The sequence below is a fragment of the Anser anser genome, assembly GCF_964211835.1.
Source record: "Anser anser genome assembly, chromosome: 4".
Lineage (NCBI taxonomy): Eukaryota > Metazoa > Chordata > Aves > Anseriformes > Anatidae > Anser > Anser anser.
This window is the reverse complement of record NC_139724.1, coordinates 63313469-63457647: the sequence shown is the minus strand read 5'-3', so window position 1 is coordinate 63457647 and position 144179 is coordinate 63313469. Positions and strand designations below refer to the sequence as shown.

The 144179-nt window shown below is 40.8% G+C and overlaps 1 protein-coding gene and 1 long non-coding RNA gene across 4 annotated transcripts in view; one reads left to right on the top strand and one right to left on the bottom strand.

Annotated features, from left to right (window-relative positions):
• Positions 1–26166: 26166 nt before the first annotated feature.
• Positions 26167–98724, bottom strand: LOC310898554. Of its 2 annotated transcripts, XR_014583420.1 has the most exons (6): positions 91860–98724; positions 88759–88936; positions 80577–82050; positions 57288–59865; positions 41100–45056; positions 26167–32362 (listed from the first exon to the last, which is right to left on the bottom strand). It is a non-coding gene; the product is annotated as an uncharacterized lncRNA (long non-coding RNA). The 2 variants fall into 2 exon arrangements; XR_014583421.1 differs by lacking the exons at positions 57288–59865; positions 80577–82050; positions 88759–88936; positions 91860–98724 and adding an exon at positions 56790–56988.
• Positions 98725–101902: 3178 nt separating this feature from the next.
• Positions 101903–144179, top strand: part of CPEB2 (cytoplasmic polyadenylation element binding protein 2) — a 53789-nt gene continuing 11512 nt past the window's right edge. Inside the window, exons 1-7 of one of the 2 annotated variants that reach the window (XM_083833803.1) lie at positions 101903–103491; positions 105643–105921; positions 116672–116762; positions 125629–125679; positions 132749–132772; positions 136499–136669; positions 138301–138390. In XM_083833803.1, coding sequence (XP_083689929.1) covers positions 102040–103491; positions 105643–105921; positions 116672–116762; positions 125629–125679; positions 132749–132772; positions 136499–136669; positions 138301–138390 — 2158 coding nt within the window. In that variant the 5' untranslated portion in view covers positions 101903–102039. The remainder of the gene's footprint in view (positions 103492–105642; positions 105922–116671; positions 116763–125628; positions 125680–132748; positions 132773–136498; positions 136670–138300; positions 138391–144179) is intronic. The other variant, XM_083833804.1, reaches the window with a different exon arrangement.

Below are 144179 nucleotides of genomic sequence, written 5' to 3'. Positions count from 1 at the left end.
CAGATCCTTCTTTTAGATCATCAATGTAAAACTTTTTTTTTTTAAAGGCACTGGTACATATTTACATAAAAAAAAAAAAAAGAAAAAAAGAAGAAAAACAAGAAAGAAGGTAAGTGTTCAGATTCTTACAAGATGCTTCTGGACTCAAAGGAGATGTTAGTGCATGCTGATCTTTCATGCAAGCTAAAAATTGCATTTCTGTAAAATTTGGTTTCTTTAAACTATCACTTCCCCCCACCCACCTAGCAAGTGTTCAACTTTGATTTAAGATTACAGTTGAGCTAGTTTTAGAATTATTTTACTGCACAAAGCAAAATGAGTGTCAAGGACCTGATGAGCACTTGGGAGGCTGTTATTGATGAGTTATCGTGTAATCACCGTAAAGAGGCTGTGTACTCTGTTCTTTCCTTCTCCCTGTGAGGACTGAGGTGTCCTTGGCTTCTCAAAGGTTTCATGGTACTTTCAGAAAACTATCCTATTAATTTTTCTGTAACGTCTGCCACATTCTTTATGCCAAGGACATTCCTGACTGCCAACAACTGCAAGGCTAATGAAGATTTTCTAGAAATCTCTTTCGGATTTGACACATAAATCAGGGCAATCATGTACTGAAATGAGCAAAATGGCCGCTGGGACCTCAGGGTACCTGGCATTTACAACATGGCAACCTTCCCCAGCCAGAGAGGAGAAAGTGCGGCTCTCCTCCAGCAATTCACATTCACAGTAGCTGCCTGCCTCTTTTCTCTCTTCCTTTAAATCAAATTCGCTGTTGTTCTTGTAGTTTAGATAGCACTGGAAAAACAACTCCTTTAAAGTACTCTTGTTCTCCAGAGATGCCTACCGCTAAATCTTATTTGTCTCTATTTCACTAATTAACACCAATACAACAGATGAAGTTGTCCACGGGTTTGTGTTCAGCTTTATTGGAGTTTAAGGCATACGTTGATATTAATCTTTTGGAACCAAAATGCTGCAATAAGCAAGGCTGAACATATTTCAGCTCATCTTAGAGCAGCAGTTCTCAGTCCCTAATAATGCCGGGTAATAACTCTTGGGGGGTGAGAGAAGCCTCGTAAACCCTGCTCCATCTCCACCACTGAATGTTTTCTCCATTCTGGTAGCGATGGGAGGAGAGTGATATTTATTTTAAGTCAACAGGAACATGGTGGGTGAGATAGAGTGAATGGGACAGGGTCTGAAGGCAATATTTGTTTGCATGGGGATGACTATCTGATTGGATTGATTTGAATAATCCTCCTCACCCCCCCTGGGTAATGGTCAGCTGGATTAATGCACTCATGCAACCATGCCAGAATGACAGAGAAGGCTGCTTTTTCTCTTTCTGGAGTAGTCTAGACTAATCAGCTCAGGTTAGGCCAGTTTTAACCTGAATGGTAAGAAACAGGGCTGTGAGGAAGAGACGATCTCTGCAGAGCTAGAAGTGGCACAGAATTCAGGGTAATCACCCCTGGGAGAGAGGCAGGTTCTGGATATAGATATAATGAGCAGGCTTGGCTCAAGGGGTGCTGCAAAACCCTGTTAGAAAATGTTTGCAGAATTTGGTAGGGAGCAAGGCCAGCGTTGGTGGGAGCATGCTCTCAGGAGGACAGATGAGAGAACAAAGCAACGAGGACCATTTTACTCTGTGGAAGCCAAGGGGCTGCAGACAGATGCAGAACTAAAGCACTGACACGGGAGAGGAAAACTAGCAGGGGGGAGTCCAGAGTATTACAGCAAATATAAAGGGGAGGTGGGCATTATGTAAAATGTGTGAAAGATGCTGGTTTTGAAAGTCACATTGCAATTCTGCTTGTGGCAGGTATGCTTTAGAGATACCAACTTTGGGGCTTGCTCTTTAAACTGTATATACTATGCTATGAACATTCATACATCTCTTAGTACCAGACAGATACAGAAATACCCATCACTGGAGTTCTTCATCATTCCTTCCATCTTTATGTCTGGTCCAAAATAAGTAAGTAAAATGAAAAAAAAAATACCTTGAAAATAATGAAGTCCCTTTTACCTTATTCAGCCAGTCCCTCCAAAGAGCTGGAAACAGTTAAACTGATTTTTATGCAATTCATCCTGACTCTGCAGCCTGCCATCACCCAAAGAAAACTTCCCTTTACAGAAGAGGGGAAGTTTATCTAGCTGGAGTTTCGGGTTACCCCGGTTCAGTCCTGAGGCAATACAGATGCCAATTATATGGTACACGTACCATACATCTTCAGATTCTTTGTGAAACAATCCCTGAGAAGTAATTGCTAATTTCATTCTAAACAGGCATTGAAAATACAGCTGACACGCTTTCTTACCTGTTGGTATGAAATTAAACTTTTGGTGTGCTTGGTAACAGGTTCATTCCTGTGTGTGCATTAGTTACAGTACAGCAGTTGTGGATTTACCAAGGTCTATATGAACACTTTAATTCCTTTTCTAAACACCAATCAGACCACATGTTTCCACATCACCTGAAGAGTTAAAGCATCTGCTCCTCTCTCCTGATCTTCCCTTTACATTAAGGCTGTATATGCCCCTTTGGGTTTTGACTGGACTGTTTGTGGTCAGTAAGTGCCAATTAATCTTATGTGATCTCTTGTCCTCTGTACAAAGAGATAAACAATAAAACTTGTAATTTCACCCAAAAGGAAATGAAAATAAAATAAGCTATGTACTTACATATCCTCCATTCCCTCCAATGTCTTCTAAAGAGAATACTCAAAATGTCCACCTCAAAGGTGAGGGATTGAAAAGGACTTTAACCCTGCAAGAACATTAGTCTGGAGAGTTTATTTATCAGTTACCTAAGATCTATATGTACAGTTAACTGTAAGAAAACCCTCTTCTAAAGAAAAATTTCCCAAACTCTCCCCGCAAAGGTGCATGCCACGTTTGTTGAAGTCGTCTCAGAAGCAGACCTCTACAAACATAGAACCGAATCATGCCCAAAGAGTAAATGCAGGGCTTGGCAACACTTCTCCACAGACACCAGATCCCACAAACACACACCCTAAGATATGTATGGCCATGATTTGCACCTTTTTCCCTCATAGAAACTAAATTTGTGAAACCAAGTAATCACTGTTTCCCAGAGCAAACTCGTAAGTAAATCAGGACAGTAGCACCTAGGTATCAGCAGGAGAGCACTTTTCATAAAAAAATATTCCACCCTTAGTCTCTAAATCCTGTTAATCAGCAGAGGCGCCAACCTTCAACACAGGCCTGGGCCTAAAACTTCATAATTTTACTAGCTACTTGAAAAGCGTGGTTTTACTAGAACTACAAGGTTCTAGTCCTAGAACTTACCCCTCTACTTACCATGCACTCACCTTTGCTTATACCATGGTCAGTCCTGATTGTTCTCTATCCTCACCCTCAACATTTCTTCTCAGTGACTGGTGAAACAACGAAATTTCACCAAAAATTATACTGAGTAAAGACTGAGGTTTGACTTTAATGTACTTTTATGCAGAGGTCTGCCTGCAATGGAGGCAAAGGAGAGATGCAATAGGGAAAGTTTCCTGTACTATGACTTTGAATAAAAGAACAGGGAAAGAATTTGGGAATTTGAATAAAGAATTTACTTCATTTAAAGTTTTATGATATTAGCCTTTTTATTATTATTGCATTCAAGGCAGTAGAATTTTTATGATCTTTGAAAACAAAGAAATTTTCTTTTAAGAAACACCTGGCTCTATCTTTAAGTTCCTTCACCAGAAGAAATTATGTTTGACAAGTGCTTCTGCAAAGGAAGGTAACAGTAATAGAGCTGGATAAAAGAGATCATCAACATATAGCAGACTTTCTAAAAAAGTTTCTCCTAGTGTTACACATGGGATATCTGATCTGGAAAGCACTGTAGGGTAAAGCTCTAAGGTAAAGACATGCTAGGCAACTGAAGAAACAACACAGGCTGACAAACACCAACATAAAATGCAACTGTATACCAAAAGACTGCTAAAAATGACACAAGCTCATTCATACTTTGAAATCTAATCATTTGGTTCATTCACTCTGTTCTATGTCAGCCAAGATATCTGTAAGACATTTAACCACCGTTAAATTGGTGGGCCTTCTTTGGGTAAAATTGATTATATTCATGACTTCTACTTTTCTCTTATCATTCAAGGAACAAGTAATTCTGAACTGCATTACAGTAGACTTTCTGATCTGAATTTTGTTTTCTGGTTCTCTTTGCTTTTTGTCTGCTGTCATTGCTTTTCCTGGGGATATATTTTGCCACTTGGGAAGTTCTGAAAAGATAAAACACTGTGTGATTAAAAATTCTTAACTGTCCAAAGCATGTGTGTTTGCATTCGTGGAGCTCTATATTTATTCTCTGTCTCCCTGGAAAAGCTCCTAGCTTTTTTCTTTCTAGCTCATCTCTGGCACTTCATTTGTAACATACTACAGGCCTCCAAAGACAGATGCAACACAAAAAGAAAAAAGGAGAGAGAAAATGCTGAGTTCACCACCATAAATTATTGATGTTTCTTCCCTTAACTTACTCATCAGGATTCACTGTTAATGAGGTGTGGATTTTAGCTTTAAATTTGCCATGTAGCACTGCAGGCATTCAATTTGAAGCACTGCATTACAGAGGATTTCCCCCAATGTGTGTCTCCAGATCTTTCTGGTTCCATTTTCTGAAGTAGGTCTCTGCAACTGTGACTTGGCAGGGACTGGTTGTATTTATCCACAGCACAGAATGCAATAGGAAACAGAAGGACAAGAGGAAGATTTTTATCATGTAACTGATAAAATACAGAAACAGATGCTGTGTGATTGCTCTGGAATTAGTTGATTTATTTAAAGGGTTAATTGACGCATTGTATACCTATAGGATAAACTGGAATTCAGATGAATTGCAGTCATCCAGTGTCTGAGAGCACCAGGAAATCAGCCAACATATATTATTGAATTTCCATCTTCCAGTTTGCAACTATGTTAAATTAGGGTCAGATGCTGCTGTTATTGCAGTTCCTGGTGCTGGACTCCCACTGCCTTTAATGGAAACAGAAGCTGGCTCATGTGCTGGGGTCAGTATTGGGATATTCTTGGTAAAATTACCGAAATAAAAACTGGGACGGAGGAGGGAGTGAACTGGTTTGGATTTACCCCAGAAGAAGTTTCCATCAAAGCATGCTAAAATTAAAATGGGATGAAAATTAATTCACTTTCAGGTTTCTCCAGAGGTCTCCAGCAGTGGCCTGACCACCTGATCTGAAGCCAGTGGGAATTCTGTCAGTGACTGCAGGAAGACGAGGCATAAACCAGCATGACATCTTTTAGAAAACTCCACAAGGCCCTTTGTGCCACCAGGGTCCTCAAGAGCGTGCATTGCTCATAGGACTTCACACAGGCCATACAGATTGTGTTTCTCCGATACACCTTGTGATACAGGTATGGACTCCAGACAGGAAGAATGGACCGTGGATGAGAGGATGAAGTTCAAAATACTGGTCCATCATCTATTTCCCATGGGACTATTGGAAACTTGTGTTGTCCAACTGGGCAGCAGATCTTTACCTTTAAATTAACACAAGCTGTTCACTGCCATATAGATCTACTGCAGGGACAAATACACTATAGCTTATACAATGGGTACAAGATCAAATAAATAGCTAAGACAGGCAGACATGAAGAACATGTTTTTTTTTCATCCTAAATCAGGCAAACTAGCAATTAAAGTGGCCTTTTTCTGCTACACAGTAAAAAGAAGTAGGGAAGAGGAAACAAAAAAAAAAGAAAAAACACTTTAAGAGCTGCTCCTAAAAATGTAAAATGTATTTTAATTATGAAGGGGAATTAATTTTAGATTGACTGAGGAAAATCTCATGGGGAATCCAGCCAACCGATCCATCTCCTATCACCAGAGAATTTCAGCTTTCCAAACAGACCTGTAACATTCCACTACTTAGGATCTTCTCTGAATACTGAGCTTATTATCTTTCAAATTCTTCATTATCTGTCACTGTCGTAAAAAGCAGCATATACTCCTAAGGAAATTAAATGCTGAAGAAAAAATGTATTAGGCTGTCTAATCATTGTTCCCCTCCCCTTTCCGGGGTTTCTCCCTACCATATCATCTTCAGCCCCACACTAAACCTTTTCTGTTTCGCCTTGGCTCCTTCCCTTTTTGCCCTTCCATTTTCTGTCACTTCCTTCTTCATACTTAAAATATGTAGCAATGTCCAAACACAGCAGTTTGGGACAGTGTTAGGTGAGTGGGGACATGATGCTATTCTGAAAGTATATGGCTACATTTAGCCTACAGGTCTGAGTGCTCTTCATCTTGGTCTCCTCCTTGAATCAGGAGTCTGACTGAAACTCAGCACAAGCTAACTCCCAAACCCTACACGTGTCTTCTTGGTGCTCTGCCCCAAGGCTCAGGCTCAGGATCTGCCCAGCCTTGCTTGGATCAGTGGGACCTTGCAGACATGGTATCAGACAGCTTTCGGAGAGTGTCATGAAGGGACGAGTCCAGCTGTATGAGGTTCAGCAAGGCTAAATGCTGGGTCCTCCACTTGGGGCACAACAACCCCATGCAATGCTACAGGCTGAGGCTAGAAAGTGGCTAGAAAGCTGTCCAGTGGGAAGCGACCTGGGGATATTGGAGAACAGTCAGATGAATATGAGCCAGCAGTGTGCTCAGGTGGTCAAGAAGGCCAACAGCATCCTGGCTTGTATCAGAAATAGTGTGGCCAGCAGGACTAGGGAAGTGATTGTCCCTCTGTACTCAGCTCTGTTAAGACCACACCTCAAGTACTGTGTCAGTACACTGACAGAATTCCCACTGGCTTCAGTTTCTTCAGTTTCACTACAAGGACATTGAGGTGCTGGAACGTGTCAAGAGAAGGGCAATGAAACTGGTGAAGGGTCTAGAGAAAAAGTCTTGTGAGGAGCAGCTGAAGGAGCTGGGTTTAGCCTAGAGAAAATAAGGCCTAGGGGAGACCTTATCACTCTCTACAACTACCTCAAAGGAAGTTGTAATGAAGTGCAGGTCAGTCTCTTCTCCAAGCAGCAAATGATAAGAGGAAATGGCCTTAAGTTGCACCAGGAGAGGTTTAGGTTGGATATTAGGAAAAATTTCTTCACTGAAGGGGTTGTGAGGCATTGGAACAGGCTGCCCAGGGACCTGGTTGAGTCACCATCCCTGGAGGCATTCACAAGACGTGTAGATGTGGTACTAAGGGACATGGTTTAGTGGTAGACTTAGCAGTGCTCAGTTAACGTCTGGACTTGACGATCTTAGAGGTCTTTTGCAACCTAAATGATTCTCTGATTCTTTGCTGGCCCAGAAGATGCCTTTGCACAGATCTCACTATCCCAGTATCTCCTCCTGCAAAAGCTGGAGATGCCCTTATGCCCTTCATCACAGAGCACTGTACGAAGTGCTAACTGCTGGGGGCAATGGTAACATTTGTAGCACACTACCGGCTCTTGTCCTGATACCTTCTTCCTGTCTGGAAAATGTCTTATCAACCCCCGTTTCCTCTTATTTTCCCCAGTACCAATATCTTCATTGACTCTTTCAGTTCAGGCATCTTTCTGTATTCCAACTCACCTCCAACTCTACTGCTTCCTTCACCTGCATCCCCACCTCCTGCTGTTTCACCAGCTGCTCCTTGTATAGCACTGCTCCAACAGCCACCAGATTATTGGGCAGAAAGTTCACTTATTTTTTCTTTTGTAAAATATCTGAAAGCCCATGTATTTCAGTGGCACTGTCCCACACCATCCCCTTCCTCCAAACACACCCTTCACTGTATTGTGCTGTCCCCAGGGACTTTCTTTATGCTACTTGGGTACCATCCAGTACCCTGCAATGAATGCTTGAGGTGTTTTCTAATGGAAAATAATATAAAAAATGTAAATTGTGAGATGCCTTGAACAGTAGACTGGGAAAGTTTAAACCATTTTTTATTAAAAAATATTTTCAAAAATAGAAGTATATTAAAAACTGCAGCTGCAGCTATCAACAGCAATAGGAAAAATCAAAAGAAATTGAAACCATTAACATACTTTCTAACTGAAATAATGTCATTTTAAAATTGTTTTGTGGAGAGTATAGGGATCTTCCTGTACAGGAAAAGTTGATTGGATTTTAAAACAACAACAACAAAAAAAGTACCCTTGAAATATAGAAATAAAGTAAATTCAACCAAACTAAATTAAAATAACTGGGAAAATAAAATGCATCAGGAGGTAGAACTTTAAGTGACTTCCAAATCTACCACCAAATAACCTTCCAAAAGGTGAGAAAAACCAGACCAGTTCCAGCTCTGGGACAGATACTGACTCCTGCCAGCTGAGGATCTGGCCTGGAACATCTCAGCTTTCTGCTAAAGTGATAAAAAGCCTAGAAATGGGCAGATTGTCCAGCCCTCATCAATAACACATGAAGTTGCTTGCAGGGGAGTCATAGGAAACCCCATGTGAAAAACATGAGACTTTCTGAGGAGATTCCAGCAAACAAGATCATGGTAGAAGTCCAAGGTGCAAAATCGTGGGTGGGAGCCTGCTCTTTTCTCCTCCATGAACACAAGGTTGCTGATGTGCCTCATAACCCAAAAAGCAAGGGAGGACATTTTGCCCAGCCCCAATAAAGCAAACCTTCTGCCAGTGGCTGGCAAAAGGGGGAAAAATCCACTTTTCAATAGAGCTATTGAATATAAACTTTAAGCTCTCACATCATTCTGATATTAAGTTGAAAAACATGGGATATTTAAGTATAATCTTTATGGATATGTTAGACTTGGTCTAATACATATTTCTATTAATATATATATTAGGTATTTATTAAATATTTAGGAACTATAGATTCAGGGCACAGTCATATAATGATTGATCAGGTTAAGAAAAAGTTTGCTCTGTGGATGCTAGTTATTTGTTTGTTTGTTTGCTTTAAGGCACTATAAGCACTTTGATCATGTATGGCCAATCTTAAATTCCTTTACTTTTAAATGCCTTTTAATAAGTTGTGCTTCTGCTTCAGAGTTGTTGTCCAGTCTGCTAAGATCTGCTGGTTCCTCTCTTGATAGTATTTTAATTTATTAATGGAACAAACCTTGTAAATTCACACTTAATGATTATTAATTTGCCTTCTGCTGCAGACACTATATATGGTGCCTCACTTGAAGGGGCTGTGTTGTTTTTGTTTTTGTTTTTGTTTTAAACTCTGTTCATTTCATAATATTAAACTGTTGTCTTTATCATACAAGGATGGCTGTCAAAACAGCCAAATCTTGCTATAATGGGCCCTTGAGTTTATGCTTGAGGTCGTATTCACAGTACTGACAATCTCAAACACAATTCCCTAGAAAGAGAACATGCACAAAAAAAAAAAAGTAGATTGAGCTGTATGATATTGGCTGGTTATCCAAAATGTATAAATATTGATATAGCGGGTTGAGCAATATGAAGGGGAGCTGTGATCAGAAATTTCAGAAAGCTGCTTTAGAGTCAAAATTCTACTTAGGTAATGAATATGCTGCAGTCTTATACTCCTGCTTTCATTTTCATTCAATTGTCTCTGGCTGTCAAACAAAATAAATGGCACATCTCTTGTGAAATCACATCTATATTAACTTTAATATTTTTTTCACCATTTTCAAATTGTCTTTTATATATATAGCACTTTAATTAGACATCTTGACAACATAGCAACAGATCAAACTGTCAGACGGGTTTCTGAGACTCCGGCTGCTTATGTCAGTGTCACTTTCATTTCCTCAGCTCCCTTTTTACAATTTACTTCTTGGATTAACTTTCTGAGGTTCTCAGCTACCAAAGCATTCATCCCTAACACTGTTCCCCAAGTAAAATAAACCTAAAGTAATATTAAAGCTACAATGCCATGCTTGCTGTCTTGCAATTGCAGCAGACACTGTTCACAAAATGGAAAGCATCTTCAGAATTTTTTTTTTAGAAAACAGAAAAAAGCTCTGGCAAAACAAGATCCATATTCATTTTTTTTTTCATGAGAAATGTGAAAAAAAGCCTACTTAGTTCTCAAAACTGCAAAATATGATTAAAAATATAGTGTCTCCACATTGCACCAGATGACAGAGAGAAGAAAGAAATAAACAAAAACTGAAAAAAATAATAGCCGTTAGCATTTCTGTTTTAAGCAACAAAGTATAGAAAAAAGAGCATCTTTATTTCTCAAAATTACAATTTCCAACAAGAAAAATCTCAAAAGAAAAATTCAGTTACGTCTCCTTCTTCCCTAGCTGTTTTTTTTGCACTTTGCTAACTCTAATCTTCTTCTATCACACGTCCATCTTAAATTGTAGTATGCCTATAGCAGCGATTTGCTTTGTCCTGAATGTCCTACAGACACAAAGCTGAATATAAAAATATACAGCAGTAACAGCTTGGTGACCACGTGTTTTATGAAATGTCATCACTTTGACTGAGACAGAAGGGGGGACCAGAAATGAAAGATCATCATAGAAGGCAAAGCCCTGAGTCTAGGAAAACTGAAGGTCCAGTGTAGATTTAAGATATCAAACAATAGGGTTTTTTTTGTTTGTTTGTTTTTATTGGTGGTTGTTTGTTGGTTTTTTTTTGTTTGTTTTTTTGTTTCAGCAAGCCAGAGGTATTCACATAGTTTTGCATCATTAAGTCAGACCTTTCGGAGCCAAAATAACTCGTAAAGGACTTAAAGGCCACAATTTTGCTTGACGAATTCTCAGCAAGGAGAGCAAAGGTCAAAAACATACAGTTTGCTTTGCTGCTTTTGTTGCTTTTTTTGATGACAGAACTGAAAAGTCCTGTTGAATTTCATGATTGAATGAATACATAAGTCAATGTAATACTATATTCCAATGAAATACTATATGCAGCTGAAAGCAAAATAAGTGCCAATGTCAAGCTCATCTCTGGCCTCCCTCCCCTCTGCTTCCTAAGAGAAGTCATTGCCTAGTATTTATTTACAAGATGGGGGAAAAAAATTCTTGGAAAAATAAAGGCTTTCTGCTCAGATTTCAGGCATGAAATGCTGTCCCACTGTGTCATTTTGGATTTGCCATTTAAAAGCTGAGTGTGTTTTCTTGAACAGTCCCTTTTTTTAAGAAAATGAATTTAGTTCTTTGGAATCTGACAGTCTCAAAAGGGCTGCTCAGATGTTTTTATTAATTAGTTAATATTTGTTCAATGCTTAAAGTATCAAGCACTATATAAATGTTAAGCTATTGAATTTGGTCCTACAATTAAATAGCAATTATAAACAATGAAAAATTCATATTTATATATTTGCTAGGAGTTTACATGGGCATGACATATTTGATAGCTTAGCAGAAATCTCCTAATCTATCCAAAGCCATATAAAGTTTAGGGATATGGCCAACAGCCTGTTTAAATAACAAAGAAAAAGTCATATTTTCCCCTGTGTTTCCATGTTAGTCTTTACGGCTCCAATTGAAAGCAATTTAAGAACAGAACTTTCACATCTGATTTTCCCATGCATTTGCCATCTACTAGACCTCTTACATGTACAAAACACGGATTTGGCCCTGAAATCACATTGTGTGTGAATTCTCCCCAAAATTGTTCGTGTTCAGCTTCAGCTTAAAGCCTACAACCCTGAAAGCTTCCAGCTCTTCTGTTGACATTAGAAAAGATATAAGTGCCAGAGCAACAACAGAAAATGCTGAGTGCCTTGTTACTTTTCCTGGCTTTTTCTTCTACATATGAATGTCAGACTGTTAATGAAAAGACTCTTAATGAATCAACACTCTCAAAACAGTGTCACTAATGAACTACTGGTAGCTGGAAATGGAGACTAAAAATACTATGGCTCCCTTTAGAGAACAGTTATCTTATCAATATGCTGTAGCCAGAACTGTAATGCTGAAAAATGCATTTACTTAAGAAAATAACATCATGAGGCAGAACCACGGTAACAACAATACTTCTGTTGCCAGAACACACTTGTAGTTGGTGGGTGGCTTGTATAACTTGAGCAGTTAATTAAGTGTATTTTTCCAATAAATGCATTGTAGGACATTAATTTTTACTGATGGCTAAATATCTGCTAAGTAGCTACCCTGTCTCTTAGGCAACCAGGCTGGATTTTAATAACTTGCAGGACAAAAGAGCAACAGGCATACAGAGTCTGGTGAGGATGTCATCATTTCCATTATAAACCCCATTTTAGCACTGGGGAGGGTACTCTAATTTGAACATTAAAACATGCTGGGGATAGCTTTTTTTCCAGAGTGATTTTCTGTTTTCCTAATAAGCACCATTTGCATCCATTTGGACGCATCTTAAATGTGTAGAGCTTGCAGAGAGGGAAAAGAAAGCCTAAACAAAGAAAAAAAAAAGAAAAAAAAAAGAAAAAAAAAAAAGAAAGCTCTAAAACAGAATAAGTATAAAGGTGTAAACGCCATAAATTGAGAATCTTTGAAGCAGCGAGACTGATCAGGGAAGATGCAAGGAACTTTCAGGACATGTGTCAGTGCTCCATAATCTGATGATGCTGATTGACAGTGATGCCACTGTTAAGCTGGAAAACAAGAAGCACAACATGCTACTTATGTGATGGTGGGTAAAGATGATCCTTTGGAAATAGAAAATTAAACCAAATCCCTGGACAGACTGTAAATTTAAGGATACAATGTTCTTTCTTCAGAGGATTTTGTGTGTTAAGTTCCATTGTTGTAGGCACTTTCTAATTCCAACTCCCCATAAATTTAAAATAGCCTTCACTTCCTTTCCCAAATATATTTTCAGGAGTTTTATGTGTTCTGAATCAACTCCGCATAAGAGTGTTTCAGGTATGGATGAAAGTGGTCCTCATATATTCAGTAGTTTGATATATATTTTAGTCTTGTAAAGTTGTTTGCAACAAAAGCTGTTTTATAACTAAACTACATTGTTACTATGAACCAGGCCAATAATACATGTTTTAAAACTATCTGGATACAAGTTTACATCAGTGGCTCAGTCAACATCCACATCTGTAAAAAATAAAACAATAAAATATAAATAATGCATATAGGAACTGTTGTCAAAATTCATTTGGGTAGTTCCATTTTATACACAATTCATTTCCTATGTTTTAAATACTGAAATATTGATTTATGTTGCCAAGGCATCCTCAACTCACATACAAAATAGGCTTCAGAGACCTTATAGACTTTTAAATAACTTTAAAATTGTGCAGATATAGTGGCTTCTATCCAGAGATTCTTATTCTCAGCCTTTTTTTTTTTTTTTCTTTTTTTTGGACTAACCTATCCTTCTAGCTTTTTCTACATCGTCTTTGTCATGCTGCCCCAGGCACTCTGTATTCCTTCAGAAGTGAAGCAGATAGGAGTCGCTTCTGAAGTTACAAGGCCAAGCAGTTGCTTGTCGCCCAATCTCCTGTGCTCAGAGAGGGCACAAGAAAGAACTATCCACAAAATATAAAAAGATGCTGTCCTGCAGAGAGACTGTGTTTACAGACCTTGTAGTCACAAGTATGGGCCCCAGCACTTACAGAAAGTCTAGTCATTTGCCAGTAGTAAAAACCGTGGGACACAACAAAACAGGAACTGAAAATTAGAGATTTCTAAGTAATGTTTCTCCAAAATTTCCTACACTTTATCAGAAAGAAAGACTGAAGGCAGGAGAACAAGAGGAAATATTGTAACCAGCAGGTTCTTGCAGTCCTCAGCAAGTCCACCCATTGCTTCCTGTAGATGATGTGTCCTTGCTGCACCTACCTACCTTCAACTTCATTTACAGCTGGGGCTCAGCAGCAGAACGTGTGCAATGGGTCAGAAAACATTATGTCTTTATTATCATATGTTGCTGGAGAACGGAGTCATATTATTCTCATTTTAGACAAGAGGAGCAGAGGTGCAGGGACTATCCATCACCACAGACGGCACTGCCGGTGGTCAGAGGACTGGCAATTGCTCAGCAGGACTGTACCTCTGAAATACTAATCTCAGCCAAAACAGCCTTGCAGACTGAAAAGCAGAGAGAGCCACTGGGGAGTAATATTCATCTGGTTACAACCTTAATTTTGCACTCCACTTCTAGAGAGCAGTGAGCAATGCTTCCTGCAACTCAGCTGCCAATAGGTGCTGCAATGAGCCCGTAGACTCATCCAAAGCTTGCTGTTCAGCTACGAATCACACAGATCTTCCCAAAAGCAGGCACACATGTTCGCCAACTTGCGAGAAGGTTAAACACTTCCCTGGCTATTTGCTTAGTAATGAGAACTCTCATGATTCGACAACATTTTTGCAGAGCATTTCCTCCTCCTCCATTTCACTAGCAGAAAGTTAGTGGCCAATTGCATCCTTCAACAGTGAACAGGAACACTGCTCACCATGTATACTTCCCCTATCAGCTCCAAGATGAAAAACCTTATATGTGTGTAAAGAAGTAGAGAGTAAGCCCCATCAAAAATGACACGCTGGGATTTCAGGAGGATTCAGCTTCTCAAAATGAAACTTGAACATCTGCCGGATGATATAACCTGAATAAAAGTAATTAAAAGAAAATGAGTTCTGCCCTCTTGTATCCTCCTGACTCATGCCTCGTTTTCTACTTCAGGATTTAGGAAAGCAAACGTCTATTTCTGTGTCCATCACCAGAGCGACATCACAGCAAGTTAATTAGAGCACATGACAGAGAGGCGCTATTTTTGCCTTCAAATAAAGATCTTTCTAGTGCATATGAACATTTTTCTTTCTAAGCTAGAGGGAGAAACTTGTTAGCTACCAGGAAAGGATCCTCTCTCCCAAAGGTGTTTGAAAATTATGCTTTTTCTATGGCTTGCAAGCTTCAAGATTAGAGTTGCCAAGCGTGCTGTATTAAAGAGGATACAGTCAGACTTGGCTGATCAAGCTTAATTTAGCCTTATGTTTGTGTTTCTGAAACACGGTAAACAATTTTTTAGCATGTACATGCTTACTGACTTGCAAACAAGAAACATTTTTCCTTATCTGAATAAAAATGAAATCTACAAATTCATGACCTGTGTATTAATTATGATCTTTATGATTTACATTCCAAAGTGTATCTCTTCATAGAGATGCCTTAAAACCTGTATATATTTATACTCCCTGACAAAGAATATTTCAGGCTTTTATTTCAGCTAAACACTACTGATGCTAAAAGTCACATTTCTCCCTCAGTTTGGTGTTCATGTTGTCATGTGAAAACAGCAATTTTTTATTATGGGGGGACTGCTCACAACTGCAGGATCCAGGGCAATCATCTGAGACATTTGTTTTGCAGGTTCTGACACTGTCTAAAACTGGATGCCTAAATCTGTATTTAACAATCTGAAACCTATAAATGAAAACATAATTCGAAAGCAGATGACATTAATCATAGGTCTTCGTTATCCAGGCCTCTCTTCCCCTGACCTTTACCTCCCTCTCCATCCTCGGAAAGGATGGCCATCGGCACCTGAGAAAGCAGACTTCCCAGCAGGCTAATAAAATGCCTTGGTCCATTAGGAGATTCACAGCAAACAAATAATCATCAGTAATTTATAAAAGGGAGTCGTGCATAAGCAGACACAGGTCAGGCAGCCTGTTATTTTTTCTGCTAAGATAACAGCCCACACTGCTCCATCAGCTAGCATGCAGAAAGATTCAGCTCCAGCTTGTATTCTGTTGTGTTTCTTACAGCCAAGCAGAGGTACTTGGAGGAGGCCTTGAATTGTGGCTCTGTCATCTGCTTCTTGAGGTCTTAGAGACTCTAGACCACAAGCAAAAACACACATTTCTCTGGCCAGTGATCCAAAAAAACTCTAAAAAGCCTCTCCCTCTGGAAGACCCACATCAAACAAACAATAGGGTCAGTGGTACAGAATATGGAGAAGTGTTGCTGTAGTACATGAGCAGAAGAGGAGGAAAACCAGAGCCATTATGATGGTTTTATGAACTTTCTGAATATATTCCTAAGTGTCACACAATTTTAGCATTGCTCTGACAGGTTAATATGTGCAACTTGCCTCCGGGGGCTAAGATTAAGTAGCAACAAAGCTGAAGGGAAAAGCTTTGGCAATAAATGGTGAGAAAATTTTTGCAAGCACTCTTTCTCCAGGGGAATACTTTATTTAAGTAAAAGGGAAAAAAAAAAAACAACTGTACCATACACGTGATTAAAATCAGGCTTACAACAGGCAAAATTTAATTATTTTTTTAACAATGTTACACATATCAACAATAATTTAATTTTTGGTGTTCCTTCCAAATAAGGTATTCATCAAACAAAACTCCAGCACCTACTTGCTCCACCAGCCAATCTGTGGAGTGCATATCTTACTCCAGGTTCAGGGCTAAAAGGGCCTAGCAAGACGGGTCCACAGTCAGGAGAAAAGGAGTTCAGGGACCAGGGCCTTCAGGGAGATCCTGGTGAAGAGCCCAAGACACGGGTGGCATCAGTGCTCTCACAGTGGCAGAAGGTCTTTTTGCTCCACTCCCTACGAGAGCAGCAGAGCTGGCGCCTTTTCCCTAAAAATGAACAACAGAAAGGGTGAAAAGCAAGAAAAGGGCAATGTCAGGTTGGGTACCAAGTCATGGAGAAGGTGGGGGTGCTGTGAGCAAGAACCAGGGCTGAAAGGCAGGGTGAGGAACCTGAAGGGCCACCAGGAAGGTGAGGGGCAGAGATGTGCCTACACTAACCCAAGGACCACTGGAGGTGGCAGCACAGGAGCCATCCAAGCAACCTGTCCCTTTAGAAAGCCATCATCACTGCTGTCGAACACCTCCAGCTATTCCTAAACATTACTGACAAGGGCAAGTCACTTTCATCAGCTGCGGAGGCATATTTTCCAGATTCTCCCAGTCAAGCCAGCTCATCTTTATTTCAGCCTTTGATGTACGGTCAGTGTGCTTTTAAAAGACATTTCTAAAAAGGAAAAAGCCATCTTTTGGCACATGAAAGACAGCAATGCTGAGAGAATAAGGGCCAGCAGAGCATGATGTGTAGCAAGAGCAGAGGGAACACAAAGGGAGCAAAAACAGAAGGCACCCCAAAGTGAAGAAAATAGTAAGAGTAGAAATCCCCAGCCAAGGATCCCAGTAAGGAGCCAGGAGACACACGAGGGTCAATGAGGGAAGTAGTAGAGAAAGACAAGTGCACCAGAAGTCACTCACCAGCCATGGGATGGTCATGCTGGCTGGAAAAAAAAACAAACAAAAATCCACAGTACTGCCAAAAAGAAACCTTCTGGGCTGCTGTAGGTGGGTTGGGGAGGGAAAGGTGGGCTTCTGTGGGTGTGAGGTGGGGGGGTACACATGAAAGCTGCAGGCTCACAGGTAAGGTGGCCTGGGACAAATGACACATCTGAGCTGCAGTGCTGCAGGGAGTGCATTTGTAGTGCCGAATTCAGATGGGAGAGTAATGAAAAGCACAAGGAAAGCATTTTAATACCATTAATTAATTGCTTTTACACAGTTTTCTATATTATATTTAAGGCTCTTGGATGTTTTTTTTTTCAAAGTCAATTAACTCAGCTTTATGTTTCTAGTAAATAAAAATCTCCATTTAGAAGCAGTGCTTTTTACGCTGAGTGAAAGAGGAAATCAGACCCCTAATTCTGACCCCTACTTTGCAAATCACCGATTTTTTCCACAGCGAGATTAAATGCACTGTTGTTGTTCTGCCAGCCCTTAACACAAATTAATGACTTAAATTACCTTTCATCTCACCTTATAAATTCTACCTTGAAGCAGCAGAAAGCCCAAGGGCTCTTGCATAACCAGATGAAGACAAGTTCACTGCCTCGAATCCTTCCCGTCTTGCCCCACTTTACATCAATTCTTTATAAGAAGGAAGTCTCCAAGGCCAGCAAAGCAGCGGGCCAGGCAGCAGAAAGTGCCGTGGGACTTCCCGAGGTAAAAGCCCGTCTCGCGGTGACTTGGTGCACTCCATTAGTCCTAGGGAACATGGGGCACGTCGAAGGTGGCAGATGTGCCCTCACTTGCCAGGCTTGAGACAAACGCAATCAAATCTATTTTAATCATCTATGAAATGCAAATGTGTTCCACTTGCACACCCGCAAGATCCATTGTCTTCCTCACTGAAGCATACAATAATGCCAATTAAACATTGGTGCTAACTTAATAGGTGTTCTGATTGCCTATGGGAAATCATCTTCACTTTTTTATTATTATTATTATTATTTCACATCACAGAGGTTTTTAAATGTTTTAATCATTGTTTTAGCATTTGTTTGGGTTCTCCCTTGTTCAGCTCTGCGGCCAACACCCACCCAGGCAGACTGATGAAATTGGGGCTTACACTTGGAGGAGCAGCACTGCACTACCCCAAGTATCAAAAATCCCCTTCCCAAGTTCTTCCAAATGGGCCTGACACAGACGTAGCTGTTGCATTAATCTACTGGCAATCGGACTCACACACGCATGCTCACACGCACACACACAGCCCCTTTGTTGCTCTGTGAGAAATAGCCAGGCAGCCGGAAAGATGTTTATTCTCAGGTCCACATGAAAAACGTTTGCAGTACGTATGTAGCCTACAAAGTCAAGAATGATAAGCATTTAAATCAGACCAGCTATGCAAAGTCAATATTTCGATATCAGAGGAATTGATTCTTGATGTAGTGCCAGCAATGTGTACTCAATGTACTGCAGAAAAATCCTCTCCCAGCCTTCCTGCCAGTGCACTGCTAGGGATGACAAGCATGCAGTTATCTGATAGAGCAGATATTTGTTCCAAAAGACGATTTTCATTTCAAAGACAAAACATGAAAAGAGCTTACTTGTGGGGAAACCAAATACTGTATTCTCCTCTTGATAAATCAAGCTTTAGAGAAATAAAGCCAAAGAGAGCAGGATTCTGAAAAGAACTTCTGTAGCTCTTTTCATGCTTTTTCAGCTATTCTGCTGGCTTAGCTCTGCCAAGTAATAGTCTTGTGTTTTCCTCAGACATGTTGAGAAAGAGTTTATTTGCAAATAATTATTTAGCGATAAGGATGCGTGTCTGTTTGCTTTTAAGCAGACCCGACAAAACTAATTAGGGGGCTTATGGTAGAACACAGAGTTCTATACGGTTTATACCTTAAGCTGCTAATTATGGGATTTTCAACAGCATCTCTTTCTGTCCCTTGCAGTGGACCAATACAGTATTACTTGACAACAAAAGCCCCATTTCAGTGAAAAAGGTGAAATTTCTTTATGTCACAGTCTTGTCGGCTGTCATCATCACTGGATTTACATAAAAGTAACCAAGTACAAGTAATAGCAGGTGGGGTAGGGAAGCATCTTCATAGCCTTCAAGACCCAAGGACTAACACAATAGTCCTTTTATACTCTGAAAAGCTATCTTCCCTATTTGGATGCAGACGTCCAGATAAACTAATTGCAGTTAGCAAGCAGCATGCCCTTGACACAGCATGGAATGAATATAACCTGCCCTCTCAAGTGTGCCACTGTGCTCAAAGCCTACTTGGACTCCTAACACCACTAACCACATCTCACACAAAGGAACTTAACCATGCTTCTACCCGCAAAATTAAATAGTACCACATTTAATACTACTTTATTTAAGGACTAAGTTAAGAGGGACCAATCCCAAACCGCTAGCATCCAACTACATTAACTAAGGGCCTTCCCAGCTCACCGATCATCCTCAGGGTGTAATAAATAATTATCTGCACACTTTATTTCACTGCCAGTCTTTTATGCAAGTGCAAACATGGAGCGTCTGTCCAGTTTCTAAGAGGAGAAGCAAAGGGTACACTGCAGAGAAAATTAATCAGAAGCATATCAGAACCTTACTGGGATGCAGCCCAATTAAATTCAATACACACATCCACTGTGGAGGCCATTAATAAGCTGCTAACAATTTCTGTACGTCCCTGCTGGGCTTTATAGAAAATTTTGCCCCTATAATGAACTCTGCAGGCTTTACAGGTGGGATTTTCAGAAGTGTTCAACACTGACCCAGCTCTGCTCTCCTTGAAGTCAGCAGGAATTTTAACCACCAGCTTCACGGGGGAGGTAGAGAAAGGTTAGCCTCCAATGCTCTTCCAAATCCCACCGCGCCAATCTGCTTAAGCCCCATAGAACTCGATGGGGAGAAAGATTTTGTTGCACTCATTGCACAGAGTAAAGAGACTCGGTATACAATGGGCATCAGATGATGTGCTGCAGAACTACAGGGTATTTTTTCATTGTCAAAAGAACCAACCTTCAAAACAGTACATAAGCCTGCATGAATAAACAAATTGTTCCTACCCAAGGAGGGTAAGTCTGTCTGCACTCACATGTGTAGTCTAGAAACCCAAAATACAGCTATTGATCTAGTCCCTTAAGCAAACAAAACAAACAAACAAACAGAAAAATCAAAAAGCAGTCGTATGCAAGACTAATAGGCTATATTAAAAAAAAAAAAAAAAAAAAGTAAAAGGCCCTGGATTTTTGAAACCTCCCTGTGAGAATCAGACTCTGACAGACTGTGGGAAGACAGAGCAAGCAAAAGCAGTTCTACTAGGAGGATGTTGATTCAGGCTTCAAATTAATTATAAATTAATAATTAATCATGAAGTGCTACCCCTTGCTCTGCTTTCCAGTGGCCCGAGGAAGAGACAGATTCTCAAAAGCTCAGAGCCAATTTCTGTTTTATTTTTAGTCAGTCAATCTTACAAAAGGTCTTACCTACAACTTGGGGACTTGCTCTTTTATATTCCATCCATGTATAGGCTAATCAGCTGGTGCAGTGATCTGTGACACTTAAATAGGAAAGATGCATATAAAAAGTGAAGGGAGAGCAGAAGGGACCCAAATATGCTGCCAGGGCCATGGCAAGGGCAAAGCGAGAAGGGTGACCATCCTCAGCAGCCCGTGGAAGGAGGTGTCGCACAGGGACAAAGGTCTGGTGCCCACCGGCAGCTCCTGATGTGCCCCACAGCATCCAGTGGGTGGAGGAGGATGTGGCAGGGGGCCGCAGAGTGGAAAGTGCCTGGACGCCAGGGTGTTCTGCATGGATGGGTGCTCAGGACCTTCTCCCTTCCCCCAGCAGAACCCACCTCACAGCTAGGGAGTGAAGGACTCGTTTTCTCCATGGTGTGAACCTGACACAGGGTCAGGGACCAACAGTGGGCCAACAGCTACGACTGGCCAGATCCTTACACCACAGACAGCACATCCCCTCACATGCACATCCCTGGCCCAATTCAAGCAGGACTCAGGTACCAGCTCTGGTGGAGTCGAGACAAGGGAAGGGAAGGGCACGGCAGGAGGCATGGAGGTCACCCAGGAGATGGCTACAGCTGAGTCACCTCCTGCTGCACAAGGTGAGCAGCTGGCACAGCAAGGAGCCTCCCACACTCAGGTCACTTGGAAAACTCTCCAAGGGCAGTCTCAAAATCCAGTTTTCAAATAAGAAGGGAAGCCACTGTAGCAGCCTTTAATTCAGGAGGTCCACAATCCAGTAACAGCTTAATGAGACAAGAACCTTAGAAGAAAGTCTGTGGGAAGGATGCAGCACTGTCTTATGAATCGTGGATTACATTTAATAAACAGGTTTTAGGCTTGCAGTACTTCCCACCACACAGCTCCGAAACCACCAAGTTTTAGCAATCCTTTCCCATTTCACTTTATGTCATGTGCTGGTGGCCTGGTTGAGTTGTGCATCTCTGCCTGATTTCACCAGCCCTTTAGCAAGACCTTGGAGCCTTTGCAAAGCTGTTATATCCTAAAGCCAAAGCCAGCCTGGCTATGGGGGCTGCTCCCAAATTCTCTCAGCCACACTGCTTGTGCTGCAATCCCAAAGTCAGCTATCAGCCCCAGGAGTTGAATCTTCACGGGATGCTCATGGTTCTCCCCTCCTCGCCCAGCCACTGTCCTAGTAATAACAGAGTTCCTTTTGCCTCTCTCTGCTGCTTCTCTGGCTCTATGAGTTTAAGACCGATCCCTATTAATCTGCTTTTTGTATGTTTGTTTATTTTCTAGTCTTCCCACTACTGTACATCTTGCTAAGAAGCAGTATCTGAGAGGGAAATAGGTGAGAGATGCAGCACAGCATATTGATGCGATCTTTTGTTTCAGCCATTATTGAAGAACAGAGTGGCTACAGCAGAGTTTTTGCTTACAGTTACAAAATCAACGTACAGTATGTAATTAACCTTAAAAACTTTCAGTGCCTGGTAAACATTGATCTCTAATCCATTATGTTTGTTCATTCCAAGACTGAGCGGCCTTAAATGAAACACTGTTCTGTGAATCAGTGGCCGTTTGGTGGACAGCAGGTGACAAAAAAGTATCAAACCTTGTGGCAGGCCCAGCTCAACAAACACAGTCTAGTAGTAATTCTGAAGAAAGATGAAATAGTTTGGGGAAGTGACACAGGGCCAAGTCTAAGAAAGGGGCATTCATTTGCTAGTTGTGCCAACGCTTTCTTGTGTGATCTCAAGCAAATCACTTATCTTGTTTTAATTTTCTAGTGAAGAAGGAATATATATATGGAACCTCCTTTGTTTGCTGGGTCTTCAGAGTAGAAATTGTCTCTAGACATATGCATATACAGCATGCACAGCAACACGGTCCTGGCATGGATTGGAGCCGGTAGCTGTTATGACAATAAAAATCAGTAAATAAATTATGATGTGTAAGAAAACCATTTGGCCTGAATCCAACAGCACATGACCTGAGGACGGTGATATCAAAAACTCGGGACTGATCCAAGAGCACTTATGGGTCATCTGTGTTGCAGTTCCCCCAGATTGCCCCCACCTCCCTCTGTCAGTGATATGAAACCTCCACAACCGGCTGAAATCACCTTCTGAGCCAGGAGTAGGAGTAGGTAATTTAGTTTCCATGGTAATGCAGTTCTGGACCATTCTTAAGCTGAAGCTGCCAAGTATGACAAATGGTAGGTGCTGATTTTTTTATGTGAACAGCTATTCACTATGAATTGAAATGAGATTGCCAAATTCACTTTCCTTGGGACTAGAGCTAGGGTCAAAAGCTATTGTTACATTCAAGCCATAGTCCAAAACTAGCACTTTAGCCACCCATCTCCAGCTGCAATATAGAATTTTTTAAGTCATAGAATAAAAATGAATGACTCAATATCAGAGTTGTCAAATAGATGAGACAGATTTACATCAAGCAATTCTAAAATGCTCTGTAGCCATGAATTAAGGGAAACATATGACAAATGACTTGTATTCATTCCCTCACGGGGAAGAAATTCCACTTTAAACATTGCTGACTGTTGTGCAGTTCCTATTATATATATATATGTATATAGATATATATAAAATATATACATACGTCTGAAACCCGCATTGGGATAAATACTCAAAATGGTAAGGGCTTGAATTCAGCTACTTTTTCTCTATGAGCCATTACTGTATAATAAACCATGGTCGGTTTTGCACTCTGCTAATCTCCCCAAACAGTATGTAATTGGTCTTGGAAAGCGCTGTAATACAGCAATTAGTAACATGACAAATAAAGGACGAAAAGGGCCTTTTATTTTAGCCTTGTTTTCCTTCAGAATGAAAGCAGAAGGAAGACAGGTTGCCGGCTCAACTGATGTTTAACACCATCCCTGCCATAAAAGCAGGCAGAAAAGCCACTTGGTTCTGCCCAGGCTGGGGCATGGGAGCAGGAGAAGGGTCCCTGCAGGCTCTGCATGGGAAACCTATGGGAGAAGTGGCTTCTCAAAGGGATGGTCTTCCATTTGCTGTGTTACCTTTGACAAATACAAAGAAGGGAGCAAAACATTGGAAATGGAGGGGGAGGAGGGGGGGAAGAAAAACATTGAGAAGCACCATGACAAAATAACAATTTCTGCCTTTGTGGCATCATTCCTCATGTTCATACTCAATGCTTTTTGCAAACATTCATTGTACTGCCCGGCATTTCTGGGCATTGAAGGAGTAGTTCTCCCTGACATCCCCTTTTCTTCTCTGCTTCTCCTCTGTGAGATGCCTGGAACAAAGGGTTGTTTGGATGTTTAGGCATTGATATGGCTAACAACAGCTGAAACTGAGGCAGGCACAAGGGAACTGAGGTGTTTGGGGCGAGGCTGTGTGCAGAGGCAGAAACAGAAATGCTGGGTGCCGAAGGGGCACGGCGGCTCCTCCAGGCTCCCACTGTCAGAAAGCAACAGCGGGTCTCGTGGGGGACCTGCATCCCGATGTGGTAGAGGAGAGACATCTGCTACGACGTTATGTGGATTCCCCAAATGCAGGCTGTCGCTCTCAGCTACTGGGCAGGGAGGTGTGCTTCATCCTCACGGTGCCAAGGGGACAGGTGGTGGCTTTGGGTCTGCTGTGAAACCAGACAGCTTCCACAGGGATCACCCTGACCAGGAGTGGCTAAAATCTGAGGCAGGTAATATTAATTCAGAGCAAGCTGTTACTGCTATTTAGCAGCTAATGTCTGCACAGAACAGCGAGGCTTTAGCCAGCCAGCTCCACACCAGCCACCTCCGAGTGCTGCAGAAATGGGAGGCAAGAAATACTGAGGGTTACACCACAGGCAGGGAGTTTAACCAACATACCTGAATAATAATAGATATTAAGGGATGGAGTTTCCCAGGTGCACTGGGGTCACTGCTGGTGCTCACGACTCCTTCAAGGGATGCCTGAACCTGTTAGTCACTGGCGTACCGGGAAATTGCTAGGCAAGCCTGAGCCCCCGGATAAGTCATATTGATGTGGAGGGCTGTGCAATCTGTAGTTTAGCTCTTTTCAGAAGTAGCGACTTTGTTTTTCTGCTAATGTTGTGGTTAAAAGCAGGATGTCTGTGCCCCTGCGTGCCCCAGACAGCTATCGGTGGTGCTGAACAGGTAACGGGAAAGCACTTACAGCCCCCCGTGTAATTCCTCGCCTGTGCACAAAGAGGGAATATTTGTCACCCGCTGACACACAGCACTTCAGAAAGGCAGGAGAATTTGTAAAACAGTGAGTAGACACTGGAAATCTGCTTTGCCCATGAACCTTATTGACTATCACAGGTTTGTCCTCCATGAAAAGCTCTTACAATTTCATCCACCAAAGTGGGACATACTGCATCTCCCCCTGCCCACCTAGGCAGTCCTGCTGCAAACAGAGAGCAGTAGGAAGCTGCATGCTGTTTTTCCTAAAAGACTTTTTCATTTAATTTAGCCACTGGGATTTATAATGCAGCCTGCCTGGGACAATGCATTAATAGTCTCATTCTTCCAGTGTGACAGAATGACAAAGAGCCCAGTATGTGCTGAAATATGCACTCCCCTTGCTAAGCCTGTAATCCTAGCTTTGATTTTTTTAATATATTTTTTTAAGTAATCAGCACAAACTTAGTGAGAATGAATCAGAAGTTGCACGTTTAATTTCGGCTTCAGCTTGGCTTCCATCTTTGATCAGAGCCTGAACAGGATGGGCTGAGGGAACCGCACGGCTTCCTCCCTCAGATGATGTTAAAAGCCAGCCTGTCATACACAGTATCCTCCACAGTAATTATTTGCCTGGTCATAACCACAGAATCCCTCCTGCCTTCCCTGTAATTTCCTCTAGAAAGACACCAAAAGCACAGACAGGTTTCCCTAATTTGGGCAGCTGCTGCCATTCTGCTCCAGAGCCACTCTGTCATCTGCTGCCACCTTTCCTCCAGCTTCACACAGGTTGCAGCCCCAGCACAGGGAAGGCAGTTGTGAGAGCTGCTGCACAACCTGTTTCAGTGCCCTCGCCTGCAGCAGTGTCACCTCTGAGGGCCATTTCCACCTCCAGGGATGTCCTCCCTGCCACCCTCCCAGCTGGAAGGCAGCGTGCCTTCTCTCAGACGCCTGCCACTCACCCCGGGGACGCGACCAGCGCTGCAGCTGGGAGCACCCAGGCAATCCCTCCCACCCCTTTGGCAGAGCTTCAAAGAGGTGCAGGACTGCGGCTGCCATTTCCCATCCTTGGATTTTTAGAAGCTAAGTTTTTAATGAGCGTGTGATGCTGAGCACACAGTCCTCAACTTCTCTCCCTCTGCAAGACACCAGCAGACAGGCAGAAGGTCAGAGCCCCAGGGTGGCTCACCAGCACCCTTCTCTGATCCTCTGGCCAGCTCACAGCACCCTGATTGAGGAAACCGGGGCCAAGGTGAGACGATTACTGCAGAAATGGGAACAATCATGTGCAAAGGATGGCTAAGTGCTGAACAGAGCCCCGCTTTAGTGCACAGCGGAGGAGAAAGGGTGGAAAAGGCAGCCCCAGAGGACTGAGGGGTGTAAATCTGAGCACTCCTCTGCTTCAGGGATGCTCATGTTGCAAGGTGAGGAGCTGCAACCAAACCCAATGTGGGCAAGCAGGCTTGCCTTCAAAGTGCCTATGTGCTTATCTCCCAGCTAAGGTCAACAGCAAATTCCCATTGATCTCATGAGAGCTTGGGTTTTCAATTAATGCAATGCTACTGGACTTTATGTGCAATTATGCAGTATTTGTAATTATTAATTTATCTCTTCTCTGACTTCCAGTTGACTTCTGAAAGGAGATAATATATTATATCACTGCTTAAAACTGAATGTGTACTTGTACTTACTCCAAAGCACCATTCTCAGTGATAAAAGCCCATGAACTGACATACCCTATTTTTCTGGGACAGCCTTTCACATGAATAAAAACTGCATTTGAAACGTACTTAAAAAGTGTCATGAAAATAATCTTATTGGAAGCTTTAAAAAAATGATCTGTGACTTTGAGTACTTGAATTTAATCATTGTAATGTTTTACTTATAGTCAACTTAAAACCTTTTTCTTGTGTTAATACCTAACATACTTCCCAAATGCAAGGTGCCAAGAGTTGTTTTTTCCATTCCTCTAAAAATTTTGTTTTACAAGCAAGATCCAGATAGTTTGCACCTGCTGTTCCAAGAGCCTTGAGAAGTTGTGACACTCCCTGGTGTGTCTCAACAAGTTGCTTTTACAGCACTGTTGAGTATTCAGAAATTAGATGTTCATCTCTTCCTCCTATTCTCTTTTAAGCCCAGGCACAGAAAGTCTATTAAACTTAACTGAGTCAACATTTGTGCTTATGCATTCAGAGTTACAGAAGTCACGGGATGTTACAATGAAGTACAAACTGTTCTGGTGCAAAACGCCGCATACAGAGCTACAAGCAGAGAATGATTTTCTTCCCTTCTGCAATACAACACTTGATGCCAGCTACAGAAACAACAGGGTTACAGAGGCTCTGCCGAAACCAGTGTGGCTCCAAAAGCAGGATTACTAGAAGTTTATTACTTTTGTTATTATGCAACGTTTTTGACGGTCGAGTCATGAATACAGTCAAAGTCAGGCTGAAAAGGTGCTTGAGGGAGACAGGCTTGAAGAAGCAGCGGAGCACAAAGGCATTCACTCCAGTGTGCCAGCCACGGGGGTTGGGTAGCTGGGGAAGGAGACGCAAGTTTGGGAGAGGAGGAGGAGTCAAAGGGAACAGTGAGCAGCGGTGATAAGCCAAGCGATAAGCCACGCTGGCAGAACATTTGGCACTGCTGATAAGTCAAGCCGAGGAGAAGCAGAGATCAGAAAACGGCATGCCAGGAGGCTGGAAGGTGATGTTCAGATATGAGTTTGAGTCAGAGCTGAGTCACAGGGGGAATGCAGGCAAGGTTTTGGCAACAGTGTTTTGGATCACCTCAAGGAATAAGCTGAGAAATTGGAAAGCCTAGATATGGAGCAGTCTGCATTAGCCAAGACAAGAGGAACAGGAGCATCAGCCCGCTCTTGGTCACATACAAATGAGAGGGACCAGTCTCTGAGACCACTTGGAGAAAGACCCATCAGCCTTGAGCAGTCACCGTCGTGTTCAGGGGAGGAAGGGAATGTGCTCAAGCATGAAAGACAGACAAAGAGATGGTCATTTATTCAAAACTGAGTTTCCCTGCAGCATTTCTCACACAGGTATTAAGCGCTACAGAAATATAATGAACCGTTACCTCTTTTATAGATGGAACCTTCATGCACAGAAAGATGAAGCAATTTCTCCGAAGTTACCCAGCGGATCAGTGGCAGAGCTGGCAAATTAACATAAGCATCACAAAGTCCAGTCCCATCCAGGACCTGAGCCTTGTCCTCAATTTGCGATCAGTTTAATAGAGGAAAAACAGTGGTGGTTGCTTGTAATTGTCCAGAAACCATTGACACAATCATTTTTAGATGATGAGTTTTTTCCTATCATTTCTCTATGCTGGCTATTTACTGCTGATCATTTGTGGTGTGAGGAGTCAACACTGCAGCATTATTTTCCTTTCCTGATTGGGTGGCTATATGATTGAAAAGGTAGCAGCTTAAAAAAGAATGTGCATTCCCCAAATGCATCCAAACAAATCTATATTCTGTACAGGTGCTTTTGACCAGTAATCAAGCAGCATATACAGACGTGAGCCAAACACTCAGAATCCAACAATTATTTGAGATGCCTATTTGCTATGTTTAGGCTATTAGGCTGAAAGATGAAGAAAAGGGAGAGGCTGTTCATATACTGTAATGGGGAAAATGGAAAGTGACTGGCAATCACTCTAAAATACACAGATCTTTTTCTTGTATCGTGCTAGAGTATATAATCTCTTGAGCAATAGCCCTTCACTGTGAATAGCAACTTTAAAAGGATGTATCTTGAAACTAACACATTACCTATGCTATGCAAGAAAGCAGTTATTTAGGGAAAAAAAAAAAAGAAAAAAAAAGAAGGAAAAGAAAAGAAAAAGAAAACTTATCAGAACATCACATAGTAAGTGAAAGAGCAGACTGGGAGCTCAGTTCTGTGGCTAAATATGCCACATGAGATGCCCCTGTGCCGTCCCAGCTGGCTCTCCATGAAGGCATAGGTACTCTCAGGGGTCTGTAGCATACCTGCTCCCTCTGTGGATATCATGGTCACCCCAGGACATCTCAAGGACCACCAGGCGCTTATGTGCAGGCAGCTGAATTAAGCTCTTGGTCTGATTCCCTCCATACATCAAGACAAAAGTAGGTTCAAAAAGCCAACTGAGGATAAGGAGCTGAGAGTGAGTTCTTTGGTTTTCATGTACCTAATGCCTTATATTGCTTCTGGCACTTTAAAGGCCTGATCCAAAGCCCACTGACTTTAGTAAAAGACATTCTTTCCCAATGCCCCAAATTAGGGCCAGAATGAGCCCATTCATACATTCTTCCTTTGCTTCACCATGAATTTCATGCATGCTCTGCCCTCCAGCTAGCCTAGAAATTACCAACTGCTGCCTGCAACATTAATATTTTGTCCACAGAACGAATGCGATCTGTCTTCATTGTCTCCCCAGAAAAAGTTTTGATACTTCCATTTCTTCCACAAACAAAATCAACATATAATTTATGTTTGTGAGCAAAGTGATTTTATGGTATTTCTCTTTGTTGACAGAATGATTGGAATAAAATTACATTCTGTTGACAAAAAATGTGATGAAATGTCGTTTGTGAACATTATGAACAAAAGACTTTGACAAAACACAGTTTGCCAACGGGATGTAGTAAAGGTTTTAACAAAATGAATTTGGTCTGTCTGCTATTTGTCCTAGGAATGACATGTGAAGTTTTACAAAATCCACTATGTCAAAATAAAAAGTAAACATTTCACCTATAAAAGGACACCATAAGAGTAAACATTGCCTTTACAGAAGCCATTCTATTTAGTGCTTTAATCCATGTTGCTCTAGGTCACCTCTGTTTTTCTAGAATTCTTCAACTTCTGATAGAAATAGGTTAGATCACATCTTTTGGTATATATACATCCCAAAACCCACCATTCATTAACCATCCTAAGCTTTCATGTTTTGCTGCATTTTTGGTAAATCGATCAATGAAGTAGAACTTTGTGCTGGTATTTTCAGGCATACTAGATACGTTTAAAGATAACAGTGTCTGTTCTTGGAAGGCATCAAGCCTCTGACAGCAGCATGAGTACTCACATAATTTAATTCCTTCAGAGCCTAAGCAACAGTCTGACAGCATCTGGAAAACGTGTGCCAAGCTATTTTCTCTTTGAACTTTGATGCCTGACATCTTTACACGGACATGAGCTCATATGAGGATGGACAGAAAAGGAGGGGAATCTCTCTTTGGTGGGCTCAAGTGAATGAGCTGAGACAAGGCTGATTTACCCTTGGTGGCAGAGGGCCTTTAGGTTAAAAGAAATTTGATGGCTCTGTGGGGAGTGGGATATAAAAGCACGAGGCCCAGAACAAAGGGAATGGAGTTAATTATAGAAAGAAGTCACAATCATGAAATGGTTGAACACAAAGAAAAAAAAAAAGAAAAAAAAGTACAACTAGGAAAGGTTAAAATGCAAGAGATCAAAAGCAAAGGTTGAACAAAAGTATCACTGCATTAACAATAAATGGAAGAAAAAAAAAATCACAGCAGTTGAAGAGGTCACACTTCTCTTTGGAGCTGGTGTGGAGAACAGGCCCAAGGGCTGGTCCCTGGGCTCTGCCTGGGAGGCTGCCCATGCTCCTGAGATGACACCACCTCTGTGCGCCAAGGCTCCTCTGCAGCAAGGTGTGGGAGAACTCATCTTTCCATATGGACAGATGGCAATAAGAGGAAAGCATTGAAATCCCACCATCGCTTGAGGAATTCAGTCTGATTTCCACCATACATCAGCTAGCCAGGGTGGGAAGCACCCCTATGACCATTAAATCCCCCTGTGGTTACGGAGTTACAGCAGCACTACAGAGAGTCTCGTTAGATCCTACAACAAAAGCAGGTGTTCAAGTGTTCACAAGTTTGGGCTTTTTAAGCCACTGGGACTTCAAACAGCTGAAAGTGCTAGATCTGAGTCATGAACTTTAATGGCTGTTGGTTAAAAAATCTGTGAGCTTGGGGCCACCAAAGATCTTGGACTTGCTTCTGGCACTCCAACACTGTGTAAATGATGTTTGTCTCAACTCTGCATGGGTTAAAAGTCTGAAGGAGACCACTATCTGTACAGAGATTGGCCAGTCTCGATACAAATATTAACAGAAAAGCAGTGAAATGAATTTACATTCATCAGTAAATGCTTCTTAGAGCTAAAAATACAATTAATTGCACTGCTTGCACTAAGCTTTTTGTTCTTTCCTCCCCTCCTTCTTCCCCCCCACCGGTGAGGGAGAAGAAGGGAGCTGATGTGGTAAATGGTTTTTCCCCTGATTTTTCCCTTACAAAAGAATAAATGAGATGAAAAGGTAAGAAATGTTCAAACATAATCAACACACACATACATTCTAAAGAAAATAGCAAATTAAATGCAAAGCCTATGCTAATGCATCATCCAGGTTGAGATTTTAATTGCAAAAAGTCAGGAAATGTAAAGTTATGGTTCTCGCAGTAATCATCACTCAACCCCTTGAACACAGTTTGGATTTGTATTCCAGGCAGTGTGCAGCGTTAACTCCAACACCAGCGTATATATGTGTTCTCTGCCTTCATTACAGTTGCTGGGGAAACCATAATTCTGCATTTGCTGACTTTTGCTCAATTAATTTTTTTCCTTAATGCTGTGCTATGAGGTTCTTGCATTTAATTTCACTGTATTAAAAAAAAAAAAAAGGTAAAACAATGAAAAGAAACTAGAACTTTCCACCATACATTAAAATTAAGAGACAATTCATTCTGTCTTTGCATCCTAAGGTTCACATAGGACCACACAATCAGATTTACACAATCAAATTTAGAGCTCGGTTACATTAATAATAGTAATAGTTGTAGTAGCAATAATAGTAATAATAACAATATGCTTGCACCCAGAGCTTCACCTTATTATGAAGTGAGACCAAACAAATCAGGGAGTTGGCACACTGTGGACATGGGCTTTTTTCAAACCAACATGGTAACAGTATTAATGGTACACTTCTTTGCACTGAAGGTAATGCTGAGGTCTCATCTTTCCATAGGCCTGGGGGGATCGTGGCAGGTTTGTTCGTTCCGAGCCTGTCTCAGAAACATTTCACCACAAAAGTAAATCTTGTGCCCCACGCAACCTGCTCAGTGCTTCATTATCCTTCAGTATGATTTTGTCTGCAATCCTCCAACAGTATTTGTGGTGGGATATACCTGTGGTGGAGCTCTGCGGGGCTGACCTGCAGGAGCAGCCATCGAAGTAATTCATTCTACTGACCTGAGAAATGAGTCAGAAAGCAATGCTTACAGCAGGTCTTTTCCCACTCTGCAACAAGGGAGCCAGCGATCTCAGCATCACCTCTGATGTATTTTTGAAGGTACACCTGCAGACACTATATAAGCCTCGCTGACATTAACAACGTGGCCTTCTCCATGCCAGCAGAGCCATGCACCACGGTGACCTTTCCTTTCCCACCTCTCATTGCACTCCGGATGAGAGAGAAAATGGCTCCTGCAATGTGCCCACAAGGTTGCAACGGGTGCATCAATTTCCAGTTGGGGCTGAAAGATATAAAACAAGTGTAAGGATGAATACAGGTTCCTCTGAGAAGCCCACACAGAGCCTAAATAGCTGAGCATTTGGTCAAATCCCACTAATCCCACCTGCTTGTTATAGCTCATATGCATATAAAATCTCTTCCTAGGACAAGCCAGTGCAAAAAAATCACAATTTTTATGCAAAATGTCACACCAAGTGTTCCCTTTTCCTCTGACAGTGGATCTGCAGGTCAGGCAAATCCATTAACCCCAGCTGGAAGAGCCTTCACCCAGAAGCTGGCATACATGTAACTATCATTAGCTGAGAAGATACCGGTTTTGTCTCTCATTGATAAATCTTGGCATTTTTTTCAGATAATTATTCCACATTTTATAGTTTTATGTTATTTAATGTGAAAATGGGAAACACAGGTACTTCCTACATCTGTAAGGTCTGTTAAAAACTTTCCTCTCACCATGGAATTTGAGTTTTCTACTGTTAGAGCAGCATAGACACAGGTGAGCCCTGACCTCTCAGTTTAAAAAGCGACCACTGCATGGTCCTGATCATACACCACATTTGTTGAAAGTAAATATCTTTTCTTCTCTTGTAAATAATAAAATATTTTCTAAAAGTAGCTCTTGTAGGACTTGTTAAAAAGGGGGGACTCACAAATTTCTCACTGATAAAAATGCATTTCTTAAAAATGTAAGTAAATCTTGGCAGAAACTTTATGTACATTTTCCAGCATCTATGACCTCCCCCCCCCAAAAAAAATACAAAATAAAAAAAAATAAAAAACCTTGCTATTCAGATCTTCCCTCCTTTCTTTTACCTTTTTCCATTGTAAGAGGTAGGGAAACAAAATTGCTAAGAAAAGACAGAAGGAGAGACAGAGTTATGGAGAAAAATTGCCATGGATTTGCAATTTTAACTATGAGCTTCCAACTTACGGACTTTTTAAAATCCAAGTTTATTGTTTTGAGTTCTTTTTCTTGTTCCTTCAAATATGTTTATCTGGTTGACCTGTGAGTCTGTAAGCCTGTACGTCAGCATGTTCTTTGGACTTTGAACGCAAAGACGTCCAGCCAGGGGTAAGCATCCAAGGCACCTGGCAGGAACCAGCATCAGACAAAGCAGATGGCAGCTCCTGACCATGCCAGAGATAAGAAATGGTGCTGCCAAAAGTGCAAAGAGTTCGTGCAGGTCTATTTAGTGCTTTGTGCCAATTTTCCCAAACCACAGTCTGAAGAGTCCTAATTCTCTGCAAAGTCATGTCAAGAGGCCTACAGCTGATCCACAACATTGTGCAACTCTTTCTACTCATTTCAGTTAAAAGCTGGAGGGTTACATAGTGGGGGAAAAATTGACAGAGGTCCACTGATCTAGAAGATGTAGGAGTCGTGGCTTTCAGGGGTACACAATGTGTAAATAAGACAGTGAGATGTGGAAATAGGTCTAACATAAGTCATAAAGAGAAACACAATTTAATCATGCAGACTTCAGACACAGCACCGTGATGAGCTCATTTCAGCGATAAGGAAACAGCTACCAAGGAACCAGGGCGGCTCCTTTGCAAAGGTCATCATTGAAAGGAACAAGTGCCACCTTCCAGCTCTCCATGCTGAGGGAAAGGAGCAGAACCAGCTAAACAGGCCAGCCTAAACAGGCCACCCAAACAGCAAATCCAAGTCTTAAGTGGAGATGAGCAAACAAGCTTTTATGTTCTACAGGAATCAGCTTTTAGTTCCCATGATTGTTAGTCGAGGACTACTCAGCATCCTTAGGAATATTAAAGAGGAGATTCTGGAAATCAATATTAGGTGCTACCTGGAGTATGATGTTTGTTTAGTGCATTGTGGCTCAAACGAAGGAGACAGAAAAAAAGAAATGAGCTCAGAGCTGAGAGATGTGTCAGGAGGGGAGTCTGTGGTCTCTCTTACTACTGGTTGTACCTGTTTTTTAAATGGACAGTCCAAGGACAGGCAGCGCATCCTGTGGGAGAGACAAGTTACTTTGAAACTAGCCATTTTCTGCTTCAGAACTCACTTGGAAAATCCAACAATTTAAAAAGAAACAAAAGCATCTCGTAAACTGATACCAAAGGACAAAGTTATTTTAGGAACACAATTTTAATCAGTGCAGTACCAGCATTTAAATCTGCTGCTGTACTGACATCAGTGGGGGGGAAAAAATAATAATAATTAAAAATAAGGAGCCCAGAGGGACTAGGCAGTTTTGGAAATGAATCCACACCTGTGTCACCTTAACATGGGATTGCTGCAATTCACCCTCGATGCGGAAGTTGTGGGGAGAGCAAGAGCTGTCATCTGGCTCATTAGGAAGAGTTTCACAGCTCGTGCGTGACATCTCTGCTCTGCGGCGTATAATGGCTAACAACTGACTTCCATCTGACTCCCTGCATTAGGGATCCAGTAAATGAGTCACTGTAGTTTTTATTTCTACATGAGTCCACGGTGCCCAGATTACTGAGGGGAGAAGACAGATGAAATCAATAGCATCTCTGTTCCCAAACAGATTTACTACCAGAACAGAGTGGCAAAGGAGCAGAAGGGTGCAGGCAGGTGATCGCTCCCTACAGACGGGTGACACGTGCCACGCGACGCTCTCTGGTTACCCAGGGCCAGCAGCCCCGCTCCTCTGACGCACACTGATACTTCACCTGTGTGTCCCCTGCCACAGGGACAAACAACACCCCGGGCTTAGCCTCCAAACTGAGCCAGACAAGTGGCTGGGGCATCCCCTGGGTCTCCAGGCAGGAAAAAATCCCACCAAGAGCAAGCCCCACTCCACTCCCCATTCCCCAGCATCTCCCAAGGAAGAAACAGCCACTTGTGCTCGTCAGGAGAAGGTTCTTGTTTCTCATCGCTACATCTTGTTAGAAGATAAATTCTTTGGTTTTGGCCTGGGGTGGTTTTACTCAGGTGGGCAGCCAAGCCACACCACAACCATTCTCTCACTCCCCCCCTGCCCCCCCTAAAAAGGGAAAGGGGGAGAAAATACAATATAAAGGGCTCAAGGGTTGAGATAAGGACAGGAAGATCACTCAATTATCGTCACGGGCAAAACAGACTCAGCATAGGGAGATTAGAGAAAATTATTAACTATTACTAACAAGCTAGAAAAGTGAGAAACAAAGAAAACAAACTAAAACACCTAATAATAGTACTGCAAAGAAACCATTTTTCCACACAGTGTCTCAGCTGGGCCATCACTCAACCCTAGGATATGGTTATATTTCCTCCAGGGCATAAAAGAGCTGAGCTGTATCCACTAGGAGCAAGGCAGCAAAGTAAAACCATCTCTGTGAGTGAAACGAGCTGTGACCGTAGAAGTGTAGCTTGAGCAGCATAATATCAGCCTTAAAACCTCCTGCCAGCAGAGCTGCATTGCTTTGGGTGTCCCCCCAGGCCCTGGCACGTAGCAGGCTGGACACCACCTCTCATCCCCTGGCAAGGGCAGGCGGTGATGAGCAGCCAGGACGAGGCACTGCTGCAGCTGATGGAGCAGCAGCACATCTACACGGGTTTTATTTCAGTGCTCCTTGGCCTGAAGGCTTCTGTTGGCTGGGGAGCCAGCAGCACTCGAGCAGCGGGGACGCAGGATTTTCTCAGCTCAACAGCAAGGAGGGAAGCAAACATCTGCAAACAGAACCCAACTTTCATTGACAAAAGTATTCTTGCACAAAGCAGGTCAAAGTCCTCTTTCGCTGGTGGGAGAATTGGAAGCATTTATGTGTCTGCAGCCTCTTTGGAGAGAGAATTCTAACCCGCTTCCATGCTGCCAAGCGCAACACTGCTGTAGCCAATAATAATACTCAGAGGGTTTTTAATGGAGCTCATGATCACTTTAAACATGAATCTGTCTTCACAACACCTCTGGAAGATAAAGGAAAGGTGCAGACAGAAAAGCTAAGTGTGCTCTGGGAGGTTACTGAAGCAGCCTGAAGTAAGGACTAAGGAGCTCCAAGTCCACAGCGGTGCTGCCCAGCCATGCTACCATGTGCCCTGGGTGGGAGCAAGAGCAGGCCCACCAAATAGCTACAAATTATGCATAATTTGTCACACAACCACTTCTGTAAAGCAAGGAAGATCTCCACCTGCTCTGATTCTAGGGATATGATGAACTTGTGCTTGACAGGTTATTTTAAATTGAACTTTGTTCAAGCTAACAGCTTCTTTGGAAAGAGCTTGCATATTTAACCATCTCATATCTATTACTTTTATACAGGTATATAAACCAAGGTTTAGCAGGAGACAGCAATCTTCTAGAAGCCTCTGGCTCTTATTGTACATGGAGGACTCAAAGAGGAGGAGACCCCAAGGTTTTCCATCACCCATTGTCCCTCCACCCATTTTCATCTCCCCAGCCTGTTCCTTGCCACATCCACAGCAGCAGTAGCTGCCAGGGGAAGGCCTCTGAGGCTTTAAACCACATGTACGGACTCACATACAGACCCGTGCAAACAGCAGGACAGGAAAAAAATCAAGATAGGTACCTTATTTCCGCAGAAGCCCATGAAGATCCACAGCGGTAAAAGTCTGAGGCTCTTGCCAGCATTACTTACAACTCACAGGCAGCTGCCTAGCTGTTATCAGCCTGGTTTCTTTGTGCTGGTGACTGATGTTTTACCTAGCTGGTGCAAACTAACACACGCCATTTGAACAGAGGAGGCTGAAAAGTCAGCCCTTGGAGCTGATGAAAAGCAAATCACCGAGTTAGTTTACTACCAACGAGCTCTATTAAGTGACTGCAAGGCAGTTCATAGCCCTGGAGTAGTCAGTATCCCTCACTAATCTAATGGTAGTATTGACAAGGATCATTTACACAGCTTCCTTTAAAGGTTACGACTATTTGTCAGGGACGCTCTGTGCACCAGACACGCGCACCTTTCCCTTTCAGACCACAGGCTCGTTCATCCTCATGGCAGAGCCGTGGTCCTGGGTGGCACCACCTCCTCTCCACACAAGGTCACTCTGCCGGGCATCCACATCGCCTGAACATCTGCTACGCATTAATAGGAGATGGCACAAATCTGCCCTAAGGGCTGAAGGAGCGCGGAGGAATTGGTTGTTCAACAGCAGCGCCGTGCCACCAGGTACCAGTGAATCTGCACAAAGCCTGCCCAGCTGCTTCTGGTGGTCAGCGGACGTATTCCCCTAATGCTCTAGCCATAGCACGGAGTTGTAGTTTTATGTCGTTGATCGTTAAATGTAACTACAGCTTCATTTTACATCTTCTATGTAAAAAAAAAAAAAAAACAAAGGAATAAAAAATCACTAGTCCCTCAGGCGTCATGTCTGAGCTTTAATAAGCAAGAATGAGCCTCAGGATTTTAAATGTGTGGATCTTTCTGGCTAAAATGTCTGCTTTTCAGTCCCATTCTTTCTCTGTTTTTTGATGATGATCTGAATTGCCTAAACATCACTGCCTCTAATTAGAGGGAATCTCATCCCTTCAACATCCAGCACTGTCCACAAAATGGAGGAAAACCACAGCAACAAAACTCTCCTGATGCAGATGAGATGAAAGGCAGGAGGAGCTAATGCAGACAATGGGCACTTTACATACTGTCTGTACTGACGGCGTAAATAGATAAATCGCAGAAACTCTGTTTGAGGCATAGATTGATCTTGGTCTTTTAAAAATAGCACAAATCGCTAAGAAAATAAATAAATAAAGCTGTTGATATTGTACTTAACTTCTTGCCTCACTTCACAGATACAGCTGGAAGCTCCAGCGTGGTGGGGGCCTCTTCTCGAGGCAGGCTCACTGCATGGAAAGATCAAAGGATCAGAGCAGTCCTTCAGATGTAATCCCCAGCAAAGAGGGATGAGATTAGAAGAGAGGCAGTGAGGGAAGGTCTCACACCTCTGCCCCTCTCCAGTCCCCCTCCATTTCTCCAAGCTTTCCAGTGGACAGATGATTTGAGGAACTGACAGAAAGAGGCCAGACTTACCCCATGCTTGGAGGTGTTTGCTGGAGGACCTCTAAAGCCACTGTGTAACAGAACTTGCTCACCACTTCCCCGAAGCAGCTTTCGTGCACCTGCCCTGGGGTCCCTCATTGCTTCTGCAGCTCCAGGTCAACAGGTGGAGCCTTGTGGAGCTACCTGAGGTCTGTGGAGCTCAGTGTCCCCATCCAGTGGTCAAGTAAATGATATTAATGTGCAACCCTAGGGCCTTCAAGAATGAACAAACTGAAAACCAAAATAGTCATCTGCAGAAAATGTATGGTAAAAGAAAAATAATAATTATTATAATTAAAGGTAGAAACTGCAGTAGGCAAAAGGCAGGGAAATCAAAGTCCACAACAGCACTTAGCAATAATCTCCCTCAAAAATATCTCCCCATTTAACAAATGTGAATGAAATCCCCCAGAGGAGGTACACACAGGGAAATGAAACCTGGAACCTGTTTGCTGTCACTGAGGGTAGGCACCCTGCTGGGACAAACCAGAGAGAGGAGGCTGAGACAAGATGGTTTTCACTAAAAAACATGGTCTACACATGCATGCGAGAAGGTGAGACCCAGCCTTTTAACACTGAGATAGCACCTACCTGAATTCACCTCACTTCCAGGGCTTTCTACCAACCTGTCCAGTGAAAAGCACCATCTCTCCATCATAAACCCAGTGCAGGCTCAGGTTCCAGCATCTCTCAGGTTTCAGCACAGAGGAGACCAAACCTGGACAAGCCTAGCAAGAGACTCCCTTGGTCCTGGGGTTTGAAGACATCTACACTCCAAGGTAAACCCAGGTGCTTCTTCTGGACTCTTTAGCCCAGGCTTTTCTCCTGGTATACAGCTCTCTGGTGTCTCTGGGGCATTTCCCTGTTTTTTGCAGTGTTTCCTGGGACACTGTTCAGCTTCTTTCAAAGGATGTCTTTGGACAAACTGGTACACAGTGTGCCATGGTAGTGGTTGGTTATAACTGGAAAGCTAAACTAAGCATTCAATATTGAGAAGCAAAGTGCTGGCATTTGTTGAAAAATGTAGCCTGTGTTACTGGAGTTGAAACACCATGAAGGATTACAGTATTATTACTCTTTGTAGCAATGAGACACTTGGGTTAACAAGGAGGTGAAGTCTGTAGAGAGAAGCAATAGCTTTTATTAGGCCGATTGGAATAAGGGAAAAGAAAACAAAAAGAAGAAGAGAAAAGATGGGTTTCCTCACCTGACAAAAAAAAAAAAATCCAAACTGAATCTGGGTCAGGCTTAGTTCAATCTAATTATATCCGTTGATTTGTCCACTTGAGAGAAAAGCATAGTTAGTACCTGCTGAGCGGCACAGTGTGCTGGCAAAGGGAAAGGGGGAGCAGAAGAAGAAAAGGCAGGCTAGGAGCTGAAGCATGGGGACCTCAACCAGCAGGTCACACACCACAAAAGCTGTCTCTACCTCTGGCCCTCTGACTTTCTGTATCCGTTAGATTTCCGAGCTGTTCTTGTGAAGACTTTTGTGTGCTGACAAGAGCTAAACGCAGAGGACCTGAGAGCATTTTTAAAGCTAAAATCCTTTCCTGTTAGGCCAGACAAACTCTACATCAGTACTACAATATCTGAAGAGTGCCCTATTGGCTGGAGACAGCAAATTTCTCTGAGCAGAGAAACTCCCCTGCCTGCCCCGGGGCTGCATGCAGTGGTAACCCCTGCTCACAGGGGGATCTGAACCTCTCCAAACCTTCTGCCCAGCCTCAGGGGACAAACCAGGTCCTGAAAACATCCTGCATGCACCAGGGACCAGCAGCCTGTGGTGGCTCTTTCCCGATGTGGGCAGAAAGGTTATTATTTTCTCATTATTTCTCTTTTTTCTCTTCCATATCACAAGCAGCCTGCAAGATCACACCAAGGAGACAGACACATCCCCACAGAAAGCTATCGAAATCCACTCAGGCCATGATACTCTAATGGGAAGCAGTCATTGCCAAGCCTGCTCCCATTGAGCAGTATATGGGAATAGCCATCAAGTTCAATAGAGCAGGACCAGACAATTAAAGGAGAAAAGATTACCTCTCTTTTCCATTTCCTTCTGCTAACACAGAAAAAGATTAAAAAAATAATAAAAACTTTCTTTTCCCCATTCCCCCATTTGCATAACTCTATACTCCAATGATCAAAGCACAGACCTGTGAGCCAAGAGCTTTGGGGTCAGATCTTCACCCCGATCACACAGCTAATCAAACCTTCACAGCCCAGCCCAGGATTCCCAACAAAAGAAGAGGTCTTCTGCTACCACAGACTGGAGCAGCTGGTGCAGTGGTATTCCCACTCCCCTCCACAGGGAATGAGCAGAGGATGGGGTGCCCAACCTGCCCTCCCCTGGCAGCAAAATCTCTGCTCCGTAGCAGTAGCTGAGAAGCTTTAGGATGCCAGATCCAGGGCTGGGAACTGCCCGCGTTGCCTTTAAGTACTGGAAGCAGGAGCTGAGCAGAGCTGAGAAGCCAGCCATTGGCCTCCTGTCACGTTATCAGCCCACACACCCTCTTCCTCCTCTGTAAAAAGAGGGTACTTGAGCACTTACCTCATGGGGTGTTTGGGCTGTTAGCTTCAAGAACACAAACACATCCACATCCCTCTCCAAATATTCTCCACTTAATCTACCAGCATGTTTATAAGTTATTGCACAATAGCACTGGCAGGACTGCCAAGTCAAACTCTCCAAAGATAGGAAACGCAGAATTAAGGCTGGTCAGTCACATGCTATTTCAGTTCAAATACAATCAGTGCCTCAGTTGGTGTACCTGGAAGGAGCTGGTCTATGCACTGAATTCAGATGTTGTCTGTGGCAGGCTTCCCACACTCGCCGCAGAAACGGAGAGGGGAACAATGCGGGAGATTGCAGGAAGAGGAAGAATACTTTCATTGCCTAAAAAGAAATGTCATTTAGATACGAGTCTCTCTGAGTGTGTGCCAGGGGACCCATTCAGATACCGGACAATGTCCTGAGACTAAGTCACATGAGAATGACTGCTCAACCATGGCCTGTTCCTAGCGTCGTGCCCATCAGACAGGGCTTGAGCTTCTCAGCGGTGGCTACGGGTGTGGGTGAGGATGCCAGGACTTAATGCTGTGCGCTGTGAAAACCCAAGGTCTCGGTGCCTTGGAAAGGACAGCGAACTCCAGAAGACATTTTAAGCAAGCTTGTCTTTATTTCCTCAGTTGCAAAATGTGAATGATAAGATTGCCCAAGCTCTCAGGGAAGCTGCCCAAATTAGTGCCCGTAAGATTTTTGGTAGCATCAGAAAAATATCAAAATAACAAAAAAAAAGAAAAAAGAAAAGAAAGAAATGAAAAAAACTTCACTGAGTGAAACTAGAGCCCTGTGGAAACTGTAACAGGCAGTCAAGCAACCCAGCCTGGAAAACCAGAGCACTGAGCTCCGGAGCCGGGATTGCTCCCCTGCCATGGGCCCCACATGGGCGAGCACGCTCCAGGCAGGGGGGCCATGTCCAAGCTGCACTTGGTCCGAAAGAAGGATCAAGGAAGAGCACTAGTCTGGCCCTTTGATGAGGGCACTGACCGAGTTGCACAAGCAGATTTTAATAACAGCGTGTTCCTAACTCCCGAACGCCTGACATCGCAACCCCCACCTTCTTGAGCCTTAGGATTTTTTTTGGCTGTGACATATACTAAGAACCACCAAGCTCAGAGCTCCAGACCGAAGCACCTAAACCTGTCCATTCATTGTCTGCAAAGTGCTGTGAAGATTAAAAATATGCAAGGGTATTATTTTGGCAGACAGCAGGATCCAAAATGCAACCTACTTTTTCCTAGTTCATGTTGAAGCTGTTAAAATTCTCTGAATATTAAATGTCCAGCCCCACTTTCAGGGTTGACTTAAATGTGGTTTCCAAAAAATGTGCTGAATATTATTCATTTCTCAGAGAATCAAAAAGCTGGAGGCCCTTTGATGGGGTTGCTTGCATTTTTAAACCACATACACACACACTACTTAGAAGAATTTGGCAAGTTTGGTTATATACGTCGGTATCTCAGACAAAAATGCAGGATATGAACCCAAAATTCCTGTTGTTTATAATTGTTATATATTATATTTTTCATGTCTTTGACCTGAATCTCTCATACACTACACGGCACTATACCATTGGCTGAAGGAAGGTGAAAATGAACTACAAAATCTCCAATAAGCAAAAACTGCAAAGAACTGATGTCTGCTACCTTCAATTTCCAAATTCAATTTCCATTAAACAAACAAGGAAATAACTTTTTTTACAGTGCTAAATATAGATCTTATCTTGCCTCTGGGTGCCAGGAAGAAAGTTTCAGCGACCTTCTTGAGGAATGTTTATGCCCCAGTTTAACACCTGAGTTGGTTAAAGTGAACTGAACTTGCAGGAGCTGATGTCAAACAAACTCTGAATGAATCAGAACAATTGCTCATGGAAGCAACATACTTGAGGGTGGCAGATAAATTAGAACATAAGTCATGATACAGGTTTATGTGTCGGCGTATTTATTCAATGTTCAGGTGAGTGCCAGCACCAAAGCTGGACTGTTTGTGGCCACGGATCACCACATCTGTGACAGAGAACTTCACACATTATGCAAGTCCCAGTGCAGGTTTTACACCAACTCAGGTCAGATTTGACTCTACAGGTCAATTGGAAGTCAAGCATCCAAAAATACAATGCATAACGCTGCAGTGCCTAACACTGTGGCACCCAAATTCCTTAGAGCAAGTGGAGAATTTGGCACTAACTGATAATTGGGCTTATGCAGGTAGGTGTAGGCAGACCTGGACTCCTCTGGCTGTGCTCTTCACTGGCTGGATGCAGGCCAGTTGTGGTTCGGAGGCTGTTTAGCTATGTTAGCACTGTGTTTCGCCTCAGCAAAAGCACCCTGCCTTTCAGCTGGATGTACTGATTGAAGTGCAGCAATGCACTAACATCGTATACACCGCTGGATCACTGCTGGGTCTCATCTGGCCAGCTCAGACCACAGGCAGGATGGAAATCTCTGTCCGAGCTTGTCTTCATAGGCATCCTCCAGCTTGCACACTGAATAGGAAGACACCTGAATTATCTCAGACAAGTCAAGGAAAGATGCAAAGTTAAAGCTCTTAAGAGAGCTAGGTGATGCCGTGCCAATGGACATTATCTCCTTCTCCTTGACCATGAATGTTCTTTTGGCATTCAACACCTAAGACAGGCCTTTCCCACAAAACACACAGTGCTCCCTCCTCACCCACTCTGCCTTTTATCCTGTAATCTAGTGATTAAAGACTTCATGTGAGAGGTGGAAGAGCTCTTTTTTTGCCTGAAGGCTTTTAACAACCAGCTTCTAATTTTCAGCAGCAATCTAGCTATGAAGGCGGTGGGTGTTCGGAGGGCTCTCAGTCCCTCCTGTTAAAATTGCTTTGCTTTTTTTCAAAACAATTAGGTATCTACTGGGGTAGAGCGAAAGAGAAAGTTACTGCATAGTTAAGTGGTTACACACTCAGCTGAGGGTAGGGGCAGCTGAAGAATGTAAATATTTAGCCAAAGTTGAAAAACCTGAACGAGAGATTTGGAGAACATCTGTCCCAGAATACCCTGAAGTGAAGTAATTAGGCTTTCCTAGGATACAAACACACGTTTGAGTACCAGCCAGCAGGGAAGGGATTTGGACACAAGTTTCTCGTATTGCAGATAAGTACTTCAGAGTGATGTGCAGGTCTGGATGGTGAGAGTCTGGGTATGGCTCACTGTTCTTGTGCACATGGGGAGACCTTTTGGAGCATTTCAGGATGGGACTCGCAGGCTGGAGAGGATGCAGAGCATCTCACTTGCCATCCCAGTGAAGCCCCAGCATGAGTTGGGGCTTGGATCTGCAAAACTTTTGGGACTGACACAACGTGGGAGTCCGAGCTGCTGCTCCCCACCAGGGCTGCTGCCACCCCACAACCATCTTCTTGCCCAAATCTCTCCATCAGTGCATGCCCAAAGGTCTGATGCTGCCCTGAATGCATGAACAGGTAATGACAGAGTTGTGCTGCCCAGCATGGACTGGCCACAGCGCCTTCCAGGTGCCACCAAGCCAGCTGGGATCTGCTCCCTGCAGCAGGCCGAGGAGGCCTACGTGCCTCCTATCTCAGGGACCAACTCCTGTGGCCTCCCAGCCTGGGACACTGCAATCCAGCACCCCCACAAGACATTTTCTGGGGCAGTCTCCAGAAAAAGCAGTGTCGGTACAGTTGGCCTGAGCACTGATACGGGGGTATTTCTCTTGCCCGCTCCTGTGCTCTCTCTCTTTTTCTTCAAACCCACAAATTTTGAACTCTGCTCAGCATCTGTCTGAACAGCAGTAGAAGGCACAGGAGGCACCAAGAGCAGCTTTCTAATCCCTGCCCACTTCTTATCTGTCTGACACTTCCAGAGGGAATGGAGGATGCCCTTATTTTCTTTTATCCTCTGCCCAGACATTCTCACATGAGGCTGCATCTCTCTTCTCTTGCAGAAAATGTTCACAGCTTGTTTTGCTTTGTATTCCCATAGTTGACCTTTACATTAATTTTAAGGGATAATGTTTTGTCATACAATAGATTATGTCATATTCTTCATTTCTGGTAGCATCTCCTACTCAGGTCCATAGGGTCACTCCTTGTGGAGGCTGTCTGGAGGCTTTGAGTGCTTGGTGCTTCTCCTGCCACTTCACAAGTTTTCATTTTAAGGCTCGTTTCCAAGGACGTGAACAATTTGCTGGGGAACAAAAGAAACAGTGAGAAACAAAGTACTTGGCATTGACCCAGCCCTTCATTCATAATAAACCTTTTTTAAAAAGCAGCGATGACTCAGCACAGGCATAATTCACAAACCAGAAGGGCCTGCTTCCTTGCCTCACAACTGCATTGGTAGGCACTTAATCACTGCAAATAACATAGTGGATATTTTATTTTTGAAAACATATGCTATGTTATATTCATCTCCTGAAACTGCTGTAACACATGGCCTCTCATCTAAAATAGCCCTGTCAGATATAATTGGCAAAAGTCATCAGATGAAGCTCACGTCATATAATTAGATGTATTATATTAGGCTGAACCGGTTGCTTTAATAGTAATGCCACAATGTACGCTAACAAGACATTTTAAAATACAAATGACTTCCAGACCTTCTCGAGGCATTAACTCCGATTCTCTGTCATTTATTTATGGCAGTGAGCTATTAAAAATATGCTGGGTAACTTGTTTGGGCCCTTTTTAAGCCTCGCTGTCCCAAACACACCTGCCAGTGCCGCTCTCTACACCCACCCTGCACGACCCAACCCTCTGCTCGTGCCCCTCTGCCTGCGTGGGACAAGGGGGACGGAGGCAGGGGACGGGGGCCTTGGTCCAAAGGCCAGAAGAAGACTAAATTTTCCATTCAGGAGACACCATAACGAAAAAGGGCAATGGCCTGATGATGACTCACTACTTCCTGATGATATTCAGGTTTCTGAATAACAGAGTGGGTGTGGGTGTCTGTTGTGTGTGTGTGTGTTTTAAGTTAACGATCTAAAAAACGCCCCTCTGCTCACCCCGGGATCTTGCTGGGTTCTTATAAGTATCATGGTAGATATGTTTTTATGATGTCTTACTTGCCTCAGTTTCTTTAGCAACTGTGTTGTAATATCAATACTTGGAACTGAATGTAACTACTGAAAGGAAAAATATCAGTATCTATTTCCAGGGTTACACATTGCTGGGCTGTCTCCGCACACAGGACTTTTAGCACTATCAGCCATCTATCTACTTTGGACTCCATTTTACTAGTGCAAAGGTATTATTACTCTCCTAGTCCATTCCCCAGGAAAGAGGTGCCTGTTCTCAAGGGTAATTATTAGAGTAAACAATCACACCCCTAACTGACCTAGTTAAACTGCTAGAAAAGCCAGGGGTAATTTCTAATGCAAATCAGTGCACCTGCATACACACTGGCTCTGCTTTCTGGTGTTACGCTGAAGGTGTAGGTCCAAGGCTCTGGCTTGGGGACAAACCTGATGGCTATCGTCTGCTGAGGCTGTCTACAGGACACTGCTGGGACTCATCTATAGATACTGCACATGACGAGTTTGGGGGAAAATCCTAAGTTTTGTAAGTCTCCGTTGAAGCTGAATGTATTGCCAAAGTCTGCTTATCATGTCTTGACAACTAGATCCATACGCATACTGCATCATCACCGTCTGCAGCTCGCAATCATGTAAGCAATAATATCATATAGGATCAGAAACTTTAAGTAATGTTGCCTGGCTTCAGAGAGAAAATATGTTCTTCTAAAGTCAAGCTTCCTCCCTAAGAAGTCACAAATTCCTTCTTAATACAGCCTGGCTCCCTCCTTAATGCAAATAAATCTGATTCATGTGATGGTTGTAAGAATGACACAAAATTAGGATGGTCAGTCCCGCCAGAAACTCCAACTCATCCCGATCAACTTTTGTCAAATTAGTAAGCAAATCTCCAACTCCAAACTGAAAAATTGGACACAGAAATACAAAACTGGAAGGTCCCACAGTGGAAGGCGAGCTCTGCTGTACCAGTCAGCCCCTGGCTGTGGCAGCGGCAGTCGATGCTCGTGGGGGTAATGCACGGATGCCCCTGCTCCGTCCGTGTGAGACTTGCACACCTCACTGATGGGCGAAGCTTGTTTGCTATGGAGAGACAAAGCTTCCCTTTTCCATTTAATACCTCTGAGACCATTTATATTCTTTATCTTCACATCACTCGGTAACAATGAATTCTACATAATTATACAGTGCGTGAAAGAGAATTTCCTTGTGTTTATATACATTTCACTCTTATTTAATAATTTCTCCTCCGAATCTGTTGGACTAAGAAAATAGCATACAATCTGCATAATTTTCTCTCTTATACCTCTAAAATCTTACAAACATTTGCAATATTCCTATCATGATACTTTATCTCTTCCAAACCAAAGAGTACTAATCTACTGTTGTTGTCTTATAGCTCTTAGCTTTTTACCTGTTGCCAATTCTGCTGTATCATTTTTTGAACAGGACCAACTGGAGCTACTTCCATTATGTGGGGTGGGTACACAAATTTATAGAGTTGCATTTTTATATTCTTCTTTCCCCAGTTATTCGTAAAGTGCTACTTACCTTTATAACCTTTCTGAACACTAATGGGAGATTTCTCTGAAAATTATCTCCATTGTCTCCAAGAAATTTTGTCTGAATGGTAATAACTAAAATAGAACTCCTCATCATTCACTTACAATTAAGGCTATTTTATTTAAGTTCTATTTACCTCTGTCCTAAACAACTGTGTGTGATCTGGAAAACTTGTCACCTGTCCTTTCTTGATTATTTAGGGTTGTGTTTAGCACACACCCTAGAATAAGCTGTATGAAAATTAAATAAATGGTCATTTCAAAAACGGTCCTTTCCAGGATACTGAAATGTTTCATAGCGGCATCCTTCAATGATAATCAGCTTTGTGATTTTCTGAAATTTTATTTAGTGTTTGTGAAATTTAACCGATCCAAACCTTTGTAGTTGCAGTTCAGCTTTAAGCTGTGTCTAGCACAGTGCCCCATTTCTCTGTGGTGCATGGAGTTGAGTAGCCTGACTCTTCCCAACAGGCAGCCAGCTCCCTGATGAGCGTGGGGACTTTGTTTTACGACTTCTCGCTGCAAGGCTTTGCTGTTTCACGCCATTTCTGTTGTAAGCCAAGTCAAACTGTGTGGTTCTCACTCTGGGGCATAGTCAAACACAAAAAACTAAAGTGAAACTAAAAGAGTACAAAGCCGTGTATAACAAAACCCACAAAAAAGTTTTCATAGTCCCATGCAAACAGAAACCTCTTAATTCTCACATATTATGAGACATCTTACTCACCTAATTAACCCCCCCCTCTTTCCTGGAGCAACCTGCCTGTGTGGAAAAAAAAAAAAAGCTATCCTGACACCTTCTAATATAAGGAAACTAAGTCTTTCACATACGTAAGTTCGAAACTAGCATTGCTTCCTGAATTTAAGGGGAATTGTTTCATTTTCCAGTAACGTGAATGAACGGGAATCATGACAGAAGTCCATGACCCCGTGACAAGGCACTTCTGGTCCCTTTTAGCCTTGGCTGTGATCAACAGCTCCCTCACCACCAGGCATGGAGCCTTGCCCTAAGTGCAGAATAACCCAGGATCCCAGCCAGTCTCAGACGGAGAATTAACTGTTCCCTCACCCCTTCCCCAGCCCTCACATTCCCCCTCAGCTCTGCTCTGGGATTAAACTTAAATTTAAGACTTCTAACATGAGGGCAGGTGCCACAAATGCAGCTCCATCCATGCTAAGTGCAGGGTAGCACATATTAAATATTTACTTTTTGATTATGAGGGACTGAAGGCATTTCTGGCGAGCTCATGGCTCAGCAGCTATGGGAGGGGCACAGAAATGTAATGGGGCCACAAGACGGTGCAAGCTGTGGTTGTGCTGAGCCTCTGGAGTGGTATTGGTACCAGCTGGTGAGGTTTCTTGTGTTTTTTAAAACCAAAGCTTAATATTAAGTTTATATGCAAGGGGTTGTAGGATGTGGTTCATAGCAGTAAAAACAAGTTGCAGCTGAATCACTGTGAAAGGTAACTCATTTATTCCCAGACTACTCTCCCCACATCAGTCAGTGTTATTCCTTCTTCACGAAGAGTGTGACATTCTGACCCTGCTGAAATGAAGGCAAAACCTCCCTGTGGTTTCAGAGAGAGCAGATTTCACCTTGCCCAGATCTGGCCGAGAGTCAGTGTTAGTCCTCAAAATAAAATTCAGGAGTTCCTGGCTTTCCTTTAAAGCACATGTTATTACCCCGCTTCTCTTCCCACAGCCATCCATCGGCTCTGGACCCTGCACATCCTGCAAGTGCTCCTTAAAGGCTGCTTTTTTTGGAAGTAAACTTCTGCCTACTCATCCAGCCTCCCCACTTGGAGGATTTGAGCACCTTTAGCAGGTTTCTGTCCAACTTTGGCAGCCTCTGTTGGAAGCAACACAAGAGTTATTCATCTGCCAAGGAGACATTAATCACTTTTGCTGCTGCCTCCGCTAATGGGCGATGGCAGAAATTCAAGCGGTTGGCTCCCATGGCAGCAGACCACGTGCCTGCTCCACATCTCCTCCGCTGCCCTTCCTTTGCCACCTCCCTCTCCTTCTCTCCACTCGCCGCTAACCCCAGCTGATCGATACACTTGCTTTTCCCTCTCCCCTTCCTCCCAACGAGGATTTGCAGTAATCAATGCGTTCGCCTCTGGCTTCGCCATGATGGGACAGCCCCTTCCCAAGCAGCGTGGAGGGTGCCAGGGGGACTTCTCACTGCTGTCTCACTTATTCCCAGTCCCTTTCAAAGAAAGGGAACTTATCGACCAAATTAAGCTGCAGCAGAGACCCCATTTCTAGCTGCAACTCAGCTAACAAAAGAGATAAAGTGCACTTGTTTGTGAGTTCAGGTGCAAGACTAGGGAGATCCAGATGTTTTAGGAAGAATATTATATCTCTTTTTCAGAAAATGCTTTATCACCATAACCACATGGGTGTCTGCTTTATGTCAGTGCTTTCTGACTGGTACATTGCATACCTCTGTTAGGTATGGATTTCTATTTTTTTCTAAGGGATCTACAAAAGTATCTGGAAAAATTCCAGCTAAAAGGATTCATACTTCAGTATGAAAACTTATAGGGATGCATAAAATGAAAATGTTTGAAAAGCCTTTATACATGTGCTACGTACACAAAACAAGGTAACCACATTGTGTATTTAGCATTCATAAACTGTAATGTACTAGAACAGATGTTGCCTGTGCCATCTTAATTAAGTTTTTGTGTGTGTTTCACACAACTGTTAGTTCTATAATCACTTTTTTTTCCCCCCAAAAAAAAAGCTGCTGCTTTAAAATTATACAAAGTTAATCAACTCTGAAGCTGAATTAAAGGTGTGTGAGGATGCTGGCTATCACTTACAGGATAATTTGTGATTTTTTTGTTGACAAAGTCAGTACATAGCAAATATTTAATGAAATTGGATTTATGGAAATTTGGCTTTCACTGAATAGAGAGAAGGACTGGCAGAGTTCAGGCTACCCCATCTTAGTAGAGATGAAATCAGCTTCCCAGGTTACTTGCTGACTAGACCAAGGAACATGATGTTAATGAAAATGGGGAATTTGAAAAAGGAGGAATAGAAGTATATTTTCAGCACAAGATAAAAATATTTGGAATAAAATTAATCACATCACTATGAGACCTGGAGGGGAGGAATTCTCCAATGGCCTCAGCACCAGTGGTCTGAGCATGGGTTTCCATATTCTAAACGTATTGTATCAGCACAAAAAGAAGTCTGCATTACACCTCAGTCTGCCACAGAATAACTGATCACGGAATAGAAATTAGCTGTTGCTTAGGTCACTTAGCAGATGTAATTATGTGCAAACAGAATTATATGCTTGGCACTGTGAAAGTTCCAAGTGCATGAAGCTAAGAATGGTTATGCACAAAATCAACCTGGAAGAGTAAATTTAAAAAGAAAAATATCAATAATAGCTGGAAAGTGCTTAAGAAAATTTCTGCTGAAAAAGACCATAATAAACAATGTTTTCATGTATAAATAGTGAACTATACTATAAACACTGTATACTAGCATAATAAAGAAAAAAGTGGGATTAACGTGACAACCTGCTTTAAAAAAGGAGATTCAAAATAACCATAAGAACATGGACAATAATCTAAAAAACTGTAAGCAGAAACTAGTGAATAAGTCTCAGCTAATAGTTTAGAACTGGAGATGGGTCACCAGCAAAAGAAGAAATACTCAAGAAGTTAGATCTAGGTACGTAAGGTTAAATATACGAAAATGAACTAGTCCAGGTGACTTGTAGTCTCAATGTGTTAAGAGCTGTTGAAGGCCATTGGACCTCTAATGTTGTTATTTCAGTAAAGCAGTAGTTAAGTTCCTGTTCCCTGGCAGAGGAAGGATGCTACCCCAATGACTGGAAGTGTAAATGGCCCAGCCTGCTGCTGTGACGGAGATGCCAGGAGGACAGCAGAAGAGCAGATGAAATATCTGAATAATACAGAGTTTAAGATGAGTAATAAAAGTGACAGCAAACAACAGGTTTATCAAAAGCAGGTCATATCAAACAATACTGATTATTTCTTAAAATATATTAGTTTAGCTGATAAAGGCAGCAGCACTGAAATAATGATCCTGAATTTTTCTACGACTTTCAGCTTAGAGTCATGTAAGAAATGGGAGTGAAACCAAACCCAGCTTCACACACTTTAAGTGAGAAAGTTAGTTCTTCGATAGGTTTTAAAAGATAAGCGGAAACAAAGAGGCAGCAATATTTCTAGAAAATATCCTCTAGGGCTAGGTCATAGCTCTATGCTACTTAATATTTTAGCAAAATGAAAGAAAAGTAAAATAAATTCAGAGAAATTATACAGGTTTGGGAACAGTACTGTGAAATAAAGAGGTGAAATAACTGTTCCTCTATGCAGATAAGGGTATGCATAAATAACAAATTTTAAAAGATACTACCACAGGAAAAAGAATAATCAATGGGATAAAAATGAGAGAGAACACAAGTTCAGTAAAGACAGATGAGAAGGAGTTTGAAAACATCTTCCCAGGGCGAGGACTTCAAATCTTGACAGAAGTGGAAGAGAGCATTCAGTCAACAATTCACTGCTCTGGGAAATTCTCCTTCTTCCAGGCCAAAGTAGGAGGAGGCATTAAATAGATGAAGGCAAGGGGAAAAAAAAAACAGCTATTTAGATGGGGTCACTACAAGAGACACAAAAGAGCTGCTTAGAACTAAGTACATATATTTTAAAAATAAATAAAAAAAAAAATAAAAATAAAATAAAAATCCAACCCCCCTAAAGGAAAACATTCTGGAGAGAGGTCTGATGCCAGATCCTGCTCTGATGTAGTGGTACACCAGCAGGGTTCTGGCAGGTGCTGTTTGGAAAACCTAGTGACATTTGTACATGTTCAACACTCCCACAGGGAGACCCTGGCTCTGCAAACTCTCACTTGGCAAACACATTTTGCTTGAAAAACGCAAGGCCTTTGGAGGGTATAAAGAGGTGCATGATTTGGTAACAGAGAGAAGCATAACAGAGCTTGTGAGCAGCTTTGGGAAGAGGTGCTGGACTAAAGCTTTAAAAAAAAAAAAGTCAACTCATTTTAAAAGAAATATCATCCCTCAGAGAGGAAAACGAAAAATAAACCAACACAAAATTGTGCAGAGACTGAGCACAGCAGTAATGCTGCCATCTGTAGCATCCCTACCCCAAAACACGTGAGAAGGGTACAGCAATTCCACGGGCCCCTGGACTATCAAAAAAAATTCCCATACACATACCGGCTGACTAAAGCAACAAGCTTGTGAAAAGTGTCCAGTGGACATGCTATAAAAGATCTTTTAAGAGCTCAAGAAAGAAAATAGAGAGCTCTAAAACTGAGCGGCTACAACAGTGGGTGGAAAACAGTTGTTCACAGATGTCCCGAAGGATGGTGTTGGCACGGTTGTCTTAAAACCACGTAGGCAAAACGAGAAACCAGAGTTCCCCGCTTCTCTGCAGGTGTTTTTAAAATAAATTTGCACTGATACATTCATCTAGGGAAGGGGGCCGTGCACTCAGGGAGGGCACCGAAAGGTTCACACGTCGGCTGCAGCCCATGTCAACTGAAACAAACCACAACCCGGTTCTGTCGTTTCTGAAGGGGCCTGGCAAACCTCGCTGCACCACAAAAACATGGAGCTTATTTTTCAGCTTCAGACGTGCATTTTGCAAATTGAATGCAAACCTCAGGAAGACTTGGTTGCTGCAGACACTCTCTAAAGAATTAGAAAAACACTATAGAGAAAAGACAAGAGCTAGATATCAGATCAAAAACAAGTACCGCTGCAGGTCATGCTTAATGAGAGCTGTGATTTCGAGAGCTGCTGCTAATGTTACAACCCTTCAGCCAGGATTTAGGAGTTTTGGCCCTATTTTCAGTTTAAGGATATCATCTCCTAATCTGGGGAAAAAAGAAAAAAAAAAGAGAGAGAGAGAAACAAAGGAGATTATATTTAAAGTTATGAAGATGGTTAACCCTTAAACACTGTAAGAAATCATTGTATAAGTATGAACAAAGCTTCTTTGGAGAACGAGCAATCTAAGAAAAGCAAGGACTTACACCAAGAGAGGGATGTTCAGGTTTGTTTCATTAAGCAAGTAAAGCAAAAGAGGCATTTACTGATAGCAGGAACCCTTTGTTGTTCTAGTCTAGGTCTACCATCTCCAATCCAACTCATCTCCTCTCCAGATTTCCCCAGCAGCTGCCTCACACACAGAGGGCCTGAAGTTAACACGGAGCCCCACGGAGCGGCTGGGATGGGCTCTCCAGGCACATCTCAGATGCTCCACCAGGCCCACCTGAATGTGATTATTTGCCCACTAGCTTTGCTTAAATCTTCACCAAGTCAGTTTTGTTTTCAAAATGTTATAATTTGGCCACAACTGGGAAGATTTTTGCAGAGATAAGTCTTAACAAGATGCCTCCTAAAATACAGCAGCAAAAATTACCTTTTTTTTTTTTTTTGTCCCCACTTTCCCTCATCTTGAGAACAGTTTGGACTGAACTTTATATCCTGGAAGGCACTGACAATGACAAGCCAGAAGCACACCACCAGCATGAAAAAGGTCAGCCCAAATGGTTACGGTTCAGTTAGCTTCCTTCAAGCTAAAGCAACCTCATAGAGTAACACGACCAATATGCTTACAAACTGAGAGTGCTACTAAGCCCACCTTGTTTTCACGGATAAACCTGTGCATGCTAAGATAGGAATACTAGATGTAAAGCACTCCCAAATTTGCACTGCTCCTGCCTAAGAAGAGTTCAGGAAACCCAGGTACGCTATCGTCTTACAGCCTGTTCGGCTTTTATGCAAGCAGTTGCAATACAAAATCAGAGCCAGTTCCCTGGGGGATATTAAGCTTTTTTTTTTTTTTTCCTTTTCCTTTTTTTTTCCTTTCCTTTTCTTTTTTTTTAAAAAGAGAGAGAGAGAAAAAACAGATTGACTGTCGGAATTTATTTAGGTCGACATCAGTGGGTCTTTCTCAGAGGGAAGGATACTTTCTGGGCACTAAATGTTTACCTCCTTTGCAGTACCGGCAAATTAGGTGTTTACCTCTTCAAGCAGCAAAAGGAGCCAATACACCTGTTCCTTCCAGATTGTCCCTGCTTTTTTTTTGGCATAAGATACTGTGAAAATGGCTCTGGTGATCTACTGTGGAAGTGTTAGGAGGTTCTCTAGAACAGGTTGAAGCATTTGTTTCTCAAGCTAAATATATATATACATATATAATATAATTCTCCCTTCATTGCTGCATTTTATTATATCTGGTATCAATTCCACAGAATATTGAAATGACATTAAATAGAAAAAACGAGTAAATATGCCTGGAAAATGATATTCCACATGTACTTATTAAAAAGTTGTGTATTCCATATGTCAGTACTTGTCCTCATGGGCTAAAATGACAGCTTTGAGAGAGGTTATCAATGGCTCCATCACTGCCCCATGGATCATCCCCTCCCCAGCTCCCATCCCTGGGATAGCACCAACAGCATCAGGTGTTAGGAAGATGTGCTGGTACCCATGTGTGCCTGCTGTGTCGAGGTGCGGAGCAGGCACAAGGGCCTTGAACTTGATAACTGCAACCTGATGTTTGCATCATACCAGCTGCATTAAGCTCCTGGGGGTGATCTGGGGATTGCTTGTTTTCATCGGGTGAGTGCAAAAGCCTGGTTTTGAGCATCAGGGGTCACCAGGCCACAGTGGAGCAGCAAGTGAAATTCATTATACAGAAAATCACAGCTGGATTAAAAAAATATATAATAGTCTGCATGCAAAAAAGGTGGCTGTGGAACAGTGTTTCTATCCTGAGATGAGAACCTGAGGTTTTAAGTCATGGTAATGTGAAATATGTAATCTTCTTTACTCTATCAGTCCAAAAATGCCTTAAATATCAGAAACGGTGCTGGGGTGTGCTGGCAACCCAGAAAGTCTTCAGAGTGAAGACAGAGACTTAAAAAACAGAGTTTATGCAAAGGAGGCAGACTGAAAGGTGGATTGAAATTCTCCTTTGACCCAACAGTTGTCATATGCCTCCTAATCCCTTTTATATTCAGAGTGCAAGGGGAAAAGGGCTGTTCATCCTCTAGGCACATCTCCACTTGATGTAGGTAAAGCATTTGTCCTGCAACAGCCAACACCCTGAATGGAGAAACAGCTTAGGCCAGCAAAAAAAGTTGTTTTGCTGGTAGAAATTAAACCAGTTCATGGTACAGATTACATTATAACAACAACAAAAAGGGCTTTTGATGGCAGGACTGAACTTACAGTAGGGATTTTGCTATTGTAATTATACCATAGCCATGCCAGCAAACTTTTTAAGTACAGACCAACTCCCTGTGTTTTTATCTTTTCAGTTGAAAAGATTGCACAGAGGCAGAAGTTATGAAATGGGTTGGCAACAGGCATGGGGAACTGGCCCCTTAGAAAGCACAGCGTCTTGCAGTGAAGTCTCACAGGGGTGATTTCCTAGAGATGCAGCTCTACGTCAGCTCCAGAGGTATGCTGGGGGACGGGATGTTTTGGCCCAAACGACACGTTTGTGTTGTAAAAAAAAAAAAAAATTTTGGATGAAGATTCAGGTTGTTTTATTTCAGACTGCCTATTTTGAAATGTTTCCAGCTAATGTGTTAATGAAGCTTGAGGGTTTTTAATTGTATGGAAAGGATTTTGCTGCTTACACAGTGATGAAATAGTGTGCACATGTAGATACAATCAAGCCATAATCCTTCAGGAAAATCTTGATGTTTAAGTGCTCTCCATCCTGGATGTGCCAATTCAATAGTATACATGTTTTTTACATATAATGCAATGCAAGACTACGATAGTTAAGACATTTAAAGAGGAAAAAAGGGTGGAACGCCTTGGCAACAGCTCTAATCCCTTTGAAGGCTCCGGCATCTGCTGAGTCAGGCCCTCCCTGCCTCCCTCCCTGCCCAAGCTGTAGTTTACAATCAGCCACTGACTCACAGCAAATTCCTGACTTCCCTATTTCATGAACTACAGCAGCATATTTTTAGTGTTTGGGTCCCTTTAAATAACCCCTTTAAGCCCAATAAAAAAGAAAAGAAAAAAAAAGAAAAAAAAAAGAAAAAAAAAAGAAAAAAAAAAGGGAAATAAAGGAATTGGAAAGGATGTATCCGATTCTCCACTCTCAGACCAGCTGCTGGAAACCTGTCCTCCGAGACACCCTCCTCATGCTACAAAACCTACGTCACTCCTCCTGAGTGACGAGCAGGGATGTGAGGGATGGCAAAGCGCTTTGCACAGCAGCCACAGGGTGCCCCGGGAGGCCTCTGCAAGGCACCAGAGAGGGGATTGCAGTCACTCACCGGACAGACCTTGCTCCCCAGCAGACTCACGAGCCTGGGTGGAGCTCTCTTCTGCCACAAATCCCCACCAGCCGCGGCACCTTCACCCTGTGCCACGCAGGCACAGTGAGGTGGCCTGCAGCCAGCTGCCAGTCCTGCCTCATTTCCTCATCCCAAAATTGATGATACAACCTGCCCGCCGGTAGAAACTCCCATTGTGAAACTCGGTTTGCTGATATTTGCAAAGTATTTAAAGGTGTGCCTTAGTGGGAAAAAGGTCTGCTCTAGCCCCGGTTAGGTAATGTGAGCAAACCTATTTGTGATCCCAGAGGAGAAACAGCAGTGAACAGCATTTCACACGCGCGGAGTCAAGTTAGGGTTCCTCTTAAACTCGGGTTTCGTTCTGAGCCCTGCCAATTATTTAAATCCCATCTAGCCACAAAAGCCTCCGACTGCTGTGGTGGAGCTGTTGACTCAAGCTGTCTGGTCTGACGGGGGTTTACACCAAAACTCACGTACGTGGATGTGGAGCAGCTCCGCAGGAACGCGGCGGCACATCCTCAGGCACATCCCTGTCCCACCACAGCAAGCACCACGACCACAGAGGGATCCCAGAAGTGTTGCCTGGGAAGAGTTAACGTGGTGGGTCGTGAGGAGCTGCTCCAGCGACCATGGGAGGTGCCACCAGAAACCTCAGCACTGCGCAGGAGCATTCAACACTGATACCAAGGCCTTCGGGCTTCCTGGAGAGGCACCGCCATCACTCGTGGGCTCGCCCAACACAAGGGGATTTGCTCGGGGCAATTCTGCACCCAAACACGCTCTGCATTAACCCAAGTCAGGGAACCGAATGTGTCTCTACTTCACGAGAATGTTATTAGAGAGGAAAATGCTGAAGAAATTCAATGCGACTATTCACGGAGCAACAATTGCTTTTATTCAAAACACTTCTGAAGTTTAATATAAGCATCAACAAACTTCGTTACTAAGATTCCCTTTACTCATCAGCTTTGTTCTATCTCTGGGCAGAACTTGATATCTGCTTACCAGTGCAGAGCAAATTTATGGGACAGCTTAAGGTAGGCAATAATGAATACCACTTCAACAACTGATAGCACAGGATAATTATGTGTAGCTACACTTTGTTACACTGAAATGCATGATAATATGTAAGTACGGAGGCTCAGTTCTTATTCGCCTGGTATTGTTTAAGTAAATAGAATAATCAGAGTTGTTCAAAAGTTGAAATAAATTCCATTAATTTTCTAAGTCACTTCCACTTCAGTGAAATTTTCTATTATGCTCTCTTTTAATAAATCTGTGTTTCTTAAAATGTATTTCTGTGGGCTTCCTTCCTGTTTTTCTTACGCATTCCTTCTGGTTTTTTTTTGTGTTGTTTTTTTTTTTTTCTTTCTTCTTTTTCCTGTTACTTCCATGTAGATTACAGAGGATGATATCCAAGTTAGGGGTTTATTTTATCACTTCGTTTTCTTCAATTGTTCAACATTTGTCCAGGTTTGAAAATATTACAAAATATTGAATGAAAATGAAAAACATTTATATATTTAAAAATAAAAATATTTTTTAAACTTATATTTAATGCCTTTTAGCTATAGAAAAGTGTGAAAGGAAAGATCAAAATTTATAAAAGCTGATATTACACTGTCAAAGTTTTATAATTCAGTGACAATCCTCCAGACCTGGGAAAGCCCAGCTTTTTATTTAAGATCTTGATCTCTAAAAATATAGGTTGTCATTGAAAAAAAATCTCAAGAGAAGCATTGAACTAGCTCTGAAAACAATGATGCATGTATCATGCTTTGGACTGCTGAGGGGATGGAAATCAAATGTGGTCATGTTTACTGAGGAGCTGACTGCAAGGGGGCAAGGTCATAATTTACACATAATTACTGGTTTGCACTATCGTTTAGCCACGAGTGAGATAAATATGTTTTTCTTCCTTCCCTCTTCCTGTGCAAAAGCAAAGTTCACCACACTTCTTATGCATTAGCCGTTCTTGTGCAAATCACTGTTTTCTGTGGTTTGTGATTCAATAGTAAACACTGCTGTCACAAACAGGGTCTGCAGCTGGAGATAGCCCTGTGTTTTTGATAATGTTTTAGGTTACTAGGAATGTGCCATCAGCACACATTCAGTTATTAGATACATATTATGACAAACAAACATGGAAATATGATTGGCTCTGGTAAAATAGGAGTATTTCAAGTTCAGGGTGTGTCTGTAATTTGTGTAGTACATCCAGTCACACCAGACTCCTGTGAACCAACTCACACATGAAATATCCAGTAAAGTATTCGGTGTTCTGGGTGAGCCTATAAATAATTATTTTTTCCAAACATTGAGAAACATACGTACTTCTTGGACAACCTCTGAAGAGTCTGAGTCAAGATTTTCAGAATTGGCCAAGGCCTGTGCCCACTTTGTCCGTGGCTGCTCTGGAAATGCAGGTTCTTCAGATAGAGCTGAGCAGCCCCAGGAATCCGTCCTTGACTGAAGGAGAGAAACAAAGATACCCAAACTCTCTAATCCAGTGTGGTGGTCCAGAGATCGGCAGCTTCACAGCCAAAGCCTTCCATACCTCCAAATTCATGGGGAAGGCAGTTGGCTTGGGCTGCCCAAGCTTCTTGGTTCAAAAGCCTACATTTTAATCTCTTTCCAAAACTGTGTTTAAAGAGAATTTCTAGAAACTGTGTGAGTCCCAAACTGAGCTGAAATAAATTCCGAGCTTCTCCACTAGACAGAACGCTATTCTCTGCCCAGCTCTGAGGAGCTCATTGTGGGAAAGCCGGTGCAGCTCTCCCATTCTTCCCCAGCTGCTGGTGCCAAGGGCAGAATACTGTGGGCGTTGTTCACACAGCGCAATGCGCTCCGGAGCATCTCCCTGCACCGGGACTGGCGAGATAGCAGCACGGCTGGTTGTCCAAATACGCCCAGGCGGTCCCTCCTGTCTTCTGGGAGAAGCAGCGTGTCCGGACCTGTGCCATCTGATGACACCTCCATGCTGCACACGTACAAGGTCCCCCGCAGTTGTAGTCTGGGTGTGAGTTGTGCTGCATGCAGGTAGCTAACTGGTCAGCTGCACATGAGAAAAAAAGAAGAAACAGCAAAAACAAAAAAAAAATCTACATTCTCAATGCTGAAAAGCCATATGGAAAGCCTTGTGCAACCTTAATTCTAATTCTCTTCTAATCTTTAATTACAAAATCACACACTGTATTTTCCATGGGACCCTGCCTCATTCAGTTCACGGAAAAGATGGTGTTCGCTTAATGAGCAGCTATTCAATATTTTATTTTCTTCTCACTCAGTGTGTAGCCCTAGGCATGATTTACTACATGTAATTCAAACCTGGCTGTGCAGCCAAAATTATTAATTTCAGCACAGCTTTTTTTCCTTTGGTACTCATCCTCACAGCACTCCCAAGTGCTACACAAACAGTAAATATTATATTCTCATAATGCCACAGTGCGGGCGTTTTCACAATACCCCAGTGTGATTAAATGGGGAGGAGAGGTGGAATTATCCTCCATTTTTCACAGGTGCATAACAGAGGCAGAAAGAGACATTAAAGTCCAAAGAATCACAAATTTGGGGCACCTCCTCGACAATTTGAGTCCCAGTTTTTGAAACTTCTCCATATAATACCCTACTGAATATTCAAGGCAGGAATCCCATTGAGTTAACCTGCACCTGTCAGTGGTCAGGGATGGAGAAGACCTTCTAAGCCAAAGCCTAGTCCCCTCCTATCACAGCTTTTTAATAATCTTATCAAATTGGATTGAATAGGAATTGGGTTTCTTGAGTTCCTATTTAAAAGCTGAGAACTCACTCCTCTGATAGTTGGAAACCATTTTCTAATTTTCAGCCTAAATTTATTCATAGCCAGATTACACTCATTTGTTCTTATGCCAACATTGTCCTTCACCTTAAATAGTTCCTCTCCCTCTCTGGCATTTGCCACCACTGATAAATTTAAAGAGAGCAATCACATTTTTTTCTCCCTCAGCATTTGTCGTGAGGAGCTAAATGAGCTGCACGCCCAAGGCTGTCCCTCACAAATTAAGCTGCCAGGTTCCCTGCTCATCTGAGTAACCATTTTCTAGACCTGCTCTGGTCTGCCCTTATCTGCTCTGAGTGTGGCTGATCAGACTTGTGCACAGCACCAGACCTGATCCACGTGAGGTTGAAGTGATGAAGTGGTAACTGATGGCAGCAAAATTTTGCTCCTTTTTGGTTTCTAGCAGAAATTTTCACCACCAGCTGAGGATAAAAAAAAAAAAAAATGTTCTTTGTACCACTGAATTCCACCTTGTTCTTGTCTCAGTCCTCCAGATCATCACTGAATATCTCCACTCCAGTATTACACCCTTGATCTGATGGTGATGCTGCCCACGCCATGCCACTGGCTGATTAGCAGACCCGTCAACATTTATCTGTATCAGTATATGAATATGCATACATGAAGGAGCCTTTTGAATGTCTGCTCCTGGGATCAATTTTAAAGAGTCCACCAGAAAAAAAATAATAATAATAAAAAATAAAAAATCCAAGCAACTATTAGGAAAGCACATAGGTCAGATGTGAAAACTCAGAATATTAGACACCTTGATTTGATACCTTTTGAAAATTGCTGTACACAGTGGTTGTCAAATGTTGGTCACCCATTTGACATGAAATAAATTATATTTACTTTTTATATATATATATATATATGCTCATCATTAAAGGTAAGACTGCTTCACTTATGACATATATGCACCTTCTGGGAATTCAGGTGTTTTTTCTTTAAACTGTGATTTGATATACATAGGGCTATTTATAGTCATCTTTTTCAGTAAAACATCTATCTTACATTCACATACTAAAATACCTGGTAAATAATGACCAGACAAATTGAATGCAACTGGAGAAACATAATACAAATTTGACAGCAAAAGAGAGAGCTTAGACAAGACATTCAAGGAAGGAGAATAAAAGCAAGGTAGTGAGTGTGTGACACTGTTACTTCACTGAAATAAATCATCCCTTAGTTGCACAGACTGTTCATTTTTCTGGCTGAAAATGCTTCATATTTTAGCCAGAATAAAGTGAGGAGGAGGAAGCTCCCTACCCAGGGGCCAACAACAGAGCCACGCTGGGGGAACATGGTTTGAGGGTCCTACCCAGCAAACAACGCTGCCACCAGACCATGACCCAAGGCCGGTGGAGTGGCCTTATCAGGTGGTGGTGGTGGTGGTCCCCACCGGACAACTGATGGCAGGACCAACAACCCTGTGACCATGCCAGAGCTTGTGTTGCCATCCTCTTTGCAGATAGTCCTAGACACGCTCAGGAGGGAGCAGAGGCACCATGGCACCTTCAGTGCTAGTACCATCTTGCAGGCATGATGACAAGTAGTTTTCCTTGCTTCAGACTTCTTTCAACTTATTAACTGTCATATGGCACTGACTGGCAGTTACAACATAATCTGATTGGCAACAAACCCATTCAGGGACCCATTGCAGAAAACTTTGGCAGATAGCACCAATGTAGAGTTCTGTGTGAACAGGAGGATGCAGGTCTCCTCCCAGGAGGACCAAGTAGCACGCCAGCTCCTGGGGTGACAGCTGAGGCCTTCTGAATTATAAATGAGAACTGTGTACCTAAGTTTATGTCCTGGAGGCTTTGAAAAATCCACACATGGGACAACAAGTGGGGAGGGAAGTGTGCAAGCTTTTCCCAAGTAGTGCTGTGGGGCCTGGGGTACGTACTAGCAGAGTCAGGACTCTCTGAGGATGCTCTCGTGTGTAGATTGACTACAAAATCAACACAGAGACTGTTGGAAGCAATAGGAACCTCCCAAGTATGCCCTTGTGGCCTCTAAATTGCAGGGATTTCAGGGTAACTCAGAGGGACCCTCAAGGGGGAGGAAGGAGAAGATCTGAGCTGGGACTTTGCAACAAGGCCGTGAGCACAAGCTAGGCCCCTGACCTCAGCAGGCCTCAACGCAGACATGAAAAAAAAACCACATCAGGATTCCCTTAGGAGAATCAAAACTTAAACACATGAGGGCATAGAGCAAACAAGGAGAAATGCGTGATATTTTCTATAAAGAGCTGCACCTTCTCATGTGCCAGGGAAAAGAAAGGAGGAGACTTTTGCTAGCACGAAAGGGATGAAAAGTAGCAGTCAGGAGTGAAGGCTGGGTGCAGCAGAGAGCAGTTGCAAGCGCGTGGGAGGAGATGAGAGAAGGCACGTAGGAAGGAGCAGTGTTGCTGCAAGTGCTGTGGGCAAGAGGATGCACGACCTGTGCTGCAGCAGGGATTTTGGAGAGGGGAGACCTCGAGGACATGAGCTCTGTGTCCTGCACTGCTACCAGGCTGAAAGGCCCGGTCCTTGTTTACGTAAGCTAGATCATTTTGCTACCCTGGCAAGCACAAACTGAACATATCCAATCAGTTCCTTTAAATGAGGCAATTTTGTCTGCACAAAGGTTTGCAGCAGTTTATCTGGATGAGTTTTTTTCCAAAGATTTTAGTTAAGTTACTGCTGCTGCATTGGCAGCCCACTACTACAGCGGGCGGTGACTTCTAAGGTGGCAAGGAGGAAAAACATCTGATCCTGCGTTACTCCAGTGTGTCTGATACAATATTTAGTCTCTTTCCATCAAATGATACCTATTTCAGGGTAGGAAAAAAAATCTGACAAAAATCACACTTCCTATGCCACTAATTCTTCCTTGGGAAGTATCTTCAGCTGCGAATACACATATATACCCTAATGACAGTCAGCTGTCACGTCTGTAAACAGACATGTACCTCCCATTAAGGGCTATTTGCCCCTTGTTGTGACCTTTCACCAGCTTTCCATACCCTGGCCATGTGGCACAGATGGTATAATCCTGTCAGGCTAAGGCAGGTGACAGTGCTGCTCAGTGTTTAGTAATCAGTGACTGTAATTAGCCAGACTGGACGCAGACTCAGATAATAGGGCAGGCAACCAGCTGCCAGTCATGAGGCTTTTCCTGTGGACAGGAAAAAATATAAAGAGGCCATGTATTTTCCAGCATACTTTATATAAAGATGCTAATAATGTTATACGTGGTGTTTGCTAATATAAAAATGGTTTCTTTTTATACCTGAGCAACTGATAAAGCATGCTTCACATCACGTGGGTGTACGGGAGCTTTCAGTTTGTTATTAAATCTGATGAAGGTGTTTGGAGAATGTTTAACCATACCAAAGTGCTTTCCTATACAGACACTGTCTTGTCCCACTTCCCGTACACGTGCATGTTCACCAGCACACAAAAAGGTGCATGCATGAAGTGCTGCAGGCTCGCAACTCCTACGCCAATGGGTTTAACTCGGGAAAGCAGTCTCACTAAGCTCCTAACCGCCTGCATTCAGAGGACAGGTTTTAGACAAACAAAATTTAACTTAGTTGTAGCAAAAGGAAAAGCCTAACCTAAATGAATTATGGAGCTATTGTTAGAAAAATATGATAGGGACGTTGAAATTACTGGCGTTAAAAAGTTCCAGGAAGAAGAATTCTTACTGGTTTTAGTCCTTTTTAAGGAGCTAAGTGATCTTCCCCATTTCTGATCTTGTGTTAAAGCATACATTTAGCCCATAAGCTGCAAACACCATATCTAAGAGAACGAAGCAGTGGGCTGAGCTGACCATATTTTCATGTGAGAGATGACTCACGGTCTCCCGAATGTCACAAAATTCTCCATGCCGAGCAGTTGCTTCTACTTACAGTTTGTTCATGTGAAAGAGGTTTCATTACCAAAGAGGCAACCAGGCATTTCTTGGAAAGATGGGCATTCATTGACTAGGAGGGCTTCCTCCCCCCAATTCAATATTTCTTTCCTATTTTTAAACATGTGCCCATTATTACAAAGACACTAATAATGAAATATATTTAATTAAAAAAAACAAATGCACACATAACAATGAATCAACTTCCCCCAGTCTTTCATTACATACATTCCAATTACTTTTCTCCCTCTCGCCCTCCAAAATTACGCTATTTATCTGTACAGTGCAGATACCTTAATCTTTCGGGGGAAAGCAGAGAATAATTTCAATTTCCATGCATTTATGAAAAGACATTCTTAAATAGACCACAGAAAGAGATATTGCATCTATAAATAAATTATTCGGGGCCGGGCGTGGGGATGGGGTTACACATTGCCATTGTTCGAGGAGGCTGCAAAGCCTGACCCGGGAGTGCAGCTGTTGTCTTTGTGCCGGCCACTCGGCGCTTGCCATTGTTCCCGCGACTGCAGCAGGCACGTCGGGGCGAGGGGAGGGCAGGCCGGGGTGAAAGGACGGCTGTGCATTGATAACACGGGGCACCATCGCTGGTGGCAACGATGGGCTCCTCAGCTGCGGTGCTATCGGGGCGCGGGGCGACTTCTGAGTCTCGCACCCCTCCCCTCATCCCTCCCCGAACCAGCAATTTCGGGAGATGCGAATGCGCTCACCCCCCGTGTGTGCCAGCTGGATCCTACCCAGGCACAGGCTGGATTGTGTCAACAGATGGTGTAAAAGGGGACAAAAAGGACAGTATTTCCAAGCTGAATATGTAATATTAAACAGGTGTGGAGGTAAGAAAATGTTAATGAATAAAGATCGCCATGGCACAGACAGCAGCGTCCTCGCGACTCGGGCACAAATCCCTTGTATTCACCACATCCTGCTGAGCAGGAGGAGAAATGGCCATGGTGTTTCTGCCACAGTTGTTTTCCGTGGTAATGTATTGAGTGGAAGGAAAGCCAACAGGCAGCATCCAAGCTGACGTAGCCTCTCGAACCCCAAAGGTGGCAACACTCATCCCCTTTCTCCAGCCAAGGCAGAGCTCAGGACATCAGGAGCATTGGGTGTGCAATGCAAGGTCCCAGCTCCTGCTACCTGCCCACCTGGCTTGGAGGTGAGAAGCAAGCAAAGACCCAGCCGTGCTGCCAAAAGGAGACATTCAAAATGTGGCCATAACGCAAGTGGAGACTCAGGTTTTGCCACTTCTGTAGCAAAAGCAGAGCTGCTTGTTCTAATCTAGGAGTATGCTGTAATTGTAAATACATCAGGGACATTTGAGCCGAGGTAATTTATTATGAGCATGAAAGACATTCGTGTCATGCAGGCTTCGTGGATCCCATACCTTCCTACAACAATGTGACTGATGCCTGTGTCCTTTTGTGGGCCTGTCAGTGTCTAGGGTGGGCTGTCACTCACACCATGCCAATGAGCTTGGCCATCTGACCTTTGGGGCTGCATAGCATGCCTGGTACAGGAGCCCAGCCACAGGGGAGGGATGCTGCAGCCAGGGGAGAGGCGCCACACGGACACAGCAGCAGGAACATTTGCTCTTGCAAGCCAGAAAAGTGGCTGCACTCTGCTCCAGCCATGGAGTCAGTCATGGCCAAGCTGTCTGGCTGTTAGTACCCCAAAATGAACACCCCAGGGCATAAATTCATGGTAAAAATTAAGCCAACTAAACTACGTAGGAGATTTTTCCCATCCTCAAACCAAGAGGAAATCCTCCTGTTCCTCATCACCACTGCTCTCTGGCCTTGCCAAGTTCCTCCTGGACTGCTAAGGAGAAGTATTCATCTCAAACCTATTTTTATTTGGTTGTTCTATCCCTGTCTAGTTTCCCCCGTTACTTCCAATTAGCGCAGGCCTCACTATCTGGCAGGGATGGAATCACGCTGAGCAAAGAACTTCAGGCTGATGGGAAAGCCATGGGCACTCTTTGCACGAGGGGGTGGAAACCGAGACGTCTATTGCTGCAGGATTGGGACAAACTAACATTATTCTGCTTTGACAGCTTCAGCTGCTGTCAAACAGTGTATGGGTACTTGTAAGTTTGTTTTCACGTTGTCCTGTTGTAAGGACTGAGCTTGTTTATTCCCAAATCTTTTCTTTGGCTTATCCCATAGTTACAGAGTGCCTATGGTATATGCATTGTGTACAAATCCACCTTACAGATATTCATATATTTAACTTGCAATATGGTATGCATCTGTTGTATGTAAAAAAAAAAAAAAAAAAAAAAAAAGAGCTTCCTGCTCTCATCACTTCCAAATTATTCTCTCCAGAGCAGTGTTCAGCCAGAATTCAGCATTGCTGTTTCCCTATCCTCCATGATCTGTCAAGCTAGGTTCAACACAATTAACTCTCTTCTTGCAATCTTACCCTCACTTACCTTGCTCGGCCACGTTCTCCTTCCTCTCCTCTAAATGGGTCAGTCAGATCATCCTGATTCCTCCTCCAGTTTTCTACAGAGGTGCCAGCAGGTTCTCACCATGCTCCCACTGATTTTTTCCACACTCACGATACCAGCCTCCACTACAGGCACATATATTCCAGTCATCTTTCTCCCACAGCCTCCCGTTTAACATCTCTCTATAGTTCAGTAATCGAATCTAAGTTACTGAAGAGCCCATCTTAACCCTCTCTTCTTCCAAAATGGCAAGAAGATACTAATATATGGAAGCTGCTGGCCAACACGCTGATCAATACTGCCTTATATATATATATATACACATATATAAATACAAGTTTTAACTTGTACTCTCTCACACATCCCTCTCCCATCTGACGTGAAGTTCTGTGCTTGTACATCACGGCCAGGGCCTCTGTCCCCCATTGTCTTAATTATGGACTCTGTGTGCTGCAGATATATAAATCATGGAAATTTAATCAGGCTTATTGCATCCCTCATCTGCCAGCACAGTCTGAAATGAAAGCTGCAACGAAATAAAGGCTATTCCCAATGAGAGGGAGCAGCAATGCTACGTTCTGCTCCTGAGCATTTTCTCCAGATAAAGCATCTCTGAGCGACCCTTATAAGCGCCTAGGTGTGGTGTTCCGCTCAGGCTGTCATTTACAGGGTTCCCTTGCACATCCTTCCTTCCCTGTCTCTTTACTCTTCGTACAAAGAGGGGAAAAGCAATTCACCCTGCGTTGAAACCAACCTCAATAAAAGCTCAGCCATGAAACAGCAAGCTGACACCTTCATAGCCAGCTCTACAAGTCAGGGCACAGTAAATATTACCTCTGGAGCAAGCGTTTAGGCAGACATGTGGGGCAACTTGTCAGGTAATTTCCATTTGCTTAATCAGACCCTGTAATAGGCATTAAATAGTGATGTCTCCTTACAGTGCTGAGAATCGGCCTTATCCACAGGCTATTTCCTACTGGCAAATTGAGGCTGATAAAGTGAACCAGGTTAGCATGAGGTACAGCTATCGAAATGACGAATAGATACCCAAATCAGGATGGAAAAATTCTCATCTTTATATGAGAATTTGGGTGAAGTGCAATAATCATTTGTTGTCTGAGGGACACTGAAGTTTTTCATCACTGCGTTTTGCCATAGCCTGCATGATTAGCACCTATTGAAATCAATTAGTTTAATCACAGCGGTATCCTCCAGGTCTGGATGGGTTTGTAAGACAAGCCCCAAAACCGTGTCTCTACTGGGAAAATTACCCATTACTGACAATGGCTACACCCTAACAGATGCAGATGAATAAGTAAACACATTAAGCTGCTGAGGTAGGCTAGGACAAACAGCACTCAGCACTGCTTAGTAACCATTCTGCGTTACTCATCTGCCAATGTGTTAGCTGCTATTTAACTTGTTCTGTCCTGATTGACACTTTGAGCTAAATAGCGTTCAGCCTTTGTTCCTTTTGCTAGCAAGGTATGAGGTTTGAGTAACTGTGGCTTTCAAAATACCTTCTGAAGACAAAGATGAAAGAGCCATTGTAATACAGCAGAATATAAAATCAATACTTGAAAATTATTTTAACTTCAAAATGCTCCTGTGAGCATTACTGTATGGGATGGAATATAACACAGATTATAGCCAGCATTAGCAAGTAAAGATGAAAGGAGACAGAAATTGAGAGGGGAAAAAAAAAGGAGAAAAAAAAAAAAAAAGGCAGAATTAAGTACTAAGACCAGCAGAACTGTCAAATGTGTTAGACAATATTCACAAGCACTCATGTGTGATATGCAGGCACAAAACATAAACATTTGTTTAGTTTGTGTAATTTTGCTATTTAGAGTACAAGTTGTTTTTTTTTTTTTTTTGGGGGGGGCGGCTTTTATCTGCATGCTGGAATTTAAATGTCTTATATCCTGCTAGGAGTGTTTGAAGCAGTTCCAGAAGAACTGTTTTCCATTAGCAAGTGCTGACTCAACGATCTGTATTGAGTTCATCAAAAAAAAAATTAAAGAATATTATTTGTTTTTACTTCTAAAAGGTTAAATGATTTCATTAGGGCTTCATTTTTTCAATCATTATATACTATAAAAGTTAACGTTTCAAATATGTTATTACTTGAAAATCACAATAATAAAGCCAAAACATACTTTTGACTTCAGTGAAATGAAATCTTTGATAATAATTCTTTTGATAACTTCCAGTAAAGCAAGTCCCAAATGCTGTTTCTCTGTAAATTTTGAAATTTCAGTTTTTTTATTTTAATTTGAGAAAAACAAAAACTAAGTGTTGGCATTTCTCAAGGATCATAAGCATTGAATTTGGACAAATGCTGATATGATTTTGCCCAGCAGCCCAGTGGTTTACCTGAAGTTAAAAACTGTCCGGGTAGTTATATGTGATATACATGGACATGAAACCTGTACAGCTGCCAGGGCAGGGCACCAGGAGCTTTTCAAGCTGCTCTAATACAATCTAAGATCATAGCTATTGTTGTTCTGTAAAATATGCAAATCTATATTTACATGTTTTCTCACTCGGGTCAGCTGGGTAGCAAGAGTCAAAAAGATACTCTGGTTGCACCTATAGCAAAAAAAAAGCAGGAATGAGCACATTCATTGGCCTGAAGGCTCTGCAGTATGGCTATGTCCATACCCTTAACTTTCTCACCCATCAAAAGAGAGTGGTTTGAGAGCCAAGCACCGCTTGGTTATCAAGAGCAAGGGAAGGAAAGATGCCCATTGACCACAGGCTACAAGAGAACTTGAAGACAGCAGTTATCTCAGAGTTCACTCAAGTCCTTTTTTTGCCCATGCCCCTAGTCTGTTTGCTGTTCAGCCAGCCTGTAGTAATAGCTCTGAGAAGCAAAGCTCCTTCCTCTCGCTCCTTGTGCATCATCCATTCATTAGACTTAGCTCATACCAAGCATCAACATCTGAATAAATAAGCTTACCCTTCAGCCTCATACTCTTCAAACCTGAGAAGCATCAGCTGCTCTCAGTCAAACTATCAGAAAACTCCAGCTCCTCCACTGACAAATTCTTCTAATGCTGTTATATATCATAGGAATATGGGAATGGTCGCACTGCCAAACCAAAGGTCTACCTGGTCTGGGAGCCTCTTTCCAATAGGAATCAGCAGCAGATGCCTAAGGAAGAGTATCAAAACATACAGTGATGATTTTTGCAGAATATATCTCAGCCCCCTGCAAATTTGTATGTGGGTTCTCCTGTGCCAGCAGTAATGTCGTTGTGTTTAGTTGACCACAGTGAGATCTTCTTTCACGGATTTTTTTGCTTGTTATGAACTGCTTAAGTGCTGGGCTCATAGATACCTACATCATGTTGGAAAGAAGTGAAGAACAATCATTCTCTCTATTCTATTTTCTCAAAACTGAAGACTTACAAGTCATCATTTGTGTGATGACATTTCCACACTTTTCTTACTGCCTTTCTCTGAACCTTCCCCAGTTCTGCGCTACCCTTTTTAAGAAGAGGGGACGTGAACTCTGTAGGGATTTATGCAGTCTCTTTTGTTCTCTATTTCTTTTCTAACAATTCCTAACATTCAATTTACATTTTTATTGCTACTGAGCATTAAACTGATGCTTTCACAAGAACTATTCATTATAATTCCAAGATCTCATTGCTAAATGGTAAAATTCAATTCAGAGCCCACCATTCTACATGGAGAGTTGACTGTTTTTTTTTCTGGGGTATCACTTATATTTATCTACATGGAATGGGTGATATCAAAATTTGCAACACGTTCAAAACTTGAAGGCCAGTGATAAAATAAATAAAAATATTAAAAAATCAAATATCTTCTGTTTTATTAGGAAATACTCATTTGAATTTATTTCACTGAGGAATTTTCCACCAATGACACCACAACAGTGGAGAGTCAAGAGAGCTCTACGCATCATTGGTATCAGTTTCTTGTGAGCAATATCATTACTTCTCTTAGTATAATAAGGTCTCATCATGGTATCTTAGAGTTACAATTCTTAGACACAAGGGAATACAAGAAAATCCCACCTTTCATTAAAAATCAAGCACATTTCAAGCTACCACATGTGTAAAAGTTACAATTTTAAAATGTAATATAATTGCATGGTCAAGAAAAACAGTAACCAGATAATAAGGATTTAACTTTATTATAGTTTTACATCCATTTTCCCCCATCTCATGGTTTTTGAAGCACAGTTTTTAACTAGATAACAGAATTATGATGGTGAACATGGGACTCTTACATATACTTAAAGTCTATCAAATTTATTTAGAATGGTGATGTGTGATATATTACTGGAATACAGCCCAGAGTTAATTGGGTTTTTCATTTTTTAAGGATTCTGGAAAAGCTGTCAAATGAATCATATCATCAAGACCATTCTAGCTGTTGAAAACATCTTGGTGAGAAAAGATTTAACACATCCAGGACAACACCAAATAGACTACAAAAAATTAATAGCAATAGCATGATTATTAAGACTCTAATGTTGGAAATTCCTATTTAAGACTTGATGGGGATGTTATCTCATTACCCAAATGAGTGTTCTGACCCACAGACTCTCTGCTTGTCACAAAAGCATTGCTTACATCTCTCTTCATGGAGCTGTTCCACCACCACATATAGCGGCCCTGATATGAAGCACTCTGAGTTGGAAAAACAAAGCATGAAAAATATGAGTACTGGGAAAAAAAAAAAACACTTTAGATAAGAAGTTTATAGTGTATATACACAGATACAGATGACGGTTTGCCTCTGTGTCTCTGTGTTTTTGCTTTTGCTGTTGTTGTTTTCATGTAGTTAGATGTGTGAGCAAATATATATGGACCAGGAAAGTAAATACAATGGTTTATGCATGCAGTTAGAAATTACTAAACATTCAAAACATACCTAGTTTTAACAGTCTTGAGGGCAAGTTCTACTGTCATCTAAGTATGCCTAACTAGCTAAAAAAGAAACCTCTCAGAATTAGTGGTTGTTTTACAAAACTCTGAATTTTCTTGTTTAGATTATTCAGAAGTATCAATTTTACAACTGAGCATTCCAAAATATTATTACTTTAACTTCAGGTTGAGAATAAATATTTCCTTTTCTATGTCCTCACAAACTGTAAGCATTATAAGCTAATATGTATGCACAGATCCACTGTTCGAAAAGCCTGTTATTTACATATTTTCCCTGGCACAACACAATCTACTTTTAAATCACAACAAAGGAAAGCTTTTTTAGGTGATCATTACATTACAGGGCACGCAATAAATGTAGAACATCTTGTTTCCATTGAATATTCACATATGACATCAGAAGCAGTGGATATGATTTTATCCTGTACAAACACAAGAATTTGTATTTCAGGCCTTTTATTTCCAGATGACCTAATAAAAGGCAGATTATCTCTTACCACACTGTATTCCTCATTCTCATTTATGAAAGCAACCCTTCTTTAATCTCTCCGTCAATTTAATTATGAAGTGTGAAATTGTCACATTTTAGTACATGTTATAATCCTCTCTCTGATAGCTTCATGATTCGCACTTTTAATAGTGCATCACTGGAGAGAGGTCGACGTGAAGACCAGTAAGCCTAGGCAAAGCATTCACTCTTTGGACCCAGTGGTGGGTGATGATGTAGCTTGATAACCAAGCCAATGCAGCTTGATAATACTAGCCAAGGCAAACACCACACATCTTTTTCGTGCAGTGGGATCTGCCTGCTCACCACCTGCCTGTCTCCTGAAAGAAAACCGTGGTGAGTACACAGCATGCTGTGCTGGGGCAAGGAACGAGGACTACACTCCTGCCCATACTGTGGGGCTGAAATCTCATTTTTGTGAGACTCATTGCAGGGGAAAAATACAAGTGCCCCACCCCAAGCATCCTGCCCTGTTTCTTCTCTTCTGTTTAAACACCAGTGTGTGGGGATACGTTAAAAGATTTCTGCAACCACCTTGTTTGCTAGAAATATCTTTAGCAAGTCAACCTGAAACTAGCTGCTGCAGTATTTTCATTAACTGTTTCATTGCTGGGAATTTAATGAGATTGGTTTAGTGGGTAAAGGTGAGAAAATATTTGAACTTCATTTGCCCAAGCCTCCTTATTTGTTCTTAGGTCACTCCTGGTTTACCCTCCTCACCACTGCTTCTGTGGTGGGCTAAAAAAGCACTATCAACATTCAGGCATGTATAACATACAGCATTATTTATAAAATTCTTCTCTGACTAGCCGGTGCCTCCTGCTTGCCTGCATTTCTTTGGACATCCTCCAAATTGCAATACCATTACTAGTATACTTAAGCTCATACAAAGTTCTCAGCCATTTCCTCTCAGGTTGAGAGGTTGTTTTGAGGTTGTTTGAGGTTGTTTTGAAATTGCCAGTGTTGGGCAGATAATTGTAACTGAAATGGCCCTGTATATGTTAGTGTTTGTGCTTTCTGACCCTTCCAAAAGCTGCCAAGAACACCAAGTACTAAAGACTGAGAAAAAAGGGAAGCTTGGAAGTGTAAAACCTCAAATATTCATTTTCACTTTGGATTTATACAGAAGTTTCAGTCATTTCATATTTTGCCAGGATCGCTTCAGTGTGTACATATTACAGATGGTCAATGTGTAAAATAAAAACTTACTTTTATTTGTAAGTCCCAACCTTGTACTGAAGATGTAAAAGCATCACTACCAGGAAAGCTGGAAAGATAATGCTTCAGATAGGGCTATAACACCCTACAGCTCTGTTGATGTAAAAAAGGATTCTGTCTTTTCCATCATTAATATGTGGCAGTAAATATGAGCAGCACTGCTAGCTGGTGAGACACGTGGGAAGGGTTGCCAAGGCACTAACACTGCATATTCCTTACACTTCAAAAATCCCAAGGATTGTCACAGTGGCAATGTGTACAACCAAATTCTACAAAATAGGAGTATGTTCATCTGCAGATTTTAGAGTCTTTACAGCCATGTATCTCCGGGACCTATGTGATACAGATAAGTGATACAGGTACTAGTCTGTTCTAAAAGCAAGCTGGAATACTCTTCCCCTCCTTCAAAATATACTGAGCTTACTTGTGGAGGCAAAATTTGTGTTGCTGTTGAAGTGAAATTTTATTGGATTACTTGTTAGCTCAGAATGACTTAGCATTTGGCTGTTGGACTTTTTCACAAGTGAATTTCTCATGTGGCTGTGAGAAGGTTTTATGCAATATAGGAAACAACTTGTATACTATTTTGACTGAAATTCCAGATCTGTGAGTGTGTCATGTTCTGCATGACACCATATAGAACAGGCAGAAAAATACTGTTGTTTTTTTTTTCTATTACATATGCAAGCGTACAGTTTAAGAATGACATAAAACTACCTTTGCCTTTTGGGATGAAGGAAAGGAATTAATCATTTACTTCTCATGAGACACTGTTACAGAGTTGAAGGGCACAGAAGTATTAAATGTGCTAGGCAAAATAACAAACTAAAAATGATGTTGTAGAATATGCATGACTTTCTGTTTTAAAACGTATCTATGTCTAACTAATACCAACACACAAGATTTTAAATCTACTTATAATATAATAGAGCATGTGAGTTTTATCTGGTTGTATTTATACACAACACAAGCACAAAACTCTGTGCTATAAAAAATACATTTCTTGGAACAAGATGCCCACAATTCACTGTTTTCATATTACATGACAAAGTCAAAGCTATTGAAACAAAAACACACTATTTTCAGATGGAGCATACACCATACCCCACCTCCCATACCAGACAAAGACCAAACTCTGTCCTGGCAATTAACTATCACAAATTATTTCAGACTTGGTGAAAGAAATGAAAGCTTCAAAATGATGGCACTTCTACTTAACAAATTCAAAGACTGTGCTCGAACATACTTTATACAGGGAGGGAAAAACAACTTTTGCAGTAAGCTGCTAATAAGCAAGTGCCATAGGGTTTAAAACCAACTGGTAGTTAGTGCCAAAATGTAGAGCCAGCTTCTAGAAAGCAGGGTAGGAAGTAACACCTTGACCAGCAGTGAAGTCCAAAGCAATCCTACCACACACTCAGTGATGCCTGGAGCTCGCCCCAGTTGAATTGCATCAGCTGTACTTGGCATGGGGAGGGAACAAGGGCTGTATCGACACAATGAAATCACTACAGGTTGGCTTTCCTTCCCTGATTTTGATCCCACTTCCACATCGACAAGAAGACAGCAAGATTGCAATCTCGTAGCAATCTATGTATGTTGTCCAAAAGAAAAAAAAATATATATTGTCCAAAACTAATTCTGAAAATAATTTGGTGAGAACACAAACATCATATAGAAATAGCTTCGTGGCACAAGTTTATGTTTTCAAATCCTTCATTTGGAGTTCACAGTTTCTGTCCTGTTAAAACAGAGCACACTATTTCTTTCCAGCTGATGCAATCTTTACATGAGATTAAGCATAAGCAAACAAAGTCAACAGTGGTGGCAGTGGGAAGAGCTTTGAAGAGTATAACACCCAGTGTGCAGCTCCCTTCACCAAGGTAAGGCTCTCGTTTGCCAGCTCAGTCCACACTACAGAAATATTCCTGAATTCTTCAGGGCTACGGAGCTCTCACATAGCAACATCCATGAGCAATGCTCTCTCTCAGTGCTGGCTGGACCCCAAGACTCCTTGCCAGGCCAACAGACAATGATCTGACCTCAGTTATTTGAGCCTCCGCCACCTCGGCCTTGGCTAGATGGTACATCTTGGGCAGGAGACCTGCAGCAGCCCGGTGGCTCCAGCTAGCCAGGAAGACAGCAGATCTCTTCCTCTGCAAGAGAAGCTATCGCAAGCACAACCCACTGGTTTTAGGATTTCTCCATCAGCTTCCCACAGAATGATGAATGTGCTAAGTTTTGCTTTGTAAGGCATTTCATGGCCTGGCACTAAGGTCAATACATTTCCAGAGAAAAGACCATGGACAAGAACTATACAATGAATGCTACATGGTAAAATTAAAACCCACTGGGGGAGCAGAGTTTAGGGCTTTCCTGAGGACCTAATCATAAATAGAAAGTGCTTGACAGCCTTTTCTCCGAAATGCAAAGCATATTTCTTCATTTATATATATATTTGCATATCACAACATATGTTATTGGACAAAAATCATTAAACAAACCCCTGATATTCTAATATGTACATTTCTTCTTCTGTAGAGTGGATTAAAAAAAAAAAAGGCATTTGAGTAGTCATGCTTTGCTTATTACACTTACAATATGGTTTTCAGATACAGCAGTGGTACACCTATTTTGAGTAGCAAACATTTGCTTTATTCTGTTTTTCTACAAATGCCGGATTTCTTGACACGTTAAAAATTATACACTTGGTTCTAGGAAGAAAAATTAGCTTCACTCAGAGACTAAGTAATTCAGATATATGGCATGCAGCACCTAAAACAAAAGCCTAATATCAACAAACTCAGAAGTAGATTTTATGACTGTTAAATATGCATGTTGCAAAAGATCAGATTTACTGTTTTGCTCATATTGTGTTAGCCATTTATAACATTTGTGCACTGAGCAACATAAACTTATTTTATGGTTCTTTCATCCTTTCACAAAGGATTGTAGACTACTAGACAAGCAAATTCAATGTAGAGCTCACACAAGGTCTTTCTGGGATATAGGCACTGCACATGCAGGAGTATTATTTCTGATGGATACTGTTCTTTTAAAGCCTAATCCTGATCCATTAATTTGTGAATTACATGGCAGAGTAGAGATTGTGAAGGGCTTAATTTCAGTGGTTTTTTTTTCTCTCAAAAAAGATTTTTATCCAAAAAGTAAGTAGGACTAAAAATAGCATGTTCTCTTAGATTGACTCTGACAGGTCTGATAGAGTTTAAATGTTTTATTCTTATCAAAAGGTGAGCTGTGGGGCCCATCCCCACCTATAAATAGGAATCTTCATTCAAAAAAGAAAAATAGCAAGGAACAATTCTTAAGCTTGCTCCACTCATTACATGGTTACAAAAAGCAATGCAGTTGCTGTGGAATAAAATTTACAGTAAAGAATGAATTATAGTAAAGAATTTATGCAAACAAATTCTGCATAAAGATTAAAATAAAAAACAACACAGAAAAACTTTCTGGCAACATACTGGAAAACTGGCTTAATGGGAGCCACATTGCAAAGCCTTCTACCTCTACCTTGTTAGAAGTCACAACTGACAGATTACTTTAAAGTTGATGAGAAATTAGTCTAAAGGTCCATTTTACTCAAAGAGTATTGGTACTTTTGCTCATGACTCTAAGAAGAGATCAAACAGCGATGAGCAGCTTTATGAAAGTATTCTTACCCCCAACATCCAGGCATGTTTTTCACTAGATGCTGCTCCTCCCAAGGAGTGAAGTATTGGGAAATTTCCACCACCATCATAAGTCAGTTTTATAGATAATAGCTCAATGTTTAGAGCTATTATTTATCTCTCCTCTCCTCTCCTCTCCTCTCCTCTCCTCTCCTCTCCTCTCCTCTCCTCTCCTCTCCTCTCCTCTCCTCTCCTCTCCTCTCCTCTCCTCTCCTCTCCTCTCCTCTCCTCTCCTCTCCGCTCCGCTCCGCTCCGCTCCGCTCCGCTCCGCTCCTCTCCTCCCCATTTCTCTTTTCTTAAAGCAAGGAAAAAAAATCCAACAGCCTTCAAAAATAAAGGGGAGAAACTGCTAGTAAGATGAAAAAATTATGACAAAATTCTGACCTCGGGAGTTTTTGGATACAAGAGGCAGCTGTGAATATTGCTACTATAAAGAATTTGGCCAAGTGCTTGCAGTACGATATTTAAAGAAATCCAGATTCGCTGCAATTAAGAGATCTGTTTATTGCTGACTGGGTGTGGCAATATGTAAGAAACTCATGGTATCCTGAGAGGGAGTTTCTTAACTTCCTTCTCATTATATCAATGGTTTCTGTTTCACAACAAAAAAGTGTGAAAAAAATGCTGACAACATTTATGTTCAAATTTGTCTTGCAAATAATACTGGTCCTCAGTATCAGCTAAAATGCAGCTAGCATGAACTCTGATACGACCATAATCTTCCTTAACTCGGAACGAACAGGACCCATGGAATTCTTCCACGCGTTAACCCAGAGGCATTACCTGATGAGGTGGAATTATATCTTGGTTTCTTGAAGTTTTCACAACATTTTCAGGCATTACAATTGACGGTAATGTTCTTGCCATAAGTGTAATTGTCATCAAGAGATGAGATATTAATTTAACACTATAATAATTCTTTTATCTCTTTTAATAAACTTATGAAGTAAAGAGCAAGGTCTTGTTCAGAATCGAACCCAAACCAGCCTGTCTCATAGCATTGTGTTTTGACTTTCTAAAGAGACTTCTTCACTGGTCAGCAAATCTGTGACAGCTGGAGAAAACTTAAAAAGATTCATTATGAAGGTAAAATTGTCTGAAGTCCAAAAAATCATGTAATTTTCTGGAAACAAGCACACACATGGAATTGTAGGCAGAAATGGGAAAAGCTAACTAAGCATGCCTGAAAACATTTCAAATGGAAATTGTGGTTTCTATACCACCTCTGAAAAAAACAGTCATCAGTGTACAAGCAAGTCAAATGCATTGACCAAAAGTCTTATTTTATTGACAGATTGGATGGACTCATTTCCTCAATATACGTTGATATCCTAGTTTGAGGATCAGTCACAAAACTAATTTAGTACTATTTAATAACTTCCTAGACTTCATCTGAGCATAGTAACAGACTGCATGTGCACTCTTAGATCACAAGCAAACCTATGAAAATTTAATTCATTTAGACCGCTGTGAAATTGAGTTGTTCGATCTAGTGATTTCTGCCTTGTGTTTATGATGGGTTGCAGGAATGCACACAGATTTTTCTCCACTGAAACGGGGTGGAGACATGATATTAAAGCACTGTAACTCAATTTCATGTCTGACTACATATAAAGAATTGAACTTACATGGCTTGAAGAGAGTTTCACACTGTCAGGAAGGCTATGATCTTCCTTAGGCAACAGATACTTTTCCAAAAGGCAGAATGTGTTCAGCATTTCTCTGCTCTAAGGCTTTGCATACACAGAAGTGTTACAATGCCCATTTTAACTATACCTGTACAGTTAAAATGCACTCATTTTAACTATCTTTGTGTAGTTAAATGGTACATCTGGTTTTGTGTATTGCGGTTATGCTGGTATTAGCATAGCCATAGTGACATGGCTACTTCTATACAGAAGAGGGACTGCTTCACCATTATCAGGCATCTTCAGCCCTGTGTAATTACATCCCCACTTGTGCATTGTAGCTGTTGTCAAAGTAGTTGGACCAGCATAAAGAAAAAACTATTTGTTAATTAAGGAAGGTCATTCTGGAACAATCGGTGGTACCTTTCAGGTGGCATGTAATCTAGCTTTCTCAGCCATAACCTGATACATTTATAAGCCTCTTTATGGGTAAGGAAAGTGCAAATGAGAAGCTGTTTCACCTGCAAGCAGCAGGCAGTATCATTCTATTACAAATGCAGGAAAAATATGTGGAAGGTAGCAGAGAAAAGACAGCTAAAAGAGAGACTTTGCTCTCCAAAATGCAGAAATGACTCACCTCCACAGAGCGCATCATTATGAGATGAACTATCTCTACAAGAAAGTGCTGACCTAGTGTGGGAAACAAAAAATGTCTCTTACTTGATTCCTGAAATTCTACTTGTTTCAGGAATTATATGTTGACAGCTTAAGTTTTTGCCTGCATTGAAATAGCTGGCAGGTTTTTACTGTTCAGAAACTAAGTCCAAATATTCATTTAGATTAAAGATCTAAAACAGCTATTAACTTGTTGAAAATATGTGAAAAGCAGATTCACACTGCTGCTCTTTACTTCCAGGACAACATCTAGTGGGGTTTTTTTTGTTTGTTTGTTTGAAGCCATGCATCTGTGTTTGAAGACTGTAGACCTGTGTGGTGCTGGTATAATGTATAGGCTTTTTAAAATAGCGTGGTTGTCTATTGCATGCACTTGACTCTAGTGCCAAGACTAACTGGTTTTGAAGTACACCAGTGAAACAGACATTGAGACCATCAACTTTTTTCCCATTACTATACTGTAAAGGCCATTAGGATAATGACAAGCATCCCAGAAGAGCACTGACAAATTTCCATGCCAACACACTTTGACCAGAAGCCTCGTGTGCACTGCTCTGAATTGCAGCAGGATCAGGCTCCCCACTGCAGCTTTATTGACCCAGCCAACTACTGACAAGCAGTGTGGTTGAGGAAGTGACCCTTTTCCAGCTTCTAGAACTTCCTCTTCTCTCCAATGAGCAGAGGAAAATTTATGAAGGAGGCACCCAAGCTCCAGAAAATCCTGTAGGTGCTTTGGGGAAGAGAAGAATCAGCTGGGGTTTCAGAGTCAAGCAAAGAGAAAGGGGTAGGGTGGTCACCAAAGAGTCCATAGACTACACATGTGCAGATGCGAAGCTGCATCCAGTGTTCCTCTGAAAAAGTGAACTTTTCTTTCCACCCCTGTGACATCTATCAGTGTACAAAGACCAACAGAAACGACTAGGGAGTCAGACTTACAGGTTTGAAGATACTCTGGCAGCAGGACAGGCAGCAGAAACATGATAAGAAACTGGCAGAGTCATGATAAGAAAGGGACAATGTAGATTAATGATGCTGTCTTGAGAAGGAGCCGTGTGAAGGAAGCTGAGGAAGTAGGAACCTCTCTGAACATCAGCTCATGAGGACTTCCTCTGATATTCTTCACATGTCCTTAGAGGCCAGGAAGGAAACGTCCAATAGCAACTAAAACCCATAAGAGATAAAAATGTGGCTTTATTAGGCTAACACTCAGGAACTGTCTTTCTATAAGATTTTATAGTGTAAGTTTCAAATATGGCAGGACGTTCTGCAAAATAAGGGAGTTGGGCAAATCAGCCACTTAAAGCATATCTTCATAACTTCTGTCACTTCGTGGAAAAGAGGAGGGGCTGGGGGAAGCAGGCTGTTCATCTAGTCCGGGTGGATCATCTCGGTAGATCATTTGGTGTCTGTGATATCCAAATCATGGCCTATTTATTTTAAATTCCAATGAAGGGCTAATTAGTGCTAATTATACTAGCAGTGACGGTGACGTGGCCGTTCACACAAAGAACTTGGCAGAGACCAAACTCCACTTACACGTAGGTCAGCAAAAAGAAAGGAGAGCACTGCACTTTGTCACATCTCATTTGGGTTGCCTTCAAAATGCTGAGCTAGAGGCAAAAGATACCACAGTTCATTTCCAATTCCCTGTCTAATCCTCTCACCCTTAATTTATTTTAAAAGTTTAATCAGAAGTTCATAAAGCTCAGATATAAATTTTTAAATTTAAAAAAAAAAAAAAATTAAGCACCTGCAGGTAAGCTTTTTAAGAACTCACGGCAAGTCCAAGTTTCATTATGAATAGGGAGTTTAGCAGTTCACTTTTCTGCAAATGTTACAGTGATAAAATGTAACTTTCATTCCCTCACTGTTGCTTCAGGGATATGTCATTTATGGAAAATAAATAGAAGACTTCTATCACAAAGAAACCATGCTACATTCAGGGTCAATGAAAATCTGTACCTCACTCTGGAGTTTCTAGCAGCATAGCAATAACTTTGCTGCAGAAATTGTCACTAACTGCTAGAAGCCTTTATACAAATAATGAAAGTACTTGTACCTATTTTTAGTACACAAATAATGTAATATTTGCAGAAGCAGAAACCTGACTAAATGTGGGGTTTACAATTTACCGTGGGTTGATGTAATTGATGATATTAATATTCTTTAAATAAGTCAGCAAGCTGGTGATTGTGGATTGCTGTAATGTTCTTGGATTTCCAGAAGTCAAAGTGTTTTGACAAGTTCTCTCTCTGAAGGCTCTTAAAGAAACTATGTTATCATAAGGATGAAAATTCTTTAGTAGATTAATGATTTGTTGAAGCGTAGTAATAAATTGTTTTCACCATGGGAGAGAAGTGATCAGGGATCTGCACTTGAACTTATTCTCTTCAGTACATTCATAAATGATCTGGAAAAGAGGATTAATAATGAGATGGCAAAGTTCGCTGATGATGCAAATTACTTAGAACAGTCAATACTTCAAAAGGTGTTGTTATGCTGAACACTGAGTGATTCAGTAACAAAAAAGCACACATCGTTTAATGTCGACAGACACAAAGTAATACACATAGGGGAAAAAAAATACCCTAATTGCACATGCACAGTGATAAATTATAAATAAATTATCACTCCAGGAAGAATCCTGGACTCCTTGTTGAGATCTCTCTGCAAATATCTGTCCAGTGCTTTCTGGCAGACAGAAAATGCAAGCAAAAGGTTACAACCGTTACAGGAGGGGAAAAAAAAAAAAAAGGCAAAACCCAAAAATATTGCACCACTGTATAAAACCAGTCTGCACCCACATCCAAAACACTGCACGTAGTTCTGACAGACCCATGTCCAAAGGTTTACTAGAAGTAGGGATAGCATATGCTGGACCACAAGGATGAACAGCAGCATAAGCCTGTAACTGTATGAGGCTGGATGAAAGTTATTTTCTACTTGGGAAAAAAAAAAAAAAAGATAACTAAGAGGAAATATAACAATGGTATATAAAACTGAGAACAGCACAGAGATAGTAAGTAAGGAACAAATTGTTCTCTGTTTCTTGTGTCATAAGACCTAAACTGCAAATAGTGCAGTTTAAATCAAAGAGAAATATTATTTTTTTCACAAACTTCAGAGCCACGCTGTATAGTTTATGGCTATGAGAATGTTGTGGATAACAAAAATATAAGTGGGTTTAATAAATAATTAGAAAAATCTATAGAGAAAGGATTCAGAAAGGGCTATTAAATATATAATGCACTTAAATCTACAGTTCAAGGACTATGTGCATTGCACACAGCTGGAAATTGGGGAAAGCATCACTCCATGCTTGCACTGTTCCTATCTTCACCCCTCAGAAACAGTTAAGAGACAGTATCCTGCTCTAATTTAGCGTGTCCATTCTTATGCTATTATTTAGACCCAAAAGCCACAAGTTTTATGATCTAATTGTATCTGCCTTCAAGAAACAACTTAAATTTGGCTTCTATTTTCAGCACCAGGCAGAAAAGCCATTAATTCTCTTTTGCAATATGTAAGGGCTGAACAACGCTGAAAAAAGTATTAACTCCTTCCTCCAGTAAGCATATTTTGTAGTGCCGCATGCGTCCTTTCTGAATGCAGAACAAACTCCACTCCCTACTTAATCTTCTTCATCTGACAGTGTATCCAATTGATCTCTCTTTTTTTATTATATTTATTATAGTTTACTTTACCGATTTTTGCATACACACCAAGCTTTTGCATTGTTAGACAACTGAAAATATATTAAATTTAATCTTAAGTCACATTGCATTGTATTTATAAATAACATATCCAACTCTTTCATGTTCTCTAGTACCATTTTATTTTCTGAAGTGAATTCTATTCACCTGTGTATATCCAAACATTTCAGAGCATGAAAGGTACAAATCATTTGCAGGTTAGATGTCATACAAAAATATTATATATTTTCAAAATCATACTCACCAAGCTATCAATATGAACAATTTTATTGATCTGTTTCATGGAAACAATAGTTTCTATGGCTATGAAAACAATGTTTTAATCATAAAACCAGTAGTTAGATTAGCACATGAAGCTGCATTTAAAAATTAGTCTAGGTGCCTAAGATAGGACTGCACCTTAGCACTAATGAGAACACAAGGTGTGCAAAACCAGCCTCATCTGTGACTCTTCCCTAAGCAAACTTATGCACAAATTAAACCGGAGAGAGAACAAGAGTTATAGATAATGACTGAGCTTTTTAATAGAGTTTATATGCTTCACTTCCACAGCATTTTAATGAAATTTGAATGCCTAATTCTTCTGGGTTCTTCTAAAAATCCCAGTCTGCATCACCAGATGCATAAACTATGACTGAATGCTTGCGTTTAGCATTTTCTAGTCACAGCACAGATGAACCACATTCCATATAAATTACAAGATGCATCAACAACAACTGAGTAAAGCACAGGAAGGCCTGGATTAACCCAAAATACAAGAGGTGATTTGCAGAAACTGCACTTCCTGGCTGGCCTCAGAACATAGAAAGAAAGGAAATCATTCTCAGAAGGCTGGTTCGCAAAATAAGCCAAAACCCCATTTTCAGAAACTCTAGAGCCTTTTATATTGACTTTTACAGCGATAGGAACAGTGATGCAAAAAATGTGCATTATCCTTCTTTGTTTCTTTGTATCAATGAATCCAAGATGATTCAGCAAAGCTTGTGCAGATACGTGTGTTCTACACAGGGCAGAAGCTCTGTGAGCAGTAAAGGGCAAGAGGAACGTTGAGCAGGAAGCCTTGCGGAGCAGCAGTCCTTCAGAGATGCTGAGCTCCAAGAGCTCCAGGAGCACTGACACAGGAACGTAAAAGCCAATTCAGGCTGACCCAGTCTGAATAAACAACCTCAAAGACAGAGCTTCTTAGACACCTTAGAAATAAAATGCTCCTTTTAACTTCTGTATATTCTGTAGAGCGTGGGATGGGGAGGGTGATTTTTAGGATTGGAGGCTGTTACTACGATGGATACAGATGCTAAACATGAGTGCTACACAGCGCCCAAGCCTGATTTTTTTTTCTTTATTCTTTTCAGCAGGTCTATTTGTTGAGGGATGGATTCTGATTGTTTAAATCAACACAGTGTTAGCACGCTCTGCTTCTTCATTTTGATAATTAATGGCAAGCTTCTCAAATGGTTGCAGAAAGTATTCCTAGGTAGATTTTTTTTTTAGCATGGCTTCCTGAGGAAATGAAGCTTGCGTGCATTATTCTATCTCTCTGTCAAGTCTGTTCAGCTTCAACCAAATTGAATTGAGTAGACATTTTTAAAACAGTAAGATCTTAAAACAGACTTGTACAACGTTTAGCACATCACAGAATGTAGCTCCCAAAGTCATTAATTTTTGTTGCTCACAGAGGAGAAAGGCAGTCAATTAGGTTCAGCTGGAAGTGGCTGCTGACCATACTGGACATGTACCAGTTGTAGCTAGGATGCCTGCATCTCCTCCACAGCATCTGCTGGGTCATTCCTGGTCATTAGGCCAAGCTACGGTAGCTAAAAGCCTTAGGGAAAACTAGGCATAACACCATGGTGAAGGAACTAAGGGGATGTAAGGAATCTTACTGTGAGGACACAGAAAGATTGGAAGGTATCATGATGGAGTGCGCTTCAGTGTGAAGAACATGGGTATACCACACCTCAGGAGATAAAAAGCGAAAGCAAACCACTCCTCAGCAGTTCCACCATTCGAGGAAGTATCTGGATCTATTGGGTTTTCCCCTTCATCTCTCTCAACCTGTCTATCTCCAGGTTTCCAGACAGACTTGCTTTAGCTTGCAGCTCATGTGTACAAATCCCTGCGCAAGCACAACAAGCTACAGATAGGTATTCAGCGACCTATTAGAAGGTGGGTACAGCATGAGCCAACGACATGTGGTTAACCATATATATATCATAAGGCAACGTTATATGTGATGCAAATCAATGACGTGATAAGCTGTATGATAGACAAAGTAAGGTGTCTTCCTCGATACGCCAACGCGTATATTTACACGTGCAGGTGCCAATTCCACTTGCACACAACAAATAGCAATTGCAAATGCGACCCTCCGTCGGTCCCACAAATGACAAAAGAATACATGATGGCTCGTGTAAGGCAGAGGCTGCCTTTTCTTCACAGGCTTAAGGAGAAAACATGATGTTGATGAAACTGCAGGTCTCTTTTCACAACCTAGTGGGATGATAATAGGTGTCTGCTGACAGCCTCAGCTTCCCTTATGGAAAGAAGGATATTGTGAAGCAAGCAAGTACTTTTACCCAAGTGCAACAGGGACTGGTGTAAGAGGAGAGCTGCCTGTCAGCATGCTCACCAGGCAGGACACTGACAGACCAGTCTGCCTGTCAGGAGATGATGGTGTTTGCCTGGCTTCCACTAACAGCTTGAAATCCCTCTTTCAGCTCACCACTGTTTGTAACGCAACTGAACCAAAACAATAAGAACAACTATTGCATCCTCCCTCTCCAGCATGGTGTACGACCTGTACTGTTACTAAGATTTCTTATTTTTGCCTTGGAAGGACAGGGTTTTTTAAACAAAAGGCAGAGAGCACTGCAGAAAAAAAAAAAAAATCAGAACTGAGAGGCAACGCTGCTGCAAGCACAACAAACCCTTTGTTAGCTGTTCCACACTGCCAGTAAATAGGCACTTGAGCTGCGTGTGTGGCAGCCCTGCAACTCCATCAAGCATCCAGACTAGAAACAGCCAGTTTTGAAAAAAAAAAAAAAAAAAAGGAATGGTATTTGTCACCTATAACTCTTATTGCAGCAAAATGAAGCTGACAGGATCTTTATAAATCAGTTGAGTTTAAAGCAGAACAGGCAACCTGCTATCTTGTATGTGATATAACACCTCGCCCATTTACCACTGTATTCTCCAGTGAGTTGGGTTATGCAAAAAAACAAACAAAACAAAACAAAACAAAAACCTCAGCCTTGAAGAAATTAGACTAATATGAACACCAAAAAACCCTGTGATGCCTCTGCTCCAGGCTCTAGTAATGCTAGTGGGTTGATTATATGATTACATGAGATACGCCCAAATGATCATAATTACGAATGCAGATATGCCTATATGTCATAATGAAGAGAAAAGCAAGAAGACCTCAGAGTCCTTGTTACCCTGACTTTGGGAAGAAACAGCCTTACTACTAGCAGCTCTCCAAAAGAGAGGATTCCTCTTCACACAGAGAACTGGCCCCGTCTCTCCAAGGTTTCATTACCAGCTACGCCTGTCTCCAATGCTTCAGAGCAACATGAAATTAAAAAATCCAGAATTAACCTGGGCAATCGGCCAGCTGTAGCCCTGAATCATGAGACCTTGTTTTTTAAGTCATTGTCTTGATGCAGAGCCGAGCGTGCGGAACATGTTGAGGGCAGTGAGAGCTTTCTGTTCTCTTCCACAGCTTATGAAAGAAGGGAGTGACAAAGAACAAATATAAATTTGCAGATGTACGGATTGCACTGTAGAAATGACCTCCACAGCCATCCACACAGATACTCTACACTCACAAGCCTGTTCCCAGAGTCAGATTAAAGTGTATCCAATTGGATTAAATTCCTAGCAATGGCAAGCTTACCACCTACCTACACTGGGAAATTATTCCTACGTGTAATCACCCTCACTGCATCTTTATAGTGATTGAATTTTTCAAGCTTTGATTTCCAGCCATTGAATCTGTTCTGTCTCTTTCTGCAAGACTGAAATCTATACTTGATTTAGTTGTTCTTTTGTTCCTAATACATTTGTAACGTCTTCTTATTGTCTGAAGCTCTACTGGCCACTACTAATTCCTTATTGCCTTTATCTTCTCCAAAAGTCTTTTACGTTTTGTAGATTTAATTTTCATTCCCAGTTATGTCCCCCTTTTCCATATTTAACATATTGATTTCTTGTTTAATTATCACCTTTCTGCCTTCTTTACTAGACTAGCTTTCCTCTCCAAGGTAACTTACTTGTGTGCTCATTAAAGCATAGCCTTAAGAATACCCAGCAGGATTTCCTTGAGAAGTCTCATTTTCCATTAAAATTTCCCCTTTTAGCACTCAGTTATGGAAACAAGATGTTCCAAAGATCTGGTCGATTTTATGTTGCACATAATACTGCCTGCTGCCAAAATCTGTTTCCACAAAGCAAAGGGTACTGCAGTACCTGTGGGTGCTGGTGATCAGCAGCTGATACTGCTCTGTGCATCAGAAAGCAGCCCAATACAGATTTATCTCACGCTCAGAGCAGAAACCTCCATCTAATGATATCTTTTAGATTTTCCTAAGATTTAGAAAATTTAAGGTGTTTACCTTCCCCATGATGTTCAGAACAAATCCTCATTTTGGATTTACTGATGGTAAGGCATATTTGCAGACAAGTCCTAAAAAGCAGTGCTCTCCGTTCTGACAGAATTGGCACCCTGCATGCCTGTAGCACATGCCCGCCAGCCATGCTTTTGGCTTTGCTGCTGGTAAAATGGAGGGAAATTTGTGCCATTTTCATGCTAAGCTACAAATTCCAAATTAATGAGTTTCGTGTGAAATTTTGAAGATATTACATTTTTTTGGAGATGATCTTAAAAATATACTATGGTCATATTATTTCCTCCAACATACTAATCAAATTAAAATTGTCTTTGTTTTTCATGTATTGATATCTGCAAGTGCAATGTAATGTGGAGGAGTCAACTGCACACGTTTTATTGTGCAAGGAAACTGCCAGCGTTAATGGTGTTGTTTGCTGTTGGTGTGTTTTGTTGTTGTTGTTGTTGTTTGTTTGTTTATTCTGGCACCTGGGTTCCAAAATACAACAAAAGTAGCAACAAATATTGATCAACTTTTTATTGCCCAGTACATAAAACATTATACCCAAGTAGCTTTTGTTAAAGAAGTGCAGCATTTGAAAATATTTTCAGGTATTTCCTGGCTCCACTAAGACAAAACAAATAGATTTCTTATCTCACAAAACATACTATATTGTATAGGTAAAGCTATATGAGGTACGAAAAGAATAAAGAGGCCCAAGTACCACTATGTTCAAAGCAAACAGTACTACAATAAGTACCTTTTTTAATTAAATTCAGGTAGCCCCTACTTACTCACCAGCACTACCAAGATGGAAGCATTCAAGTCATGACTAATCACCTCACTCCAGGCAAGTTCATTCACATCAAAGGAAAGACACCTAACGCAAAGACATCGTACGTCATAAAGATCACACCAGAGCTGGGCGCAGTTTATTCTCAATCGTTTGGGGGAATTTCTCTGGACTTTTGCATTTCTGAAGTAAAAAAAGAAGAAGAGAGAGTGCACAGGTGACAAGTAATCAGAGGTTAACTGAGGAGGTACGACACTTGCAACTCCTCGCCTGAGAAACATCAAAAGTATATTAAACATGAATATTACCGTGGCAACAGGAAAGTTTGAAGGAACCCTGGAATATGTCACGGCTTGCTCCAGCCTCCTCCCGAGGGCAGCGCTCAGGGTTGTGAGCAACATGGGTCCAACTCTTGTAAAGACGTCAGGAACTGAACCCAGGTGTCCCAAGCTGCGGGTGAGCGCTGAAGTCACTGGGCTTTAGGGTAAACTAAGGAGAGCACCTCCCTTCTCTGCATGAAGTTTCGTGACCTTCTGTGCTTTGGTTTCATTATACGTGCTCAAAAGTGAAACCATATTTTGGGGGTTAAAAGGAGGTGTTCTTCTGACAGAAAATAAACCTTGCAGGAAGCTTAACAAGGACAAACGGATCTAGGGCAGCATTATCCCAGCCAGTAGTGGTGGTTGGGTCTGACTGGCTGGGGTGTGGGAGCAGAAATGTCCCCAGGAGCGCTGGCGGATTGCGAGCTGAACACGAGCAGGCCCCATGCTCCTGCAGCGATGAAGGCAGACTGTGGGCTGCCTCGCTAGGCCTGCAGGAGGATGTGGCCATACCGTTCTACCCAGCACTTGCTAGGGCACATCTGTGTTCAGCCATGGTCCATCCAGCTCCAAAGAAATATTAAAAAAAATATCAGACAGCCCCTCAGACGGCTGAGGGGGGAACACAGTCTTCCAACAATTAAAACGTTGTAGGGAAGATGGAGATTCTGACAGAACAAGAAGCAATAGGCACAAGCTGCTTCAGGGGAAAATCCATCCAGGTATAAGGCAAAATTCTTCACGAGCTGAACATTGGGACAGGTTGCCCAGAGAAGCGGGGACACCTTCCTCCCTGGCAGTCCCTGGTCTTGGCAGGCCCCTGAGCATCTCTTCAAACCCTTGGAGCAGATGACCTCCAGAGCTCCCTTCCAGCATAGGCTTTACTACGATTCTCTAACTATCAAGTTTTTGTTCTCACTAGGAAATAATAAATAAATAAATACCCATTGCTATTAGAAATATATCATTTTTAGTTAGGGCTCCAAACTGCAAAGCAGACTTGTTGTGTAGTTTTATTCCAGTTCTGTTGATGTGTTATCTCTCTCTCAATTCACTCTCACTGAGGACTTTCAAAGATATTGTTATAAACATTGTAGGTAAATGCAATTAGAGACAATTAGCTGATTTTTGATACTGTTTATGTTATGCCTTGACTTGGTGATAGTTGTAGGCATTTATCCAATGCTATCCTATTTATTTACAAAGCATGTACACTATGTACTGTTTCCCTGAACACAGTAGGGAGCAAACAGCAGGAGACGGTTTCTTTGCTCACAATTTCAAGCACCTCTCATTTTTTACTCAGGGTCATGTTGCAAGTAGTCCTCAGGCTGATGGACTTCCTCATTCCCTTTTGTGTGCACTTCTGGAGTGCTTCTGCCCCTCACACAGACCCCAGCACAACCACTATAAATTCGATCCCATTATTTTCAGGACATCAAAAAATTCTTCAGATCATCTAGCTGAGGCATTACCATGACTAGCACACAGTTTGCTCAGCAGAGAACAGTTGAGGACTGGAAACTATTACTAAGTACATGGAAATTTAAATATTTTTTTTCATTTTGCTTGCACAGCAGGCCTAAAGCAGCTTCAGAGTGACAGGATACAACTGCAAAACCATATATTTATATGCTTTTAAAGCACTTACCTAACCATTGCATGACAGTGATTACAATGTCAGCACTATGCAAAAATCTCTGTACTCTAATTACAAAACGGATAACTTACAGAGTTCTACTCATAGTCAAAATCAGACCCGTCTTTCATTTGCATTGTTCCAAGACTGAGCTCACTGGAAAGACTTTTTGGACTAATTCTATTCATAGTCTTAGGCAAATATATTGGGACATGCTTTGAAGAAAACAAAAAATCAGTGCCAGGAAATTTTACAGGTAAAAAATTGTCAAAGTAGGAAATAAAAAAGGTAAAGCCAAACTACCCTCGTAACCTGCATCACTTTAATTCATGTCCATGTCACAAATGTATATTTTATCAATGATAAAAAATTGGTTATATATGTTGGAACAAAAAGTAAACAATTTATAAATTTGGAGATTGTATTTTCAACCCACAAAGAAATTTTAGCAGATAAACTAAATATGAAGCAGGAAGGAAGCCCTACCATTGTATGCAATGCTAGCCAGGGCAAAAACAAACATTCAGGTAATCACAGCAAGACGCCACATTGGTGTGTCCCTCTAACCAGCTTGCCTTGGGAAAGAATAACATCCAATGGAATACCTTACGTGGCATTGCTCATTATAAAAGGCTTGTGACAAGACACATGAAAAATGAAAATTTTGATAGATGCAATATACTTGTCCTTATTTCTTCCTCCATGCTTCAAAAACAGAAAGAGGAGAGCACATTTTTGTTCTGCTCCTGCTGTAATTCTCTCATTAGTAATAACCGTTGTGGCCACATACAGCCCTGATGTCCTTAATTAAGAAGGTTGTTTGTAAACTTGAAAGAAACTACAGGAAAAACTGGTGATATGGAAATCTTCCCTTACGGTTAGAAACCAAAGCAGCACAACGAAATTTGCTTAACAACAAAAGAGGGCCGAGATGCCTTGATCCCAGCCTGTAAGTATTTTCATTGAATGATGTCCAGCGCTAAAGGCTTTTTTAATCCTGGAAAGATTCAACAAAGGAATTTGAATCCAAAATCAGACCACAAATAAAACACTTTACCTGAGTAGCGAGTGCTGGTATAGATGTGGTAGACTCTTTGTTCTCTGAACTCTTTAAATATGAACCAGATATCTTTTTAATGAAGCTCACCTTGAAATAATGGTCTTCAAGGAACAATGTCAAGGCAATGCTCTGTGGTCAATATTAAGGTTGGGCTGGCTTAGGTCACCAAAATTATTGGGCTCTTCTTGTCTTAAAAGTCTCTGAAACAATTACATTGAGACATGCTTGTAATTCACTCCAAGCACATTCTGTAAATAACTATTTAAGTTTTTCTACACCCCTACCAACATACTGAAAGTTATTTTCTTGTAAATGGGCAATTTTTGTAAAGAAGACTTTGAATACTGTTCTGGTACTCACATATTTAAGTAATTACAGTTTAACTGAGATGCAGGAAATATAGAAATTCAATGGCTAATCTGCTCAGCACTAGCTGCAGAAGACCTGCAGACACTAACAAGTATTCAAGTAATTCTCCAGTGTCATATCTGCCTGAAATCCTGGTTGCTTTTTATAAGAGCTAAGAATCCATAATATTCTACCAGTGTTTAGGTACTGGGTATATTAGTTTATGAGGCTGAGCAAAAAACAGACTTTGTTTATTAATTTTCACTAAACCCCTCACAAACTCAAACACGGGTGAGAGAATAAGAATGACAATGCACATGAATATTATCATGAAACATATATATTTATTATTTTCCGATTTCCTCGGCACTTGACAGTCTACTTGATAACCATTGAATTTTCATTACTTCCATTGATTTGATCAAGTCCTTTTAGTTTGGAACATGAATAAGCTGAAAAGTGGAGAGACAAAATAAAATTCCCTTTCATAAAGCATTTGTCTTCATACAGAATTCACCAGCATAATTACACCACTCTAGTTGTGATGGTATAACTCCCCATGTGGACGCTTGTATTCTACAGGCATTCATACAAGATTAAAGTGTCCACAAGGTATAATTATATTACTGTTGTCTCTGTTTATATGGGGTAAATTTCCTCATATAAAGAAGACCTTTCAAAGTTGAAAAAAGGGGTTATTTGGAAAAAAAAAAACAAAAAAAAAAAGAAAAAAGAAAAAAAAAGAAAAAGAAAAAAGAGAGAGAAAGAAATAAAGACAAAGAAAGAAAGAATGAAAGAATGAAAAGCCCTTTCATTTCTTGATGTATAAAATTTATAAGCTTTTTTTTCTCTTCAGTTACAACACACTACATAGGCATGCACAAAAAAAGATTACAAATAGGAAAACAAAACTTCCCTGGATGATTCACTTTGACTGACCTCCAGTCAAAGCACATTGAACCAAAATTATATCACAGTTACTCAAGGAGATTTATCAAGGTTTGAGAATTTTTAAAGATCTAAGTAATTTTCCCTTTTAATATCATGGGTACAATTGATTTGTGGCATATGTGAATATCAATTCTGCAAAGTGGCTCCTGTAAACTATACTTAAATAGTAAACTGTTTTGTGCCACCGCATAAAAATGGATCTGGGCTCTCAATACCATAATGACAGAGGAAATGACATAATTACAGTAGATTTTCTGTTCTCTTTATAAAAGATGAACATAATAAGTCTGACTTTTCCCTGGTCTCTTCACCTTGTAGCTATGCAGTTAGAAGGTATGACTTCCAGTGCCAGAGATAGATTAAACTTGCAAAAAATCTAAACATACGCAGGTAGAGGAGTTAACAATTAAGTTACCCAAACAACCCTAGTTCTTCTTAGTAAAACACTGCATAAAGGGTTAAAAATGTAGTTTGAAGAAATACATTAAATTTAACTCCACATTCCCCTCAGGTTCTCATTATAGCAGAAAATTAAGGTTTCCTGGATGACTTTATGTATTTTCTTTTTTAGTATTTCATTTTATTGAAGTACATTATTTTCACTACATTTCCCAGGTTTCAATGATTCTTTTGTACTGCTAATGCACTCTAAAATATTTTAGCACAAATATTCTAATGCATTCATCTTTTTACATATTTCTTGGCATAATTTTCCTTGGATTTCTTTATTTTTTTAATTATTAAAAATGTTATAAATGAGACCAAGGAAAGAACCACAAGAATAATACAGTTTTATTAATCCAAATATACATGGTGAAAGAGGCATATTGGTTTTCTGTGTCTTTGTATCATCACAATAGCATGAATGGTAAAAAAAAGATGAAGCTAAAATTGATTCAAAATTGATCAGTAGATCAGAGAGATGTAAAGTATACGAGAGGACTTGAGAGTTCTTATTTCTGAGCCCTGCTAGGGTTAGACATATTTAGAAGGAGGAGGGAGACAGGCAGCAAAATAACTGAAAGCTTCACTATCAGTCACCCTGCACTGTTCAGAAATTCAACATAATACCTTTAAGTAAATAAATACATAAAAAAAATGAAAAGAAAAAAAAAAATCCCAGGGGGCACATTCATTTGCTGTATGGAAGAGCTGAGTTCAAGCCTCTTCCTCGTTGTGTGCAGGCCTTCCTTTTCCTCCTCCCAGAGGCATGGCCTCATCGCCCGGCCAGTCTCAACGTTAGTGCCATGGGTGCTGGAATATTTCGTAACAGACACTGCACACCCTCCAGAAACGGGAAGACGAGCATCCTTCCCTCAAGTGACCCAGCAGTTCAGACTGGTTGAGCTCTGATATCGCAATGGCCAGCCTTGGAGTTGTCGACCTCACCTCAGTGACTGGATATATAGTCATAATTAGTTACAATGATACGGTTAATAGCTTTCTTAATTTCAGTCCGTATTTCTTCAGTTCTAGCCTGTACATAAAAGTTTGATTAGTCCTACAGCGAATCTGAAGGATCTGTACCACTAATTTCTAAGATAATTCCTAATTAAAGCAGCAAATTTCTTACAGAATCCATTGAAAATATTTTTTAGTGAAACAGTGGGTGTTCTTGTAAAATTGCTGAACATCCATCTTACATTCAAAGAGGAAATAAGGTCAAGTAGAAGACAATATATTTTCACATATACATCACATAGGCTGTCTTCGCTTTTAGCACAGCACAGATGCCATGGCTCAGAAGGGGAACATGCTCCCCTACAGCTTCCAGAGGTTTAATGAGCAAACTTTGGCAAATCTTCCCCTAGAAATTTAAAGCACTGACTTTTACAGTCTGCTGAGGTGCAAACATATACTCCTCCTGTTTAACAGGCTACGTGGTCTGTGCAGTCCCGCAGAGGGGCAGACCTCGCTTTCTTGATGCAGGTGATGCAGGCTACCAACAGGATGCCATTCAGCATACACGAGCTCTGTTTCAAAACCTCCCTGCTCAAAAATTTCCAGACATCTCCTTGGGTCTCCTAGCTGGTCTCCTAAATACGGTCAGATCATGGTATGAAAGTCTTTGGAGCAGATTATTCCAACGCTGGAATCACCACGCAGTCACTCGTAGCACGAGTCGGCTGTACCAATCTCTGGAGACCTATCCAAAGATGGTGAGATCAGGCCCCAGAATTTCAGAGGTAACACCACAGTATTCAGGCACATAAACACACACTGAACTTTCATGCAATTAATAGAGCTGCCTCGTGCGTTCCTTACAGCAGATCCCAAACTTACCCCCCGAGCTGTGAACAACACCTTCATGTTTGGTAAATAGTGGCAGCTGTGTCTGAGCTGCACATAGGAAAGAAGCTGCGAAAACAGTGTTCTGACTACAGCGGTACACACGGCTGGACACGTTGTTCTTCTGCACACAGCAGATAGGAAAAAATCAGCAGTTAAACCTTAGCAATCTCTGTCCTAGGAATCATTTTGTTTTATGTCCTAGTAATATAGCCAAATTAACCGGACATATTATAAAGACTGTTAAAAATGCTATCTGATGCGTGAGTGCACCAGCAACAACACAAGCTTTAAAATCCGACAAGCAATTTTGAGAATTAAACAGAGATTGACAGTATCTCTATTGTGTAGTGCCAACTTTTTGAACACTTAGCATTTGTCACGAAACATATGATGGTGTTGGCAAGTCCCCAGTTAGCACTGGTCCCCTTTGTGAGAGCTGCTGCCCAAACAAAGAACGAGATACGGTCCCATCCTCAACAAATGTGAAGTGTCTGCTTGCTCCACCGGGGAATTATTGCTCTCCTGGACGGGATGTGGAAAGCACACAGGCTTCTGCAGCACAGAATATAAGCTCTTCACAGTTTTGTAGGCTGTACACATGGAGCCTTTCTATCATTTTTCAGCAACTCGAGCTTACGTTCTATCTACAGACTTGCAGTACGATGAGATTGTCACAGTGTTTAAACCTTCAAACAATCTACGCTGCAAATCTGCCAGCCTCCTGTTCCTCAGAATGTTTCATCTCAGCTAAAAATGATCAGTTCAGAGGGATAAGAGCACCGAGGTGTGCAGCTGACTGCAATGCATTCCACCAGGCAGCCCTTATGAATTTTTTAGCTGAACTTTCTTCTGTCCTTGTTGTTCTTGCCAACCACATGCAGAACATTTTGGAGACAACAGCAGTTCCCCTGGGTTTTACATGCAGAAGCACTATTCAATTCCCAACAATTAAAAAAAATAAATCCTCCTAAGCTGAGTTTCATCTTATATTTTCCTTCATCTTAAATTAAAACTAATACCGAGAACTTGCACTGCACAGCTGAGAAGCTAGCAGAAATTGCCACATTCAATTAGGACAGCAGAAGCAGCAAACTAGAAATAGGATTTCTTTCACTTTAATTCACTAGTTGGTTGCCATAAATACTCTTCTGTAAAACACGGAATTCTGAATGCTCCACAGACATTATTTTCCTTTCATGAAGATGTTTGTTTACTTTGGCAGTGATTCTCTTGGGAGAAACTCTAATGACTTCCACTACCAAAAAAAAAAAAATCCAAAACAAAAAAGAAACAGAAACTGCCACTAGCAAGCAAGAAAATATTAGTCTAATGTGCTGGTTAAACTCTGGGGCGAAAAGGAGAAAAAACAGAGTAAATCACTGGTTTGCATTCCTGTGAACAGAACCCATATCCTTCAAGTTCAGCAGGCAGCACAGCCCTCGTGGTGTAAGTAGGGCTTTGAATAATGAACAAATGCTGCCCGTCTCCCACAAATTTTAAGATTTTCTGCTTTAAAAAAAAAAATGTATATATATGGGCATAGGAAAAACAGAACAAAGCCGACTACGTCAAACCTTGACATATTTATATTTGACTGTTATATTTCCTTGACTGTTATATTTTCTCTCTACTTTAATTTCATTCTGATATACAGTGAACAAACAACAGTTTCTTTCTCATATTTGTTATATGTGGATGATTAATATTTTTTTTCTTTTAAAGAAAAAAAAAGCATTGGAAAAAATGTAAGCTACTGTGACTCAACAGACTGCTCATTGCTGGAAAAGACTTGCCCACCTCCTTAGTAAGAATGCATAACTATTATTTTCAGAGTTTAAAAAAATCAAGAGCAGAAAAAACAGTAAACAAAACCCATTGATATAAGTCTTTAGACATCTTTTTGCTGTGAAATGTCAAACCCCGTCATCTGTTTTTCTGTATGAACAACCTGCACTCCCAGACTGCTTTCCACGCTTCCATGGGAGGAAGAAGTCATTAACAAAAATCAGCTTTAAGGTTAAGAGGAAGCAGCTCTATCAGGAGTACGTTAGTCACGTATTTTCGTTACCAGTTAGAACAATGTGCTGTTCCTGGAGTGCACACGCAGGCCCATTTCAAAGCTTAAACAGGACAGCAGACCGTGCTTCCCTGCTCAGAGGTGAGAGGGAGACAGACCTGCTAGCAGAGAGCCCTTGAGAACCCAGGACAGACAGAGCTACCTAAACACACAGCTTGGGGAAAGGAGCCCAGGAATAAAACAGAGAAGATGGAGAAAGGGAGAAGAAGAGGTAAAATAGTAAAGAGAAAAAAGAAAAAAACAACAATCGATATTTAAAAAAAAAAAAAAAGAGGGGGGATGTTCTTGTAGCTGCAGAGCCTTGGAAGAAGGGTCAAACAGCAGTAAATCACTGTAAGTGGTGAAAAGCCTGTAAATGTTGTGGGCTCTGGAAAGAAGAGCTTGTTGCATGACAAGCAGCCTAGGATTCTCTGTGCTGAGCCACTCCACAACAAAAAGGTCTTTTGAAGTTGGTATGAACTACCTGTAGCTATGTTTAATTTGACTATAACACACACACACGCACACACACACACAAAGCAGAAAAGCAGCTTTTAGTACTGGAATGAGAGCAAAGATAATTTTCACGTTAACATGTTAGTTGCAGTCCATATTCAAAATCACAGCCACTGGGATCTTCCAAATAACTAATGGAAGGGAAACAGCAGCTCCTGGCAGCACAGTTATATTATTTTTTTTACATGTTAGGCTCCTGATATTCTGGTGTTTGTGTTAATTTACAAAAAGAGGAAACACTGAAATAACTGTGCATTTACAAGGAAGTCTACATACCACAGTTAAAATTTTTGTCTGTTTCATGATTGATCATATATTCCCCAAAATTGTAACGTGCTTAGTGGCGTCTGATTAGAAAAAGGTATGGATTCTACCCCCAAGAACTTACTTACATTTTTAAAAGAAGCTAAACCCACAGACTGCTCAAAAGAAGGCAGCATGTCAGCACAATCCCTTTCAGCATTTAAAACTGCTAAAAGTTTGGAGCGTTTTTTTTTTTTTGTTCAAGCAGAAAAAACAGAATGGTGAGCCAAAATTCTGTCTTGCATAATAATACCCTGCCTCTAACACTGGCCAATAGCAGGTGTTATTCTACTGGTTTTATGAAAAGGCAGGAACTTAAGCCGTGCATGGTAATTTCTAGAGGAGGCGATAACCACTCAGGGGTAAAATTCAGAAGTACTGCCTTGATGATGCCTTCCACGTCACCTAAATTCCAGCCAGAAGAGGTGTTTTGGAACCCTAGCAGTTTATCAGCTTTTTCTTTACGCTTTGTGTTGTGTTGCTCGTTCCGTTTGGCACACAAAATTTCACGCACAGGGGATGATGCAGAACGCAGCAAGACAAAATCAGATGGTCATTGTCTGTACGGCACTGACAAACCCAGGAGGGCTGTCAGCCCCAGCCCTGCCACAGGCCTCCCGGGTGAAGTCAATGCCCGGCACGTTTGTTACAATGAGTACACAGGAGCAGGTTGATTAACGGCTGCAAGAAGCATAACTTAGGTATATTGGGTTTTACCGACCTGACAGCTTGTTTCGCAACACCTGTTTTTTCCAATTTACATGGTACGTACAGTGCTGTCGCACATGGCTTGGCACTCGGTGCTCCCGACGTCTGCTGTCTACTCAAAGCTCCTCATCTGAGATAAGTGGCTCCTCTCTAGCATCCCCAGATCATTCAGGTCAGGAGCTCTGCTCTTCGGGCCCAGGTACAGGGTCGCTTTCCAGTGACAATCGGGGAACACGGTGTCCGAGCGTCCCAGCATCCCCTAAGCTCTGGAAAAGCATGTCTCGCAAAACCCTGAGTAGCAAACAGTTGAGGTAACTGAAGGAAGGTTTACACATTTAGCCTGTTCTTACATATTAATTTAGGCTTCTGCTTTCACACGCTTTATTCCTTTCCTACTAGCCCAATCCAAAAATGATGTCAAACCTTCCCTGCAAAGAGGCAGCTAAAAAATAAGAAAGAAAGAAGGAATCGAGTGATTATAAGGGACAAAAAAAAATGAAAGCAACAGGGTGTGAATGGCAAATGGTCAAAAATAGGGAAGTGGAGAGGGAAAACAAAGGACAAAGCCCTTGGAAAACCAAGGACAGGGCCCATCACTTCTTGAAGAGAGTTGATCTAGTGGAGGAGAAGCTTGAATCTCTGGCCCTGGCATACACCAAGAACGAAGGGCTGCGGGGATCCTGTACCTGAGGCAGAAGGGACAGGAGTCCCAAGGACGCTTGGTTTGACTCAGCACAGCCACTCTTGTTTGTAGCAAGGTTAAGAAGCCACACAACCAAGGAGCACCTCCAAACTCCTGGGTAAGATACAGCCTCAAAATTTTTCCTCAAAATCAGCAGAGAGAGATCAGGTTTCTCTCTCTAAAGGTACCTGCATTAGAGTAAGATGAATCATGCTTTGGTAGCACCTGTCTTTTGTTTGCAGATGAGCCAACTAATTCAGAGTGGATGCTTACTTTATACATGGTTAAAAAGTGATGAGATTCCCCCCATGAAACTTGTTTTAATAAACGTGCATGATCGGAGTAGATAGCTACCATGGTAGACATAGGGTGTCATAGAAGGTATGAGTGTTCTTGTCCACCAGCGGAGGTTTAGGTTGGAAATGAGGAGACATTTCTTCTCAGAAAGAGCAGTCAGGCACTGGGACGGGTTGCCCAGGGAGGTGGTGGTGTCACCCTCCCTGGGGGTGTTCAAGGAAAGGTTGGGCCTGGTGCTTGGGGACAAGGTCTAGTGGGTGACATTGGTGGTAGGGGGATGGTTGGAGCAGGTGATCTTGAAGGTCTCTTCCAGCCTTAATGATTCTATGATTCTATGAGTTAAAAGCTCATGGACACCTCAATAACTATTCTGAATGAAGATTTTCTAGAATTTGGGCTCAATTTAAAGGTGAGGGGACAAAAACAATAGATGAACGAGTTCCTATGCACTTTCTAGCAATAGGCAGCTGGCTGCGGGAGAGAACAGCACAGCACTACTTCCACCCTGGTCAGATGCCAGCAAACGCCCCAGGTAGAGGACAGCTTCTGTTCAGGCTTGCACATAACCGAACATCAGGCGCATGACACAGAGGCAGAGGGAAGCTGGATCCTACCAGTTCTACAGCTCCCCAGAGCCATGTTTGTGAGGACCGGGCCATGAAGCAACTCGCTATTCAGAGCACAACCAGCAACATTTCCTTAGCATGCCATCATCTGCAGGGCCTCGGTCTGCACCCTACGTTTAGTTACATGGAAGACAGCTGCAGAGTTAGACTGGATGCCAACGTAATGAATAATGGTGGAGCATTAAGGGGAAATACAGCGAAGGAAAATATTTATCAGCTAGTCTTCTGCGCTGCGATTGTCTGTGTGTGGTAACCCTGCAAGGTGGCACGGATACCCAAATATACACCCCCACACAGACCCACGTTCGCGTCACAGATGAGCACACACACAGTATTTAATCTGCATTTTATTCACATAGAACAAGCCCACACCAATTTAAAAAATAAGGGATGTTTCCAATGGCCAAGGGTCCACTGGCCCAACGGAAAGCAGCCACGCAGTTTCTGACGGCGGCCACTAACAGATTCCTGGAGAAGAGCCCAAAAGGCCCAGCCACGACACGTCCCCAGCGTTTATTTGTATCCCCTGCCCCCTCCTTTGGGCTCCCCCCGCCGCCATAACGGCCGGTCCTCGCCAGCCCCTCGGCTCGTGCCGCCGCGCTCCGCCCCCTCCCCACGCCTGCGTCAATGCAAATGAGGCTGGCAGGCGGCGGAACGAACCACCACACAACCCCCCTTTGTATCCCCCCTCTATAATAATGGTAGCGCCCACCCCGCCCGCCGGCGCCTCGCGTCGTTGGGCGGCGCGAGCCCCCCCCCGGCCCGCGGGATTGGGCGGGGCTGCCGGCTTCATGCATTATTCATGAGGGGAGGCGTGGCCACCAGCCGGCTCATTACCGAGGTCGGGCGGGCGGGGCGGGGCGCGCTGTGACGTAACTATGACGAATGTTCCGGCGTTCTTAAGGGGGTTGCGGCCGGCCGGCAGCCGGTATTGGGGGCGGGGGAGGCGGTGGCGGAGGGGGGAGCGGAGCGGGGCCCCGCTTCGGCAAGGAGGCGGCGGGACGGCCGGCCTCCTGTCCGCCCCGCGCGGTGCTCGGAGCCCGGCGGTCGGTGCCCGGCCCCGGAACTGTTGTGTAGCGGGAGGAGGAGGAGGAAGAAGAAGGGGAAGGGGGGGGTGGCCTGCCCCGGGGGAAGCGACCTGCCAAGGGCTCTCGGGGATGATCCAGCGGGCGGGCGCGGCTGGGAGGGGAAGGGCTGCCCTGACGGGGGTCAACAAATGAAAAGCAGGAGGGGGGGAGGAAAAAAAAAAAAACTGATAAAATAGGGTTATTTATTGTAGAAACGGTCAATTTTTTAAAAAACAGTACAGCGGAGGTTAGGGCAAGGGTTTTATTGTAGGGAGCGGGTATTTTTAGGCTTACGTAGTGGTCTACAGTAGTGCTCACCACCCCCCCCTCGGCCCCCCCCAGGTGAATTAATTAATTATCTTTGTCTCCAGCCGGGCGGGGTGTCCTCGCCCCGCGGTGCCGGGGCAGCCCCCGTCGGCCCATGGGGGACCGCAGCCTGCCGCCGGCAGCGGCCCCCAGCCGCAGCCCCAGCCCGCCGTGGGGTGTAGGAGGCGCTGGCTACGCGGGGTCCTTCCCCTCCCCGGCAGCCGCCTCTCGTTCCTCCTCCTCTTCTTCCTCCTCCTCCTGCCCCTTCTCACCCACCGCAACCGGTTCCTCCAGCGGCGGCGTGTCCGGTGTGCCGCCGCCCTCGCCGTTCCCGTCGGCGGCCGCCGCTGCGCATCCCCGCGCCATGCAGGATGAGCTGCTCCTGGGGGTGACACAGCAGCAGCCGGGCGGCGAGAGGCTGGGCAGCGGCCCCGCATCAGGACACCCCCCTCCCGGCCACCCCTCCTCTGACTTTAAACCCAGTCTCAGCCCCCACCAGGATTTAAACAAGCAGCAACCGCAGCAGCAGCCGCCGCCTCCTCAGCTGAGCCAGAAGAGGAAAGAGTTTAAGCAGCAGCCGCCGCCGCCGCCGCTCAGCAGCCCAGCCCAGCTCGGCAGCAGCCACCCCCTGAATAACCACCACCCCCCAGACTATCATCACCACCCCCCGCAGCAGCAGCAGCAGTTCAGCCACCCCACTGACAAGTACCAGCAGCAGGAGCACAGGCAACAGCAGCAGCAGCAGCTCCAGCTCCTCGGCGGTCACCCCCCGGAGCCGCCGCCGCCGCCGCCCGGGGACTACCCGCGCCACCGGCCCCTCAGCCCCGCCGAGCACCGGGCGGGCTCCGAGCGGCTCGCCCCTTCCTGCCCGCCGGCACCGGTGGCCGCCGACCCCAATGTGGGGGTGGCCGCCGCCTCCTCCTGCCTGAATCCGCCGCCGCCGCCGTCTCCTCCTCGCCTGCAGGCGAAAGCCAAGCCGCCCCCCATGGAGTCCCCCCCGAACAGCCACTTGCTGGGCAGCCCCGGGAACCTCCTGCCCGGCGGGCTGGGCTCTGGCTTCAGCAGCCTGCAGAGCCCGGAGATCCCCAGCCCCCATCACCAGAGCGGGGGCGGCTCCTCCTCGGCGGCTTCCCCTCCTCCTCCGCCGCTGCCCGGCTTCGGCACCCCCTGGTCGGTGCAGACCTCGTCGCCGCCTCCGCAGCAGACGCAGCAGCCTCCGGCGTCCAGCGGCGGCGGCGGCGGGCAGATCAGCGCCATGCCGCCGCCGAGCCCGGAGTCCGAGACCAGCTTCTACCCGGGGATCCCGTCATCGATCAACCCCGCTTTCTTCCAGAGCTTCTCGCCGGTGTCTCCTCACAACCCGTGCGCCGGGCCCTTCAGCAGCCCCTTCTCGGCCGCCGCCCCCCCGCCGCCGCCGCAGATGAATTTACCTCAGCAGCAGCAGCAGCAACAGCAACAGCAGCAGAACCGGAGATCCCCTGTGAGCCCCCAGCTCCAGCACCAACACCAGGCGGCGGCCGCCGCCGCCGCCTTCCTGCAGCAGAGAAACTCCTACAACCACCACCAGGTACCGGGGGCGGCGGCGGGGAGCCCGGCTCCGAGCGGGGGACGCCCGGGGACGGGCACACGGGGCGGGCGGGGAGGCGAGGGGTGGCCGCGGCAGGTGGAGGGGCTGGGGCTGGCGGCCCCTCCTCGGCTCCCGCGGACCCCGTTTTGTTTTGGGGACGGGAGGAGAGGTGGTTTTTATTTTTTTTTTCCCCCGAGGCTCCTTGTCGCCTCACCCTTGTCAGATCGAGCCCGTGGTGCTCCCCGGCCCCACAGCCCCTCACGGCTTGTGGGGAGCTGTCACCCCGGCTGACATCTCCAGGCTTTTGCCCGAAATCGCTCGGATTTGTATCCAAACGCAATACAGTGTTTCAGGTTGCCGCGGTTCCCCCGCAGATTTTCCTGAAGAGCCCTAACAGTCCCCAACAGTGTTAAAATGGAAGTTGAGGACGAAGTAGGGGTTGGGAGGGCAGCCGACGGGTGCCGGTGCCTGCCAGCGCGCCGCAGCCGCCTCTTGCGCTCACCGTCCGCCCGCTCACGAAAGGCCTAGGTTAGACAGGCCTCATATCTTCATTTTTCCTTAATTCAGGCATAGCATTATGTCAGTTTTAGGTGGTGGAGCCGGCTGGGTGAAGCATTTATTTTGACAATTTCAAAACTGGAATCTCCTTTCACGCGTGCCCCTTCGAGGTCCGACTCGGAGGCGTCGTGACGGGGAGCTGGTTGTCGTAGCACCCAATGCCCGCTTCCGAGAAATTCCGAAGCCATTCTCTAACGCTGAGGTGGACGGGAATTTTCTCTCTGTTACGAGTTGTAGGTAAACAGAAGCGGTGCCCGTGACAGTATAACTAGCAATATTAGAGGCTTGTTAACGTTTGGCATTATCTCTGAAGGTTCGTTTCACAATACGGGGCTGGCCTCTCCCAAAATTCCAACCAAAGTATTCAAGTTTTACAACATAATTATCTATAATTATATAGAATGGGATGTTTGCCTGATTACTTGACCAAAAAATGTCTTTAGTTTTTTTTTGTTTGTTTTCTCGGGGAGAGCGCGTTATAATGCCTTCTTTCTGTTTTATCTACTGCATAACGTATCAACGTGGTTTAAATTTTTAAGTTACTGAAATTACAAGCTGAGGGCTGCTTGCAGCTAAGCTTTGAGATAAAAGTACCGAATTTAGAATATCCTCCCCTCACACGCACCCCACTTGTATGCTTGAGAAAAGGCCTTTCCAAGAACAGTCGGGTTTTAGAGCACTGAAGATAAATGTTGTTCTTCGCTGTCAGTCAGGCTCAGTGGGTCCACCTCTTGGTAGTACGGACAACCGCTGTAGGTCAGGTTTTAGCACAAGTTGTGCTTTAGGAATAAAAACTTGTCACCTTGCGAGGTTTTTGCTCTAAAGACAGTCTACATTGTGATGTTGAGGAGCGTAGTAATAGTGCGCTTGTTAAATACAGAAATACTTTGTACTGCTTCTAAATAGGGAGATAATTAAAAAAAAAAAAAAAGTAAGCTGCAGAATGCCAGAGATAGTCCTGTTCATTACTCCAGAAATGCTTGAGCCGTGGTTTCAGAATAATGCATTTTAATGTGGAAATGTTAAGATAGCTTCTTCAAACAGATTCTCTTCTTTGCTCTTATATGGTAATACTTAGTGATACTCAGCGATACTGGGGGAAAAAATTCAATCTGCTATCTGAATTTTAATTTTTAAATACCTACTCACCAATCTCTTTTTAATAATGATAATTTAAAAATGACCTCCTTGAAATTTTAGTTGTTTTTTTCTGGAGATCTTTCTATGTAATACAAAATAATGTATCAGTTAGGTGGTTAAGGCCCTGAGCCTTTTTGTAACATGATTTTTAAACCTAGGATTGTTCTACAGTGGACTTTCAAAGTATCCTACCGGTTACTAAAAGGAAAACAATCTGAATTGGTTACACAAAGGACTGTGGGAGGAGAGTGGGAATCACAATTTTTTTATGACTCTCTATTAGATTTTCTTTTTTTTTTTTGCCTCAGTAATGAATTTATACAATATCAGGAAAGAGAAGATCATAGAAATCTTCTGAGCATTGACGGATTGGTGTTTTTTTGGTGTTTTTTTGTGAAGGATGAAAACATTTCAAGTATTTTCAACATAATATAAATGAATCTTTCTTTTTAGCCTCTTCTGAAGCAGTCGCCCTGGAGCAATCAAAGTAGTGGCTGGAGCACAGGAAATATATCCTGGGGAGGAATGCATGGCAGAGACCATCGCAGAACTGGAAACATGGGAATTCCAGGAACTATGAACCAGATCTCTCCTTTGAAGAAGCCCTTTTCTGGTAATGTCATAGCTCCTCCTAAATTTACTCGCTCCACTCCATCACTGACACCAAAATCGTGGATTGAAGATAATGTTTTCCGAACTGACAACAACAGTAATACTCTCCTTCCCTTGCAGGTAAGGATGGTATGTAAATGGTGCATTCATAGTCTTGTGTAGCATTTTGGCTTCCTTCGCTCTAAAGAAGAATTAGCAGTGGTTATTGTACTAATACTTGGTTTGAAAATTGTGTAATTGTATATAATTTTTACTATTTAATTGCAACTAACCCCAATGTTTTCATTGTATTCAGAAATATGTGATTCTTACAGTTAATGAAGAATATTGACTGTCAAGAAAGATAGAAATGTGGCCATTGACACAGCAATAGAGGAGCAAAAACATTTAATCTAGCAAGTATTTTCTGCCTATCATAATGCTCATATTCTCATAAATCCCTTTTAAAACTTAGCATGTGTTTTGTTCGCTTATACTTGTATACAGATTTTCTTACAAACTCTTGTAGATGTGTCTCAAACTCTTGTAGATGGCTCTGAATCTTCGTCACGTTAGTCTTTTACTGATATTCTAGTCTGACACTTGTATATTAGTGAGATTTTATTTTTTTCCTCCACATTCTACAAACTTATATTTTGGCTGGAAGTGTTAAACAGCAGGATGTACTAAGAATCTGGGCTCATCGCCTGAATTTTGCTAGTGACTTTTTATGTGACGTTAGGTAAGTCACAAAACTCTGACATCATCCATTACTTATTGGTAAAATGTTATTTTTCCCGTACCTGCCTGTATTCATTTAGCCGTAACACAATTTTCTGCTAGCAAGAAATTGTTTTGAATCCCAATTTCAGTTGCCATTCTAACAATTTATAGTTTTTGTGCTTTTTTTAAGTTACCAAAAAGATCTCAGGGAACTTATTTTAAAACGCATCTTTTCTAAAATAGCAGCTTAGTCCATGAATCCTGTATATTCTTTAATTTTGTTCATTCCTGTGTCGGCTTGAGTCAATCTCACGCTCAGCTATCGTATTCCAGCAAAAGTGTTTTTTTAATAATATGGAAGGAAAATAATCAGAATTTTTCTTCATCCCCACATACGGCTGTTACAGTTGTTTTGGTTAGGTTTCACACAATAACCCAGAGTTTGATGTGTCATCGTCGTAACTATTTGAGTTTATATAGATGTATTTGCATCAATTAGCAAGCTGATCCTAATGTGGCTGTAATAGCAGCAAAGGGGTGCTCTTTAGGACCTGATTTCCCACAAGGGTTCTTTTTCTTTTTTAACCATCTTGCTGGTGGAGTTCTGTTTATTTGGCATGAAAAGCCATGTCCTGTCTCTGTCTGAGTGAGCTCTGATACTTGCAATATTCATGAGGCTAATGGTGTTGTTTTGGCCATACTCAAGTTGCGCTGCCAAGCGTATTCTTCGGACCTGAAAACTTGAGAGGATTTGCATATCTTGTGAAGACCTGTTTCATTAGGTAGCCTTGCTAGCTGGAACATCTTAGTTGAATCATTTTTACACGGGTAGAAAGATGGAAAAAATGATGCCGTCCTTCAAATATTCAATCTGATCCGTTCAGGAAAACGGATTCCAGATCAGTAATGCTTTGCGGTGGAGGGCCTCAAGAAGAGTTGAAAGTAAACACTGAAATGTCTTGTGATGATGTTAGCCTAAGAAACTGGGTTAAAAATATTAATGTCATCATATGTTGAAACTTCAGTGACGTACACACTAGAACTCATGCAGCTAAGAACAAGTCGTGAATATGTTTACTTACACGCTTTACAAGGAGGTATGACTAGTGCTTCAAACTTTAAGAAGCTTCTGCAGTGGTCATCTGATACAGATGAACTAATTTTTATGTCTAAACAAAAGTCTTGTGCATTCTAACTATAATCTAAATCATCCCTATGTACTAGGGTAGGAAAAAATACTTGAAATTCAGCTCTAGAAACATTAATGTAATTTACTAGGTTTTCATGTTGGCTTTTTCTGAAGAGTCTCACGGAGAGATGGTGGGCACGCGTCATTGTTCTTGGTCTCCTCTGTGAACACCAGAGCCACAGATTAAATTGACCTGCTTATCTAGCTGTATTTGTTGTAGATCTATCAATACTTAAATCTATCTTATGTTTATAAAGTCATAGTTGTAGAAATCAGTAAAAATACTCCTATTTGAAGGCTTGCAGTGTTACCCACTGCTATTGTGGAAACACTAGATGTTTCCATAAATTATTTTGCTACACTGGACTTGTGTTCTTTTTTTTCAGTTATTATGCTATTGTTATGGTCGAGTCCTTGGAATGACTGCTAAATCTTAGTAGTCATAATGAAAAGTTAAATAGAGTTTAGAGCTCGTGGTGCTTTTCATCAGGACTCGTGCTGGCAATTGCGATGCTGTCAAACACCCATCCTGTTAATTTGTACTGTGCTTGTCTCAGTCCATAAAAGGCTGAGGTATTTAGATTGAGAATCCTTAAAGTTACAGTAGCTATTTCAGAAGACACTCAAAAATATTCAGTGAATTTGTGCCATTTAGAAAGTCTTACAGGAGAGCGTTTGTGGGTATGTAAAAGTTGCCCATTTCTTTCAAGCTTCCACAGGACTGCAGCTTTGCATGCCTGTGGAACACACAACCGCATCAGTCGCAGTTTTGCAGAACGCTTTTCCACATGACCAGACATCTTTGTTTTAACTGCAGTCATCAGTGCGCATGGCAGGGTTCACAGCACCTCTTCTCCAAACTTCAGCTGGCTGTTTTAAAGCTTTTCAGCCAGCTCAAGCTTAGCAGATGAAGACGTCGGAAAGCTGGTGTTCTCACTGACTTTTTGCAGATCAATAATGTTCTGTTAAGCATCTTTGAAAGTATTCTGGTTTTGAGAAGTTTGAATGGCATTCAGCGTCAGCTGCCCATCCAGTTGCCATAGAACAAGTACCTGATGCAAAAGAAGTAAGCTACAGAGGAATCATATACAAATTCAAAGCTAAAATGCACTTTGAGATTTCTTTATTCTCTGGTGTTTGCATAGATGGAGGGGCCCCAAAGTAGGACTGACATTAATTCTGTTGAAAGTAACATTTCTTGGTATTAACCTAATATACCAGTGACAATAAATACAAGTTATCGTTACTGAAACTGAGTAACTAATCACATATATTACTTAAAGGGATGAAAGCAGATTTTCTGTACTTCATAGCTAAAACTGAAACATATGGCCACTGTAAATGCAACTTCACGTGGGATATTAGTGACAGTAAAGCTGCGTTTGCTTGTAGCAGTTATGAAGGACATCTCTTGGGAATTTTCCAAATTTCAAGAGTTTTTCCTGTTTATATATATATATTTTTAAAATAAAAGTAGTTAAAACATCATGGCAACTCTGATTTAAACATGAACAAGTTAAGCCAATAGTCAAGTTTTGCTTATGTGACTAACTGTAAGATGTTCCCCCCCACCCTGAAGATTTTTAAGATAAGATAAACTACATTGATTAAAGCTCTTAATATAAGATAAAATGATGCCTAAAAGCTTTAGCTCTGCCACACTGTTTGTACCATTATAAGTACTTCATATAGGGAAGGGGTTATTGCTGCGTGCTGGAATCTTTACGGAACAATTAGAAATCGTGTCAGGTATTTACATGATCTAAGTTAAACATTTTAATGCAGTAGCCTATTTCTCCTTAAAGAGAATCTAGGCTCCATATTTAGATAATCTAATTCTCTAGAAGAGCATACCTGTCACCACTGGCCATGTACAGCCCCTGGGATTCCAGTTCAGGCACTTACATTACGTGTCAAGAAATTAGACATTCTCTTATACTCCCTGATCTACAGTACCAAAAAAATAGAAATAAAAAACTTGGGCATAGGGTGCAAAGTTAAAAATACATTTCTAATCTGTGATACTGTTTTTCCCCCAAAACGTGCCTCAGGCACTTCCATGGCCAAAACAAGCACAGAAGTCAGTTTTCTATATTCTTTTTTCATTTACATTCCCTGAATGAGGAAAATAATAAACCATTTAAAAAAATACAATTATCTGCTAATCCTATTTTGATTGCAAGCTTAATGTTTCTCAGTATTGTGCAAATAAGCTTATAAAAAGCTACTATCAGTTTAATAATACACATCAGTGTTTAAGTATTTTCATTCCAATAAAAACACAGCATTATAATAAAATGAATATGAATTTAGGTTCTGTGTTTCTTTTGAATTCAGGAAATACAGTGCATGTCCGGGTGTTTTTCACCTTGATTTGTCCTTCCTGTTTGTTCAAACAAACAGTACGTGCAATGTTCGTGGTCCTGAATGCTGAGCCTTATTATTCTACATTTGAGCGCAGCTCTCCAGCTGGGTGTTTGTATGGCAAGGTACATACAGCACATACTCTCAGAAATGCAGATTTTTTCCCTTTTCTATTCATTTTTGAAATTTACCCAAGAAAACAAAATACTTCAGAAGCAAAATGAATTTTAAAATTGTACTTCACAGCAGGTGTCAGTTTGAGGTATTTAATTTAAGCTGCTGTCACGTTGCTTCTGTCTTACGATCACCTCCACCCAGATTTTCAGCGGGACAGTTTGAGACGGTTTAATAAATCTTCATGGATGTCTTAAATGACTACTCCAGATGATACACATACGAGCCAATTCTAGATTAAGTTGCTGAAGTTACGTTCTTAATGCCATATTTAGACTCTTAAATACTGGCCTGCTTATTCAGAAGTGCCAAGTGTCCTGCTGCTCTGGTTAAATATGGAAGGCCTTGGGAGTATCTACCTACAGAGTTCTTGCTCTTCAGATTAGTGTAGTTTTATTTATTTTACTAGGGTAATACCTATAACAAAACAGTGTCTTCAGGATTTCTGATGCAGTAGATTGGTTGCCTGGGACTGATGAAATATATTTAGAACTTATGCACAAGAACAGATTTTTATGTTTTGGGGACCATATTGAAGATATCCCTAATTAGAGAGAACAGTCTACTGACTGACTTTTAACTTTAGGGTCAAGACTTCTGGAAAAACAGTATTGGCAGGTGCATAGATAAGCAAAGGAATGAATTAGCTGAAAGTTTTGGGGGCTTAACATACATATGTTTTTAAGACTTCTTCTGAACTAGGAATTCTCACCCCTTAAAATTTCTTTCAGTTCTACAGTATTGATGCAAGTCAAAATCAGAGCTAGGAAAATCAAATAAATATATATATATTTAGCAGCTCTAATATTATACCAGTGATGTATATGCTCAGTAGCGTATCTAACTTCATTCTCTGTGCCAAAGCACGTTTGTTCTCTAAAATTAAAGTGAATACGTTCTCACTCAAGACTTGCCCAAAAGTACTTTTACTGTATGGTCTGATGTATTTACATTTCAGTGTTCAGGACTGTATAGATATTTACAGATTTTTTTTTTTTTGGGGGGGGGGGGAGTTTCAGTAACTCTGGATGACGACTTCCCCTTCAAATGTCTAATTTATTGTTCTTTGTTATTTTGTCCAAGTTATTCATACGCAAACCTCCTAGACTTGCCTCATAAGTCAATCTTGCCAAGCCTTTAATCATCTCCATAATGCGTCTGGTTTGCTGCCAGTTCATGAAAGTATGTTCTTGAGCTGAAGTATTCCTGTATGGATGCAGTAAATGCTGTTGAGTTTTTTTCATTTTTAAATACATATGTAGCTGAGAAGTAGGTGTGTCTTTGCCACAGGAACTGTTCTTGGTGCATTTTAGGCTCAATTTAGCTGGCTTACATGGCTAATTTTGTGATTTTAACTTTAAAGCACTTTTTGTTGTCAGGTTGACTGTTCTCAGATGTCTACAAGATATAGCTCATCGTTACCACTAATGACACCGTATAAAGTAACCAACCTATTTAAAGTGTCTACTTTAAGGCTTTATCCTTCATTTTTTATAGAGCTAAAATTGTAGTAAGTCGTATGTTTTAAGCTCCTCATCTATGATAGTTGCAGTTTCAGCAAGGGGCTTGTGATTATAGTATGTCTTCACTAAAATGAGAATGACTTGAAGCTTAGATGTTGGCAAGGATGATAGTTTAGAACATCTATTATACCTAATTTTAAGGTTATTACTGCAAACATTAACACTGAACACCTGAACGCATTTGGGTACTTTTAAATTTGTGAACGCTTTATTATGAAATCAGCTGTCACGTTCTAGTCTTAGATCACATTTTTTATTTAGGTCAGTTTTAAGGAAAAAAACATAGTTAAAGTTTTCATTTGGGAAATGATTTTTTTCAAGCGAGCTTTTAAAAAATTAAGTTGATCAGCAAGGTCAAAGTTAGAGCCCCTTTTGCAGCCAGCCAAGACCATATTCTAAAGTGACTAGAAGCTTTATGGCTTGCAAGTTGTTTTTAAACCCCATCAGATAGTGCTACGTTTCTTCAGAATGTGAAGGGACATGTAAGGGAACATACTGTAAACTTATTTGTGTTTTCTGAATTCAATACCTATGTCAGAATTAGAATTTTTTTACCTTGTCTCACAGATCAGTTCTTTAATGCATATGCCTAAAATTCAAAGGTGTTTAGCTGCTTAACTATGAACATCTATTTTAGAGCTTGTGGTAAAGATTAGGAGAATTGTATTTAATATTTAATAATAGTTTCTGACCATATAAGTATTTGCTTTTTGTGTAAGTGATGATATAAAAGCTTAGAGAGGTGACTGCACTGAGTTTCTGCAGTTGCTCAGACAGAATAGTCTCTGCGTAAATTGGGTGGATATATTTAGAAGTCCTAAATACGTTGTGCCAAAAAAAAAATTATCCAACAATTTAGTGTTGGAAGTGGCTCTTCAGAGAAAGCTGCCAGCCTGCCATTCGTTCCACATTTAGATATACGGGGGGGAATACATCTGAAATGTGTTTCTGTATGACATTGTCAAAAAGCCCTAGCACTAACTGCATCCTCTAGGTAGGATACTTCATGCTTCTACTGTATCGTGTATTTTTGTAAAAATTCAGAAATAAGAACTGCTTTTCTGTGAACTGGCTTACATAGTCTTAACTTCTGAGGTGACAATTTCTGTCAACGCTGTATACCCCTGAATCTGTGGACAGTTGCACCAAAAACATTTTCAGTTCTTCCCTGAAGGAATGCAGATGCGATTACAGCACTGGGAAGGTAGGTCAACCAAGATGCAAATACTTCTACAGTTAAAAAGAGATGAAAAGCTAGCGTGAGCGTCTGGAGTGCTTGGGAGAAGTTAACTTTACCGGCTCTGGGAAAAGCTCGTGTTATGTTGTGACATTCCACTGAGGCATGGACCTTCTGACACGGCCACAGTTTGTTTGCTTCTTAGTACACGATTGATGAGCCACAGAGGTGAGGGAAATGCAAAATATTTTACAGGAATTCATCCTTGGCAGAAGGGTTTTTTTTGGAGTTAGGATGGTTTAAAAAAAACAAAACACATGCACTTATGTATCAGTGCCTCCATATTAGTGATAATCTGTCGTTCCATTCTTTCAACATGCTTGATAAGCAGTTATTTTAAAAACAACCTGGAAAAACCTTTAAAACAATATGGAAGTAGTTCTGCTTCCATGTGCATGGAAAGCTCTGTAAAGCCATCGTGTTTGGTGGAAGTACTTCTTGTGCTTGTCGCAGGGATGCTGGAAAACCACAGTGCAGGTTCCCTGATGGAGCTGAACGTGCTGTAATAGTGTTGTCCCCTTTCAAAGCACTGTGGATGTTTTTCTGCAGCAGAACTTTCTAGAAACTTCTGTGGATGTGACCTACATTATTGACATACTTAAATTCTGCTTTGAAATGAAAGCTTCATATTTGCATAAGTTATCCTTGTGCTCTTTAAAAACATGATGTGTGTTTTTGGGGAACATAAAGCAGAATTTTAGCATTATGAAGCTTAGTTGCACAAAAGTTTAAAATGAACCTTTTACTCAAAAAACATCTCGCTCCTTTTGAGGTAATTATGTTTCAGAAAGCATTGCAGTACAGTAAATAGTTCATCAGTGTGAGTTGGAATCGATCTTACAAGTTTGAAGCACTGATTACCTCAGTGTTAGCCAAGCACACAAGTGGATAGTGACATGTGGGTTGTAAGACAGCGGAGTATAGTTCCTGTATTGAAATTCTAAATTCACAACATTTTTATATTGTATAGGGCACGTCTAATTTGTTTTCACTGCCAGAAATAGAGTAATACACTTCAAAGAAACAAAACTCTTTTATTAGCTTCATAGAAATGAACTGTTTAAAGTGTTGAGGATAGGGAAAGCTTATTGCTGCTTCCAGCAGCACATGACCTTTCAGTTTGGTAATACAAAACTTGCAAAATGGAGTGGTGCAAGGGCAAAGTTGCATTAACTATGTCAGCCAGTGGAGCAGTTTACAAAGGAGTCACAAACACTTTTTGCTGTACTTCTCCATTTCCCCATAAGGTCTGTGATCAAGTGAGCCACTATTAGGGATTAACAGTGATGGAGCCCTTTCTTAAAAGCTTCTGCTCTCCAGGGCGAGGTTAAAGTATGTTGACAGCTCCTTACAGACTCGCAGCATGGCTGAGGCTGGCAGGAGCCCATCTGCTCCATCCCCTGCTCCAGCAGGGCTGCCCAAAGCAGGCTGCCCAGGACCACGTCCAGGCAGCTTTTGCACATCTTCAAGGAGGAGACACCACAGCCTCTCTGGGCAACCTGTGCCAGTGCTCAGTCACCTGCATGGCATAAAGCATGGCGTGGTGTTCAGAACCTCCTGTGTTCCTGTTTGTGCCCACTGCTACATGTCCTGGCACTGGGCACCCCCAGATGGTCATTTATCTCAATGTTGAATGAGCAATGATTAAAAAATAAGTAAGAAAATCTTCCCTAGTGAGCCTGCAATGACCAAATGTCACACGTAGAGTTTTGTCCATATTTTACTAATGCCTGCTCTTTTACCCCATTGGCTACAAAGGTGGCAAAATCTGGTTTCTGTTTACTCAGCATGGTGTTTTGCAAGAGCGCTTACTACCTACCAAGTGGCTTTTCAAGTCAGCTGAATTCAAGACTTCATTAAAAATTATGATGAGATACCTTCTCATGCATCTGCTAGGGGACAGTGGGGAACAGATGCAGCATTGTCACAGCTCACACCTTCTATAGAAAGCAAGTTTGCTAGGGTAAGCAGCTTCTTTTCATAGGTGCTATTGAGAAATAAACCTGCAAGGGCATGGAAGCTGGTGAGTCACTTCGGTTTCATTCTTCTGCTGCTTAGGACAGCCAGAAAACTGAATGAAAGCTAAGCAGTCCCCAAGTGAGGTTGCTGGGAACTCAAGTACTACTGGAGATTTGTTGGCACTCAAACCACATCATCCCACACAGTTAGTGGCACTTTGAGACGTGGCAGGAAATGAGAGAAACCTAGTTTTTAATTTCTCATTGAAATTATCTAAAGTTTTCCCAAAAAATCATCAAATCAACATAGTGGACTGTTTACCCCATGAAAAGCCATTACTCATAAGAGTTGCATGAGGGAGAGAGCTTAAAAAATGGCTTCTCCCTCTTTTTCCCAGCATTGTATCACATTGACTAAACTTTCTAAGAAGGAGGAAAGTCAAACATTAGTTTCATCATGGCTTATTTTGCAGAGCTGTTAACAAGTCATGGTTTCTGACTCATAGAAAACACCTCTTTCAAAGCTTGCTTTTTCATAACCCAAACGTGAGGAGTACTTGCTTGCTGTAGGATGTAGTTTGAAACTAATCTCTGTTCGGCTGGACTGGCATGGGAGGTGTGGGTTGGAAAACTGCTGTCCCATTATGTATGTACTGGCTGCAGCTTTAATGAATTTTAATGGTCATGGGATGGGTGTGATGTATTTCATCCTACTGCTGAGTTACTACAGTGCAACCAGAGAGGAGATAATAATAAAATCCTGTAATCGTGCCTTTAGTGTGATACAGTCCATCCAGAAAGCCTTGCAAGTAGAGGAGATTAAGGTTTTACACAAACTATTTTCAGTCTCTGAAGGTATTCCAGAAAGGCCAAAGAAGTTTCAAGTAATCTTTTTTTTTTTCTGTCTGTACAACTTGGGTGCAATAGAAAACGCAGGAGAAAATGTCTTAAGCATAAAACTGGTGAAAACATTTATAATTTATTACAATAGCTTCTATTATCTTCAGTGAAAATATTTGTAAGGCGTTATGGTAACTTTTTTTTAATCTCTACTTGCAAAAATGTTCTCTGTAAGGTTGATAATCTGTTAGTAAGCTTTGTGACATTTTCTTTCACAGCTTAACTTTAATTTTGCAACCTTTAACCATTTAGTGTTGACCATTTGAAACTCAAGTCTTTATGCAAACGGTCTCAAATTAATGACCCAGAAACCAGGGAGTGCAGTCTCAGCAGGGGACTGAGTGCCTAGGCGAGACACTTAGCAAAGCACCAAGAAAATGCTTTCTTTCATATGAGGTGACTGTTCTTCTCTTCCTGTAGTTCCCCAGCCTACTCACTATTTAACTTCTGCATGAGATTAAATTGAAGGAGACTAATGGCTGGAGGAGCTCATTAAACAACCGAATGTTGAGTTCTGCTGTGGATCTTTAAAACTGATTCAAGCAGATCCTCTAAAGGAAACAGGTTATTATAGAGATATATAGAATATACATATACATCCGCATATACAGAAGAGTTCTTTGTAGTGCATCTCTAGTTTTATATTTGGATGCTATTAAACTTACTGTTAATAAATTAAAATATCTTAAGCTCTTGTATTACTGACCATCTCCGGAGTATCTGAGTATGCAGCCTTTAGCCAGGCGCCTATGTCTTCTATCAAGTTTCCTGTTAAAAAGTACAGAATTTGTATTCCAATACTAAGGATTTTGTTCTCTTTTAGGATCGAAATAGAATGTATGACAGTCTGAATATGCACTCTTTGGAAAACTCCCTTATTGACATTATGAGAGCAGAGCATGATCCACTTAAAGGTATGTTATTATGCTAAATAAAGAAAAAAGGGTCATCCATTCTGCATATTTGAATTAACACTTATTGCTAATTTAGATTCTAGGTTCATATTAAAATAGCAAATGAATTATTAACTCGTACAAAAGGTCAATCTCGATCTGTATTTTACTGAAAACATTGGTATACAGTTGATTAAAACTTAAACTTAAGCTTTAGTATCTTCACAGGTATTTCTTCCTCTGCCCAATAAATTCATAGTTAGATTTATTTGAAATTGACTTTTCTGCTGCAGGAAGTTCTGCCTCAGTTTGTAAAGACACACTGATCTGTTGGAGCTAGCCAAGAGAAGGTGGGAGGGGAGTCAAAACGTTTTTTTTAATCCACTTTTTTTTTAATCTCTTTCTTTGCAGTGGAAGTTGGTAAGAAAATCAAGTCCACTGATAAAGTCATTTTTTGTCCTTTCAAATATATTTATTAAAGCCCATGGAGGATAACTGCATATAGATGTCCATTTTCTGTTAGTCTGAAGAAGTCCAGAAGTACACTTGGCTTTAGCAGGCGGGTTCCTCTTACCCTTCTGGGCTCTGTTGAAATAGCAAATATTTGTGGACTTCAGTTTTAATTCCTCTTTTCACTGTGCAGTAAGTCATTGGAATTCTGTTTTTCCATACTTACTCTCAGGTGGATTTTACCATTGAATCTTGTGGCAGGGAACCGAAGCCATTTTATTTGGCCTGATCAAATGGTACTTTATTTGTGGTATTATAACTGGACTAACACAATCTAGCTTTAAAACTACCAAATATGTCAGGATTGCTATGCAGAATTATGTCTCAGTATTAAAACAATCCAAAGAAAATCACATTTTTATAGTTACTTACTCCCATCCATTCTCCATTTCTAGAGACTTCTAAGCTTAATATATACTACATTAGCGCATAAGGGCCTGTGCTCTTCTGATGTGGAAGACACTTTGTTAGTCTGCTCATTTTTCTAAAAATGTTTATAATCAGTTGGAAGATCGGGAGTATTTAGATAGCCTGTAATAGTATGATTTACATTGTAAAGCAAAAAGGTTGTTTTGTGTGTTTTTTTCTCCAAACTAAAAATTTCTGCAAAGATCAGTAAGTAGGTAACATCTGCTTAGCCAGTTAATTTTTCCTCCTCGTTAGATTGGCAGCTGAAATTAAATTTTCATAGGTGTTCTTTAATCTGACTTCTTGTTTCATAATATCAACAGAAAGTGAATTGCAGTTTTAACAATTTTATCATTGAAGTCCACTAGTAAATTCAGTTTCTGTCTATTCTACGTGTTAACAATACATTACTAAGTAACGCACAGAGGTGAAAACCTGTGAACGTTAGCCTGGTGGTAACTGCTATGAACTAAAAGCAAGTGCATGTCATCAAAGACAAGGTAACTAGTTAGCTCATCCCTGTTTCAAAGCATTGTTTCTTCAATTTGCCACACTCAGGTGGTGACTAATATTACTTTGGTTATCTGAAGGCTAGTAAGTCTACGATCAGGATAGATATTAAAAGGTAAAGCTATCGTTAGGCTTAAAATTAGAGAATGCAGATCCTCTGTCATAATATACTGCCAGTGACATCTCTCACATTCCTGAAAACCAGTCAGTTTCTTCACTTGCGTGCACACTGACATGACAAATGGAAGCGGTTCCTTTGTTTCCCCACCATCTCGCTGTCTTCATTTTGGTTTTATAATGCAGAAGAGTTTTCAGAGGCATAGCAAACACAGAAATGACCTATTTTTATTAATCTCATCATATTTTGTTACGATACACTACATGAAAACTATATCTTTCCAATAATAATTTTTCAGTGAGAATAAGACAAGACAAAGCTTTAAGATGAAGTCAAATATGTCCATATATAGACATTTTTGAAAAACTCAGTAAAGGTTCCATAGTTATTCTGTGCATTCTAGGGACGTGAGTGTATGGTTTCAGTCTGCAGTTGACAAGACTTTCCTTTTTTTTAACAGTTTCACCATCGCAGTGAAAATTCTGCTAAGTTTTATGTTTGAACTAAAACAGATGGAAGCCATAGATAGTGATGAATTCAAAGGAAATTCTTTTTTTTTTTGTTTGAGTGCCAGAGAACAATGCAGGCACCAACTGAATTTAAATGGAATAATCGTGTGCTGTTATTTAAGTAGGTTGTTGAAGATCTTTTTTATTTCCTTTGGAAGTTATTATTTCAATTGAAAAGGCTACACTATTAGCAAAAAGACAAGAGAAATGTTCCTTATTGAATTTACTGACTGACAGTGGGAAGCAGAGAACACATCCAAGAATAGCTTTTCAGTTCCTCCCTATCCCTCTCCTGTTTAGTCACCATTAGTTGGCATTTTTGTAACTTCCTAACAAGTTTAACTTTTTTCTTCTACAAACTGTGAAACGCTAATTTTGTTATTTCAGTCCCTCTGGGTTTTCTTTTCACCACAGCAAATCTGACACTTACGTAAGAACCTGCTTGCATAATGCTCAGGACTAAGAATATAACTAGCTCTTACTTTTTATTCTTATTAATGTATGACATGCTTTGCTGTAACTGAAGAATATTTTTATAACTAGAGAATATTTTTATGGCAAGTTTTTAACTAAATCTAAGCACACTAAGACAATGCATCTTTTATATCTGACCACAGCAGTAAAATGAAAGTCCCTGGAATTTTAAGCACGTGTTTCAGATTTAGCTGCTTACAATATCTGGAGTATGACTAAGCATCTTGTCTCAGATTTTGCACAATGCAGAACAGACACTGTGTGTACTAGCTCACAGCTTTAAGTTTTGCATTTGAAGACTCATTTTAGAAGGAAGTCAGATTTCACAATTTTTGCTTTCATGAACTTGAAAAACCTTTATTTCAAATATGATTCACTGAAAGCTAAATTTATGCCTGCCAAAAGTTGTTTATAGATGTATAGTTTCAGCTTCACTTAGACTAAGTTTAGTCATAACTACAGAAGAGATCAAAAGAAAGAAGTGATTTTTAGCATTCAGTAAGACAGTTTTTCAAGGTAGAGGTGTACTTGAATTCACTAGTGATTGCAGCACAAATCCTGATCGTACTAAAACTAATCTTCCCCATGCTGTTTTCTCAAAATCCATTTTATAAAAATATATTTAACATGGCCTTTTCCAATCAATACAATACAAACGGAAGTTAAAAATAGTAAAGGTTAAAATAAATTAATTTGGTTTTACACCATTGTTCCTAAATACCTTTTTAATTTTTTTATTAACCCTTAAAATATTGGAGGCTAGACAAAAATATTGGAATATTAGTTGTGTAGTTATTTTTCAGACATAACACTCGTGTACTTCTTTTTTTCTTTAAACTATTTTCCCCCAAATACGAGTCCTTCCTGATGTCAAGATGTAGCAAACTTGAGTTCTAGATGTTTCAGAAGCAAGAAAGCCAAAACATTTGCACTTAAAGAGATTATGGAAAAAAATGTAAAAGAACAGGTTACATTTTTCATAGAATGTGTTCAAATTGAGAAGCAGATGAATTAATGGGATTTATTATCTACTAGAAGCATGGTTCTAGTAAAGATGATGATGATTTCCATGTAATTTAATGGTTTCTCTTGTGTAAAGCAAGAGTGTTGATGCTTTTCTCAATTTACAATTGTTTTGTTTTTCCTAATCAGCTCTCCTATAGCTCTGCGAGCTATATATAAGACAATACAGAACTTGAATTAGTCGTACCTATGCTAGTAGGAGTAACAAGGAGTACAAAGTATATAGGAAAAACGAGTCCAATTTCTCTTCATGCTTTTTTGTGAGGGGAGAAAAAAGCTTTTTTTAGGAAAGCTACAAAAATACCTTTTTCTGTATAGCTAGTAATAATATAATAAAAGTAAAACATTAATGTTTGGCTTACCTGTTGGGGAAGAATAACATGATGCACCTAGAAGCCTTTATGTTGCTCTTTCCTATTTTTATTTTCCTATTCAGTTAGTTTAGTTAAGCTTTTCAGGTGTTCTGCATGTTTCTTTTAAAAGCAACCTGCCAGAGCATGCCCAGTGAAGTATAAAAAAAGGTGATGGTGACTGAACAGCACGGTAGAAAACATTTTCTTCCTTTGGACATGAGTTTTTGTTTTCAAATGAATTTGTTTTATATTTTGTTAGGAAGCAGTAACATTTAAAATTATGCAGTTGCTTCCTAGAGTAATTCAAATTGTGTTCAGAAAAGAGTTTCTAAGGCTGAACAAAAGAGCAAGGAAGGAAAGACTTCACTTTTTGTCATATAAAAGGCTTGAAATTCTAGTAAAAAGAATCTAATAAAGAATGTTTTCTGTAGGTTTCTTTCTTAGAAACTGTTTGTGAGAAAAAAAATATTCCTATTTGAGCCTGATAGACTCATTTGCCTAAACAGATGTATTGTAGACAACGCATTTGGCCTCATTAAAGCTTACATAATTCTTACACAAGCATGTGAAAGTGTAGTATCTAGGCTTTCTGTAACTAGGTGTTGTCCAAACATGGTTTTGTGCTGTTGTCTTAACTACACCGAATCAAAAACTGAGCTTTCTGAAACTGCTGCAGTCCTCAGCCATTTGCCGTCTGTTACGTAGTCTGGGAAAAAGCTTAACTTGGAAGCTCTTTCTCTTTTAATCAGGAGATCTAGTGGAAAAAAAAAAAAAAGGTGGGAAAGGAATTTGGGATTCTCAGTCTCTTCATTCAATTATTTAAGACTTTAAAAACAACGAGGAAAAAAAAGGTGGGAGCAGACAATGAAACATCAAACGTGAAACTGAGTCAGCAATATTTAAAGTGGTCGTTATAGGTTTAAATCTGTCCCAAATGTTTTAATATTTGGGGATTCCTGAAACAATTGAATTAAATAGGAATCGAAAGCATGCATGTCCAATACTAGATATGAATTTGCCCTAAAACGAAAAGTGAGTAAGCAGAACTATGCCCGGATGCTCAGAAGAGGTTTATAAAGGAAATCAGTATTTTAATTTTCACTGCCAATATTAACAACAAAAGATTACAGAAATGTAACTAAATTTCTTACTCTTTCCTCATCATTTGGATTTTCAAGACTTCTGAGTGGGTGTAGTTGTTAAGCTGGCCCACCAAAATTTATTTACAAGCTTTTTATTTTTCTTCCCTTACGCAAGAACATGTTGTCAGAAATACGCACCAGCCAGTTGCGTTAACACTGATCACATTTAGATGCGGAAGAGGGGATTAAATTCACAGAACACCAGTTACATAAGAAATGTCAGACATACCTGCTTCTCCACAGCGGTGCTATTTTGAATTTAGCCGTGATACGTGAGAATAATGAATGGTAACGTGCTGAAGTTGCTAGACTCAGGCTTTCCCAGAGAAAATTTCTGTAGTATGATACTTTATGGTACAGTACTGGAATATCAGCCATCCTATTTTTTCCAAGTAGCACCAACAGTGTGGTGCTAATTTTGGATGCTGCAGAATTTAGTTCTGTAGACAGCCAGTGAAGTGATTGCTTTTCATTTCTCAGGAATTAAGTGCATCTATTATTTAAATAGTAGATATTCTGTAATTAACTTGTAGTTATTTTTAAGCTAGTATAGCATCTTTACATGTTATTCAAATTATTTTTTAAGCAAGCAGAGACCACTGGAGTAACTAGTGTAAGTATCGAACAGTTTTCACAAATCTAGATTACTGACACTGAAGTAAAATGAGAATAGCTGGGGTTTGTGATGAGGGCAGTTGTTAAACTGGTACATATTTTTAAAGGCATTGAACAACAAGCAATAGAAAGAGCTGAATAGGAAAAAAACCACGATAGAAGCAAAGTGAATTGGTATAAGATGGCACTCCTTTGTTCTTTGTATTTTATGTGCTGCTATTTTACATGAAGTTTAATACTGTATACATCCATTTTACACTTTTTAAACAGATTTGAGTTCTCTGAACTCTGTATAAGATTGATCTTACACCTCATTCCACACATGAAGTTTTACAAATTTATTTATATCATTAAATTCAGGTGCACTCCATAGAAACGCTGCATTTTGCCACCTCAGATTATTCTGAGGTCTAAGAAACAAAGTTAGCAGTAGTTATATTTTGAAAAAGTAAGCAAATCTTCTATGTTAATTTTTTTTAAGATTGTACAGCCCAAGTGCTAGACAAGGTAGTCAATACAAATTTTAGGATCACTAGAATGACATAACTACAGTTAAATCACAAAATGTGATTTCATTGAAAAAACCTTTCGAGTAAGACCAAAAAGGTTACTAATTTTCCTCTTCTAACCCTCAAATCGTTATCTGAGCTAGCAAATTCTTCTTCATAACAGCAAGAGGAGGTCTCTGTGTTTGTGTGGTGCGTCGGTTTGACACCAGAGTCCCAGGCCCAGTGGATTCAGGCAGAGAGCGCTCCTTAGCGCAGCTCCGTCCTCGCGACTTCTTGAGAAGTGCTTTATTATTTCAACTTTTTCGGCTTTGTGCCTTATGTTTCATGTGCAGCTTATTCATGGAGCTAGAGAGAGTGGGGGGAAAAAAAGGTGAAAATGCAAAAATACCATTTTTAAACCTGGAATCCCCTATCTTCTAAAGCAGATTTCCCCTAGGTGCTGACATCAGAGGGGTCCTCTGTCATGATAGGACTTAAATCTGAACTCTTTTTCTGCAGTAATTACAACAGGTATCTTTTGTCCCCTTTACTAGATGAAAAAAAAGAACAAAATTTAGAGACAAAGATCGTCACCAGAGTCTCAAGGAGATCCAAGCTGAGATGATCATTTCTCACAATTTCTGTCGTTATTCAAGATAAATCACTCCGTTCTGCAAGAAGCAGCTCACGGTGTTGCAATTATTTCTATAGCACCGTATATACACAGGATGGTGACAATAAATAATCCTGTAAAATCCTTGGCTGTTAGGCAAATGAGTATTACTTTCATGGACCAACTGAGAGGAGAAGCAAAATGACCTCTTAAAAACCAGGCTGAGCAAACCAGTGGCAGCTCCCAGATTGCAGTTTAAGGATGCCGCCGCCTTAATTTCTTCCTTCTTGTACTAGAATTCATTTCTACAAGGGCAGAATATTTATTTTTCCAAGAAACATTAGGAGTAGCTGTAAATGCTTACCATGAGAGAAAAATTGGATTGTTTTATAAAACTGGGCATCCTGAAGTTAAAGAAAATGAAGACAAAGGCTCCTGCAATGATTTTTTAATATCTTACCTGAGTCGTTTTAAAAGTTCTGTAAAATTTAGAGAAGACAGTAACAGTTCTTTCAGTTGGATTCATCTGCCCTTTCCAAATCCTAAAAAAATAGGCAGAGTTCCTACCTAATTTTCAGCTGCACAAATACCATCCATTCTAATAATAAGATCTGTTGGAAGAGAAATAGTATCTGGCTGTATAAAACGTTTTCTTTTTTTTTTAAATCTTGCTGTTTTGAGTGTAAGAGTTATTTTTTTTTTCTGTAGTTTTTGGTAGAAAATTCTCCTGTTTGATTCCTGCAGGGAATTATGTACTATTACTTAAATATTTTCTGCAAAAGGAGTTTTTATTTAACCCTAAAGGTGTGTCCTTTTAGACACAGAACTGCTATTTTGAGAAATTTCCAGTCTTGCTGCTAAACACATGGGTTCAGCAAGAGTAAAAAAAAAAAATATATATATATGATGGGAGTTGTTAGACAACTTTAATATATGGATTGCTGCTTTGGTTTTTATTTTCTTTTTTTCCTGTTTCTTTACAGAAAGCCTGAGCCTTATTAGCATATGACTATCTGCAGTGTCTTACTAATATTTACTTGCATCTTACAAGCCATCTGCATCTATATTCCCCTTTAAATCTGTGTCAGTTCTCAACATGCTTTGCTTTCAGCCTTTATTCTTGTCTCAGCAAACATTCTAGTTTCCTCCAAAAGATTTAAATGTTTGTTTCAGTATGTTTGTTATACAAGCTGAAGGATTATAAATAAGCAAGTATGTTGTAATAACAAGATATATGGAAATGTAGTTTTTTGCACATTAAAGCACGCTTCTAAACACAGCAGCTATTGAAATTTTTTCTCTAGGTCAGTGTGCACTACTGGTATGTTTGCAGCTTCCTGTAAACAGAAAAAGTCTCCTTTAATAAAAAGGAATTTGTAGTGAAGAGGCACTTCAGCTATGCATTTTAAACCAGTCGTTTAGCTATTGAAGTAAAACATGCCACCAATGTAGTAAAAGGCAACACTTGAAAAGTTCCATGTCAGGATATGAGCTTTTTCATGTAATATTTATTCAATAGGTGTTTGTCTGCGATAAAACGTGATGTATCATATTCTTTAAATTTCTTAATTTTGTAGATAAACCAGTACTCTAGATTTCCCAGACCTACTAAAAATACTACATGCAACATTGGCTAATAAATTTTAATGCCTTAATATTAATTCCTGTTGACATGTTTTTTCTTACACTGATTCAGCAGAGAGGCCCTAAAGCACAGAAATGACACTCTGTTAAGCAATGTGCATAGTACAGTTATTCACAATCGCTATGAAAGAGAAGACTAAAGCAGTCAGCACTATTTCTGGGTGTCATGAAACAAAAAGTGGCTTTATCCTATTGGAGCTGATCCCAAAGCACATTGCAGATCTTATGACCAGAGAATTAAGGTTAAGAAGTCTGTTCTTGTCAGCTTTAACTTGGGTCAAGGGTATTGTTGGTTAATGTGCTTGGAGTTAAATATTAGCTCTTTATTTCCATAGGCAAACTGGAAATAGAGTTTATATTTAAATTCTAAGAAGTGATTTTTTCATTTCATTTCTTTTTTGTTATTATTTTCTAGTGTAATAACTAAAACTTTTGCATTTGTTTTGTTTTATTCTTTGTGTTTTTTTGTTTTCTTTTAAGGTCGCTTGAGTTATCCACATCCAGGGACTGACAATCTTCTGATGTTAAATGGTAAGTGCTAATCTTATAACAGTTCCTAATTATCTCTAGCTTAGTTTAAATCTGACATGTTAGTATAAAATTGTACTATTACATTGTTATTGAATTACTTGCCTCTAGTCTTCAACATTAATGGGACTAGTGCTTTCCATTTTTCAGAGCTGAATGGCAAGAGCTAATCTTGCAACAGCCTTTCATTATTTCTAGCTTATTTGAAATCTGAAATACTTAAAAGATGTACTATTCTTTTTTGTTCTTAAGCTCATGAGCATAACATTCTCCAAAGCTCTGCTAAAAAAACTATTATACTCAGACATGAATGAGAAAAATAAGAAGGCCAGAAATGCATGCTTTTCTATCTTGTGTAGATAAAATGGTGAACTATATATTTTTTATTACACTTTTGTGAAATAATATTTTACTTGTGTGTGGTTTTTTGGAACTGGCTTTGTCAAATAAGTTTCTAACTGCAAAATATGCTGAAGTTAGAGTTCATGTTCACGTTCCTCTCCCAGTAGGTCAAACTTCATGAACATCTGCTACTCAGTGAAGGCATGAACTTTAGCCTTTGTTCAAGGCTAAAGAAGGAAGCAGAGCTTGGTAATCCATCTAAGTCAATAATAAATCAGGGGTTTTGCACACAAATGTTTTCTACATAGGGAAAAATTAGAGCTGTAATACCATAGCTTCACTAGATAAGAAAAAGTGGAATCTGTTGTACACAAAGCAACTACATTTTTGTCATTGACTTCTAATTATTGGATAACGATGAGTCTAAATGTTACCAGTAAAGACCTAATTATAAAAAAGTACAAACAGAATAGTTACTTCAGGTTTGTGGGTCTGTGGAGCTCTTTTTTGTTCTTGTTGCCTTACCCTTCTGCAGAGTCACTTACACTTGTGCGATTGGGTATAAATTGTAAAACAAACAAAAAAATAATTTCCGTTATGTGACACTGTGAGTAAATGTTTAAAATTTTAAGGATATTCCTATTTGGCTGTCTGTCCACTAAAAATAAGTCTCGCACAGTGGACATTTGAAGAATCAGGTCCTTTTTTATTGGATAGTTAAGATAATGGAGTACCTTGGAAAGTAAAAATAGCTATTTACTACTGAAATAAAGTTCATGCTTAGCCCACACAATCCATATTCCTGATTTCTGGTTGGAAATTAGGTTGAATGTAGATGTGCTTGATGTTAGGACATTTACAACAACTAACTTTCTGTATTTAACTGCAACTCTACAGCCTATCCTACAAGCTGGTTTTCTTGGGTGGTATCTGTTCTGTTGTGATTACCTGCTGATTTATAATAAAACATTAGGTGGGAAGGTATTAATATTGAGCAGTCTTATGAGCAGCTGAAATATTTCAAAGCAAGAAACATTTTAAAATTTGTTTGCTTTAATGCTTAGGATGGTGAGCTCTTTTTGTAGTACTGCATGCTAGAAGAATAAGTGGGAAGTGTTGTTACACTATCTGGGAAAAAAGGTTGTTGCTTTTATTGGTGACATTGGAAAAATGTGTCTCTATGGTGATAGACTAACCTGAAAAGCCTACCACAGAGGTAGAATATGTACTAAAGAATACCTTGGTTTGTTATTAATGCTGGTGGGGTTTCCACAGCTGTTTGGAAGGTAGCACTCAGTGAAAGTGCTGTCCTTTTTAAAAGCTGCAATACTACAAACAACCTTCAGTAAGTGAGATAAAAATAACAATTTGACTATCTAAAAGGCAGGTGCTGCAAAGCCTAATTTTTAGGTATGCCCTGTAGAATTTGATTCAGAGCCCTGTTTTGGACACCGAAGCTCTCTGTAATGCACGTGGAGAGTCTGAGTGCAATCATGTATACTGGTGGGGGCCACCTGAAGTTGGAGCTTCTAAACTGGAGCTACTTGCAGCTAGAAAACAGAAACACTAAGAACGGCTTCTGGGAAGCCACAGCTGCTTCAGACTCTGTCACAACTTGTCTTTCTTTGCAAGAAGTGAAGGGCTTTCTCCAAATGTGTGGTAAGGAGAATCACAGCTTGAACACTTGTTGAAAAGCTTGCAGACTTCAGTTTCCTCTGCTGAAGAGGATTCAAAGAAATGTTTCACAGTATCCCCTCAACTGGTGCCTTGGAGGGAGGAATACAGAAGAGGAGAACTGATAATCCATAGATTTGTATTTATCCCTTATTTTCTCATTTAGAGTTGTACTTACTACCAGGAGGAGCAGCAATATCAGCCCTTCATAAAAGCAAAGCAGTAACATTTTAAAGATGTGGGACCCATCTTCGTGTGAGCTAACAGCAGATTGTAACCCTCAGTGGATTTTAGTAGACTCCATTTTAGTAGACTTGTATCTCTGGATCCCTGTAAGGTTCTGACATGAGCCAGGCTGGAATTCCTCAACCCTCTTAAGACTAAACACTTCTAGATAAAACTGATTTTTAGCTAGTTTTTGTCTTCTTAAGTGATAGATAATTTTCCAGCTCATTTAACACGTACTTACTGAACTGTACCTAATATTAATATTTACAGGTCTCATTATTTGAAATAACGAAATGAACCAAAGGAAAGCTGATTTATGTTTTAATAAATTATATATCTGATAATTATATATCTGTTACAGCTCAAGCTGTATAAAAATGTAAAAACTAAAAAAATGGATTTTCAATGACCTCCCTCAAAAGTCAAGGAAAGATACCGTGGAATGGTTTCACTTGAGTACATCTTTAATTGTCAACTCTGTCTTACAGTTTTTCTGTATCAACTAATAATGCAAAAGTCCAATTTGTTAGGATGTAGGGTGTTTTTCCCTATTATAGGGTTCTCACCTTTATCGTTTTAGTGCATTGAGTTGTTTTTTTAATGACTATTGAAACCTACTATAATTCACCATTCAGTCAGTTTAGGAAGGGAGCGTTAGACTTGCCATCACTTAGAGATACTTATAGTTGGTTGTGCTTTTAAGAAAGGTGTTCTGCTTCAAAGAGAAGTTACTGAACTTCCTAATATAGGAATCGCTGCATAAGATTCTGTGGTCTGTCATGCATGCCAAACTTGAGTGGTCATCATGAACTCTTTCAGCCTTAAAACCTAAAGGAACCTGAATAGAATTTAGGCACCCAAATGCGATAGAACATAGTGGGAATTAAGCACCTACCTCCTTTACCCAATACTCTTGAAAAATCTCAGCCATAATTATTGATCGGTTTCTTTAAATGACAAATAAGTATTAACAAAAAAAGGCTTCATTTCTTCAGTGTCCCCCATCTGCTCATGTAAATCAGGACTGTTAAGGACAAATGGTATTTTATCTTAGTTGATATTATAAACTTCAGAGTTGTATTTAAATGTAGGAAGTTGGTCTAGTAGGTCTTTTTTTTGTTATACAACATAAATATTTTTAGTTCAGCTCAGCAGTTTCAGTTACTGAAATAAGTGCATATTTGATCTCTGGAGGGTAATTCAAATACATGTCCGAATAAAACAGAAATGATACATTGACTATCTGCGCGATAGCACCGCTCACAATTTTGCAAAAGTATCTGACATCAAGACCATATAAATATAAAGGCGGAAAAAGTGTTTACTTCTGTCTGCCATATTTTTTTATCTCTGAGCTGATTTAAGTTGCAGAAAGGTGGTGTTGATTTTTTTTGACAGTTTCTAGACTTACTAGTATGCAACGTAAGGGATATAGAAGCACTAAAGAGTACCTTGTAGTTTTTATCTACAAGAAGAGGGAATGTTTTTGTTGTAGCTACAGCACCTAACATTGGAAGGTTGCAGGGTTATTGGACCCCATTTTCATTGGACATATAATCCTTCTTGCATGTGCTACCTAATCCATGTTTTCTGAGTGTCTCTCTTGCACTTTCTCACTTACATGAAATCTTTCAAAGTTTTTGGTTAATTAGGCTATCTGCCTTTACAGAGTAGAGGATACAAAATTATTTCTGTATGACTTACTCTTTGAACAAGTTCAGGAAGGAAGGAAGTGTAATCTCATTTTTTTGCTGTCATAAATCAAGTATAACTACAAGTGACGGGCCTTCCCCAAAGGGCTATCTCCCCTGCAACTATTTATTTCTCTAAACACAGGCACTAATTATGTAAATGTGTATATATTAAATGCATATATTAAATACATATAAAACTATATTTATATCTCTAAATATATATAATGTGTATATATTGAGTTATACACTATATATATAGTTATACACACCACATATAAGCATGTATGCTCTGAAGGGCATACAGTATGTGCATGGTATTTTAATAAATAGAGAAAAATATTTCTGATATAATCTAGTTTGAATCTAAAAGAATATCTCATTGCTCACCTTATACTAAAAGTTTGTTTTAGTGAGACTGTTTCCAGAAGCAATATTTAGCCTTTGAAAGACAGTACTATAGAAATACGTATGTGGGGAGATCAAAATACTGAAGTTACAAAAGGGATACGTTTAGTTCAATACCATATTTGTAGTGATTTGGGAAGCAGTCTGATGAGAGCCTGTAACCTTCAAGGCTTTGTAGTTGTTGTTATTAAAGCAGCTTGTCCACTGTGGTCATAAACTCTGGATAAAAATAATCAAAAATAACGAGTTGCAAAACCATAGGGGTTGATATCAGTGGTCACATTTATTGCAGCAGTGCCTACAGATCGTCTGAGAATGGGAGCAAAGTTTTCCAGACTTTATAGACTCAGTGACAGAAAATCCCTGCCCAAACTAGTTTACAGTCTAAATGGGCAAACCAGGTAAATAGTAGGAGAAAGGGGTTTGCCATATGGGTAAAGTAAATAATGTGACAACATCAAATACAATTATTTTTCTATTTTCTCTGCTATCATTGTTTTTCCCTAAGCAAAGAATATACAGACTACACACTTTGGTGTGTCATTGTAATTTCTGTTTATATTGCAACAAATATCCTTTTAGGCAGAATTGCATTGTGGAGGGGTTTTTAGCATTTTAATAGCCCTGCTGTGTTTATCCCTAAATTTACTGATATTTTAAAACACACAAAGAAAAATAGTTCAGGTGTTCTGTAACAAAATATTTTTTTGTCTATCAGATTGCCTTAACTATGAATATATAAGAAAATAGCTGAGCTGGTTTTGTTGGCAAAAAGGAGCAGATCTGGTGGAAAAGAAGAAAAATCACTATGGCTTGCGCTAGAAGTGCTTTATTAGTATGCATTCGTTTAGTATTCTCGGAGAGAGAACATGACATTGCAGTCATTACTGTGGGTGTGATGCACTTGAATTTTCCCTGATTACTCTGGTTTTATTGGGGGGAGAGAAGAGCATAGGGTGTTAGACAAGGGCTTGGTGACACAGCTGCTAATGCTGCCTGTGAGTCACTGTGTCCAAGAGTCAGGAAAGATCCCTCCACGCTGCAGCAGTAGCAGAGCTGCTCTCTTGTCAGTGCCTGCCTTCAGATGAAAACAAGTCTGAAGTTAGACATTAGTCTCCTTATGCTGCATCGACTGATAAGAGAACTAATCGCATCCTCTGTTGAAGAATATGTTGCCTTTTGTGGATGCTATTTTCATATGGGAAATCTGAATTCAGGTGTTTCCAGTCTTGTTGAAACTGGGATTTCTGGTTTTGGATCACTAGTGAAAAGTTGAAGGGTATGAAAAACTAAGCAAAAGACTGTTCTAATCCACAGCGATTCTTTCAGGTGGAAGAAAATAAATTAGAAAGCAAGTTCAGTGCAAGTTGGATAGGAATATACTTAATGTTGTGTAAGAAATCAAAAGTATTAAGGGAGAAAAATACAAGAGAGATTCTCAGAATTCCATAAGCAGTCCACTGAATTCCTAGTAGGAAAAAATAAAGAGAATAAAAAATATATATAAACTTACTAAAAATTTTGAAAAATCCCCATGCAAATGGTAAATACCAGCATATAAGTATTCAACAATATGGAAATGGAACAGTGAATTTACTTCACGAATCATTGACTTTGTGAGACTGCATGTGTATCAGTGTCTCACAACCAAAGTTGCATTTTAGGAGAGATCTGTGCATGGAGTCCTAGTAAAATAAAAATAAAATTAATGGGGGGACACAGTAATCTTTGTTCATGAATGTCACGGTAACATGGTTTATAGTGATCTGTGTGGATATTTAACTACAGTGCTATAATGATTAAAGTAATCTTTCTCAGATATGAAGTCTGAGAAACAGGAATTGAAAATACTTTGTGGAAACGTAACTAAAAATTACACATAGCTTGATAGTTTTTGTATTAGTAATCTGCCTATTTTTAGTTGCCCAGCCTTCAGGCTGAGGAGCAGTCAGTGCAGTCTGCTGAACTGTAGCTGTGAGTAAGATCCCTTTAAGAATCTTGCAAAACTCAGAAGTTAGGAAAATCTTGGATTTGCTTGCAGTCTGTCAGAAATTGTTGCTTTGCCTTTGTGCAGTATTTGTGATACAATGCCATTTCTTGTGACTTGCGCCCTGATTTTGTTTGCTACCACAAGGAGTCTTTTGTTTCAAACAAAACCTTGCGGTTAATTTTCTGCTAGGTCTTTTCATGAAAAAGGAAGGTCATGGCTTATAGCATTTGCATTGTCACTGCAAAGGACTGTACAAACTGTTCCATGGACCAGAATGTTTCTGTGATTAATTTAATGCTGGCTACATGCTTTTTAAAGTAATATTTTCCTTTTTTCAGTTGCAGTGCCCTGCGTAATAATGAGACACTTTTCTAAGATGCAAATTGCGTTTGTGGAGATGAATTTTAAAGTTACTACATTTTATGCTTCTGTAATTAACATGAAGTTAAGATCAAGTATAAAGGCACATTGAATAATTAACATTTGTGCAATGATATTGCTGTGTTTTATAGTATATTCCTTACAGCTGCTGCTAACATCAGTTGAGTAGTAAAATAGTGGGATATTTAAGTAAGACTTCAGTTTATTTGCAGTCTAATCTACAATTAGCAGTGGCAAATACCAATGCATATTTTTATTTATTGCTCACCCACATCGTTTTTTGTATGATAAATATTTTCATATGTGGGCATAACACAGTTGTTTGACATTTTACAATTTGTCCTTTGTTTACATGCAGCGAGGAGTTATGGGCGAAGACGAGGTAATTCACTTCTGTTTGTTACAGTACAATTAATCCTGATGGAGCTGTTACTGATCATTATGATTAATTAATCCAGATTGTTGATTATAAGCGCTTATCTGCATGTTTCCTTAATACGGGGGAGATGGAGGGTGTGAGGGGTGCAGTCTAGATTGCTTTGATCATTGATCTCTTTTTTAGTTTGAATCTCTTCAAATGAAACTCTCTCTCTCAGAGTTTGAATTCCAAATCCCTTAATCAGTTAAAGCTCTGTAGCTCTAATCATAATTTTGTTCATGCTAATGGTAACTGCTTGCAGTTGTTGCCCCCTTTAAAAGTATACCGTTTGCTGGTTGTTCTAACTCATCTCCCTTTGCTTCTGTGTAAGTGCTCGTGTACAGAGTAAAACCTAAAAATATTTCATAAACTTAGGAAGAAATCTAGTGGACGGCCCTTGGAAACGGTAAATAGATTCTCATAGTATAAATCAATATATGTTCACTGACCCCAGAAAACCAATACTGATTCAGCTATATGAGAAAGTCACCAGTGGGTGTTACAAAGACGAGGTAAAGTGTGCAGCAAATCATACAGATCTTCAAGAGCTTCAAAATATTCACAATATACACAGAATTTCTTGTCTGTCTGTCTGCCTTGATCTCTGCATTGGTTCATAACGGGTTGCTCAGGAGCCCCATTTGAAAGAATAATGTCGTAGACCATGTGTAATAGCACAATTGTCTTTGGAAAGTTTCTGGTAGATTTTGCTTAATCCTTTTCACTGTCATAAAACAAAAAGAAATGAGTATTTAAAGGGGCTTATCCTTTTAATTCAGTCTTTGGGAGAAATCGGAAAGCCTAGAAAGTGACCTTTTTGCTTTCTTCAGATGAGAAGCATTTAAAAGTGGAGAGGAGGGAGGAAGAAGTGTTTGGAGTCAGAGCGTGCTGCACTAAGTGTGTTAATCCATTGTCCTCAATGTCATCTTAGCTCTCTGAGGAGCTACAGTGCTTTTGGCAAACCTTTCCCCACATTAAAGAAAAACTGATCTCACTGATACCTCTTCAAAATGTTTTCTGATGGTTTGCTTCGTAATGGAAACAGAGCCTTAGATTCTTGTTGTCCTTAGATTTTGACATTGGTCTGTGGGGAAAAGAATAAATTACTCTGAGGATTATTCTTTTGAGTTTCTTTCCTACGTATTTGTAAGTCAGAAATGGAATTATCTAAGAATTACTTTGAGAAACATAAAAACTTAATTTTCATTATCTGAAGAGATCATAGAATCATCAAATGGGTTGGGTTGGAAGGGACCTTAAAAATCATATTATTCCAACGCCCCTTCAATAGGCTGGGACAGGTACCTTCCGTAAGTATAAATCGTGTGTCTGTGCCTTTTGTTTGCTTGTTCAAAAAAAGGGGGGAAGAAAAGAAGAAGAAGAAAAAAAAGAAAGATGCTTTTGTGGCCATATTGTAACCAACAAGTTAATTAGGATTGGCATATTTTTGAAAGAATATTACCACTTCTTCATATATGCATAAGACCTGATCATCATTCTTATAACTGCGAGTTTCATAACTTGAAACTCACATCAACACTACTTAGCTGCTGCGGTCTTTTCCTTTTTGGGTTGTCATAGTGTGGTCCTGTTCCTCTTATGTCTAAATATATCATTTGCAGGAAGAATCTCCCTTGCTGCCTCTTCCAGCTGCGTTAACCTTCTGTTTGTCCATTGCTTTCTGACTTTGCTGCCCCATCGAACACAGCCTACTTGCTTCCAGTTTTCAAGGTGCTCTCCTGCTCCTGTTACCCAGCTGCTGAATGCCTCCTTGTGATAGCAAGCAGGGATGCCATCGCTTGCTTCCCACCATATTAGGATATTTCCAAACACATCACCGTTTTTAATGGAAGGAGGGAGCACGTTGCAATTTCCTGGTTGCTGTGTTCCTCTCTATCAGATAAGCTCTTTAGACATAATTGTGAAATGCCACCATAAAGATATCACAGTCACTGGCTTTGTTAATGCAGTACAGTCCAGTGGTCCTGCTTCTGTTTGGATCCATGTGTTGATTACATTTAGTTAATTTCTATCACCTTGTGTTTTCATTCGGTGTTTTTGATGTACTGTATTTTTATAGTGGATTCAGATATCAGCTTAGGGCCTACAGGTGTTATTACCACAACGTGGGTCATTAGTCATGATGTTTGCGCTCTCTTCCTCCAGCCATGTCTTTAAGCACTTGATCTCAGGTGGTCTAACATGAAACAAATGGCCTTCCTACTGCTCTCATCCCTGGCTTATCTGCACAATTTCTGCGGGTGTCCCTAGGGGGCTTTCCTGAGGTGGGATAAAAGTTACAGGTTGCAGTACAAAGCACAGCTGAGATACTGCAGACTCCAGTGTCAGGAGCTCACTGCTTCTGCCTATCCATTTGCAGTGGGTGAACTTAGAGTAAATTGGGTATTTGAGGTGGAAAATGAACTTGTCTCCCAAAACTGTGCTAGGTTGGTTTTTTGGTTTTGCTTGCTTCTTTTGTTTTTGGAAGGCAGCTGAATTCCAGAATGTACTAAGTAATAACAACTTAAAAAGTGAGAGGGAAACAGCAAAATTGCATTTCAGAATAAATGCTGATGTGGAGTATTTTTGTTTCAACCAAAATTTTTCTTTTTGGACTTTTCTGCAGTTCAGACTAACTTCTGAATTTGAAACTGTTATTAATCCTTGTTGCACTAAAGCAGTGAAAGTTTGAATAACCTGAATTCATAACCTGACCTTCGGGGTCTTCTGTTTTGGAGTTCTATAAAATTTGCAAATTATGAAAGTGGTTGTGTGTGTGAAAGTAGGACGGAAATACCATGTTTTCACTCCCCTTTGCCATCTATATGTCAGTGTTGATCACTTTGCAATTGCAAAGGTGTCCTGTGGGCTTCTTGGATTTCACAGTTGCAACTAGCTTTTCAGTTTGAACATTCATTTCTACCAGGGGAGAGACATGGAACAGCAACCCCTGGAAAGCCTGGTTTGTCTTGTCCTCAGAAAAGGGTAACTGTAGTCTCACTGCAGACTGCTACATGTTAGGAACCACAAAAAGGCTTCCCTTTGCAACTGTTGTAAAATTCAGAGCCAGTATAAATCAGCATTGACTCATTTTTCAAGTGTTACATTATGCACGCTCATTAAAATTCTCTCCTGCTTTCACAGAAACTGATCTGTTCTTGCATTATCAGAATCAGATAATTTCAAAAGAATAGAGAAATCATACCTATCTGAAATGTCCTACTGTGTATATATTTTTTCATTTCCCTCAGGTCACTTAAAGTGTAATTTTTAGACGTGCGGTAGTCATTCATGTGATAGAAGCTATCACTTTAACTTGAAGCTAAACCAAAGGCAAACTAATTATAAATTCACTTAAGCAGCCCTTAATATAATCTCTTTCTATGTAATACCCTCTATTTAAAAGCAAATTATTATTATCTTACTTGATGCAGCAGAGTAACTTCAATATAACGTAGTATGAGGTATTATGCTTACAGAGATGTCAGTTTACAACCTGGAATTTCCTTTTTAAAGATTTAACGTATTTTTCATTATCTTAATTTTTCTTAAACTAATGTATGCTTTTCTAATTTCTTGTTGTTTTTATTTTTACTTTCCAGACCGCTATTCCCCCATTACCCGTTCTAAAATTACATAACTATGTACTGCCACAGAATTGTTTTAATATGTTATTTTTTTCTTTTTAAGGCCGTTCTTCCCTCTTCCCAATAGACGATGGGTTGCTGGACGATGGTCACAGTGATCAAGTCGGAGTGTTGAATTCACCTACCTGCTATTCAGGTCATCAGAATGGGGAACGAATTGAGCGTTTTTCTCGGAAAGTGTTTGTTGGAGGTCTTCCACCAGATATTGATGAAGGTGAGCTGCCCGAAAACTACGCAAATGAGGTTTGGAGGGAGGGAGAAAGAGAAAAACCTAAATGAGGTAATGAAAGTAAACCACCCAGCAAAATAATGTTGTATAAGAGGCTACAACTACAGTTCATGTTTTTTGATTTGTTTTTAATGAGATGGGTATGTTGATGGGTACGTTTCACTTAGTATCACTTGATGTCATCCATTCCTTTTGATTTTGAGAAGATTTATTCGTTTATGCTTCCACACTTCCAGATTGCAGAGTTCCATCTGATACCTGGAATTTGTTGCTTATGCTTACCTTGCAGTGGTATGGGGCATGTATATTCCTTTCATATACAGCTTAGCCCTTCATAGTGTCCTCTACCTGAACATACTTCATCATCTATTCACAGGAAATGTCTCTTAGTAATTGAATTTCAAATTCTATTTTACCTGAGCATCTCAGAAGTGGTTTAGAAAGGTTAATATTATTCGTGTTCCTAAATAGAGAAACTAAGGCAGAGGAAGGTCAGTGGCAGAGCCCTGTGTGATGCATTGAATACAGAAGATAGCAGGGAAGTTCAGATTGTTATGTGATGCAGTTGGAATTGCTTTGTATAATAGTGCTGATCTGAAGCAATCATGCTGTATAATACTAGGTTTCTCCTGTGCAGATAACTGTAAATTGCATGCTAGCTTTGTAATGTAAACAGAAGTCCGTTTACAAGGTTCATTGTAATCCTAGACTAACTTGCATACCAAATAAGCTGACTGTGGTTAATTATCTTTCAGACATGGGGAGACCATATTTTGGTTTCATCTTCATGACAGTGCTCTCCGGAAACGTACTAAATGATTTCTTTTCATATACTTCAGCTTTTTTGGTGCACTTTAGCTTCAAACTCAAAAGTGCACTGTTGCTTTTAATACAAATGCTAAACAAAGACACATGGAGATACCTTTTCTTTCTTTCCTGTTTATATGCTGATGACAGGATGCAACCGAAACAAATAGAGTATATTTGTGTTTGACGAGTTACTGCTCTTGTAGAGTTTAGGGTCGTGTTATTGTTTCTCATGACACAGGTTCTTGCAGGCAATGGCAGGAAGCAGCAGCTGGTGTAGAAAGACATCATGAAGGGGCGTAGTGGATCTTGCAACAGGCCTATTCATGGTTATATTAGAAGCATTGCTAAATAGGTGATTTTCAGTTTCTGTTCACAGTATCTGCTGGAAAGTACTATCATGCTAATTGTGGTACTTATTATATGAACATCTGCCTACAAAGGTCTGGAATGTAGATCACTAAACAATAAATTATTTCGATTGTATTCAAACCTGATCCTGAATATAAAAAGGTACCACACCAGTTTTCACCATTGCCTTCAGTTGTCCACATCCTTCTGAAATCAGCTGTTGCTGAGCAATAAAAAAAAATTAAAATAAAAATAAAATTTAAAAAAAAGTAAGCATAAAATCACCAGAAATATTTTGGGTAAATATTAACACTTGGAAGATGTATCTATTTAAGTTTTTTGCTTCTCTTTTTCCTTGAAACCTCAACCTTTGCTAAAAACCAAGATCTTCATTTGATAGTACTTTTTTATTTAGTTATGTTATTGATTTTAATTTCAACTGTTGTACCTCTTTTCAGATGAAATTACTGCTAGCTTCAGACGATTTGGACCTTTGGTAGTAGACTGGCCTCACAAAGCAGAAAGCAAGTCCTATTTTCCACCAAAAGGTAAGAGAGTTGGAAGGTTTTGACCAGTCACTGAGTGCAATTCTTAATCTGGGGAACTATCTCATCTTTTTCCAAAGGGTATAATTCGCAATCCCTGTGAACAGTTAATTCTACAGTTTCAATGTGTGTTCAGACAAGGATCCTTAACATACCAAGTATAAAACAGAGTTGTTTTAGTACTGTGCCTCATTCAGTGCTGGTCTTCTGAAGAAGCTCCTATATTCTCATTTCCCAAATATTAGATCAGCATTATGTAGTTGTACACGTCATTAATTCTAAGGTCTGTATTTGCATTTCTAATTCCTAAAACTGAAATTTGATCAAATTTTAACACTAGGTCGTAGATTAAAGTTCTTCTAGAAAGTTACAGACAGTATTCAGAAGGATGTATTTGAGTATATTATCAAAATACTCAATTTTATGTTTATTTCAATTTTAAGATGTGAACTTCCTATTGAAGCGCTAACTATTGAGAACTGGATAAATATTGATTTTAGCTATTTTTAGTATTGCTCTTTGATATTCAAAATCTAAATGTTCAACAAAGTACTCTGTACATTTAAGTAATCTAAATTACGTAGCTTATCTCTGTACAGGTCTGCTCATGTATTAGTACATATAAAATAAATGCAAAAATCTGATCCAGAGGTTATTCATTTTGTAGCAAGTGCAGCCATTTATTCTTCCATGGAAGTAACAAATATAGGCACTTAATGCCTTTATAAACTGATTCTTCAGTTATCTGACCACCTATGCTGTCAAAAAAAGACAGGGATATTGTCCCAGATCATCATCTGAAGAGTAGGGAAAGGAATTGAAAGTATTTAAATAGTTGTTATGAATACTATATGGAAATTCAAACACAGAGAGGCTTTGGCTTTTTTGATTGTCAGCCTGATGTACAAAGCTACTGTCTAACTAAGTTTAACTATCCTAAGGAGTGCATCTCCATTCATAATTTACCAAGAGAAATTCTTGAGCAACTGAAGGAGAGGCAACTCACAGAGTTTTTGATGTATATATCAAAGAGGGAAGGTCTAATATATTCTTCGCTGAAAGGAGTGAGTCCTGGAAATAATTTCCAAGGAGATAGTCCTGTCTCAGAATCTGAACATCTTAAGGATACGTTTTCAGACTTCCTTGTTTAATAAAGCTCTTTGTATAGTTGGAAAATGTATAATTACTATACTAAATATATATTTTTATGTATATTCTAAGCAGAGCTTCTTAAAAGCAGAGAATGTAGATTAAAGCTGATTTAATTAAAATTATTCTGTTGATGTAATTAACTCAGAAACACATACAAAGCGTTAAGTTGATTTCACGTGATTAACTGATCCTTATTTGAAGCTTGATAACAATTAAAACTTTAGTCTAATTATCAGTTTACTACAGTATTCAGCATTGCTTTGTAATGTGACAGTAGCCTGGCACATTTAAAATACAGAGTAGATTTCTCTTTATAGATACACTGGAAATATAATTTACTATTAACTGTTGAACTGAGTTTATATCTGGTTCTTTCAGTAGACCAGATAGGACCTGTGATTATTTTGCTATAAAATATCATAGAAATTTGTCTTACATATTTGAATGTTACTTGTGCAGGCAAGAACTGTGTATATATATTTAATAAGATTTCTAAAACTGCTAAAAATAGGCTAAATGCTAAGAAATCTTTGAGCCTGACCAGTAATTACCAATATAAGCAACATATATTAGCAGAAGGACTTCATTTTTTTGTACTTTTAATCTTCAATGACTAGTTTATTACCCTGCATGGAGCTAATTCAATGTACGTCTATTTTTGTCCAGTCTCGTTAGATATTTGAAATAGTGTTACTCTCCAAAGACATCTCAGCGTTATCTGGTTCTGGGCTATTCTACACAATAGTATTCTCTATGGTGAAGAGATGCAGCCTGTTTTTTTGTTGTTCGTTTGTTTTGCGTTTTTTGTTTTTTTTTAATATTCTTGTTAAGTTTTCCAAGCTGTGCTTCCTTCCAGGCTCTCTGCTTATGGAAAGTCCTGAGGGAAGGCCAAGTTAATAATAAGTATTTCTTTGCTTGAAGAAATACAAAAAGTGTACTGATCTGTCAAGGCTGGCTGCCTCCTGAGAAACACCAACTGCCTTTTCCTGACTAATTACATTTTGTATTGGTTCAACACAAAATTGGGCCGGAAGAAAACAGGAATTTTAAACACTTCACCCTAACTTCACAAGGAAACTCCTTTGTGAAGAAGAAAAAAAAGTGATTATGTTGAGATCAAAGTACAAAGTCAGTAAGTGATCTGCCAGCTGTAATCAGGAATTCCTCCCCTTCTATCTTGTCACTGTTTATCATAACTCCTGTTATTGGTGAGTTGGCAAAGACACTGATTTATGAAACCTCACACGTGTTCAGAGCGACCTGCCGAGCTGAGGACTCCGTTCTCATGGTAGTGAAGCTCACAACAACGTGGTACCGTGGGGATATGCCGATCCAGAGAAGGCCTTTCAAAATATGTCCAGTTAGTTGTTCGTGTGTTCTGTACTATTTACAGTCTATATAAAACAGAGGATAATCTGTTTTAAAGAAAGAGTACCTCCAGCTTTTTCTAATTATCTTGGTGTTCCCATTGCATTCTCTCCCAGTAGTCATGTGGTAGCTTCATTTATTCAAGGTTAAGAACTGCTAATTTACAACTGACTGAAAAAAATAGGTTGAAAATGTTCTAGTTCTAGTTCAAGGAACAAAACCGTAAGTCCATCTGTGTTCTGTTGAACTTGGTATCAGCTTATTCAATGTCCCTGGGTAGGATTGAGCTATGTATTCAGGCTAGTAGCTGTAGGTGTCTTCATGTGTGATTAGTGTCTGAGCTTCCTTTAATCAATGGGAATCTTGCCAATAGAGTCACTGGAGTATAGAGGGCTGTTCAGGTCACTGTAACATAAGCACATTGTGCTCGATTCATTTGCCCAAACTGAGGATATCAAAAAGATTTACACAGGGCTGGCAAATGTGGAGCGGTACCTACTGAAGTCCCGCGCCACTGGGGAGCAGCAGCTGGAGGTTAGGCAAAGCACCGCAGAGGATAAATCATGCCAGACCCCTCCGTGTCCCACTCGGTCAGCTGAGTCCCTGCCCAGACACCCCTGACTGCATTAACTGGGTCTCTGCTGGCGACAGGAGGAGCTTTCTGCAGTGCCTGTAGAAATATGGAAATAGGGGGGTTTGGATCTTGACGTGAATCTACACCACCACCCCCTTATTGGAAAGTGCCTTTGCTAATAGCTGCATCGCAACTGTGTCAGTTTGCACTTTCTTCAAGTGTAATTTGGAGTTAATTCTCGATCAGAGGTGACTAAACTGCATAAAATATTTATGCTTTAAAGATTAATTAATATGGTGATGAGATCTCTTTAAAAAGGAGTAGATTAGAGTTCCTGTATCGTCCCAAATGTGAGTTGTTCCCATCGAATGTAGTTGTCAGTATTAACCTGTAGCTTGCGCTGATTTTGTCTGTTTTGAGCTGTGGCACGTAGCACCCTGTGGGCAGGAATTGCACGGGCACTAAGGCTGTTAACTCTCCTCTGGGGAGAGTCTGTTGGAACAGTAGGACCCAACCGTAAAACAAAATACGGCTCTGCTGGCTCGTATGGACAGTGCCATGCTGCTGGGTTGTTTTGTTTTGTTTTGTTCTAATTCTTAAGAAAGTTTGGTAATACAGCTAGGATTCGTCAAATTTATCTGGTGTGTTTCCTATTTCCGGTATCTTCAGATATCAGGGAATGTTGTTCTACAGACGGTTATAATCTCCGAAAAGGTTTCTGTATTCTTTGAGGTAGTTTTCTGGAGATGTCACCCCTACCTGTTCCCTTTGGAAGCAGCAGTATTAGTAACACTTCCACCAAAATGCAGAGGAATGTGGTCAACAGTTAGTCTGACGCTAACAGGGGTTACCAGAACTTTGTCTGCCACAAAAGGCATACATGCTGGTACACATGAACAAGACATTTTTATAAGACTTGTTTCATCTAATACTTTTCACTTGCAAACCATGTACAAACCATACAATCTGTCTCAGCAAGTAATACCTGATCGTGATCTGCTGCTGTCGGTGTACACATGACCCAAAGGCATGAAGCAGCTTCCTTCAAAGAATCCGATTAGAGTAGCTTTTCCATTGTAAACAGCCTTACGTTGCTATTGGGTATGAAGCTGTTAGTTATATGGCAGATGTGGTACAGCAGAAAAACAAGAAACTAGAGAGTTAGGCTGTTCTGTAGTAAAGTACCTCTTACTCTTCACCCTACCTCCCTACCATGTTTCACAGTTCTTACCTATACTTTCTATCCCACACAGTAATTGTAGTTCAGTACTACTACAAACCCTTCTCATCGTACCTACACGCATGTGACTTTTGCAGACATTTAACACACAGGCATTTAACGTACACAATAGTTCATGAGTTGTAGATGTTGGGGGAAAAATAATTCAATAAAGAGGTATAATAAGAAAGCAGAAAGAGGTGAGAATTAAGTTTGTGCCACAGAGTCGCTGGCATCTGGTAGCTGTAGGAAGAAGAGTCCTAATTTCCTAATTTATGATACCTAAATGAAGTACCTAAGAGTGTAATTTCCCTTTGCAAGCTCTTTCTAGTTAATTAATAGAGAGCCTGGATGTCTGGGCATCTGTGGTGTTCTTTGCAGAAGTCTGGCTAACGTATAATTGATTTGTGCCCGGAAATGTGCCCTGGTACAGGGCAAGTGACAAAGAGTGGTTTGTGTGCAGACTGTGCGAGCCTACCCTGCCTCCTCTGGGAGGGATTGGCTGTGGCTGTGTATGTCTATAAATGCTGGACCTGGAACAAATTATATTCTATAGCCAGGTTTGTTCACCAAGAGAACTAGTTGTTTTCTTCCAGGCTGTATTTGGGGGCAAACTAAAATGCCTTTTAAGTCATTGAAGGACTGGAGCTGTGCAGCAAAACCACAGCCAGACCAGTTTGGTACTGCAGGCTGTGCCAGGTTTCTCCATGTCTTCAAAAGGGGAATAGAACAACTGAGTTCATGACACAAGCCTCTCTGATGCTTAAAATTAGGTGGAGCGAACCCAGACTTCTTTTGCAGATAGTGTTGAGAAATAAGTATTAGTGTATAGTTCTGGTTTTGCTTTCCTTGCTTTTATTTCAGGTGTGGTAGGATATAGTAACTGTAATTGTTCCCTCATTGAGTTGCTGTTGGAATTGTCTGTCTTTCCACAAGCCCACAGCTAAGCATATTAATAGCTGCAGACATACAGATGTAGGTCATCTGGGGACACTGACTATATTTATGTGTCAGGAGTTATATGGCAGTAACCTTGATATGCTTTAGGATAAAAACTGATGAAAAATCGTCTTCCAGCAAATTATTTTACTCACTTTACTCACTGCAAATCTTTGTATAATATCCGTTTAGCCCTCACCTTGGTTAATCAAGTTTTTGTGTTCCCATCGCTCTTGTCCTGGCTCTCCATTCAAACAGGAATGTGTTTACCTGGCTTCTGCACAAGTGAGGAGAGTTATGTGGGTCTGGTATCACTTACCCGTGCCAGTCTGCACACACCCTGATTCAGTGAGTTTTACACGGGCAATATGTGAATTTTAAATTGCAAGATAAATACAGAAAGTTATCCCCGTTAAACAGTAGTTACTGGTTAAGCTTAATTTAAACAGATTTTTCATTGCTGAACAATATTTTTTAATGACGGTGTATTTCACCAGGAAATGCTTCAGCCAGAGCTCAAAGATTCCCTACAGAATTGTT